Here is a 117,227-nt window from a genome sequence, read left to right on the forward strand (position 1 = left end):
AAGCACATGAAGAAAATTAATTAAATGAACATGGTTAATCAGGTCTGTATTGCTTGCACTTCAGAGGGAGAAGCTGGAGGAATAGGGGTTTTAGGTTATCCTTGGCTATACAGATAGTTCATGGTCAGCCTGGGCTACATGAGATCCTGTCTCAAAAAAAATTAATAAGATAAAATAAAATAAAAAAGAAAGAAGGAAAAGAAAAAAGAAACATCCAAAATTGAGTGACCAGCCTCGTGATTACAAACAGGAGGGGTCTGGCAGTTTCATCTGGCAAGATGCTACCCACTGAGACATGCATTTCTTCCTCGTGCTCCCTTCCTCTTGTTTCTACTCACTCTCAGGTGAGTGTGTTGCTGCTGATACCATCTGCCTCCTCCATCTCTATTCAATGCAGCCAGTCCAGGGCCTCGTCCCATTCACACTTTCTGTGGCTGCTGTATTATAACTTTCTTCTCTCGGGTATTCAGATCCCTTCACCTCTGGAGAACATTTGGAAGTCATTGTCTCCCCTCTTTAAAGGCTATTGAAGTGTTTATTTTGGACTCACTTTCTCCAACAGGCACATAACATCTTTGCTAGCTCAATTGCTTGAAACAATGACTGCCTCTTCGGGCAGCAGAGGGGCCCTTGTCAGTGTTGCCAGAGACATGTGTGCTGTAGAAGTTCTTTATTTGCCTCCATGTGTCATTTCCTTCTTTCTCAAATCTTCACTTGGCTTAGGACTACACTAAAAAACTCCTAAATGCAGAACTAATTGCCAATGCCCCAGTGAACACTTGGAAGAAAAGAGCTTCTTCACCTGTTCTATGCATGTGGATAAATATCCTAGTGGAGATCTGACATGGATGTGGATAAATATCCTAGTGGAGATCTGACATGGATGACATGGATGACAGTCTTATTCTTCCAGTCCTCTGAGATTATCACTGTTTAATCGGAATACTTTTCCTTAATTCGCCCACACTTTCTGAGGAACTACAACAATACAGATAATGGACTAGATTGGTCTAATTTATACTCCACCCTGAAAAGAATTAACTCTACTACAGAGAGAGAGAAGAGGATCGTTTACTTACAGCTAGTTACATAACATGCAGAATGCTTGTCATTTTATGAAGGCACAGGGGGAATTAAGTGAGTTCACACAAAAAAAATTATATGATTTCCTTCTGGAAAAACACTGGCAAAATTAGATTTTGAACTACTACTTAAAAACAGATGATGGGGCAGCCTATCTGGGCGCTGGGTCCGAGTACCCGGGGCTCCCGGGCGGGCAGCAGTTCCTTTGTTTCTGTGGCCTGCCTGCACCAAGCGGGGTAGGCGCTTTGTCTGCGAGCTGCCCAACCAGCACGGAGGCCGGATCTTTCGGCGCCAGGAGACCCAGCATTGGGGTGAGTTTCTGGCCCACAGCGCCAGCCTGGGACGGGGAGCTCGGGGGTTTCTTGGCCCCCTGTCCTGCTTGGGCTCTCTGCAGGGCCTCTACTCCCCGGGTGCTGCCTCTTTCTTCCTGGCCCACCCAGCTTCCGTCCAGAGCCCTCCCCACTTCGCCCCCACTGCCCTCTTTAGGCGCGTGGCATCGCCCAGCCCAGCCTATCTGGGCGCTGGGTCCGAGTATCCGGGGCTCCCGGGCGGGCAGCAGTTCCTTTGTTTCTGTGGCCTGCCTGCACCAAGCGGGGTAGGCGCTTTGTCTGCGAGCTGCCCAACCAGCACGGAGGCCTGATCTTTCGGCGCCAGGAGACCCAGCATAGGGAGAGCCAACATTGGGGAGAGACAGCGTTTGGTAGGCAAGGAGACCTAATCCGGTAAAAGAAGATCCATAGGGAGCATTTGGAAGAAGAGATGGGCCGACGTCAAGGCAAGAATTCACCCAACAAGCTGAAAAGCAACATGAAGCTACCAGAAACAAGCGACCTCACAACGGGAGGACAAGAACCCCTTAATCAAGAGGAAGGAGAAAAGATTGACTTCATGAAAGTGATTGACACCCTTAAACAGCATGTAAAAAACGCCCTTATAGAAATGGATGAGAAATATAACAGAAAGTTTGAAGAATTGAATAAATCAGTGAATGATACCCTAGAAAACCAAGGAAAAACAATCAAACAGATAATGGAAACAGTTCAAGACCTGAAAACTGAAATGGAGGCAAAAAAGAAAACACAAACAGAGGGCCGTCTGGACATGGAAAATCAAGGTAAACGAATAGAGACTACAGAAACAAGCATAACCAGCAGAATACAAGAGATAGAAGAAAGACTCTCGGATTCTGAAGATACCATAGAGAAAATAAACACACTGATCAAAGAAAACAGCAAGTCCAACAAACTCTCATCACAAAACATTCAGGAAATATGGGACACAATAAAAAGACCAAACCTAAGAATAATAGGAGTAGAAGAAGGAGAAGAAGGGCAGCTCAATGGTCCAGAAAATCTATTTAATAAAATTATAGAAGAAAACTTTCCCAACCTAAGGAAAGATTTTCCTATGAAGGTGCAAGAAGCATACAGAACACCGAATAGGCTGGATCAAAAAAAAACATCCCCTCGCCATATAATTATCAAAACACAAAGCATACAGAATAAGGAAAGAATATTAAGAGCTGCAAAGGAAAAAGGCCAAATTACTTATAAAGGTAAACCTATCAGACTTACACCTGACTTCTCCATGGAAACCATGAAAGCCAGAAGATCCTGGATAGATGTACTGCAGAAACTGAGAGACCATGGGTGCAAGCCCAGATTACTATACCCAGCCAAGCTTTCATTCACTATAAATGGAGAACATAAAATTTTCCAGGATAAAAACAAATTTAAACAATACGCAGCCACAAATCCAGCCTTACAGAAAGTAATTGAAGGAAAATCACTAACCAAGGAGTCCAACAATGACCACAATAACTCAGACATCTAGAGACCCTTCACCAACACAAAACAAAGAAGGGAAACATACAAACTCTACGACTAAAAAAAAATGACCGGAGTTAACAACCACTGGTCATTAATATCACTTAATGTCAATGGACTCAACTCACCTATAAAAAGGCACAGGCTAAGAGATTGGATAAGAAAACAGGATCCAACATTCTGCTGTTTACAAGAAACACACCTCAACCACAAAGACAGGCACCTACTCAGAGTAAAGGGCTGGGAAAAGGCCTATCAAGCAAATGGACCTAAGAAACAGGCAGGTGTGGCCATACTAATCTCTAACAAAGTTGACTTTAAACTTAAATCAATCAGAAGAGATGGAGAGGGGCATTTTATACTCATAACAGGAACAGTTCATCAGGATGAAGTCTCAATCCTGAACATCTATGCCCCTAATATAAAAGCACCCACGTACATAAAAGAAACATTGCTAAAATTCAAGGCAGCCATCAAACCGCACACACTAATAGTAGGAGACTTCAACACTCCTCTCTCACCAATGGACAGGTCAATCAGACAGGAACCTAACAGAGAAATAAGAGAATTAGTGGAGGTAATGAATCAAATGGACTTAACAGACATCTATAGAACATTCCATCCAAATAGGAAAGAATATACCTTCTTCTCTGCAGCTCATGGAACCTTCTCGAAAATCGACCACATAGTCGGTAACAAAGCAAACATCCACAGTTACAAAAAAATATTAGTAACCACCTGTGTCTTATCAGATCACCATGGATTAAAGTTAGAATTCAACAATAATGCTACCCCCAGAAAGCATACAAAGTCATGGAAACTGAACAGTCAACTATTGAACCATAGCTGGATTAAGGAAGAAATAAAGAAAGAAATTAAAGTCTTCCTGGAATTCAATGAAAATAAAGAAACAACATACTCAAACTTATGGGACACTATGAAAGCAGTCCTAAGAGGAAAGTTCATAGCACTAAGTGCCCACTTAAAGAAAACAGAGAAAGCTCACATTGGAGACTTAACAGCCCACCTGAAAGCTCTAGAAAAAAAAGAAGCAGACTCACCTAGGAGGAGTAGAAGACTGGAAATAATTAAAATGAGGGCTGAAATCAACAAAATAGAAACACAGAAAACAATACAAAAAATCAATGAAACAAAAAGCTGGTTCCTGGAGAAAATCAACAAGATTGACAAACCACTATCCAAGCTAATCAAACGGCAGAGAGAGAATTTGCAAATTAATAAGATCAGAAATGAAAAGGGGGACATAACCACAGACACAGAGGAAATTCAGAGAATCATTAGATCTTACTACAAAAGCCTATATGCCACAAAATTGGAAAATGTAAAGGAAATGGATACTTTTTTAGATAAATATCATATACCAAAGTTAAATCAGGACCTGGTGAACAATCTAAATAGACCTGTTAGTCGCGAAGAATTAGAAGAGGTTATCAAAAACCTCCCTACCAAAAAAAGCCCAGGACCAGATGGTTTCAATGCGGAATTCTACCAGATCTTCCAAGAAGATCTAATACCTATACTCCTTAATGTATTCCACAAGATAGAAACAGAAGGGTCATTACCAAACTCCTTTTATGAAGCCACAATTACTCTGATACCAAAACCACTCAAAGACTCAACCAGGAAAGAGAACTACAGGCCAATCTCACTCATGAATATCGACGCAAAAATCCTCAACAAAATACTGGCAAATCGAATCCAAGAACACATCTGAAAAATTATCCATTATGATCAAGTAGGCTTCATTCCTGAGATGCAGGGCTGGTTCAACATACGAAAATCTATCAATGTAATCCAGCATATAAATAAACTGAAAGAAAAAAACCAGATGATCATTTCATTAGATGCTGAAAAAGCATTTGACAAAATTCAACATCCATTTATGTTAAAAGTCTTGGAGAGATTAGGGATACAAGGGTCATACCTAAATATAATAAAAGCTATATACAGCAAGCCGACAGCTAACATCAAATTAAACGGAGAGAAACTCAAAGCCATCCCACTTAACTCAGGAACACGACAAGGCTGTCCACTCTCCCCATACCTCTTCAATATAGTGCTTGAAGTTCTAGCAATAGCAATAAGACAACATAATGGAATCAAGGGGATTCGAATTGGAAAGGAAGAAGTTAAACTTTCGTTATTTGCAGATGATATGATAGTGTACATAAGCGACCCCAAAAACTCCACCAAAGAACTCCTACAGCTGATAAACAGCTTTAGTAATGTCGCAGGATACAAGATCAACTCCAAAAAATCAGTCGCCCTCTTATACACAAAGGATATGGAAGCAGAGAGGGAAATCAGAGAAGCTTCACCATTCACAATAGCCAAAAACAGCATAAAATATCTTGGGGTACATCTAACCAAGGAAGTGAAAGATCTATTTGACAAGAACTTTAAGGCATTGAAGAAAGAAATTGAAGAGGATACCAAAAAATGGATGGACCTCCCTTGCTCTTGGATTGGGAGGATCAACATAGTAAAAATGGCAATTCTACCAAAGGCTATTTATAGATTCAATGCAATCCCCATCAAGATCCCATCAAAATTCTTCACAGATCTGGAGAGGACAATAATCAACTTTATATGGAAAAACAAAAAACCCAGGATAGCCAAAACAATCCTATACAATAAAGGATCTTCTGGAGGCATTACCATCCCTGACTTCAAACTCTATTACAGAGCTACAGTAATGAAAACAGTGTGGTGCTGGCATAAAAACAGAGAAGTCGACCAATGGAATCGTATAGAAGACCCGGATTTTATCCCACAAACCTATGAACACCTGATTTTCGATAAAGGAGCTAAAAGTATAAAATGGAAGAAAGAAAGCATCTTCAACAAATGGTGCTGGCACAACTGGATGTCATCTTGTAGAAGAATGAAAATAGACCCTTATCTATCACCGTGCACAAAACTCAAGTCCAAATGGATTAAAGACCTCAATATCAGCCCGAACACACTGAACCTGATAGAAGAGAAAGTGGGAAGTACCCTACAGGAGCTGGGCACAGGAGATCGCTTCCTATGTATAACCCCAGAAGCACAGACATTAAGGGCAACATTGAATAAATGGGACCTACTTAAACTGAGAAGCTTCTGTAAAGCAAAGGACATAGTCAATAAGACACAAAGGCAACCTACTGATTGGGAGAAGATCTTCACCAACCCCACAACAGACAAAGGTCTGATCTCCAAAATATATAAAGAACTCAAGAAACTAGACTTTAAAATGCTAATTAACCCAATTAAAAAATGGGGCACTGAACTGAACAGAGAATTCTCAGCAGAGGAAGTTCAAATGGCCAAAAGACACTTAAAGTCGTGCTCAACTTCCTTAGCAATCAGGGAAATGCAAATCAAAACAACTTTGAGATATCATCTTACACCTGTCAGAATGGCTAAAGTCAAAAACACCAAGGATAACCTTTGCTGGAGAGGCTGTGGAGGAACGGGTACCCTCATCCATTGCTGGTGGGAATGCCATCTTGTGCAACCACTGTGGAAGTCAGTGTTTCGGTTTCTCAGGAAATTCGGGATCAACTTACCCCTGGACCCAGCAATACCACTCCTGGGAATATACCCAAGAGATGCTCTATCATATGACAAAAGCATTTGTTCAACTATGTTCATAGCAGTATTATTTGTAATAGCCAGAACCTGGAAACAACCTAGATGCCCTTCAATGGAAGAATGGATGAAGAAAGTATGGAATATATACACGCTAGAGTACTACGCTGCGGTAAAAAACAATGACTTCTCGAATTTTGCATGCAAATGGATGGAAATAGAAAACACTATCCTGAGTGAGGTGTCCCAGACCCAAAAAGATGAACATGGGATGTACTCGCTCATAATTGGTTTCTAGCCATAAATTAGGGCCACGGAGTCTACAATAGGTGAACCTAAAGAAGCTAAGTAAGAAGAACCTTCATCTGGTGATGGATGGAGACAGAGACAGAGACCCACACTGGAGCACTGGACTGAGCTCCCAAGGTCCCAATGAGGAGCAGAAGGAGGGAGAACATGAGCAAAGAAGTCGGGACCACGAGGCGTGCACCCACCCACTGAGACAGTGGAGCTGATCTACTGGGAGCTCACCAAGGCCAGCTGGACTGTGACCGAAAAAGCATGGGATAAAACCGGACTCTCTGAACATGGCGAACAATGAGGGCTGATGAGACGCCAAGGACAATGGCACGGGGTTTTGATCCTACTTAATGTGCTGGCTTTGTGGAAGCCTAGCCAGTTTGGATGTTCACCTTCCTAGATATGGACGGAGGGGGGAGGACCTAGGACTTACCACAGGGCAGGGAACCTGGACTGCTCTGTGGACTGGAGAGGGAGGGGGAGAGGAGTGGGGGGAGGGGTAGAAGGGTGGGAGGAGGGGGAGGGAAATGGGAGGCTGGGAGGAGGTGGAAACTTGTTTTTTGTTTATGTTTTTTTTTCTTCTTTTCTTAATAAAAAAAATTATTTAAAAAAAAAACAGATGATGGGCTGCTGGAAGCAAAGACCTATATTTTGATACCTGTATTTAGTTTATCTTAAGTTCACAAGTTAAGTAAGATACTCACCTTTCAGGGCAAGTTCCAGACCTAGGAATTTAACCTAGTGAGAGCTGAAAGCCCAGGCTTTAGAAGCAATTAGCATTTGCTTTGTTAGTTAACAGTCACAGACCCTCAGTATTTCCTTAACAGCTAGGGACGTCTCCAGACCTGACACTGTTGTTAGATCACTGACATTCCAGCAGACCTGACTTTCCAGACCTGCCTCTCCTCCCCCCTGCCTGTTTGCTATAACAGCTCCTGAGAAATAATAAAGTGCAGTTTGATCAGAAAGCCAGACTTGCGGTCATTTCTCATGTCTCTTGCCCTCCCATTCCTCCCCTCCAGGGTGAATTCGGTTCTGTTCCTGTCTGCTGGTTGGGACAATGAGCTTGAGAGATGGCTCAGCAGTTAAGAGCACTGCCTGCTCTTGCAGAGAATCTAGGTTCAGTTCTGAGCACCCACAAGGCACCTCACAACTCCCTGTAACTCCAGTTCCAATTCCAAGGGATTTGATGTCTTCTTCTGTCTTTTGTGGGCACCACACATACATGCAAACAAACACTCATATATATTAAATAAATAAATGAATAAATAAATAAATCAATAGGCAATTTTAAAAGAGGTGGAAACAGGACATTCAAAAGTTCAGGTTATCCTTGGCTACATGGTGAGCTGCTTGGTATTCAATCTCAAAAAAGCTAATTTTTAAAAATATATATATATATATGCTACTGAAAGACCCCCGCCCACCGTGCGGGGAGACTCTCACTCAAGTCTCGGGATAACACGATCCCCCCAGTAACTCACGAGAGACGGTCCTTGCTGCAATCACACGAGGTTTATTGACAGGTACCAGTGCACTGGGGCCAAGACTCCTAACCAACGCAAGGGAGGAGTTTGACCCTGAGTGACTGGGAGAAGGGGTTTTTATAGGAAGAAACCATAGCCCAGTAATCCAAAAGGGGCAGGGAGGGTGTCACAGAAAATTCCAAAAATACCAGTGATAATCATAAGGGGGCAACTCCCCGCCTCTCAAGATCACTCTCAAGGTCATAATCAGCTAGTTCCTGAAACACAGTATTCCAAAAATACCAATAATTACAAGGGGGAAACTCCCTGTTTCTCAAGATTATTCTCAAGATTACAATCTAACTTTATCTTCAGCTAGTTCCTGAAACACAGTCACTAGACCAGCTAATCCTAGATTTCTGATTCTTTTCTCCCTGCTTAGATTTTTGGCTCTATTTTTTCCTGCTAGGGGGGTCTGGGTTTATCCAGGTCTTTCACTACCAACAAAGCTATACCTCCAACCCTATTTGCCTTTTTTTAATCTATAAAATTATTATTAATTAGGAATTAGTAAGATGTCTCAGAGAGTAAAGGCACTAGATGCCAATACTGGTGACTTGAGTTAAATCTCTAAGACCTGCAATATTGGAAAGAGAGAAATGAGCCCAACAGGTTGTCTCTGGTCTCCACAGACAAGTATTTGTGCACACACTCACACACATGTGCACACACTCACACACACACATGTGCACACACTCACTCACATGTGCACACACTCACACACACACAAATAATAAATAAATGGAATAATTTTTTTGTTTATTATTTTTTAGTTGATGAAAAAAAAATTTCCACCTCCTCCCCATTTTCCATTTCCCTCCCCCTCCTCCCACACCTCGCCCCCTCCTCCCACTCTGGAATAAAATTTTTAAACACATTTTTAACAAACAGAAACAAACAATAAAATAAAAAGTTGATCTTAAAATCTAGAACAAGTTGAGCAGTAAAGTAGTGAGAATTGTCAATTTTATCTGTCAACAACAGTCATCTGCTAATAAAATAAGAATGCCAGAGATGGAGAGTAAGCAGTCAGACTATGTAAGCGAATGGAGAGGATAGTGTCACCTCCGAGTGAATGATCCCTTCTGATTAACATTTATTGATCTAAAACAATGCTGTGTACTTAACATACCTTTTCAAAAAAAGCAAAATAAACTTACACATTTATTAATAGCCTTATCTCCATTTTGAAAGGTCGCCGCTTTTAAGGTTAAATGTCTTTTCAAGGTCACAAACCCAGAGAACAGCAAATTTATTATTCATATCCAATGCTCCTAGGTTGCTCCTAGGTTGCTCCCAGGAAGGGTCAGATTGGTGAACCAAAATTACTAATGTTTTGCAGTTAGAATAAATGAAGCATGGGGCTGGCAGAAGGTACCATGCTGGAGACTGTGATTGGCTGCAATTAAAATAAAAAAAAAAATCAGTGCTATGTATCAGAATCAATACAGTTTGGAAAGGGTATGTCATTGCAGCAAGTAGCTTGAAAAAAACTAAATGATGAGTTAGGAACCATTGAAGGCATGAAGTTTGAATGAAATTGTGGTTCTCTGTTCTTTACTAATTCAAAGACAAGAAGGATGAGTCATGAGATGTTCATGTAATTCTCTGTACTACATACCTTGTCACGGGCTAAGTCGGTGTGCAGTCATAAGAAAGTGTCTTACATCAGTGGTCCAGGTGCTCTGAGGCCAATTCCCATCAGGCCATTTAACATTTCACCAAGCCCTGGTCAAACATGGCTGCAGTTCATGTTAGCTTGGTTCACAAGTTAAAGATTGTTTCTTCAAGCTTGCATCTGCAAACATAAGATATCAACAAAGAACAAAGATACCAGTCTTCACTAAAGATAGGCTAAAAGGTTTCAATTGATAGGACATTAATAAAGACACCCCAGTAAGGAATGGTGAGATTTCTGGCCAGACATCTGCCAGGTGACAACAAACAGGTCTTCAACAGACAAATGGATTTTCCAGGCACTGGAAGTGTGATGGTGGAGGAAGAATCCATTTTGTGCTAAGTACCCATTCTAAATTCTTAGACAAGCTCGTAGCAACTCTGATTCCTTGCCCAAACCCTAGAATTGTAAAACAGTTATAAAATTGTTAACTACTTGCTCTGGTTTCTGTAAATTCTGCTTGTTGCTATGAACGGGGGAGTGAGGGAATTCCTCACACCGCTGTCAGTTCCACAGGAATGAAGTAATTGTACCCTGTCTTTAAAAGCCGTCTTCCCTTGTAGATGGGCCTTAGTTCTAAATCTGACCATGGGAACTAAGGTCAGCTTCAGCTTAAATAAAAATGCAGCTAATTATAATTTAAATCAAGTCTTTGGTCTTTCCCAGTGGGTTTGAGTTCCTTAACACCAGGTACAGCTTAACTGTAAATGCTAGTTAAAACACTAGGTATACCTTCTGCCTAGTAATAACATCAGCTCATTGAAAGGTGCCAAGATTTAGTCAGACTCAACACTGTTATGGATTTGTAGCAAGTCCCCAGCAGCTTGCTGCGGGGTCCTTGTGGCAGCAGGTCCACAAACCAAGGTGGCTGGTCCCCAGCCATGTGGTGGAGGGCTGGTCCCCAGCGAGCCCAGCAAACAGGGTGAGCAGGTGGCAGGTGGGAGGCACATATACAAGCACATTGTACAGAATAGAATTGGATATTTATTAGTTGAGTTATGGAGGGGAAGGAAAAAGGGGAGAAGGGGTGAGGGAGAAGATGGAAAGAGGAAGAGAAAGGGAGAGGGGGGACAGAGAGAGAGCCAGGACGGCAAGGGAGAGAAAGAGAGGCTGCAGGGAGTGGGTGTGGCTTATCTCTTAAAGGGACAGACTATTATGTTCCCAGGTCTTTTTTATAATAAAAAGTGGGAGATTAGCATCACAGGTTGAAGGAATTGGAGCAGCGGATTCTCAAGACTGCTTCTGGCTTATTTGTGGGCATGGTCTTTGGGGGGAACCTGAGAAGGCTGGGTGCTGGCCACATCTTGGCATAGCTGGTCGCTTTGTTCCTCTCTGGTGTTTGTGGCATGGAAATGTCTGGTGTCTCTTATAACTGTTTACAGTATTGGCAGAACAAAGAACACAGTTAAATTAAGGAAAAAACAATTTTAGGGCCAGGGAATTGAGGGGGATGTATCTGACCTATTTAAGTCAGATGCATTAATTTGGCTCCCTGGAACTCACAAGAATTCTTTGGGTTTGTGAAAACAGAAGTTTTAGACACATGCATTATATAATGACTGTGACATATTTTTGTACAATGAAAAGTATTTTTAAGACTATGGAAGGCATTATGAGAGAGAAATTTGATCTGAAATTTGGTGAGGTTGCTTTATTTTAACTGGCAAAATTCTTAGCTATCAAACTGCATCAGAGATCTTTGAGAAGGACAAAGTTTTAATTTGAGTTACTGATTAAAAAATAACAGAGAAATTACTTGGTTGGCACCCAGAACTACTCTTTAGGGCCCTCCATAGTCGCTGAAGGTTGCATTTGTCTTTTGCTGTTTAGAGCAAGGCCTGCCAGGCTCCAGAAGATGCTGTGGGCTAAGAAATATGTAGAAAGACAGGCCTACCTTGGGCTGGAGAGATGGCTCAGTGGTTAAGAGCATTGCCTGCTCTTCCAAAGGTCCTGAGTTCAATTCCCGGCAACCACATGGTGGCTCACAACCATCTGTAATGACGTCTGATGCCCTCTTCTGGCCTGCAGACATACACACAGACAGAATATTGTATACATAATAAATAAATATTTTAAATAAAAAAAAAAAGACAGGCCTACCTTGACTTGAGCAGTGAGGCTGTAGATTCTAGCAATTCTGTCCATGTCAGAAGATCTTCAGCTTAGATGAAAGGCAGTTTTGTCCAGTGTAGATGGACATTGTTGTGTGTCTATTTGTCTTCTGTCTTCTTTGGAGGAAGTAGAGTTTTGCTGCTAAGAGCCAACCCGTCTCTTTTTGTTATAAAAAGTTTTTTAATAATTAAATATTTAAATATCACATTCCCCAGATCTCTGAGCAATTGAGGGCTGTTTATTAGGTATAACTACAGTATAAAATCTGTCTGGAAGGTTGGGTCTGAGCTTGACTGTACTGGCTCTAAACAAGTAATATTTATACTCATAAAAAGGCAGAAAGAAGAAAAAACTGGAATATAAGGTTAATGGCAGAACTCACAATAGTAGAGAACAATTTAGTATATTTTAAATAAGGATTGGATTAAATATAAGGTATTTTTGTGAGATAATTAAAAGTACAAACCAGTTTAAGGCATGAGACTTATTGTTTTTGTAGTCTAAAATGAGATGTAATGAACAATTATTACACACAGAAAGAGTGAACAAGAATTGGGCAAAGTGGATGCACTTGGTAGGCCCTACCAAAGGCATGCCACTACACAAAACACATGTAACAGAGTCAACGAGAGGAATTTAGTGAAAAAAAAATAAGTAAACCAGGGGACAAGGAAGGGAATACTTTAGTAAAGATGGGAGAACTTGGTCACCTGACCTGGCTCTCAGCCAGATGGTGGTGAAGTCACCTGACCCCAGTCAAAATGGCAGCAGCCACTTGTATGAAAAAGCCACAATTTTTGAGCTGTAAGGATTTTAAGCTTAATAAGAGACCTAAAGACATGATCTGTCCTGTCACTGAGCTGCCATGCCACACCACAAGCCGCAGAGGGGAGCAAAAGGTTGGAACCGAAAAAACTGCACCATGCCACAGCTGGAATTGAAAAAGACAGCCGGAATTTTAAAAAGCTGGGGAACTGACATGGATGGTTGCTATCCACAGCTGAAATTGTGAAAACCCATGAAATACCACTAGGCACACAGCGAAATGTCTCTCAACTGTGGGCAGGGTGTGAATCAGCACAAACACCTCAGGGAACCGTGGCCAAGTGTCCTCTGACCCTGGGTGGAGTGCCTGGATGGATCCAGTCAGTTGGGGTGACTCAGAAGCCATAGAGGCCAAAGACTGCTTTGAGCAGTCTTTTACAGCAAGGAAAAAAAAGAGAGAGAGAAGAAATAGGAAAAAAAAGATGAAGAATTTGAGGGACCCTGGGTCCCCAGTCAAATGCACCACACAGAGTTTTCGGTGCTAAGAGCAGGCTGACTAACTCAGGTTTAGTCTAAACACAATTTTAGTTAAGGAAAGCAACCATAGCAGAACGGAACAGGGAAGATGCACTGATGAGCCTGAAAGCCGGTGGTGGGAATAGGAAAAAAACTCTGGTTCAGAATCCCAATCTCCGGAGATGAACTGAAGTAGGAGGGCCTATCTGAGTCATGGGGCACCAAATGTTATGGATTTGTAGCAAGTCCCCAGCAGCTTGCTGCGGGGTCCTGGTGGTGGCAGGTCCACAAACCAAGGTGACTGGTCCCCAGCCACGTGGTGGCGGGCTGGTCTCTGGCGAGCCCAGCAAGCAGGGTGAGCAAGTGGCAGGTGGGAGGCACATAAACAGGCACATCGTACAGAATAGAACTGGATATTTATTAGTTGAGTTATGGAGGGGAGGGAAGAAGGAGAGAAGGGGTGAGAGACAGAGAGAGGAGAGAGGGAGAGAAAGACAGAGAGAAAGGGGGAGAGAGAGGGAGAGGGATGGGGAGGGAGATGGAGGAGAAGGGGGCTGAGAGAGAGCCAAGATGGCGAGGGAGAAAGAGAGGCTGCAGGGAGTGGGCGTGGCTTGTTTCTTAAAGGGACAGAATATTACAAACATAACCTGGCTTCGGTGTATACTCATGAGACTGTGGCAGGAAGATCAAGAGTTTGAGGCCAGACCACACTACAGAGCAATATAGTCAAGAATGTAGGAAGGTATCCAGGCACGTGGCACATACCTATAATTCCAGGAAACTAAAGCAGGAAGGTTAGGAGTTAAGGTCATCCTCAGTACTTAACAAGGTCAAAGTCAGTCTGGGCTATATAAAACCAGTTCTCCAAAATAGAAAAAAAAAAAAAAGGACAGCCAAAAAAAGAGGGAGGAAAGGGAAGAAGGAAGGAAGGAAGGAAGGAAGGAAGGAAGGAAGGAAGGGGAAGAGGGAGAGAGGATGAAGTTTTGTTTCACTTTGTTGCATTTTGTTCAGACAGAATCATTACAGAGCCCAGGTCAACCTTGGACTCAGTTCTGTTTCAGTCTCTGCATGCTGCGATCACAGTGTGAACTACCACATTCAGAAATAAATAATATTTAAAATATAAATTTATCAACCGGGCGGTGGTGGCGCACGCCTTTAATCCCAGCACTTGGGAGGCAGAGGCAGGCGGATCTCTGTGAGTTCGAGACCAGCCTGGTCTACAAGAGCTAGTTCCAGGACAGGCTCCAAAACCACAGAGAAACCCTGTCTCGAAAAACCAAAAAAATAAAATAAAATATAAATTAATTACTGTGTGTGTATATAATGGGATGCCACACATGCCACTGACCTCCTTTACATAGATGACAAATCAAACTCAAGTCTCCAACCTTGCAAGTCAAGTGCCTTTACCCACTGAGGTATCATTCAGTCCTGATAACTTTTTAATGAAAAGGAGAAAGGAAGTTGAGTATGGTGGCTCACACTTGTAATCGCAGCACCCCAAAGGCTAAGGCAGGAGAGTTCCAATCTAGCTTAGGTTACAGAGTAAGAGCAGAGAGAGAGAGAGAGGCAGAGAGAGGGAAGGAGGATGGGAGTAGGGAAGAGAGAGAGAGAGAGAGAGAGAGAGAGAGAGAGAGAGAGAGAGAGAGCGCATATGTACAAATGAAAGTGGAAGCTAGGTGCTGTCTTCCCTGTTTTGAGGAAAGGTCACTTTCGAGGACCTGAAGCTTATTGATTCCATTAAGACCCAGGGTTCTGCTTGTCTCCCTTTCCCCAGCACTAGATTTACAAATGCACACCACAGTGCAGCTGGAGACTGAATTCTGGTCTTCATGCTTGCATAGCTGAGCTGTTTCTTCAGCCACAAGACTTTGCTTTCATGGTTTTAATTTTCAGTCCAGTAGATAATCAATAATGTACAAGCACTTTTTTAAATACCTGTAATGTAGTGCAGTTAAAAAATGACTGAATTAACAAGAATAACACATTATGCTGTACACCTAAAATGTCTAGAGGTAGAGCTAGCTAATAAAAGTAAGACAAGGGATTTACAATGGCATAGTCATCAGAAGACAATACTGATGTCCTCAAACCACATGAGCTCTTCTTCCTCTCCTTAAGATAGGAAGATTTACTTGCAGCCATGGGCTAGCAATTGAATTTTTAAGCATTACTTTCTCAACAGTCTGACAATATTTCAATATTTAAAGCCCTATGTTCATCATGAGCTGAACAAGGATAGCAACAGGCATGCTAAAGAAGACCACAATTTTCAATCCAATACAAAAAAACTATGGGTCACTAAAATGATCAGAGTAGGAGAAATAGTCTTCCCTGGGGAAAAGCACACCAACTGATCATCTAATACCAATTGGTCCGTCCTGAAAACATGAATACAAATAATATTATACAGACTGAGTAGGTTTATATTTAGTAATATACATATATGCATATAAGCACAACTAATGAAAAAAGAGCATAAACTTGAAAGAAAACAAGGATGACTTTATAGAAAGACTTAAAGAGAATGGAGAAATAATGCAATTATATCATAATCCAAGAAAATAAAGGAAAAATATAGTCTGTACTCAGATGCCCATCACTGAAGCACTCACAGTCATCCAAAGAAGAGCTCATATACCCACATCCAGCTGACATCACATGCCCTGACCTGGAGTAGCAAAGGTTAGCGTTAGCAGGCCACATTGTTCAAGAGCTAGGGTGCTTTCACTAGGAGGAGAATGGACAAGTATGCTTAAATGCCCACTTCAAATGAGGATTATCTTTCTGTTCACATTGTCTGCTCATAATATTTGGATTAGAGTTGGTATGTTTGTAAAGGGGTTTTCAGTAAGCAAAACCCCAAGTGTCTTGTATGATTCCACCTCTATAGTGTAATAAATTGCAACAGTTTAGAAAAGGTACTCAGGATTGAATTAAGGGCTTTGAATATGCTGGGGGAAAAGATCATCTCATCATATGGAAAGTTAGCTAGGAAATTAAACCTCAAAGAGAGAATGGCACTCTTAATGGCAATGTCATTGTATGTATACCTCCACCCCTACTTTTTATTTTTGACTTTGAGATGGGTCATGGTAAATATATTTCCTAGGTTGAACTTGAATTCATGTTGTAGTAGGGCAGACCCTTGAACCTGGGATCATCATAACCTCCAGAGTAGCTGGAATCATGGGTCTGTGCCACCAAGAATCACTACATTAAGACACAGTCTACAAAATAACTGACAATTCATAAAAAGCATCAAGAGTTACAAAACTTAGCCAGGCATCATGATGCATGGCTTTAATCCCAGCATTTAGGAGGCAGAGTCAAGCAGATCTCTATGAGTTCCAGGACAGCCTGGACTACCTAGTGAGTTCCAAAGCAGCCAGGACTACTTGGTGAGACCTTGTCTCAAAATAAAGAGTTAAAAAGCTCAAAGATACAGGATTACTTCAGATTAATGGAAACAGAAGTAAGCAACTAAATACAGCATATAGTTCTAGATTGAATCTGCCCTAAATCAAGAGAAAAATGGTTGCTATAACATTAGAGGAATTTAAGTGAGTTCTGTAGATTAGATAATAATTCCAGATTCAATGGATAGTTTTGGTTGTCAGCTTGAATACATTGAAAGTTAACTAAAATGCAAATGTGGATGGCACACCTATGAGGGTTTTTTTTTTTTTTGGCTTAATATGAAGTAGGTAGATTCACGTCTAATCTTTGAGCCATAACCCAGATCTTGAGTCAGGAAGACACACTTTTAATCTATGTCACACCTTCGGAATACAAAATAAGGAAGATTTGCTCTTTGCCTGCCTGCTCTTGCCTTGTTAGCAAGGCCATTCGTTCCCTGACATTAGAGCCTATTTCTTCAGGACTCCAGTATATACTGAAGACTAGCTAAGACATCTAGCATCGTGAACTGAGCAACTACTGGATTCCTGGACTTTCCTTTCACAGCCATTGCTGACTTAGCTGGACTGCAGCCTGGAAATCATTCTAAGAAATCCCCTTTTCTAATATAATGAGAGATTCATTGTATATGTTTTGTTTTCCTGAGAATTCTGACTAACATGCCAGAGTTTTCCTGATTTTGGAACTTCCACATTGATGGCTGAGGGTGTGGTCCTGTGGTAGTTGGCCATCCAGGTGTACAAAGGTCCTGGGTTAGACCCAGCACCTAGAGAAGGAGGAAGAAGGTAAAGAGGGAAGCAGAGAGATAGGGCACCATCGTCCTGTTTTCTGGGTATTGAGAAGTGAAGCACAATAGGTGCAACTTGCTCTGACACATGAGTGGGCAGGTGGAGACACGTAAGTAGCTGGACCGGTAGAAGCAGTAATATTTGGTGTTTACTTAGTAGAATAATCTCGCTACAGCTGCTATCAAGCTACCAATGAATTCAGTACTGGAAAGAAAGATTCACATTTGATTTTTGTGGGCTGATTTTTGTGTGTGTGAAGGGCAGGCTCCAGCACACTCCTGTGTAGTAGTTATTACTTGTTACTACTTTTGTTAGTTTTCTGTAGTTCTTAAATTACTCCAAAATATTTTTTTCTGTTTTTGTTTATGAAACAGGATCTCACTTGATAGCCTAGCTTGGCCAGGAAGTTACTATGTATCCAAGAGTGGTCTTGAACTAGGAATCATCCTCCAGACTGCATCCAGGGTCAGGAAGCAGAGAAGCAGAAAGATGCTGCTCACAGTCCGGTTGAGTCTTTACTCTCTGGCTAAACTTTCTGGAAACAGACTGTTAGACCCATCTAGAGACACGTGCCCATGTAGTTCTAAATCTACTACATAAGCTGACAAGGAAAATCAACCGTCAAACCATCCCTGCCCCATCCTGGCCTGTGCATGGAATGTGTATCAAGAGCCAGAGATTGAGTGAAGGAGTGGGTAAGAAAAGTCTGCTGCTGGTACCCTCCTGAAGCCTGTGGCTGTTGTGGGGCAGCCATGTCCTCTTCAGAGCATCAACGACAATGTGCTCTTTGTTCATAAGAAGGTATTAAGAGCCAGATGTGGGAAAAACTAAGGCAGGGCCAGAGGTCTTAAGCTTGGGCCAGACTTGGCTACATTAATGAGACCCTGTCTCAAAATTTAAAAAAGAACTAAAAAGATATTAACCTAGTGGCCATTAAGCAATCAATTGTTAGGTCTTGAGACTTTGTCTCCTACATCCTGTTCTTTCAATAACCTCCTTTTCTTTGGTTCCGTGGAGACCAAAGACACCCTAAGAAGGTGGCTTCTCAAAACAGAGCCTAAACACAATAACAAAGCACTAGTAACAAAATATATAAACTTGGCATCACAGATGAAGCAAGTTTCAGATGCGCTAAAATGGTGGGATTATTAGGCATGCTGAACTTAACTTTCAACATCATTCTAAGCTGTGATCATGGCGAGGCTGAAGATTCTCACAGCACTTGTCAAGGTCTTAGATGCTTTAGAATTCACAAGAAGATGAAGTCCACAAGATCTAATTTATCAGTGCTATAGACAGGCACATGAGATACACCAGAGTGACTGCCAAGTTCCAACATAACAGCAAAACCAGAACATTTTAGATGATAACAGATTTAATGACACTTTTTCTTAAATGTGTGAATTCCCAAAATATCACATGACCGTTTTACACTTGACTAGGCCTGCGTGCTGCAGCTCATCTAGAACATTCCTGATGGTCTCAACACAAACTTCTCCTCTGTGGTGTTTTTTTGACGCGAGGTTCCATACATTTTCAAATTCTTCATCAGAAAGCTTGACTCCAATGTTAGTTAATATATTTGAAATCTAGAAACAACAAATTTAAAGCCAGATCAAGATTTATGTTTTAATTTTGTATTTTAAACAATTAAGTAAAATAAAATTATATTTAAAAAACTTTATAACATTTAATACAATGCACACTCCCCCAAAGTATGTGTGTCCACATATGCCTATGTGCCTATATGTATCAAAATTCTAGTACTTTTCAGGCATGGGAGGGAGTGCATTCCTGTAGCCCTGAGCCAGTGATGGTGCTTGCTGCCAGGACTGATGGCCTAGGTTTGATCCCTTCATCCCACATCATAGAAGGAAACAACAGATTCCCACATGTTGTCCTTTGGCATCTACATATACTCAGGCATACATGAAACACACATACAAAATATAAATAGATGATAGATAGATAGATAGATAGATAGATAGATGTATATTTTAAATTTAACCCACCAAATAAAAATTAACTAAATTTAAATGAATAAAAACACCTGGGCATGGTAGTGTGCGTCTCTCATCGCAGCACTTGAGAGGCAAAGGCAGGAAGATGCTCTAGAGTTGAAGCCCTACTGGTTTACACAATGAGACCCTTTGGGAGAGGGAAAAGAATTATACTATACACCCAAAAAGAAATAAAAAGAAAAGCTTAACAACCAGTTACAACCAAAATGAATATAATTTATCAAGAATCCTAAGTTCGAGGATCTATATAAAAGCTATAATTCTGAAAAGTCAAATATGGTAGTCATGGGTTGGGGCTAGGACCAGGGTTAGAGGTGGGACTGAGTTGGTAAAGCTCTTGCCTAACATGCACAAAACCCTGGATTTGATTCCCAGCCTGATAAGTACCAGAACATACATGTAATCTCAACACTCAGGAGGTGGAAAGAAGGATTAAAAGTTCAAGACTAATCTCAGCTACATAGCTGATTTGGAAGCAAGCCTGAATCACCAGGATGATGATGATGATGATGATGATGATGATGATGATGATGATGAAAATTAATAATAATAATAATAATAATAATAATGTGAATAAACCTAAAAGCAATACCATATGCTTGTAATCCCTGCACTTAGTAGGATGAAGCAGGAAGATCATGATTTCAAGTATAGCCTGGGCTACAGAACAAAACCCTGATATGAGATGTCTCTCTATATGTTGTGAATATGTTTTATTACCATTGGTTAATAAAGAAGCTGCATTGGCCAATGGCAGAGCAGAGTATAGCTAGATGGGAAATCTAAGCAGAGACAAAGGGAGAAAGAAGGCAGAGTGAAGAAACATCAGCCAGCCACCAAGGAAACAAGACATGTTGAAAATGTGGTAATACTACGGCCATGTGGCAATACACAGATAAATAGAAATGGATTAATTCAAGTTGTAAGAGATAGTTGATAGACGCAAGAGCTATCAGCCAAACAATTTGTAATTAACCACTCTGAGTGGTTATTTGGAAATTGGAGGGCAGGAGAGAAATGTCTGGTTACAAATGTGTCAATGCAAGGCACATGCATCCACATAAAGCCTGAAAAATCTTTTTTAAGGATTCTAGACACACAAATACAGAATGAGAAACAATTTCTTAGTAGTCACATTTTTTCAGATAGGCTGTGTTTGCTGACTGTGAGCAGCTGTGTGACTCCTTTAGGAGACGGCTTCCCAGTTCATGCTTGTGGCCTGGATGGCTCTTTTGCAGGTCCTGCTAAGGAGCACCTGAATGGGGTTTATGGGCAGTATGCTGCAAGTTACTTGCTGATGGCATGGACCCACTGCTTCTGAGTTGGGTCAGTAAACATGGCTCCCAGAATGGGTTGTGAACATACCTCTGTCATGTTGGAAAGCCTAGCGGGGCTGAACCAACAGCTCTGGTTGTAGCCATGCCTGCTTCACATTTTTAAACAGTAATCAAAAACTGATTACAGATATGCAATAAAGACAGATTCTGACCCCCCCCCAAAAAAACCCTCTAAACAGTAATAAGTCACATAAAGATGGAAGATGGAAAATACACAGAGACTGGATTATGTACAATATTGTGTTTTCTTTGAATTTTTTGACTATTAATGAACTAACTACAGAGAGAGACATTTGATTGTGGGGACTGCTAACTGAAAGCAACATAAAGGTATCTTGATATCAAAATTTGGGTCTAAGACTTATTACTTTGGAAAAGAGGTTCTGCTTTTGTGTCCATAGAAGGTGAGAAGCTGTAGATACCTTCCAGGCTAATATGGTTTGAACAAGGAAGACTTCACTGAGATGTCTCCAGTAAGAATGATGACCCAGGTTATCCAAAATCCAAAACAACTTTAAAGCAAATGGCTGGAATGATGCAGCCTCATGGACTACAGCTTAATTTAACCATAATTCTAAATTTTCTAAGGATCCCGATAAGATTACAAATGCCCCCAATCATCAGGAAGTAGTATAGAAAACTATGTCCAAATTCTGAAATTATTGTTTATAGATATTTGTTTTCATTTAAAGGGAGTTGGTTATAAATAGTTAATGGTTGCAGTCAATCTCTTTCTAAAGAAAAAGGGGATATATGATATAGAAATGAGGTAAAAATGGTAGACTATTAAATCTACTTTAATCCAATAACAAATGTTAATCTCAAACTACATTAGTATGGATTTTGGTTTATTGATACAAATTTAAGGTCAATTTTTTATACTGCATATATATTTCTACTCTTGTTTGAGGTATTATGTTTATGTAGTTCATTTAAAAAATGCAATGTATAATTAAAAATACAGATTAATAGTCATCTATAATAGTCAAACTTCTAGTCATGTTAAGTCTTCCAGATATGCAGAGAAATATTTCAGATGGATAAGTAATCTTCAAACACTTAGAAACCTATAGAATATAACATTTACAATGTTTTAATAACTTAAAATTTGTTGGTCATGAGATATCTGCTCCTGGTAGTGCTAATTACTTCAAGAGAAAGATGGGCATTGAAGAAGCTCCTTATGAAGTTTGCTTTCAGTGTGGCAAGGCTGGCCATTTGGGCAAGAAACTGCTCTTTCCTGGATTGATGACAATATGCTGTATAAACTTTTTTTTTTTAATTTTCAGTGATTCTGAAAATACCAGGCATGCTGAGATGGGCTGATGGGCTGTATGTAAGCTGACATATAGGACCCACAGTAAAATGACTGCCAAACTTGCCAAAACAAAATGGGACAGTCCTTCAGGGTTCCTGCTTCACAAAAGAAACTGCCAGACATTCTGCAGGAAAGTGATTGACAAACTGCCAATATAATCAGGGCAGTCTTTAAAATTTCCTGCTTCACTGAAAAGTCTGCCAGTTTCTATGGGCCCAATATTGCAGAGGAACTTTGGGTGACTATCCAGGCAGTTGGACGTCTCTGTCATTTTTAGAGTTTTGGAAGTTACTCAGGTTATATTATATCCTTTTTAGGGTATTTCATGGAGTTGATGACTAGATAACCATAATTGTAGTTTTCCTTAGTTATGATAAAAGATAAATCAGATATGAAACTTTAGACTCACAAAGATAGGGCAGATACTATATTATTTTCTTTAATTTTACAAAATACAAATAGACTAAATGTTATATCTGTAATTCTTTCTTGATATCTGTTTTCTTATATGTAATTTTACAATGTTAAAGGTAAAACATTCCTTTTTGATTAGACAGAAAGGGAGAAACTATATGGGATGTTTCTCTGTATGCTGTGACTATGTTTTACTACCATTGGTTAATAAAGAAGCTTCTTTGGCCTAATGCAGCGCAGCATATAGCTATGTGGGAAATCCAAGCAGAGATAGGAGAAAGAAAGTCAAGTCAGGAGACATCAGGCAGCCGTTGAGGAAACAAGACATTTTGAAAATGAGGTAACACCATGGCCATGTGGCAATACATGGATTAAGAGAAATGGGTGAATTTAACTTGTAGCTAAATAGAAACCTAAGTCTTTGGCCAAACAGTTTTCAATTAATATTAAGCCTCTGAGTGGTTATTTGGGAACTGGAGGACAGGAGAGAAATGTTCAGTTATAAAACCCAGTCTCAAAACAAAATAAATAAAACACTAGCCAAGTATGTTGGTTCATTCCTATAAATAAATGCAATACTTTGGGAAGCTGAGACAGGAAAACTACCAAGAGTTGTAGACCAATATGGGCTACAAAGTGAGTTCCAGGCCAGAGTAGGGGTAAGAAGAGAAATGCCATCTCAAATAAAAACAAAAGAAAAGAACAACACTGATCACAATAATAATAGTAGTCACTGCTAAGTCAAAACTTCTGTCTTTGTATATTTGCATAGGACTGGGGTGATTTCTGTACCTCTTCCTTTGATCTGGACTTGAAGAAGTCTCTCTCAAACACGCCTTTCTGGGAGAAGATGGAGGGCTGCAGCAGGGAGTAAGCATTGCCGTCTTCACCATAGTTATTTCTGTCACTGACACGACGAATCCGAGGAGCGGGAATGTCAGATCGAACAGTCGGAACACCATATATGGGGTAACCTAGTTCATCAGTGAGGGCAAAAAAGACACCCTGAAACTCAGTTATTTAACAGTAGCCACCTTTGACCACTCAGCACTTGTAAATGGTCAAACTACAATGGTTTATGTGTAAAGTTCACAGACTTTACAAAATCAGAGTGTGGCCAAGCACAGCAGGCTCACCTTGGTTCCAAGGACGTGGGAAGCTGAGGCAGGAGGGATAATGCTTGAGCCCAGAAGATCAAGCCCAGGTTAGGAAAGCATTCAACACGCTCATCCATCAGTCTCAATTTTATTAATATAGGTTTCTTTTTTAACTTGGGTCATCATGAACAGATCCGTAAGACATATCTGTGAGACCCCTGAGTACACAGTTAAACATAAGTCCCAAGGCCTTGAGAAATGTATAATCTATTGCAGAGAGAGGCTAGGAACAGTACAAAGACACACTATGAACATTACACGTCCAGGTGTACTAATTACTTAACTTGACAAAAAAAGTGACATGCTTACATATAGAAGGAACAGCTCCAACAGTTGCACTGATCTCAGAAGAAGTTGTCTTATAGTGGTCTGAAACTTTGTCACTTGGTCTCAGGAGTACCCGGAGAGTCTCTTCTGAACTCCCTGGTTCTTTTGGGACGATATCTTCAGGCCGAATCAGAAGAGTTGGTTCAGCTTCTCCCACGCTAGTCTCAGTATTGTTTTCACAGTCTGGTTTACTAACTTGACCTTGAAGCAAAACCAGAGCCAGAGGACAAGAAGGCATAGGAAGAGGTCACTTCTTGGTGCTTGCTGTTCTGTAACAAGCTGGATTATTTGGACCTGCAAGGTGACTCAGCGGGTAAAGGCATTTGCCACCTGCCACCAAACCTGGCAGCCTAAGGTGGAGCCCAGGGACCCACATTGTGGAAGGAAAGAACTGGCTCCCTCAAGTTGTTCTCTGGCCTTTACGTGGGCACTGCAACATGTGCAGCCACATACGTAATACACACGAGTAATAATAATAATAAATGTAGTGATTTTTAAAGATTAATTTACTTTGTAACCTCCTCCTAACAGTCGAAATGAGCACCTGTGGAGCTGTTGCCAGTGCCAATGCTCCACTGTGGAACAGCAAGTTCAGGCCAATGTCAGGTGTGATCCCAACATGACCTGGTGTCACTTTCTGCTATCCCATGGACTTTATTCAAAAAAAGAGTCTCTTTGTTTCGGAGAACCAGAAACAAAGGATCCTTTACCTTTATTTCTTCCTATACCGAGTAAACACAGAGTCTCATGGAAGCAGACGAGAGCTCCAGCTCCCTCTTCACTAGAGCTGGGCCTCCTCCTTAGCTTGAACTATGCAGCTTCCCCCAAGACTGAGTCCTAAAGGGGGGTGTAAGACATACTTGGAACTGAGACGTTCACAAGGAGATGGCTCAGTGGGCAAAGGTACTTGACAATAAGCTTGACAATCGATCTCTGAGTAAGCCTGAGTTCAATCTCTGGGCCCCACATGTTCCATACTGTCCTCTGACCTGTGGCACACATGTGAAGCACATACACACTACACATGTTGTTTTTATAACTAGGTTTTCTGCCTGATATGTATGTATATCAGGTGTGGGATTGGTGCTGCTAGAGATCAGAACAGGACATCAGCTCCCCTGGAACTGGAGCTCCTAATGGTTGTGAGTCACCATGTGGGTGCTGGAATTAGAACCTATACCACCGAGTCATCTCTCCACCCCCCAGTATAAAAAAGTTAAAAGATACTCCCACATATTCTTAGTCTAGGTGGGCAGAGCATGCCCCATCCAGAGAAAGGATAAGAACATACTGTGAGCTAGGGGCCCGCATCTCTAAATAACTTCCTACAAGTTAGTGTACAAAGAAAAACCCAGTACTGTGACTGACAAGGCGGGAGCACGTGCAGTTAGTATGCATCAGGCACTGGGCCCAACCCAACTGCCAAAAGGTGAAACAGTGAAGTAGAACTGAGCCTGCTGACTGACTTGTCAGTCACTTCAGAAAGCCAAGACACCACTGGAGGGCACTGTGGTGCTTCCACGGCCACAGAAGACCGTTCCGGAAATCCACTCAAGGGTTTCAAAGGAGCTCTAAGGGACAGCTCTAGGGGACCTAACGTTTAGGGAGGCATGCCTTGAAAGTTCGAGGCTCTAACCCCCCCCCGCCCCCCCCCCCCCGCCATCCCCGTGCGTCCCCCCCCTCGCCGCCCCTCCCGCCACACACATACACACACCTCTAAAAGCAGAAAACTACATCGTTTGGCCCGCCAGGACAGGCTCCAAAGCTACACAGAGAAACTCTGTCTCAAAAAAAAAAAAAAAAAGAAGAAGAGGAAGAGGAAGGGGAGGGGAGGGGAGGACCTGAGTTCACTTCCCAGCAACCACATGGTGGCTCACAACCATCTGTAATGAAATCTGGCACCCTCTTCTGATAAATCAATCAATCAATCAATCAATCAATCAATCTTAAAAAACAAAAAGGCAAATCTCATTGCTGCCCTTCCTCTCAGCCACACATTTCCATCTTCCTGAGTGTTCTCACATTCTTTCTTTTCCTTCCCTATTCATCCCCCACATGAACAAACACATATGCACAATGTCCTAGTGCCCTTCATGTGGCTGTGACAAATTGGCGGAAGTCAGAGCCTGAATTGAAGCAGGAACAGAACCAGAAACTATGGAGGAACATTGTTTACTGGTTTCTCTTGCTCATGCTCAGCTACCTTTTTTTAAGATTTACTTATTATTTCTATCTACGTGATTCTGTGTGAGGCTGCATTAGTTTATGTGCGCCACATACATGCAGGTGCCTGTGGACGCCAGAGGGCAGTGAGTCCCCTGGAACTAAAGTTACATGCAGTTAAGAGTCACCTGATGTGGATGCTGGAACTGAACCTCAATTGACTGGGAACTGGCCCCTCTGCAAGCACTAAATACTCCTAACCATTGAGCCATCTCTCCAGTGTGGAGGCCCAAAAATGTGAGCCTATTTCCACCTTGTCTGATGGTCAGAGTTTGGAGGTTGCTTAAAATAGTTGACAAGTATAGCTGCACATCCCAATTCAGGACGTGATTACTTGGTTTTTTTGACATTAAGATGGCTCATACAGGTAGATCCATTTCATCCTGCCAGATGGTCAGGATATGCAAACATATTTCTGCTCCTTCTTTTGTATTATGAGGTTACCTGGGGAGTAGCTGCCTTCAGGATACTTAGTCTAGGGTAGCTTCACTGCCTAAACAACAGAATGCTAATGATTTGGTGCCTCAAGTGTTAAAGCAATTAATTGTTCAAGTTGCCCTTTGTATTATGTTAAAGAAGTCTTTTGTTGCCTTCTTCCCCTTTTGTATTGGGGTATAAAAGTATATGGAAAGTTAAGCACAGATGGATTTCAGAATTCATGGGAATGTACTCCTGGTACTTTCTAGGGTTTCTGTTTTTATTATTTTCACGTGTCTTGGTATTCTTTACTAATATTTCTAAATCCTTCTGCCCCTACCCTGGTAAGATGTATTTTTGTCAAGGCCAGTCCCCAACACATCAGCCCCTCAGATAGTTTTCTTATACAGCCCAGACCCACCTACCAAGGGAGGGTACTACCTACAAAGACTGAGTCCTCCCCTCATTGGACTGAGTTCTTCTCTTCCTGGACTGGGCCCTCTTACATGAATCATCAACTAAGACAGTCTCTCACAGAATCTGATCTATGGGCAATCCCCCAGTTTAGAATCCCTCAAATGATGCTGCGCTGTGACCAACTGACTGATGAAGCTAACTAGGACACACAATATTAAAGTATGTTGAGATCCTAAAAACTACAAAAATATAAAACTCTACTTAAGAATTCAGCAAGTTTTCAAGCCATACCTTTAATAATGACTCTCTTCTCATACTCTGTGAGAGGTACTTTGTCTTTCCAGTTAAGGAAATTGGCAAATTCCAGATAGTTAATCAGGCCATCCTGATCCACATCACAGTAATCAAACAGCTGGTTCAGAAGCACCTTGTCTAGATGCAGGTTTGCCTGGTCACAAGCTTCATGCAGTTCTTCTCTGTCGATCATCCCATCTCCTTTCTGTTGACCAGTAAGCAAAGGAGGGTAATATGAGTGTGGTTTCTGATTTAAAAAAAAAAAAATGGCTCTAGCACACACACTTAGCAAATTCCAACCTCCACTAAGAGGAATCAAATATTATATATGTAAAGCAAGAGTTATCCTCATTGACTCAACCTGATAGATACACTTCGCAGTTTGTGATCCTAGTATAAGCAGAGTATAATTCAGAACCCTTTTGTTATTGGTCCTGATGATTGATTCCAGGCCCTTGCACACACTTAACACATATGTGCTATGCTCACAATCCCACTTATTTTGATCACCTTTTTCTTTTCTTTTCTTCCTCTTATTTATTTATTTATCTTAGTATTTTATTGTTGTTTCGAGGCAAGGTCTCATGTACTCTAGGTCAGCTTTACGATCAATTATGTAGCTGAGAATGGCCATGAATTCTGGTCCTCGTATCTCTGCCTCCCTAGTGCTGGAATGACAGGCTTGCTCTCACACACCCTGCTTAATCATATCCTTTAAACCAAACAGAGTGCCCTGGAATGTAGCTGTCATAATCATAAAACACGCTTGGCATTTCACTTGAGCAATGTTTTTGCATGTCTGACAGCTCATTACAATTTTTCATGCTGACAGAGTTAACACCTATTTTCTCACCAGGGCCACAAATTGTCCTCTACTTCATTGCTTACCAACAAGGAAAATAGAGATGATATTACAAAGCAAAGAGTAGGGAGGCCTAGTTTTGTTTGATATTACTCCTGCTAACAAAGGAGAGAAGCCACTAACCCCTCAAGTCTACCCTCATTGTAGCATTGTTAAGATTCATTCTTCCAGAGAGGAAAAAACCCTTAGTCCCCTTACATGTAATGGTTGAAGGCATAAATCACTACACTACATGTTACTGGAGGGAAACTGATGACAGAGTAAAGAGAAATTTGAGTGGTTCCCTTGGGAGAAGAAGGAGCAGAGTAGAGAGTTCTTGTTAAGGAAGATAGTCCACAGCTAGAACATCTTAACCACTCAGTCCCTCATGCGTTCCTTCAAGCCAACCTTAGATGCACTTAGAGATGATGCTATGGAGCTAAGGATTTCATTTTGTGCTCCACCCCTGTGGGAGGTGGCTTTGAGCAGTGAATTCTGGGTGCTATAAGTGGGAATATAGCTCAAGAGTAGAGTATTTGCCTCAACTGTGTGAGGCCCTAACTTCTATACTCAGCACTGAAAAAAAATAAATTAAAGAGAAAAAAGAATATATGAATGTGTTAGCCCATTAGAGAGATTTAGGTAAAGAATTGTCAAGAGAAACTACTTATGAATGAATCATTGAGCATTACTGGGGCTGTAGCTGCTCAAAGTTGAATTCAGTGCCACTGAAGATAAATCCCTGCAAAAATGGCCCAGTGAGACAGACCAAGTGAATTCTAAATAAATTACTGTGGCCCTGGAGAAGTTCTCTATGCCTCCTGTTGTTAACACATATTACCTTGACAATGGAGTTATAAATGGCCTAGATTAATGTAAACTCCTTTATAAATATCTGTATGGTAAACCCAAGCCAATCAAACCATGAACCTGCTATCCTGTCAGGAAAGCAATGTAGTAGCTACTGATGGAATCAAAGAGTTCACAAAGCTAAAATAGATGCTGTCAATTTTGACAGCTTTGCTGCCTAATACAAGGTTTGTATCCCCCTAAAGCACAGGCATTTTATTTTCATTAAACTCATGTTACTCAAAGCTCAAGGGAATGGTGGGGCTACAGGGAACATAAAAATTTGCTTTATGATTTATAGGGACAATGATAGACAATAGTGAAAAGCCCAGTTGTAACTCTTAGTCCCGCCAAACTCTTAGCTGTCCTTCTATTCCAGTGCTGTGTACTGTGCATGTTTAACAGCTGGCTCTCAGGTAGGTGGAGAATAAGGAAATCCTGATTCCATTTTTTAGGGTGAGAGTTGTTCAGGTCTTGGTTTTTTGAGACAGAGCCTCGCCCAGGCTTGTGTCTATCATGAATCTTCCTTACCCTGGCTCCCAAATGTTGGGACTTAGGCATGTACTACCACACTCCTCAAAAAGCCCTGAGTTGTAACAGTTGCTACACTCCGTGGTACAATTCTTTTCTTTCGTTGGGAACATTTTGTAGTTGCCAATATGATACCCTTTGGCTTGCAAACATGACGGCATGCTCTCTCAAGCCTGCTTATGCTCAAGTGCCATCACGCTGTCACTCTTATGGTTACATTTTCAAGCTCTGAGTAAGTTAATGTCTACAAATATCCAAAACAACGCTTAACGGGACAATATACACTCAATGAATGATACTTATAAGCAAGAATATTCATTTAGGAAACCAAAGTTTGTTTGCTGTCTTGATTATTTTTCTATGAAACTGAATCAGAACATTCAATAGTTTTGGATTCCATTGCACTAGATCCACATTGTCCTGGCTTCTCAGTAAAACTATTCCTTAAGGATGCCAAACACTACACACTACAGATTAAAAGTTGATGGTTTAAAAGACGCATCATCATTAAACAATGCTCAGGGATGTGATGTCATCATAAGGAGCCTGCCTAGTGGCTTACTTAGATAACCAGCAGCTATTAAGATCGTATTTCTTATAACTGCATTCAAAATGAACTTTTAAAAAGCAAAGGCAGATGTCCTAGTTAGGGTTTCTACTGCTGTGATGAAACACCATGACAAAAAAAGGGGGGGAGGAGGGAAAGGCTTACACATCCATATTGCTGTTCATCTTCAAAGGAAGTCAGGATAGGAACTCAAATATGGCAGGATCGTAGAGACAGGAGCTGATACAGAGGCCACAGAGAGACACTGCTTGCTGGCTTGCTCCCATTGTTTCCTCAGCCTGTTTTATAGAAGCCTGGACCAGCAGCCTAGGGATGGCACCACCCACAACAGGCTGGGTCACTCCCACATCAGTTACTAATTAAGAATTATCCTATATCTGATAGAAGCATTTTCTCAATTGAAGCTCCCTCCTTTCAGATAGCTCTAGTTTGTGTCAAGTTGCCATTAAGACTAGCCAGCACAGCAGATTCTGTTATTCGTATTTGTGAGCTGTTTCAAACTGACTGAAGGTAGCTAGGAAGTATGATGCCTGAATTTCATCCCAACAGTGCACACACACACACACACACACACACACACACACATACACACACACACATTACAACAGATTTGAGTCGGGTATCATAGTGCATGCCTGTAATCTCAACTTGGAAGTGGAGACAGGAGGCTCAGAATCCAAGGGCAGCCTGTGCTACAAGTAACCCTATCTAGCCAAGTTTGTACGGGTGTGGGGGTGCTCTGTCAGTCTCTCTCTCTCTCTCTCTCTCTCTCTCTCTCTCTCTCTCTGTTTCTATGTGTATATGAATAAAATTTTAAATCTGATTACTTTAACTTACATATTTTATATTGAAAATCATCTTGAAATTGAGGATACCCAGTAGTCATTAAAAACCAGACAAAGTATCAGATATATTTTCTCTTTCTTAATTTAATCTGTAATTATGTGTATATGTCCGTATGAGGGAATGTGCACATTGTGCAGGGCATCAGATTCCCTGGAGCTGGAGCCAAAACTGAGCCAATTGCAAATACTGGGAACGAACTCAGGTCCTCTACAGGAACTAAGAGCCATCTCCACAACCACACATACATTTTATTTACTTTTCATTCTTTTCTTTTTCTTTTCCTTTTATTTCTTTGTTTGTTTGTTTCTTCTATTGTGACAGGGTCTTTCTGTGTAGTCCTAGCTGTCCTGGAACTTGCTATGTAGATCAGCCTGGCCTCAAACTCACCTGAAATGTGCCTGTGCCTGGCTACCCAATGATGGGATTAAAGGAAGGTGCGACCTTGACTCACTTATACTTTCTTAAAACACATTTTTGAGGGCAAAGCAGTGACTTATAGACATCTGTTGTCACCTATGTGGTTATCATTACTTCTTTACAAAGGGTGGGAGACAAAGACAAAACAGAGTTTTGCTAGACAGCCCTATCAACAGGCCTCAAAAAACTTGATTCTCCTGCATCAACCATGGAATACTAACCAGTCCAACATTTGATGCCTCGAATTAGTACAATTTTAAGTGAATATGTTTTCTTTTCTGTTTATATTTTATTTTATTGATAATGAGAAGTATTATTCATTAGTGCACAGTTATGTAATTCCCAGGCCTAAAACCAAAGTAGTTGTTCTTAAATAAATTAGCCAGTGAGCAATGGATATTTTTAATTAATTTTTAAAATGAAAAAAAAAAGCACACACAAACACTGTGATCAGCACAGGAAGGGAAGGGAGACAGAAATATTTCTCTTTTTTTTCTCTTTTTAAAATTATTCTGCACACACACACACACACACACACACAGTTTAATTTACAATTTAACGAGATACTTGTACTTAGGAAGTACATAAACCCATTAAGGATCAGAAGGAAGAGAAGCTAATGCAGAACTAAGATTTTAAGGTTTTGTAAAGACTTTTAAGGTTTGTTTTGTATTTCACTCGGCCTTATTCATATCTCAATTAGAGCACTATGCAGTGACATGATTTATATTCATGTTGCCTTGGATTCTTTATAATTATTTATTGCAAACTTGTGGCTGTTTCTATTAACTTTCTTTTATATGAATAATGGACACAAATTTCTTAAAATTTTTGCTTATTTAATTTTGAATAAAAACTAAATTCATATTAAAATTTTTGTTATACTCTATACCAACACATATCATATGTATTGATATCACACTCATTCGAAAATGGTTTGTAGGTTCAGCAAAAAAAGCTCAGTGGGTAGGGACACTCATGCCAGACCTGATGACCTGAGTTTAATCCCCGGATCCTACAAGAATCTTTTTAAATCCTCTTAATCTACCTAGAAAACCAGATACAATGAGGCACAAAAGAGAGTAGAGGAAAATCAAAGCAAAGTAAGAATGAAAAATAAATTCAAATGCCCACAAAGTTGACCCTGAAATTATTCAATGGGCTATGAGCTTCCTGAAAAGCAGGGCAAAAAATTTGAAAAGGAACTGGAAGTGCAAGTCAGAGCATGCCACATGCTTAGCATATGTAAAGTCCCAGGTTCAACCTCCAGCACCCAAAACTAAATGAACAAATTACATTTACAGTAATTTAAAATGTTTTAATCTTGGCATGGAGGTGCAGCCCAATTGATATGGGGCTTGATTAGCACATTCAAAGCCAGTTGCTAAATCCGCAGTACCACATAAACCAGATGTGGTTTTATGTAAAGTCTTTGATCCTTACATCTTGTGCTACAAAACAACAACTACAAGAGACCCTGTCTCAAAAAAAAAAAAAAATCAAATGGTCTTGCACCCATTGGCTGGATATCAGTTCCGAGTCAATGGAATTCTGATTCAGTTAGATATAGATTGACGTTTCTATGTATAGACACCAAAACTTAAGTATAAGACTGTGCAGTGTCCCCTGCAGATCCGCAGAGCTACATTTTCCCTTGTTCTCAGAACACTGAGAATTACCCAGTTGGAGGACAAAAGTAGCCATTGACCATGCTTCAAACCACACAGTCATAAATGTGTTTCAACTAAACTGCACTCACCTCCAGGCCATAGTTTACTAAACCCCCTATCTGCACCAGTCTGCTGGAATTTACCTATGCACCATACCCCCTTGTTCTGCAGGACTACTGGCCTTGTCATAGTGCCTGAAAGCCGACAGCAAAGTGTTAAAGTGCTGGTAATTAAATTTCTTCAAGTGATGACGAGCCGCAGCAATCACGGCTCGCTGGCGGTCTTTGCCACGAAGATATTCACCAGGGTGTCTGTAATGGATGAGATCACCAGCTCCTATTGAAGAAAGAAGTTGTCTTACATTGTGAATCTAAAATAAGCCCCTAGTGTTTCCAGAGAAGGAAACAGAGGCAGAGATAGACAAAAGCAGAGAGACCTAGAAACCTCTAGGAATGAAAAACACAAAAACCAATCATATCTAATGCTGGCACTTCCCACCACTACTTCAGTTTTGTAGACAAGGTCTCATGTAGCTCAGGCTGGCCTCACTGAACTCATGGCAATCTTTTCAGTCTCCTAAGACTGGAATTCCGGGTGTACAGAACACACTCGCTCTGATACTATTATGCAGAATACTTCTGTGTATAAAAAGTAGACATAAAAGTTAATGTTTCTGTTTGGTCTTTTTAAATAAGGATGTAGTGCATGCAAGGCTGTATGCAGGAGTGTACATTCATGAAAGTGCAGGCAAGAGGCCAGAGTAGAGCTTCAGGTATCTTCCTCTATCATTTCCCAGTAACTGCCTTAAGCCAAGGTCTCTCCGTGGGCAGGCAGCTCACATTTTCAGGACAGATGTCAGTAAGTTCCAAGGACCTACTTATCTCTGGCCCACAATGCTGGAGTTACCAATGAGGAGAGCCATTCCTGGCTTCGTACATGGGTGTTAGGGATTCAAACACAGGTCCTCAGGCTATTACAGCAAGCGTTCTTACTTCTGAGTCATCCATTCCCCCAAGTCTCTGATCATGAAAACATCTACTGAAAGCGTAAGTCACAAACAATGCCACACCAGTTTGGAATTATGATTAATAGGGTGGTATTTTTTAAAGGGGAAAAACTTACAGATCACAGCCCTCTGCGCAACCAGGAAGGGAGTCTAGTTGTCAGCGGTGCAGGAAGTGAAGAGAGAGAGCAGAGGGAAGAGGCCGCTTTTTTAAATGGAGAGAGACCACGCCCCAATGAGCTGGTATCTCAGCGGCTATAGGCTGGAGGAGTGGGAGGACCTCCCGCAACACCTCCCCCTTTTGTTTAAATAAGAGAGTTCTAAACCTACTATGAAAGTATATACAATAAGTACAAATATCCTATTCTAACTAGCTTAGATCTTGTATAATAAATAACTTGGCCAAGTCATGAGAGAAAGTAACTACATTTACATAGTCTTCAACCCCATTAAAGATCTGAGAAGGGAAATAATGTTACCTGGGTAATTAGGAAGTTCAGTAAAACAACTTCCAAAACATGCAACAAATCACAGAGACAACTAGCTACCTGGACAATCACCCAAAGTCACATTAGCAGCGTTGAAGCAACCAACTTTGGCTAAGGCATAACATAACTGACATACCATTTTCAAAGGCAAGCAACTTTTTCAAAACTATCTTACCCTGTCTTGGCAGGATATGACAGTCCTGTTTTATCCATTGATGCATGCTCTGTATCTCTGTCAGTGGTTGAGGTATGGGCATTTCTTTGCCCAAAGGCCAGTTCTGCCAAAAAAAAAAAAGGCTCCAGGTGGAGTGTCTTTGGTGCTCAACATTCTCTCGGGAATAGAGTGGTGTTGCCAGGAGCAATTGTGTCTCACTACCACAAAACTCTGAGTTAGATTAAAGGCCATTTTCTACAGCTCTTGGAAGAAGTTGAAGATTATCTATCTATACTGAGTATAATCTCTATATATCTAAAGAACCAGATTAGTCTAATTATAAATGAAAAACTTAGATGACTATTAATGTATATAATTCTCAATATCTATCTAACTTAAAGACTAAGACAATAAACAACTGTGAAAAAAATAAGGACAATGACCTCCAAATATAAACAATGTATAAATATACATTGCAGTAGGTAAATAAATATCAATACACAAACATTATATAAGTATCTTAATCAGAGGTAGAAAGGTACACTGCAATATGGTAAATATATACAATATATATATCAATACAATATATGTCAACACATAAAAAATGTTTTAAACAGAGGTAGAAACATGCATGCATACAATAGTCAATATAATTTAACTTTGTATCAATATACAAGAATCTATACCAATATATTTGTCTAAAAACAGTAACTCACAATTACAAATCTATTTTCCCATCATCCCTCTTTTTTTTTTCAAAATGATCCCTGAGCTTATAAAATTCCTCCCCCAACCCTCATTCGTATACTAATTATAATCAACCCCTAAATGATGTCCCTAAACCCAGGGGCAAACTTTACTGGGAGAGGGGCCGTCGTCCTCTAGAATTACTTCCAGCTGTCATGGGGGCGACGTTCTTTCTGGGGGATCCTGTGAAAGTAAAATGATGGTTAAATTTCAAGATCAATGTCTTTTAAAATTGCCAATAGTCTCTGAGTATTTTGTGCAGATCTGGCCAAAATGTTGTATAAGATGTGCACCATTTCAGCTAACCAAGTTGGAACTGTCTTGTGCAGCTGGTACCCAAAGCAGGTCTTGTAGTAGCACTATCAGTATCATGACGTCATATCAACCAGGTGGAGTTGTTGTTATGGGGCCCCATCTTCTTCCTGGAAACTTCAAATGTCACTTCAGGAAAAACTCAGTGTTCATTGTGAAAAACTTAAACATTAATCATATAGACATATATATATATATATATATATACTGAAAGGCATGATAGATATATTCAATGAAAAGTATGATAGATATGAAGAAAAGCAAAGATGTTTTCTAAACTCATATTTCTTTCTGTCCCATATCATGGCTCTTGACATGAGACAGAAACTCCAGAAACTCTGGGTTTTTCTCTTACTAACAGGCTTGGAATTGGAGAGGGACTGAGCCAGAGTCCAACTTCAAAACCAGCTTTATAAATTTAGAAATATGGTTTAATATATTTTACTTACACAACTCATTCTGTTTTCATGATATTTCCTATTGGGCAGATATTTTTCCATCTGTCAGTATCCAAACATCCAGGGTCCCTTCAATTTTTCAAAGATGAGTGTTTTCCTGTAGAGATAAGAACAGAACCCTGCCCCCATTTTATATGTTTTTCTTACCACCTGTATGAATACCATCATTGGGGACGAGTTGTCATTTCTCCTTTCCAAGAGGTTTCTCCTCTTCAAATAGAAACTTTATTAATTTTGATGGTATCCACAATTTTTCTTCTGTGGAAACAAGAGCAAAACCCCTTCCCCAACGTAGCACATTTCCTGGCTTCCATTGAGAGGTCAGCACATCTTTGAAATAAATCAGTTGGTTTAGTTCAGCAGACTTTTCCATTATCCAATGTGTTTCTGCTGCTGTCATTCCTTTCTCATTAGCGTTAAGAAAATTCAAGGTTAATAAAGCATTATGTAATCTATTTCTGGGGGTATTTTCGGGCCCCTTTCTCTTTGTTCAGCATATCCTTTATAGTACGATTTGATCTTTCTATAACTGCCTGACCTGTAGGATTATTTGGTATACCTGTAATGTGTTTTATATTATAATAATCAAAAAAGCGTTTGATTTTCTTAGATACATATGCTGGACCATTATCTGTCTTTATTTGTGCAGGTATACCCATGATGGCCATAACTTCTAATAAATGTGTGATTACTGAATCAGCCTTTTCTGAGCTCAGGGCAGTAGCCCATTGAAAACCTGAATACGTGTCTATGGTGTGGTGTACATATTTTAATTTACCCAATTCCATAAAGTGGAACGCATCCATCTGCCAGATTTCATTTCTCTTAGTGCCCTTTGGGTTACTCCCTGCAGGCAACGGTGTTTGATTATAGAAAGAACAAGTAGGACATCTCTTTATAATGTCCTTAGCTTGTTGCCAAGTAATGGAAAATTCTTTCTTTAGGCCTTTACTATTGACATGATGCTTCTTATGAAATTCTGAGGCCTGCAACACACTTCCAATCAATAATTGATCAATCTCAATGTTGCCTTCGGCTAGAGGACCAGGCAGACCTGTATGGGACCGGATATGTGTTATGTACATCGGACAAAGCCTGTTCCTGATTATGTCTTGTACCTGGATAAACAATGAAGTCAACTCTGTGTCATTTGGTATAAATTCAGCAGTTTCAATATGCAAGATAACTCTTTCTGCATATTGTAAATCTGTAACTACATTAAGAGGTTCTTTAAAATCCCTTAGCACCATAAGAATGGCATATAATTCTGCCTTCTGGACAGAATTATAAGTGCTTTGTTCCACCTTAGTCAATTCATCTGACTTGTAACCTGCTTTCCCTGATTTATCTGCATCAGTATAGAACGTATGGGCTCCAGTTATTGGAGCATCACGTACAATTCTAGGAAGAATCCAAGAAGTTCTTTTTATGAGGTTAAGTCTACCACTTTTGGGATAGTTGCTATTAATTTCTCCCAAAAAATTAGCACAAGCTCTTTGCCACGGTTCATTGTCTTCCCGTAGCTTTTTTATTTCTTCAGAAGTAAAAGGCACTATAATTTCTGCTGGGTCTATATCTGCTAGTTGACGAAGTCTCAGCTTACCTTTTATAATTAATTCAGAGACTTTTTCCACATAAGTTTTTAATTTTTTACTTGGTTTATTAGGTATAAATATCCACTCTAAAATAATATCTTCCCTCTGCATTAGAATCCCTGTAGGAGAAATTCTGGAAGGCAATATGACTAGGATGCAGCTAAGATTTGGGTTCACCCTATCCACATGTGCCTCCTGTAATTTTTCCTCAATCATTGTCAGTTCCTTTTCTGCTTCAGCTGTCAGTTTTCTTGGACTATTCAAATCTTTATCACCATCTAAGGTTTTGTTTAAATGAACTATTAGATCAGGTGTTATCCCAACAGCTGGTCATAGACAGGAAATGTCTCCTAACAATCTTTGGAAGTCATTAAGAGTCTTTAACCGGTCTCTCCTAATTTGTGCCTTTTGCGTTTTAATTTTCTCTAACCCTACTCTGTAACCTAGGTAATTAATAGAATTTCTTCTTTGAATCTTTTTGGGGCAATTTGTCATCCCCACCTAGGCAAGACTTTCTTTACTTCTTCAAACATCCTTTCTAAAGTATCTTTATTTGAATCAGATAACAAGATGTCATCCATGTAACGATAAATTATGGACATGGGGAATTGTTTACGAATTATTTCCAATGGCTTACTTACAAAATATCGGCACAATGTAGGACTATTGAGCATACCCTGTGGGAGGATAGTCCATTGATATCTCCTATTAGGCTGAGAATTATTATAAGTAGGCACTGTGAAGGAGAATTTTTCTCTATCCTTTTCTTGTAACGGTATAGTGAAAAAAACAATCTTTCAAATCAATAACTATAAGAGGCCATCCTTTTGGTAACAGAGAAGGCAAAGGAATTCCAGATTGTAGTGGGCCCATGGGTTGAATTACTTTGTTGACAGCTATTAGATCTGTCACCATTCTCCATTTACCAGATTTCTTTTTTACAACAAACACAGGAGAATTCCAAGGGCTGGTTGATTCTTCAATATGGTGAGCATCTAGTTGCTCTTGTACCAGCTGTTCCAATGCCTGTAGTTTATCTTCAGCTAGAGACCACTGTTTGATCCATATTGGCTTCTCAGTTAGTCATTTTAAAGGTAGGGCTGTTGGTACCTCTAAAGGTTTGCTATTTGCTGTATGTTCTTGTACAGCCTGAATGGATGGTGACCTTTTTCATATCCTTCCCAGAATTATGAGTTCCTGGAACTACAAGAATGTTAATCTGGGTATTCCATTGCTGTAACAGGTCATGGCCCCATAAATTTATGGCAATATTGGCTATATGTGGCCTTAGTCTTCCTATTTGCCCTTCGGGCCCTATGCATTCAACCCATCTTGTGCTTTGTTTTACACGAGATAGGGTTCCAATTCCCAGGAACTGAACATCTACCTCTTGAAGAGGCCAATTCAGATGCCAAGATTCTGGGGTAATGATACTTACATCTGCACCTGTGTCTAATAAGCCTTCAACAAAAGTGCCATTTATACAGACTCTTAGCTTTGGTCTTTGATCATTAATAGAAGTCTGCCAAAATATGTGTTTACTCTGTCCTACTGGGTTTTTTTGACTCATTCTCCACGCATAATTCATCATTTAGACCATTATTACTTTTTACAGCAGAAATTGGAGCTTTTAATTTTCTTGGTGAAGCACGTTCTCCACTGTGACTGGGAATGACTGGGCCACTGTTGGCTTGGGGGCCTGCGAGAGGCCCCCCAAGGAGTTTCCCGGTGATATCGGATTGCCCCGTCTGTCTGTTGTTGACCTGCATTCCTTGGACCAATGCCGGCCTTTACCACATCTCGTACATATACCTGAAGGCCGAGGTCTCCTATTTTTGTCATTCCCAGAAGAGATATTATTCCTAGAAATTCTTTGCCTGCAATCCCTTTGCAAATGTCCTAATTTACCACAATTAAAACACCTGGCAGTTTGATGTCTCCTCATTGCTTTGGAAATTGCTTCTCCTACCCAAGATTCATCATTATAGCTAAACATCTCAAAATTCACCATATGCTGAATCCATTCATCCATAGGTGCTGGTCTAGACTTTAAAGGCCCAATTTTCTTTTTGCATTCTATGTTTGCATTTTCAAAAGCTAGAGATTGAAGAAGTATTCGTCTAGCTTCTGAGTCTGTTACCCCTATGTCCAGAGCCTTAATTAATCTTTGCAAAAAGTCAATAAGGGGTTCTCTCTGTCCCTGCCTAATTCTGGTATATGATTCAACCCTTTTTGCTGGATCTTGTATCCTATTCCAAGCATTTAAAGCTGCCTGGTGACATAGACACAGTACTTCATCGTCATAAAGAGCTTGGACCTGTGGATCAGCATATTCTCCTGCACCAAGAATTTGATCTTGGGAAACCTCAACACATTTTGCTCTTCCTTGCTGTTCCATATGTTTGGATTCTTCTCTGAAATAAATTCCAAACATCAAGGAAGGTCCATTATCTAAAACTGCAGACACTAACTTATGGAAATCATGGGGGGTAGCTCTAGCATTAGAAGTCCAAGTCCTTATCATTTCCTTTACATATGCATTGTGCAAGCCAAAATTAACAACAGCCTGCTTAATTTCTTTCAGATCATTCATTGCTATTGGCGTCCATCTAGCTTCTCTGACTCCCTTTGAACCTTTAGAAGTTGACGCTTTGTCAGAATTAAGTATAGGGTATGTCGCTAGAACCCTGGGTAAGCCAGTTCTAATAGCTGGTGGAGGCATTGTATCCTGTCCTTGTGCCTCCTTACTCTGTTCACCAGCTGCAATAATTTCTCCAATTTTTTCAAATCTTTTTATCATTGTCTCTCTTACATCCTGAATCTCCTGACCTGTATATATTTCTAGTGATTTCACTGAGATATCAATTTTTTGGTCCCCATTCTGCACCTGTGATTCCAAAGCTTTAATTTTTTCCTTCAAAGATAACATGTCCTCCTTAAACTTTTCTTGTATATCATGTAGATTCCCATCTTGGAGGTACATTCTGTCTGTTACCTTATCAAAACTTTGTGATAAAGTCTGAAGGTCAAATTCAACAGCCTGAACCCTTTCAGGTAACTTTCTAGTACCCTTGGATATGGAGTCAATTTTGTCTGTCATAGTATCCACTTGTTCAGATAACCTCTGATTTTCAATAATTTTAATCCTGTCAATTAGTTGTTCATTATTAGTTCGTAAAGATTCTATCATTCTTAGGAGTGCCATATTCTTCTGTTCATTATTAGTTCGTAAAGATTCTATCGTTCTTAGGAGTGCCATATTCTTCCTTTATGATAGAATATGGAAAAGAAAACTGAAACCTAGTAACAAGCAAATTAAGGTATCCCCATAATCATATAAACCTTGTATGACGTAATCCATTGTATTAGTAAATATAAATTTACTAATCCATTGTATTAGTGAAAACAAAGCAGTAAATTTTGCGTTAGAAACGAAAACTGCCATATTATCTATTATCCAGCAGGTGGCGATGTTGCCGAGTCGCGATGAAAACGGGGTCCTGTTTCAGTCAGTGCCTTAGTAGATGTTAAAAACTGGAAAATGCAAGTTTCTCAACAAAGTAAATGTAATTAAATCAATTCCAGATACGGAACCAGAAACCCAGAATCCAGTAGAGAAAAGCAACCTGGAAGCCGCTTATGCCTCCACGTGACAGAGTCACTCTGAGGGGTTGCAGCTTTCAGCAACCGCGTGCTCTGCAAGGGAGATTTAAAAACAACTCAGAAAAGAGCAAACCACGCGGGCAGAGACTACGCAGGCCTGTGGAGTTTAAATCCAGGTGGGGAGGCAGACGTTAGGGTGCGTGGGGACTGGAAGTCAATCTGAGGTGTCTAAAGAGAAAATATAAAGAACTGCAGCAAGAAAAGCCAGTGCGTGATGATTTATATTAAGCTGCTGGCTCCATGCACAAGACACAGGCCACAAGGCCGCCGCCAACAGGCTGCGGCTGAGGAAGGGAGGCTTGCGCCAAGCCGAACTCGCGGCTGGCAGCCGAGCGGGGGAAGGAGAGGTCCTAACACCAAATGTTGGGTGCCAACTGAAGGCGTAAGTCACAAACAATGCCACACCAGTTTGGAATTATGAGGCCCTGGACCCTGTCTGCCTGCAGGAGGTGGGGTGGTGTGATTAAAAGAAAAGGTCCTGTAGGGTATAATGGCCCACACTGGTAATCCCCGCACTCAGCAGGTTGAAGCCATGAGTTATTAATAGGGTGGTATTTATTTAAAGGGGAAAAACTTACAGATCACAGCCCTCTATGCAACCAGGAAGGGAGTCTAGTCACCAGCGGAGCAGGAAGTGAAGAGAGAGAGCAGAGGGAAGTGGCCGCCTTTTTAAATGAAGAGAGACCACGCCACAATGGGCTGGTATCTCAGCGGCTATAGGCTGGAGGAGTGGGAGGACCTCCCGCAACAATCTACTAGGCATTGTGGATTGTGCCTGCAATCCCAGCACAAAGGAGGCTGAAGTTCACTAGTTTACTAAGTGAAGATCACTAGTTCAAAGTCAGTCTAGGCAACACACTGAATTTCAAGTAAGCCTTATCACTAAATCCAATATGCTTATAAACACTAGTGTATTTCTTCCCTTTTGAAGTATGCCTCTTCTGTTTACGGTGTTGAGGAATCCACCAGGGGCCACAGCATGCTAGGCAATTACTCTACCTCTGCGCTCCAGGTCTTCCTCTTCTTTATTATGTATAAAACAAAGACTGCCTTAACCCAAAGTGAAGCACACACCTACCTTGTCTTGGCTAATGTTTTATCAACTCGACACAAGCTAGAATTATCTGAAAAGAGGCAAGCCTATGGGGCACTTCTTGACTGGTGACAGATGTGGGAAGGCCCATTCCACTGTAGATTGTGCCATCCCTGGGCAGGAGGTCCTATGCTGTGTAAGAAAGTAGGTTGAGCAAGCCCTAGGGAGCAAGTCAGTAAGAAGTGCTCCTCTGTGGGCTCTGCTTCAGTTTCTGTTTTCAGAGTTCGTGATGTGGCTTTCCTCAGTGGTGGAGTGTAAAATGTAAGCTGAAATAAACACTTTCTTTCCCAAGTTGCTTTTTTGGTCATGGTGTTTATCACAATAGAAAACAAACTGACATATACCTGAGGCCAGCCTGAGCTACTCAGTGAAACTAAACCAAAACAAAAGCTTGGCATGTTGTCACGGTTCTGTAATCCATGTAGAAGGCTGTGACAGGAGAATCAGGTGTTCAAGGCCCTTTTGGCTATATAGCAAGCTGGAGCTCAAACACGAAGAACTTTTAAAAAAAATTTAAAGACAAACTAGAAGAAAGACCTCCTAACAAATGTCTTCTGCCACCTACAGATTGGTTGATGATTTGCTGCCTGAGAGTGATTCGAAATTATGCAGCTGTGCAAAAGCAGAGTGCTTATGATATCTCTCTCTCTGTCTCTCTCTCTCTCTCTCTCTCTCTCTCTCTCTCATTTTTGAGGCAAGATCTCTCTTGGCTAAGGATATAGATAGAGGTAGGCATTTGTTCACATTGCGAAAAGCCCGAGTTCAGTCCCATACTGAAAAGAACAATCAAAAACATTTTAGACGTGTTCTCTTGCTCTGTTACTCTAAGATATCCTCAAACTTCAAGCAACCATCCATTCTTAGTCTCTCAAATGCTGGAATTACAGAATGAGCCACCGTCCCTGAGGAGGGTACATTACAATTTAAATATGTTTCAAGATGGGTCCCATGGATAAACAAATGTGTTGCTGTGCACAGTGTAATCCCAGGATTGGGAGAGATAGATAAGACTTATAGCAAGTTGTACTGCCTCAAAAAATATATCACAAAACAGTTTCTGATTCTGTAAATTTATAGTGTGGCCTAAAATTTCTCCTCTTTATTTTTAATATTTTTTGTATATAATATTTTGCCTGCATGTGTGTCTGTGTCTTACATGTGTGCCTAGTGTTCATAGAAGCCAAAAGAGGGCATTGCATCTCCTGGAAGTGAAGTGAACCACCATGAGAGTGCTGGGAATTGAACCTCAGTCCTCTAGAAGATCAAGTGCTCTTAACCATTGAGCAATCTCTGCAGCCTTCATTTCTTTATTTAATATGTATAGCACAATTAATAAAAATCCAGAGACAGATATTGGGGTTCAACATGAAGGTCAGAAAAGCAAAACATCTGCCCACTGGCTCTTAGCTCTACCTCAGCCTGAAATGGTGATCCTGCCTCCAGGAATCTCAGAATGAGACTGTGTCTGTGAGCTGTCTCTCCCATCTTGTATTCCTCTCTAGCACTGGGATTAAAACTGTGCACCACTACTGCCCAGTTTCGATGGCAACTAGTGTAGCTACTGGGATTAAAGGTGTGTATCACCACTGCCTGGTCTGTAAGGCTGAACAATGAGGCTGTTTTACTTTCTCATCTTTAGAAAAGCTTTACATATTAAAATACAAATAAAATATCATTACCTTTCCCTTTTCTGTCTAAAATAAAAAGGAGGCTATAGCTAATATAAAAAACTACATGCAATAAGTACAATGACTGTATGCAATACACATAGGAAATAAACAGTTCAACAATGTTTAGTCCATTTGCATCTGACAAATTCAGAGCAAATATGCCATTTCTATTCTATCTTGGTGAGTCCAAAATCTTGTACCTAATTTACTTTCTATCATAATTTGCTTTCTGCCTCAAGTAAACACGGAAAACTATAACTGTAACTATCTATTCTTCAACTCCCTCAGAGACTTAAGAAGGAAATAATACGTAGCAGCATCTTATTTGTATTTTAATAAATAAAGCTTGCCTGAAGATCAGAGAGTAAAACAGCCCCACTGGTCAGCCTTGCAGGCCATACAGTGGTAACACACATCTTTAATCCCAATAGCCACACTAGTTGCCATGGAAACTGGGTGATGCACGCCTTTAAACCCAGTGGTGCACACCTTTAATCCCAGAACTAAAGAGGACTATAAAACAGAAGGAGACAGCTCTCAGACATAGTCTCATTCTGAGATTCCTAGAGGCAGGATCACCATTTCAGACTGAGGTAGAGGTAAGAGTCAGTGGCTGGCTGTTTTACTTTTCTGACTTTCGGGTAAAACCCAATATCTGTCTCTGGGTTTCTATTAATCACGCTACAAATATATACTTACTGAGCAAGGGAGATGGCTGAGTGATTAAGAGCGTGCAATGCTCTTCCAGAGGACCCGAGTTCACATCCCATCACCCACATCAGATGACTCACCAACCATTTGTAACTCCTCTGGTTTACAGGGTACCTGCACACACATGTACATATACTTCCTTACTTGTGTATAGGGTACATGGGGGACATGTGCACAGGCATGAGCACTTAGAGGCTCACAAGTGCACCATGGCACTCATGAGGAGGTCAAAGGTCAACACTTGGGAGCTGGCTGTCCTTCCACCATATGGGCCCCAAGGTTGGCACTGAGTCATCTTGCCAACCCAGATTTTGCAGTATTTTTTTGGTTTTGTTTGTTTGTTTGTTTGTTTGTTTTTAAGACAGGGTTTCTCTGTGTAACAGCCCTGGCTATCTTGGAACTCCCTCTGTAGACCAGGCTGGCCTCAAACTCATAGGGATCTTCCTGTCTCTGCTCCGAAATGCTGGGAATAAAGGTATGCACCACCACAGCTCAGTCAGAATTTGTATTTTTAAGAGGCACCAAGAGACCTCCCTGTCACGATGTAAGTACATTGAAATTAAATGAAAAGCTGGCTTATCTCACTGAGTTCGCTTAATAAGTTTATATTTATTTTCTATGTAAATCCATATACAGTATTAATGATAGGACCTTTAAACTGTATTAGTTCACATATAACATAAAAATATCTTTCTCATACATCATTAATGTTATAAAACGTTAATGCTTTCACATCAGAAGCTTCGAGGCACTGGAAACATCATAATGGTAGAGTGCTGTGTCTAGCATGCATCAGGCTCTGGGTCAACCTCTAGCACTACAAAAATGTCCATGGTGAATGTAGCAGCATAGCTTTCTGGGTATGTTTTTCAACAGTTTATTTAGTATGCGTCCAGAGTCAGCATGCTGAGCAATAACAAGACCCCAGCACCTGCAGCCCTTTATGGGGATTTGGGGAAAAGAGATTATTTCAGATATTTCGATACAGGTTAAAAGCACAGGGGTTGATAGAAAACGAGACTCTCAGAAAGTCACACCCAGGACCTGGGTGTGGGCTTCTCTAAGAAAGCCACTCCATTAATGGGGATGTGTTAATTTGTCAAGAAGAAAAGTCACATATTTACCATAGTCCTCAGGCTGGAGGCAAGCTCCAAATGTGTGGCCTGGGTCAACATTCATAGTTTCTGCAATTCTACAGGAGAAAGCAGACTCTTTAGTTAAAGTTCCCACCATCTGAAGCTCAACATTATATATGTTTGCCTTAGGCCCTTAACAAACTACCATAGACTATAGTCTATAGACTCTTCTATAGACACACTGTGAAAAATCAAAGAGAAGGCACAAGAGTCTAGTGTTCATTTACATTAACAATGGCTGAAGGTTTTCCCAGCAGACCACTCCATGGGAAGGGAGGGGTGGAGGTGGGGGAGATAGGATTCAAACCAAATATGGTCAAAATGTTTTTTCTGATATACAAGAAATTAAGCTTCATACAGAATTCTCTCTTCCTCTTCTCAAAATGTGTACAAGTCTACTGCTGTAGGCAGTGACAGTATTCCACTGACAAACAACAGAAGAATAATTTCCTTATTCAATAAAAGAAATTTAGTAAAATGCAAACCAACATTGGTTTTCAATGGTTAGCCTCCAATTCAATAATATAGGTAAAGATGACCTTAAGCTCCTGTCCTCCTGCCTCTACTTTTCAGTACTAAGATGACAGATGTGTGCCATCAAGTCTATGCAGATGACCAGAGGACCTCAATTTCAAACTATGCAGATGATATGGACCTCAAGTTCAAACTCACGGGTCTAAAACTCTTCCAAGTTTGTGTTGAAACTTTTCCTTGAAGTCATCAGCCCTTTGGGATGTAATTTTAGCTCCTCGTTTCCTACAAAATGAGAAAGTTGTCAGGTATCTTTATTATTAAAATGTCATCAGCTGTAAAATATTCACATAGTAAAGGTATCATAATATCACTGCGCCTTCAATGAACAAGTCTCAGAAGACATTCCATGCTTAACACTACCATGTATTGATGCTTCTATCACAAAATCTGTAATAAAAATACATTTGGTAGATACTCGACAGCACGGTCTGTATAGAAAGTGGGGGTATGGTTGAGAGGAAGGTTTGTATAGTAGATATGAGGAAGAGTACAAACAGAGGCTTCTAGAAGAGTCCAGAAGAGCGAGAGAAAGTAGTGAACTAAACATGACCCACAGACTGACCAGGACCATGAGAGGAAAAAGAAAGAGGAAGAAAAGAGAGGATGAGGAAGAGTTCAGGCAAAGGAAACCAAGAAAACGCATGGCAAAAATGGCAGGGTTATATAAAAATCAAAAGCTGGGGCAAGGGAAGCCCATAGTCTAGAACGGTTTTGGGTAGGGATGGGTGAGAAGAGCTGAGAGAAGGGTCCTTTTAGAGGCCCTAATTCACTTTCATATGCTAATAGGCACCGCAGTTCACCATTTGTCCCTTTTTCTTTTGGACCTGGCAGTCTGGAGATACAGCTTAGTGGAAGAACACTTGCCTAGCATGTATGCAGTTCAATCCTTAACACAGTAAAGGGGGGGAGGGGTGTGAAGAACACTTGCCTAGCATGTTTGCAGTTCAGTCCTTAACACAGTAAATGGGGGGGGGGGGGTCAGAGTCAGTGAAAGAAATATGCCCTGGCCTCAAAACTATAGCCAAAAAGCTAAAATAAGCGCCAGACGCGGCGCAGCGGCGGCAGCACGGCGGCGGCGCCAGACGCGGCGGAGCGGCGGCCAGACCCAAGCGGCTGGGACAGGCGTGCAATAAGGAGAGCAGATCGCCCTACTACAATTGAATCAAAGAGGTAGGCCTTTGGTTGGCCAGGTCACTGGCACAAGGGGAGCCTGGTCCTGTCCTGAAGATCCTTCGGAGGGGTGAGAGGGTTCTTGGCCTGCAGCAGGAACCACGAAAGAGAGTGAGGGCATTTTGTAAGCGGAGCCCTTGGCCAGCAGGGAAACCTGATCCGGTTTCTAAAGGATCCATTGGATAGGATCAATAGGAGGAGATGGGCAGGCGCCAAGGCAAGAACTCACCCAATAATCCGAAAAACAACATGAAAACATCAGAACCCAATGATCTTACAACAGAAGTATTTGAACAACCTAACACAGAAGAAGTGGAAAAAATCGACTTTATGAAGATAATAGAGTCCCTTAAACAACATGTAAAAAATGCCCTTATAGAAATGGATGAGAAGTATAACAAAAAGTTTGAAGAAATGAGTAAATATGTACATGATACCCTGGGAAACCAAGAAAAAACCATCAAACAGGTAATGGAAACAGTTCAAGAATTGAAAACTGAAATGAAGGCAAAGAAGAAAATACAAACTGAGGACCAGCTGGATATGGAAAATCTAGGCCAACGAGCAGAGTCTACAGAAACAAGCATAATCAATAGAATACAAGAGCTAGAAGAAAGACTCTCAGATGCTGAGGACACCATAGAGAAAATAAACGAACAGATCAAAGAAAACAGCAAAGCCAACAAATTCTCAACACAAAACATTCAGGAACTATGGGACACAATAAAAAAACCAAACCTAAGAATAATAGGAATAGAAGAAGGAGAAGAGTCACAGCTCAAAGGCTCAGAAAATATTTTCAACAAAATTATGGAAGAAAACTTTCCCAACTTAAAGAAAGATATTCATTTAAATATTCAAGAAGCATACAGAACACCAAACAGACTGGATCAAAGAAAAACATCTCCTCGCCATATAATAATCAAAACACAAAATATACAGGTTAAAGAAAGAATATTAAGAGCTGCAAAAGAAAAAGGGCAAGTAACTTATAAAGGTAAACCGATCAGACTTACACCTGACTTCTCGATGGAAACTATGAAAGCCAGAAGGTCCTGGATAGAGGTTCTGCAGAAGCTAAGAGACCATGGATGCAAACCCAAACTACTATACCCAGCCAAGCTATCGTTCACTATCAACGGAGAAAACAAGACATTCCAGGATAAGAACAAATTTAAACAATACGTAGCCACAAATCCAGCCCTACAGAAAGTAATAGAAGGAAAATCGCAACCCAAGGAATCCAACACTGCCAACACTGCCTACAATAACCCAGGCATCTAATGACCCTTCACGAGCACATCTCAAAGAAAGGAGACACACAATCTCTACTACCAAAAGCAATAAGAATAACCGGAGTAAACAACCACTGGTCATTAATATCACTTAATATTAATGGGCTCAATTCACCTATAAAAAGGCACAGGCTAAAAGATTGGATACGAAAACAGGATCCAACATTCTGCTGTTTGCAAGAAACACATCTCAACCACAAAGACAGGCACCTACTCAGAGTAAAGGGTTGAGAAAAGGTGTTTCAAGCAAATGGTCCTAAGAAAAAAGCAGGTGTGGCCATACTAATTTCTAACAAAACTGACTTCAAAATAAAATCAATCAGAAGAGACCGAGATGGTCACTTTATACTCATAACAGGAACAATTCATCAGGAGGACGTCTCAATCCTGAATATATACGCCCCCAATATAAAAGCACCTACTTATGTAAAAGAAATATTACTAGAACTCAAGGCAGACATCAAACCACACACACTAGTAGTAGGAGACTTCAACACACCTCTCTCTCCAAGGGACAGGTCAATCAGACAGAAACCTAATAGAGAATTAAGAGAATTATTGGAGGTAATGAAGCAAATGGACTTAACAGACATCTATAGAACATTCCACCCAAATAGGAAAGAATATACCTTCTTCTCTGCAGCTCATGGAACCTTCTCAAAAATTGACCACATACTCGGAAACAAAGGAAACCTCCACAGATACAAAAAAATATCAGTGTCCACCTGTGTCTTATCAGATCATCACGGATTAAAGTTAGAAGGCAACAACCACGCTGCCCCCAAAAAACTGACAAACTCATGGAAACTGAACAGTCAACTACTGAACCACACCTGGGTCAAGGAAGAAATCAAGAAAGAAATTAAAGTCTTCCTTGAATTTAATGAAAATAAAGGGACAACATACTCAAACCTATGGGACACAATGAAAGCAGTGCTAAGAGGAAAGTTCATAGCACTAAGTGCCCACTTAAAGAAAACGGAGAATGCATACATTGGGGACTTAAAAACACACCTGAAAGCTCTAGAAAAAAAAGAAGCAGACGAGCCCAGGAGAAGTAGAAGACTGGAAATAATAAAACTGAGGGCTGAAATCAACAAAATAGAAACACACAAAACAGTCCAAAGAATCAATGAAACAAAAAGCTGGTTCTTGGAGAAAATCAACAAGATCGACAAACCCCTATCCAAACTAATTAAACGACAGAGAGAGAACACGCAAATAAATAAGATCAGAAATGAAAAGGGGGACATAACCACAGACACAGAGGAAATTCAGAGAATCATTAGATCTTACTACAAAAGCCTGTATGCCACAAAACTGGAAAATACAAAAGAAATGGACATTTTTTTAAATAAGTATCATATACCAAAGCTAAACCAAGACCAGGTGAATGATCTAAATAGACCGGTTTCTCGCGAAGAATTAGAAATGGTTATCAAAAATCTCCCTTCGAAAAAAAGCCCAGGACCAGATGGTTTCAATGCAGAATTCTACCAGAACTTCCAAGAAGAATTAATACCTATACTCCTTAAGGTATTTCACAATATAGAATCAGAAGAGTCATTGCCAAATTCCTTTTATGAAGCTACAGTTACCCTGATACCAAAACCACAAAAAGACCCAACCAAGAAAGAGAATTACAGACCGATCTCACTCATGAACATCGACGCAAAAATCTTCAATAAAATACTGGCAAACCGAATCCAAGAACACATAAGAAAAATTATCCATTATGATCAAGTAGGCTTCATCCCAGAGATGCAGGGCTGGTTCAACATACGCAAATCTATCAATGTAATCCACCATATAAATAAACTGAAAGAAAAAAACCATATGATCATTTCACTAGATGCGGAAAAAGCATTCGACAAAATTCAACACCCCTTTATGATAAAGGTCTTGGAGAGAATAGGGATACAAGGGTCCTACCTAAATATAATAAAAGCTATTTACAGCAAGCCAACAGCTAACATTAAATTAAACGGAGAAAAACTCAAAGCCATCCCACTAAAATCAGGAACACGACAAGGATGTCCACTCTCGCCATACCTCTTCAATATAGTGCTTGAAATTCTAGCAATAGCAATAAGACAACATAAGGAGATCAAGGGGATTCGTATTGGAAAGGAAGAAGTTAAGCTTTCGTTATTTGCAGATGATATGATAGTGTACATAAGCGACCCCAAAAATTCTACCAAAGAACTCCTACAGCTGATAAACAGCTTTAGTAACGTGGCAGGATACAAGATCAACTCCAAAAAATCAGTTGCCTTCCTATACACCAAGGATAAGGAAGCAGAGAGGGAAATCAGAGAAGCATCACCTTTCACTATAGCCACAAATAGCATAAAATACCTTGGGGTAACCCTGACCAAGGAAGTGAAAGATCTACTTGACAAGAACTATAAGTCTTTGAAGAAAGAAATTGAAGAAGACACCAGAAAATGGAAAGACCTCCCTTGCTCTTGGATTGGGAGGACCAACATAGTAAAAATGGCAATTCTACCAAAAGCAATCTATAGATTCAATGCAATCCCCATCAAAATCCCATCAAAATTCTTCACAGATCTGGAGAAGACAATAATCAACTTTATATGGAAAAACAAAAAACCCAGGATAGCCAAAACAATCTTATACAATAAAGGTTTGTCTGGAGGCATTACCATCCCTGACTTCAAACTCTATTACAGAGCTACAGTATTGAAAACAGCTTGGTATTGGCATAAAAACAGAGAAGTCGACCAATGGAATCGAATAGAAGACCCTGACATTAACCCACAAACCTATGAACACCTGATCTTCGATAAAGGAGCTAAAAGTATACAATGGAAAAAAGAGAGCATCTTCAACAAATGGTTCTGGCAAAACTGGATGTCAATCTGTAGAAGAATGAAAATTGATCCATATCTATCACCATGCACAAAACTCAAATCCAAATGGATTAAAGACCTCAATATCAGTCCGAACACACTGAACCTGATAGAAGAGAAAGTGGGAAGTACTCTACAGCACATGGGCACAGGAGACCACTTCCTATGTATAACCCCAGCAGCACAGACACTAAGGGCATCATTGAATAAATGGGACTTCCTGAGGCTGAGAAGCTTCTGTAAAGCAAAGGACACTGTCACTAAGACAAAAAGACAACCCACTGACTGGGAGAAGATCTTCACCAACCCTGCAACTGACAAAGGTTTGATCTCCAAAATATATAAAGAACTCAAGAAACTAGACCGTAAAAGGCTAATCAACCCAATTATAAAATGGGGCACTGATCTGAACAGAGAATTCTCAACAGAAGAACTTCAAATGGCCAAAAGACACTTAAGGTCATGCTCAACTTCCTTAGCGATCAGGGAAATGCAAATCAAGACAACTTTAAGATACCACCTTACACCTGTCAGAATGGCTAAAATAAAAAACACCAATGATAGCCTTTGCTGGAGAGGTTGTGGAGAAAGGGGTACACTCACCCATTGCTGGTGGGAATGCAAACTTGTGCAACCACTCTGGAAAGCAGTGTTTCGGTTTCTCAGGAAATTCGGGATCAACCTACCCCTGGATCCAGCAATACCACTCTTGGGAATATACCCAAGAGAGGCCCTATCATACAACAAAAGTATATGCTCAACTATGTTCATGGCAGCATTGTTTGTAATAGCCAGAACCCGGAAACAACCTAGATGCCCTTCAACGGAAGAATGGATGAAGAAAGTATGGAATATATACATATTAGAGTATTACTCAGCAGTAAAAAACAAGGACTTCTTGAATTTTGCATACAAATGGATGGAAATAGAAAACACTATCCTGAGTGAGGTAAGCCAGACCCAAAAAGAGGAACATGGGATGTACTCACTCATATTTGGTTTCTAGCCATAAATAAAGGACATTGAGCCTATAATTCATGTTCCTAGAGAAGCTAAATAAGGTGAATCCAAAGACAAACACATAGGCATCCTCATGAATATTAACCTTCATCAGGCGATGAAAGGAGACAGAGACAGAGACCCACACGGGAGCACCGGACAGAAATGTCAAGGTCCAAATCAGGAGCAGAAGGAGACGGAGCACGAGCAAGGAACTCAGGACCACGAGGGATGCACCCACACACTAAGACAATGGGGATGTTCTATTGGGATCTCACCAAGGCCAGCTGGCCTAGGTCTGAAAAAGCATGGGATAAATCCGGACTAGCTGAACATAGCGGACAATGAGGAATACTGAGAATTCAAGAACAATTGCAGTGGGTTTTTGATCCTACTGCACGTACTGGCTTTGTGGGAGCCTAGGCAGTTTGAATGCTCACCTTACGAGACCTGGATAGAGGTGGGCAGTCCTTGGGCTTCCCACAGGTCAGAGAACCCTGATTGCTCTTCGAGCAGATGAGGGGGGGGACTTGATCGGGGGAGGGGGAGGGAAATGGGAAGCGGTTGTGGGGACGAGGCAGAAATCCTTAATAAATAAATAAATTAAAAAAAAAAGCTAAAATAAAAAATAAAATAAACAGTTTGACCCTGAAACCAGAGTTAAATCTGCCCTTGATTAACTAAACAGAAAACCAAATAATCCCTGTGCAGGGAAACGGACCAGTCCCTGAGCAGAGACCTAGCCAATCTGAGCTCAAGGGGCTGGAATCTAACCAATTCCCCTCCTGAAAACCTTCGCCCTGGAAAAACTTTGCCCCTAAGAATTCCTATATAAGCCCTGGTTCAGTTTGAGGCTGCCCTTTTTCCACCCTGGCTGAGGCACCCACTCTTCATTGTTCCCTCCCAATAAATCTCTTGAAGGAGGTTTGGGTGAGACCTTCTTTCCCTGGAGCAGAGACAGAGCAGAGCAGGGTTGTAATACTTTAGCTGGGGAAACCTTCCTCTAACAGAGCAGAGCTGTTACACTCCTGGGCCCTGGAGCCAAATTGTAACAACTTTTCTGGGAAAGCCCTTCCCTGCCAAGGTAGAGTTGCTACATTGGGGAAACTTTTCCCTAGAGCAGGGCAGTAAACTGCTATGCTTACTGTGACCTATGTTATTCCGTTGCTCAAGAGTGCCGGAATACTCTTCAATCCAAGCCATAGACTCAGTATTCCCTGGTCCCCAACCACCAGAATACTCTTCCACCTGAGCTGTAACACTCAGTATTCCCTGGCCGAGTGCCAGAATACTTCTCCTTCTGAGCCGTAACACTCAGTGTTCCTTGGCTCCTGACTGGCAGGATCCCTTTCCATCTGAGCAGCAATGCTTACAATATGGAACATGTGAAGGGAAGGATGCTCCCCATAGGATCAAAGTTCCTTTGATGTAGAGATATCTCAAATAAGAATGTTAAGATAATAATTGTATAACCATATACAGCCTTAGTCCTATGCCACTTAGAATGTTAAAATAATGATGAACTACTCTTAAGATCTAAGTATATACGGCCTTACTCCTTTCCCAGTTGTAAAGTGCTTAGTTCAGAGAATGTCACTAAAAAAACTATAAATGTTTACATAAAAATATGTCTTGGGGGCAAGCTCACCTTAGGGTACCCACACACACTAAATAAATGTTTAAAGAAAAGCACAGTTGCTTCTTTGCCACCCGTGATTTTACTTTGTCTGCTGTTGTCCTGCTCAATGCCTCCTCGGGTCCCTGACCTCATTTACTGGAGGAAAAGGGAGAGAGAGAGAGAGAGAGAACGCAACCCTTTGAGGAAGAACTTTAGAAGCCACCAGGTCACATATACAAACATTGTAAAGAGATTTAGGCAAGATTCTTTCTTTCACCCACACCTGGGTGAGTACTGCCTTCCTTTCCTATAAGTCCCCCCCCACACACACACACACACTTGTATTTGTATTACAGTATCTTCTTAGGGGCTACAGAAGCAGCTCAGAGGATGATAGCAGGAGGATCTGGGTTCAGATTCCAAAGAGCCACATAAAAAAGCTGGGTCTGGTCATAAGTGCCTTCTGTGAGCATGTGACAGGGGTGGGGATGCAGATCCCATGAGCTCCCTTTGTCCAGCCAGTTTGCCAAAAATGGTAAGCTTCTGTTTCAGTGAAAGACACTGCCTCTGGGGAGGAAGGTGGAGAGCGACAAGGAAAGATAGTTGACAATGTCTTCCTCTGGCCTCCACATGCACTTGGACAGTTTCGTGCATACATTATACAAGTACAAACACACACACATACCCCACAGACAACACACATAAAAACCATAACAGTTTAAAATGTTTTAATCTCTGCTAATAAGTTCAAACTCTGCTTCTCATACCAAATCATTCTGAAATGTTTTTCTGTGGCAATGTCAAAAATACCAGCTTCACTCAGAAAAGAACTCCTCAGGCTGGTGTGTGTGTGTGTGTGTGTGTGTGTGTGTGTAGCTGCATCCCTCCTGTCCTTACCATGTTTATGCCCCTTTATCTCCACCTAAGAATCAGTAATAAGAAAGCACTCCACACAGTGTTTAGAAATATGGGAAGCAGGGCTGGAGAGATGGCTCCGGGTAAAGAGCACTTGTTGCTCTTGCAGAGGACCCCTCAGAGCCCATGCAGGGGCTCACAACTGTCTATAACTCCAGTTCCCAGGGATCTAAATCCTTCTTCTTCCCTCTCTGTACACTATATGCACAGGGTACACAGGCATACATATAGGCAAAACACCGTATACATAAAAATAATGCTAATAAAACCATTTTTAATGTAGAAGCAGTGAGGCAACTATGATTAGTTAGTCAGGAGGTTATAGAAGGGGAACATGACAATCCAATAAACAGAAGCAGAGCCTGTCTCTCTAAAAAAAAAAAAAGCATTTATATCACAAACACACACACACACACATTAGCTGAGGGCTGGGAAACTAGCTCAAGATTGCTGTACAATCTTGAAGCTGAAGTTCAGATGCTCAGAATGCATGTGTCAACATGCCTATAACACTAGTTTCTGAAGGGAGAGACAGGATCCAGGATTCCTAAAGCAAGCTGACTAGGAAACCTGTTAGGGAGCACAGAGTTTGACTGAGCTACCTGGCCTCAAAGAATGATCAAAAAATATTATCAATACCACCCTGAGACTCCACATATGCATACACATACATGCGCACTCTGCACATTAACACATGTGCCACACACACACACACACACACAGGAAAAGAAAGAGGAAAAAAAAGTTTGACTTGCTTAGCATGTTTTGCGTGTGTGTGTGTGTGTGTGTGTGTGTGTGTGTTATGTATGATATAACTCAGTGGTTCATGAAAACATTATAGTCTCATTAGTTATAATAGAAAAATCCAAATATTCAGTCATGACAGGTGATTAAGAACAGCCTTGCATGCATTGTAGCCTCCAGTTATGAAGACTACACACTCTTAAGTAATATTTTGTAGTAACAACGTGGCTACAACATGGGGTGGCAGTCTCATTAGAACAACAATATTCTGCCTGGGGAGCCATACTAGAAAGAAAATGTTACTGATGATCAAAGTAAATTGACAGGAATATGAATGTTTATTGTGTTGATTTTCTGAAGTATGAGTTTGTTACTTTCATGATCATTATCAAATAAGTAAAATTATAGCACTATTAATTATAAATTCCCCGTTAAACACAGATCCTTACAGTTTCTCTGCTTTTTTTAATTTTTTATTCATTTTACATACCAACCACAGTTCCCCCTCCCTTCCCTCCTTCCACACCCACCCCACCCCAAGTTCCTCTGATTTTAATAGCATTTCGTGATTGCTCACATTCGGGACTGAAATTCTGAAGAATAATCTTGTGGATAAATAAAAGGAGAAATGTAAAGCAGCCCATCTCTTATTCCTGCCCAAGTGTAAGAGAGGGATCTGAAAGGACAGGGAGTCATAAACAAATGGCCACAGCCTCCAGGCCGAGAGGCCTACCTATGCAGGAGTAGTAGGGACAGCTGCTGAAGCCACCCTGCCCAGGTTCTCCATCTGTGAACAAAGTGTTCCTGCTTCATGATGTTCAAGATATGATTAAATTAATAATAAAAAGAATGAGACTTTGCATTTGTGGCTGCATACAGGAACAACACTGGCAGAACAGTAGGCAGTTGGATGCCCAGCTGCATACTCCCTGAAGATGGCAGAAAGCGGAGTAAAGCCAGGTCTTCCCTGAGAGTTGGGAAAGCCGGCTGAAAGCATTGCTCTCCTACGGATGCTATAACAAGTTACCACAAAGAGCAGCAAACAACGGGAGTGTGTTCTCTCACAACTCTGTAGGCAGTTGTGGAGTCAGAAGGTTTAGTATGCTCACATTTCCTCAAAGGAGAAACCATTCCTTGCTTTTTCCTGCACCTGTTGTCTGCTGGTATTGCTGGTGTCCTTGGTTAGAACCATGGCCATGAAGGAAGAGAAAGATCACAGGCCTAAGGAGAAGCAAGTGACCCTGTTCACGCCTCAGGATGCCACAGGCAGCAGGGCTGAAGCTACTGCTGAAGATGCCAAAGGGGAAGATAAGCAAGATTGCAACAGGGAGAAGGAAGAAGCTTTAAGCAAAGTGGTAATTCGAGGATTACCTCCCACTTTGACCAAGGAGTAGCTTCAGGAACATCTTCAACATATGCCTGAGCATGATCATTTTGAGTTTTTTTCCAATGATACTAGTCTGTATCCTTTAAAAACCAAGAAGGCATTATTTTATTCAGGGACCAATTTAATGACTTTGTATTCCTCGACAATAAAGGTCAGGAATATCATGCTATAGTAGAATTTGCACTTTTTCAAAAAGCAGTAAAAGAGAAGATTAAGAAAAGAGATGCAAAAGTTGAGACTATCAATGATGATCCAGAATACAGAAAATTTTTGGAGAGTTATGCCACAGACAAAGAAAAAATGACATCTATTCCAGAGAAATTGCTGGAGGAAATAAATAGAAGCCAAAAATTGAAAATTAATAGCTAAAAGGACAACCCAACTTTTGAGACTTCTGAAGAACAAGCAGTGAATGAGAGAAGAAAGGAGGGAGGAAAGGAGGAGACAAGAAATAGAAAGGGAAAGGCGATGAGAAGAAGAGAGAAGAAAATGGAAAGAAGAGGAAAAACAAAAAGCTAAAGAAGATAGAGTTCCAGAAAGGGAAAAAAAACAAAGGATGAACCAAAGATTAAGCTGCTCAAGAAATCAGAAAAAGGAGATGAAAAAGACCTTGATAAAAGAGACAAAGCCTAGAAAATGGACAAAGAGAATCTGAATGAAGAAAGAGCCAGTGGGCAAAGTTGTACTCTGCCCAGGCGTTCTGTTGTCGAACTGAAGGATGAAGAACCAAAGAGGCCTGATGATGAGAATGCCAGAGATTACAGGGACAGGGATCGGGATTATGAACGAGAGAGGATGAAGCAGCAAAAAGAAGAACGCTGGAGGCAGAAGCAGAAGGAGCGCTATGAGAAAGAGAAGGCTTTCAAACGAAAGGAAGAGGAACTGAAGAGAGAAAAAGAAGCACTTCAAGATAAAGTGAAGAAGAGTGAGAATATAGAATCAATATGCACCTCAGAAAAAGGTGAAAAGAAAGAGGAAGTGGTTAAGAGAGATTGCATAAGGAACAAGGATCATCCAGCAATGCAGCTGTACAATTGGGAGCTCAAAGCCGAAATCGACTCTGTCCCCCTGATGACAACACCAAGCCTGAATATTCCCCAGTGGACAGAAAGCAGGAAAGTGGTAGTAGCCATAGAAAAGAAAGAGAGGAGTGAGAAGTCCCAATGATCATAGGTGTCCTGAATGTCCAGGCAGCCAAAGCGCACGTATTATGCTATCCAGAAGTGCCTTCAGGGCAAAGGGACAAGGAAAGGGGTCGCTGTGCTGGTGGGATGCACCACAGAGGAATGTAGTGTGTATAAGCAGGAATAAGATTGCAGGCTCAGAATCGGAAGTACAATTTCATTGTTTTTTGCAGTTTTCACAAGTTAATGTTAATGTCTCAGAAAAAGACAATAGCAAGAACATTGCAAGTGCAACATAAGGGCTTTGTATGACACAAGTGAAAAAGGATCAGGGTCTAAAATCAACGGGTGTTCTTAATCCTGGCTTAGAGTAGCTTAGCTTGAGTGAAGCTGAAACACACAAAGTTTTGTCGGGGTCTAACTATTTTGCATTGTTGGTGATAACAATTGACTCTGTAGTGTAGAAGCAGCAAGCATGTAATCATAGCACAAGTGAGTGGAAGATAGAGCAGATAATGGCTGATGGAAAAGATTTAAATAGTCATGTTACATCTATATCCTGTGTCTAAAGTTCTTGTAATTATAGCTTGTTTTGTCTACTTCTGTGAACTTAGTATCAAAAAAAATGTAAATGTCCCATTTTGCCTTTAGCAATTTTTTCCTATGAATAGGTGAAGTGCAGTCTTTGGTTAGCTGTTGACAGTCTGGTATTTGTTCAATCTTAGGTCTGATGAGTTGAATGCACTTTCTCCAGGAAGAAAACTACACTAACATATCTGTTCCTATTAAACAGCAGCTTTCAGTCTTAGCTTGTTTTGTATTGCTATCAATAAATTTTGAATGAAGAAGAAGAAGAAGAAGAAGAAGAAGAAGAAGAAGAAGAAGAAGAGGAGGAGGAGGAGGAAGGAGGAGGGGGAGGAGGAGGAGGAGGAGGAGGAGGAGGAGGAGGAGGAGGAGGAAGAGACGGCAGCTCTGGGAAGTGTTTCCTCAGAGTCAGCACACAGAAGCTGTGTTCCAGAGGTGGCCAAGGCTGGCAGTCAAGTTTGGTTTAATGTAAGAATCTCCCAGGTGGTACTGGATTTGAAGGCATGAAGGGGTCATGGAAAGCAGCTGAGGCTTGGCACTGTGATGATGGAGGAGAATCATCTGTCTATGTGTTACTTTCATTGGTTAATAAAGAAACTGCCTTGGCCTTTTGATAGGGCAGGATTTAGAAAGGTGGAGTAGACTGACAGAATGCTGTGAGGAAGAAGGCAGTGAGGCAGACGCCATGAGCTCCAGCCCAAGATGGACGTAGGCTAGAATCTTTCCTGGTAAGCCACCACCTCGTGGTACTACACAGATTAATAGAAATGAGTTAATCAAAATGTGAGAATTATCCATTAAGAGGCTGGAACTAATGGGCCAGGCAGTGTTTAAATGAATATAATTTGTGTGTTGCTATTTCGGGTGTAAAGCTAGCCATGTGGGAGCTGAGCGGGACAAAAAGCAGGCCTGCTCGCCTCATCACTACACTGTGAGTGGTCAGGAAAGGCCAATGGTGAAACTGCAGATGGAATAGCAGTGGAAGACCCAAAATTAGAGGGGTTATGCAGAAGGTCGAAGATTTGCACCAAGAAGAGAGCCCAGGAGGAACTACTGGTGAATATGAAACCCAGTTGCAGAAGAAGACACCAGCACTGAGATGCCAATACCATGCAATGACCACCAAGAACAGTGACAGCCCTAGAGTGCACCCAGCTGAAGCCTAGAAGACAAACAGTATGTGCTGCAGAGAGCAGAGCCAAAGGAGAGTGTATGTGAATCCCATATACCGGCACTGAGTAATTTATACTGTTGAAGTTTGGTTTTATCTTTATCTGATTGTGATTGTGCCCTGATTCTTCCTTCTTGAAATAAAAAGGTATTTGACTTCTTTTTTTAATTTTACTAATTTATGTATTTTACACCCTGACCAGTTTCCCCTTCCTCCTCTCCTCCCATTCCCTCTCCTCATCTCTCCTTCACGACCCCCATCCACTCCTTTTCTGTTTTTCTTTAGAAAGGGGCAGGCTTCCCATGGGTATCAAGAAAGCATTACATATCATGATGTCTCAGCCTGTGAGGTGCACCTGCATGCAAATGTGTGCATAAACACACATGCACACTTAAAAATAAAAATAGAATCTAAAGCAACAATAAAAAGTAAGTAAAAAGCAAACTAGGGTATGCCTGTAATTCTAACACTGGCAGACTGAGGCAAGTGGATTGACCCAAATTCTGGGCTACTATAGGCTTCAGAATGAGTCTCTGTCTCAAAAACAAGTCATAAAGCAATTTCAGAACAGCACAAACAAGAAAACAGTATCATGGCTATCTCTGGAGAAACCAGACAGAATGCTGATGGAAGTAAAGAAATTGCAAGATCAATTTTTTTCTATGAATTTTATGCTGAATGATGTTGATGTATTTAATATCTCTTAAAAATAAATTTTAAAAAAATGAATTTTAAATTGATAGTTATTCAAGTGCATATGCTAAATCTCTAAGGTTTACTGCTAGACCAGGTATAATCACACTTACATTTGTAGTTCATGGAGCCAATATAAAGTTTTAGCCATCGTGCGCCCGTCATTAAAATGAGGTGTTGGGACTCCATACAAGTTAAACCTATGGAAACTTTCTGGGTTATATGCTCGATTCTTTGCTTCTCCTGTGGGTGGTAAGAGCAGGGAAGAAGATTTCTGAGTTAAACACCAAAACTAAACAAAAACAAAACCTTATCTTAGGGATAGCACACTGTGTTCTCATTGGCATTGGATGAGTGGGACAAAGAGTGCAACTGTACCTATACGGGGAGCTGTGCAGACTCGGCTGCAGATGGCAAAGACCCTTCTCTACCCATGCTGCAACTCCATCATGGGATGTTACATACAGAGCTCCTTGTGTTCATGTTTGCCAGGTGTTGTGGCATATGACTGTGATCTCTATACACAGAAAGCTGACCTAAACACAAGGACAGTGAGTTCTAGTCCTGCCTAAGCTACATAGTGAAATCATGTCTCAAAAAGCCAAAAAAAATAAAGTTGTAAAGCTCTAAATAACATACATACATACATATGTACATACATACATACATACATACCCATAAACAACCTAAAACCAGTAAGACTAATAACTGAATTCAGGAAGGCAGCAGGCTATAAAATCAACATATAAAATTAACTGTGGGGGTTTCTGCAACTACCAGGGCTGGCAACTGATGATCCACGTTCTGGTTCAACACAACTCAGTAGCCAGTGTTGGGTTAAACTTCTACTGTCTGAAACAGAACAGTTTATTGCATGTATATTTAAGTACAGTACAATTTGGAAAAAAAGTTTTTGGTGTAACACACTACTGTGCTCACAAGGAGGCATAATCACATCAAAAAATTACATGTCACTTCTTCTATAAGGATACGTGTATTATCTTAAGGTGTCTAGGAAGCATATGGTATGGCCTCAGACATACAAATACTACAGAGGTCTTCTGGGCTATTAGTCACCTCCAATCCTTCTTGTGGACAGTTAGGTATGGCCTGACCCTACAGGTATCACAAATACTTGGCTATTAACCACCTCCATTCTCAGCTTCCTGAGTGGAAAAACAGGACATACATCTCCCCCTTTGAAGAGACTATCCTAGCCGGGTGGTGGTTACACACGCCTTTAATCCCAGCACTCAGGAGGCAGAGGCAGGCAGATCTCTGTGAGTTTGAGGCCAGCATGGTCTACAAGAGGCAGTTCCAGGACAGGTTCCAAAGCTACAGAGAAACCTTGTCTCATAAAAACAAAACAAAACAAAAAAGAAAAAAAAAGAAAACAGGAGTTTGGAACTAGCCTGAACAATATAGTGAGACTCCATTTCTTTTAAAAAATTATGTTTGCATTTATTTGTAGCAAGCTTTCTTGGTGGACAACCCCCAAATATTGACACCGAGACTTATTATTATGAAAGTTTGACCTTTTAGCTTATGTTTGTCATCAACTCAAATTAGCCTGTTTCTATTAATCTGCATTCCGTTGTGTGGCTCAATTACCTCTGTTCTGTACTGTATGTCCAACTTCTTGTCTCCTGGCATCTCTCTGGTATAATCCAAGTGCCCAATCTTAATAACTACTTCTAAGGTTGGTCACAATTTAGACTCCAAACCAAGCTTTAACAAATACAAAAATATTGAAATAATTCCCTTCCTCATACCAGACTACAGTTATATGAAATTAGAAATCAACAAATGACTAATCTCAGATATGATACAAATACGTGGAGACCAAACAATATGCTTTTAAATGATCAGTGATTCGTTGAAGAAACTAGAAAGCAAAATTTTAAATTCCTAGAATCAAATTAAAACAACAGAACAGACTGCCAGAATCTCTGGGATATAGCTGTCTTAAGAAGAAAATCTGTAGCCACAAAGATCATATTTAAAAAAAAGTCATGACTGGATGGCATGATGCAGTCCAGCACTTGGAACACAGAGGCTAAGTCTACATAGCAAGTAATAGGCCAGCCAGGGCTCCACAACAAGACTTTCTATCAAAAGAAAAGAGAATTCAGAGACAAAAAAATAGAGCTCAACGTTCTAGAGGAAAAGAAAAAAAAAAGGCAACTAACCCCAAAACAATAAAATCCATCAAGAAATAACAAAATTAATGAAATGCTGATGAAAAGAATATATAGAATTAACCAAACCAAATGTTGATTCCTTGTAAAAATCAACAAGATTGATGGGTCCCTAGACAAACAAACCAAAAGAAAAAGAACACAAAAATTAATAAAATGGTAAAAGAGAAGAGTACCTTGGTAGTGGAGCGCTTGCCTAACATGCTGAGGCACTAGGTACAATCCTCAGTACTCCAAGCAAAAGTTATAAGTTAAATTTAGTTCATGACAAAAAGAAACAAAAGCTGTCATAAGTGACACTGACTTTGACTCCAAAACCTGGAAAAGTTAGAAGAAATGGGAAGTAGCAGTATTTTCAAATGAAATAGTATAAATAAGAACTCTAAAATCTCCATCAGGAACCACAACTGATAAACACTTCCAGCAAAGTAGTAAGATACAAAATTACACAAAAAATTCAGCAGCCTTTCTATATATCAATGACAGATTGAGAAAGAAGTAAAGAAAACAATACCTTTCTCTCTCTCTCTCACACACACACATATATATGTGTGTGTGTGTGTGTGTATGTATGTATATATATATATATATATATTACATATAGAGAAAGATAGTATTGTGTAACTCCAATGAAGCAAGTAAAAGAAAACTTTAAGACATTAAGGAAAGAGATTAAAGAATGTATCAGAAGAGGAAAAAGGTCTCCCATGCTCATAAATAGGTAAAGGTAGGAGGAATATAGAGAAACAGCCATGTTACCAAAAGCAATCTACAAATTCAATGCCATCACCATCAAAATTCCAACACAATTCTTCACAGATCTTGAAAGGGCAATTTTCAGATTCATATGGAAACACACACAAAAAAAGAAGAAAAGAAAAAAGATAGCTAAAACAACCCTAAATAATAAAAAGAACTGCTAGAGGTATCACCTGCCCCCAATTTCAAGTTGTATTATAAAGCTATAGTAATGAAAATCAGCATGGCATTGGCTTAAAAACAGATACTTTGGTCAATAAAATTGAATTCAAGACCCAGATATAGGTCCATGTATTTCTGGACACCTGATATTTGATAAAAAGATCAGAAATAAACATGGAAAAAAAGAAAGACAGCATCTTCAGCAAATGATGCTGGTCAAATTGGATTGCTGCACATCAAAAAATGCAAATAGATTTATATCTCTCACCGTGTATACAACTGAAGTCAAATGGATTGAGGGTCTGAACAGAAGGCCAGATATCCTGGTCTGTCTGATAGAAGACAAAGTGAAAAATAGTCTTAAAGTTCTTGGCACAGGAAAAGACTTTCCGAACATAACACTGATCACACAGGCACTAAGAACAACAATTAATATATAGGACTTCATGAAACCAAAAATCTTCTGTATGGCAAGGATACCATCATTCAGACAAAGTGGCAGTCTACACAATGGACAAATATCTTTACTAATTACAACAACAGACTTAAGTCAATACCTAAAATAGATAAAGAACTGAAAAACAGGATATCAAAGAAACAAATAACCCAATTAAAAATTGAACTACAGAAGTAAGCATGGAGTTTATTAAAGATAAAACACAAGTAGTTGACAAAGAAATGTTCAACATCCTTAGCCATCAAGGAAATGCAAATAAAAACTGCTTTGAGATTCCATCTTACTCCAGTCAGAATGGCAATGAATAATTAAAGCAAATGTCAGCTTGTGCTGGGTAATTATTTATACAGTATGGGTAAGGATATGGGAAAAGAGGAGCACTCATCCATTGCTGATGGGAGTGTAAACTTGTACAGCCACGACGGAAATCAGTGTGGTGATCCAGCTATACAACTGCAGGGCCTATATACAAAGGACTCAATATCCTACTACAAAGACTCATCCATTTTCACTGCTGCTCTATTCATAATAGCCAGAAACTTTAAACAGCCTAGATGTCCATTATTTGATGAATGAATAAAGAAAATATGATGCATTTGCACAATGGAATATTACTCAGCTGTTAAAAATGAAATCATGAAATTCTCAAATAGATGGCTGGAACTAGAAAAAAATCAACTTGAGTGAGATAACACAGACCCCCCAAAATAAACATACTATGTATTTACTTATTTATGGATGCTAAGCTATTAAGTTCTCAATAATTGGTTACTATCCATATAATTACTGAGGTTAGGTGTAGACTAAGGGATTGGGGGCAGGGAAGAATCAAGGAAGGGGAAGTAGAATATTTAGTTAGGCATGGGCAAGGGGTAATCTGAATGGGAGAATTAAATGGAGACAGTGAAGAATGAGGGGGTAAGAGAAGAAAAACTGAAACTAAGGACCATTTGAGGCATCATATGGAAACCTAATACCATAGACGTTTCTTAAAATAAATATACATAAGAAAAAATGTAAATTGTGTCACCAAATAATGGAGAGACAGTGCCCCAACTGGACTTTTCTTGTCACCAAATGAAATCTCTAGTGTCAGGGATGGGTAACATCTAATTGAGTTGTTGGTCAAGAGGGCCCCAGGGAAATCACCAAACAAATCAAGCTATTTCTAAGGCTACTGGCTCTCGACAAACTGATGGTAAAGCCCTATTTTTTTAAGACAATACGTATACAATCACTGAACATGGTGACTACCTAGAGCCTTTACCCCTGCTGACTAGTGCTTGTCTTAGAAGGTACTCTGCATGGTACCAAAGGACAATGGAAACATCAGCTGAGCTCGAACCCTGAGCTCTACAGTGGTGCCCTGCTCCATGATCCACTGTGCAATAGTGGTACAAATGCTGTGGGAGTAGCCTACCACTGTCCCATTGGATCTAAGAGCCACTCCGTGAAACCCACTCCTAACACTGCTAAAGTGGCCAAAATACTAAGATAGGCCATGGCCTAGGGTAAAATCAAATATGATTCTGCCAAAGAAATTTAACGACAAAATGGCTCCTTCTGATATCATGCTATGTTCATAGATCAGTCGCTCACTCAGCCATCATCAGAGAGGCTTCATCTTGCAGTAGATGGGATCCAATATGAAGACCCACAAATGAACAATGTTCAGAGTGAGACTTGGGGACACTCAGGCCTAAATGGGATGTCTTCATCAAACCCTTCCACTCAGGGATCAGCAATCTATGCAGAAGAGGAGACTGAAAGACTGTAAGAGTCAGCAGGAGGGAGTACACCAAGGAAACCGTGTCTTCCAGACACAGCGGGACTAATGAACTGACAGGGCCTGTGTGTGGCAGCATACACAAGCCTATACAGGGCTACACCAAATAGGATCCCAGCACTGAGAGGTGAAAGTAGAAACACATTCCCATCTCTAACCAAGTAGCTGTCTCCAGTGAAGTCTCACTGGGTATATAAAATACACTTAAAGCCAGGCCCAGCAAAAGACGGCCAAGCAAAATAAATTCAATGATATTTTTGTATACTTTGTGTCTCATATTAGTCTGATTGGGTATTTTTTAATCTTAGAGTCTTTTGTTTATACATTAAGGTTTATGACTTTCAGTTTTTATGCATGTGTGAGTGTGTGTCTTTTGATTTTTCCTTTTTTGTTTTATTCTGGGTTTTTTTGGTTTTTTATTTGCCTGTTTTCTAAAGATATAAAGAAAGAAGGCACGGAGTTTAATGGGTGGGGAGGTGGGGATGATCAGGTGGAAGGATTGAAAGGGGAGTTGATCACAATATGTTATAGGAAGAAATTTATTTTCAATACAGACTAGTGGAATATGTGCTGTACATACTAATATGAAAATATTACAAAATGTTCCATGATACAAAATAAATCGAGTGCAAGCATATAAATTTATGTGTATATATATATATATATATATATATATATATATATATATATGTAGTACACTAAAGTACATACATGTGTCGGGCATGGTAGCATATACCTGTAATCTCATTAATTAGGAGGCTGAAGCAAGAGCATTCCTCGTTTAATGACAGCTATACAGTGAGTTTGGGACCAGCCTGAACCACATAGAAGCTATTGTCTCAAAACAGAAAAAGAAAAAGGGAAGAAATTATTTGAAATGGAGAAATCTTTTTGAATACCATATATTCCTATACAGTTTATATTTATATAAGAATTATTTATCATTTCAGTAGTTACTTAAAGTAAGTGTATTTTAAAGATGTTACAGATCTTATTGCCTTTGAACATTGTCCCTATTTTGGGACATATCCCTATTTTGAACATGTACTATTTTTCGTTTTATATGTTTATTTATTGAAACAGGGTCTTACTATATCTCTGGATCTTCTGGAAATCACTATGTAAATCAGGCTGGCCTTCAACTCACAGAGATCCTCCTGTTTCTGCTGCACAAGTGCAGGGATTAAAGGTGTGTGCCACCATGAACAGCTTGATTTTATTATTTCTAACTATGTGACTATAGGAGAGTGAGTGCACATGAAGGCCAGTGATGGAGGAAGGACATTGGTTAAATAAAAAGAAACTGCTTGGCCCTCATTGGTTAGAAGATAAGTGGGAGGAGTAAACAGAACAGAACACTGGGAGGAAGAGGAAGTAAGCTCAGACTCCACAGCTCTCCTCTCGGGAGCAGATGCCTCAGAGAGACGCCATGCTCCCAGCTCCCAGGCAGACGCACGCGATGAAGCTCCGACCCAGGATGGACATAGGCTACAATCTTCCCGGTAAGCGCACCTAGGGGCGCTACACAGATGATTAGAAATGGGCTAAATTAATATGTGAGAATTAGCCTAGAAGAGGCTAGATAGAAATGGGCCAAATAGTGATTAAGTGAATACAGTTTGTGTGTTGTTATTTCGGGCATAAGCTAGCCAGGCAGCCGGGGTGCTGGGGACGCAGCCCTGCTGCTTCTTATTACTACAGGCCAGAAAGGGGTGTTGGATCCCATTGGAACCCGAGTTATAAGTGAGTAAGAACTGCCCAATATGGGTTCTGTGAACCAAACTCTGGCCCTCAGCAAGAGCAGAGTACACTTTCAACCACTGAGCCATCTCTCCAATTCCTTAAATAAATAATTTTAAATGTATATCAGAATCCAGAAGCTTCATATCCTATTTACCCAAACCTACATAGTTCAACAGAATTCACTGGATAAGGGCTATAAAAATGCTCAGTTTATCAGCTGTGGTTATCTTGAGTTATATGATACATTTACTTTTTCTTCATTTTTTAATATCTAAACTCTCACAATGAATTTAAGCCTCAGCACCAAAAAAGGTGAATCTGATTATGTCACTTTCAAAAGACTGATGTACTTTCCATAAAAATCAGCAAAATGAAGACAATTTTGAACTTGTTATTGTTCATTACAGTTGTTCTTAGTATAGTTTTAATATTCATATGTGTGTATGTGTACATATGACATATGTAATGCATGTATATATGTGTATGATGCATTGCATGATGTGTGTTCATGTATATGTGCATGTGTTCATGTGTGTGGGTGTACTGTGGTGTAGCAAGCATGTGGAAGTCACAGGACAGCCTTAGGTTGCATGTTGGTCCTTACCTTCTTCTTTGCCTGAAACAGGGTTTCCTTGCTATTTTCTACCACTGAATAGCCAGGCTAGGTGGTCTGTGATATTCCATGAATCCTCTAGATGAAAGTTCTAGACATGTATTCCACTGCTCAGTTGTATTTTACAGCACTACCAAATATGTATTGGTCCTTAAAATTATTCTAGTACTGTGACGCCATTAGACAAGGACACTTAATAGCTGATAATATTATTCTAGGTACCAGGCCAAACATTTTTGCATGTACTCAGTTCTCACAAGGTTACTGTGCCACTAATGAACTAAGAAGGGTTGATGACCAGGTATATTAACTCTCAAGTTCTAAGACAGGATGTGAACCTAACCTATCCAATGCATAAACCTGCACACTTGGCCAAGATTGGTGTTGCATGCCCACAGACCCAGCTAGATGGGAGTTTGAGAAGAAAGGATTAATTAAATCTAGGAGTTAAAGGCCATCCTGGGCAATACACAATTTCTTCCTTAAATATGGTAACTGGGTGGGGCTAAGATTCTAATAAGAAATACTAAAAGCTAAAACTCACTAACTAAAATAAGAACATACAACCTTTCATCTGGTGTTTCACTTTATTACTGTTGTGTATGTACATGTGTATGTGTATGTGGGGATGTACCACAGTGCACACGCAGAGGTCAGAGGACAACTTTTCATACTCCACTTTCTTAAAAGCTTTATGTTGGTCCTGGGGAATAAACTCTGATCACCAGACTTGCAAGGTAAGCTCCTTACCTAATGAACCATCACTACAACTGATTTTTCATTTTAATAACACATTTATGACTGCATTTCTTTTATTATTGTCCTTGCTGTCTTGAGGCAAGGTTTCACTATAACTAAGAATGATCTAGAATTCACTCTATAGGTCAGAGTCCTCAAACTTATGGCAGTCCTCCTACCTTGGCCTCCTCAGTGCTAAGATTACAGGAGTAAGTCAGTATTTCTTCTCTTTATTTTTTCCTTTCTTTCTTTCTATTTATTTATTTACTTATTTTCAAGACAGGGTCTCACTATACAGCCCAGGCTGGCCTGGAACTCACTGCCTCCAAAGTGCTAGGATTAAAGACCTGTGCCACCATCCCTGGCTCTTTTATTGCTTGTTTGCTTCTTTTTTAATATATACCTTCACTATGTTATGCTAACCTCACACTTGCAATCTTCTTTCAGCATCTTGATTATAATCATGTAACACCAGCTTACCAAGTTCTATATTTTATGAACTTGATTCATGTGTCTATATGTTGTTCCAAACTACCAAGATTTGTGATGCTACAAATAATAATAAATCACCACCTATTGATCAACCTCATCATCCCTCAGGTGTGTAACTTCATAAACATGCTATGTCCTTTTCATGATAAATCTGAGGGTCCCTTATCCTCAGCCTCACTTCACAACGAGTCTTACCTGCAAAATAATCATGGTGAGAGACAATGTACAAATCATGTCCTTCCTGTCCTTCTTTAAACACATCTTCGAAGGCTTTTGGTGGATTCACAATGTCACTAGCAGACAGCTCTGAAGAAAGAATCAACAAGATCAATATTAAGGGTTCCTGTCTATTTGTTGTGTATAGAAACTACATCAAATGACAAGTGTAGTCTGATAGTTTCATAAGCTGCACAGAACACCTTGGCGATCTCATAGCCAATATAAGTGAATATTTATCACCAAAAAACAAGATAAGCTAGACATAATGGCACATGCCTAGATTCTCAGCACTTCAAGGTAGAGGAAAACCAGGACTTCAAGGCCAGGCTAAACTATATAGTGCATTTGAGGCCAACATAGGCTACATGAGACCTTGTCCTAAAAGAGAGGAGTGGAGAGGGAGACAGGAAAAAGGGAGGAGAAAGAGGGGAAGGGGGGAAAAGTGAGGGATGGAGGAAAAGAAAGAAGAGGGGAGGAGAGGAAAGGGGGGGAAGGAAAAAGGGGAGAGAATGAGTCTATGTATCATTTTTTGCTGTAGATCCCTGAAAATTCTGAAGATCAGAACTCTACTGGAACCATTCAAATTTATCCTCCCCCATACTTCAACTCCAGGTAAGTTCTCACTCCTGAGATTCTAGACAATTTTGGCTTACATTTATTCCCAACTTCTTAAGAGAATGCAAGCAATTTTGAATTACAAATTAGCAAAACTGGTGTATAAATTTCAGCAGCTGTAACTTGGAGCACAAATATTCAGTCTGTTTTAATATGAATCTCCATTCTCATCATAGCCGGAGATAACAGGGAACTCATGGAGTTGAGAAGAAATTCCTCTTCCCACAAACCAATCCTCATTCTGCATACTGTCTTCTTTCACTTACTAGTCTTCGAATGCTGGGGGTTGAATGTGGGACCTTATGCCTGCTAGGCATGCCCTCTAACATGAAGCTGTGTCTCTTCCCCTTGGTTTTTTTCCAGACAGGACCTCGATTGATAGACATATCTCCCAGGCTAAGCTCACACTTGAGATTGTCCTCCCTCAGCCACTTGAATGCCAGGACTACAAGCATATTCTCCATCTCAGTTTGAATTAAAAGTATCTCTCACAGGTTCATGTGTTTGAGTCGTCACCCTGCTAGGAGCACAGTTTGGGTAGGCTGCCAAGTAAGTGGGTTGCTGGGCACTAAAGCCCAGCCCCACTCTACCCTCTACTTTCTCATCCATGAACATGTGGGGCATGCCAGCTACATACCTCAGCTGCCATGAACTCCACCATGCCTTCCCTAACATAAGGAGCTATGTCCTCTCAAAACTTGAAACCAAATAAACCTTTCCTTAAATTGGTTCTGTCACTTATTCTGCCTGTCACTGTAACAAGAATGGTAGCTAATGGATTACTCAAAATGCCCAGATTACTCAAAACACTATTTTAAAAAAAAAATTTTCTTGTTTGAGATAGGGTCTTGGTGTACAATGTGTTGCTTTCATTGGTTGAATAAAGAGACTGCTTTGGCCTTTTGATAAGGCAGAAACTTAGGTAGATGGGAAAAACAGAACTGGGTACTGGGAAGAAGAGCAGAGTCGGGCAGATGCCATGAAGCTCCGGCCCAAGATGGACGTAGGTTAGGATCTTTCCCCAATAAGCCATGACCTCACGGTGCTACACAGATTACTAGATATGGGTTAAAGCAAGATGTGAGAGTTAGCCAAGAAGAGGCTAGATTTAATGGCCAGGTAGTGATTTAATTAATACAATTTTTGTGTGGTTATTTCGGGGTTTAAGTTAGCTGGGTGGCAGAATGCAGCCTGCTCCTCTTACAACAGGGTCTCAGGATGCCCTTAAACTCCTGATCTTCCTACCACTGCCTCATAGATGCTGCTATTAAAGACTAATGTTGTAGTGCCTGGCTACTCACTAATCATCTTTTAAATGTAACCCCACTCCCTCTTCACATGTCCTGTCAGCCTGTTAATCTAGATTAGTATGTTAATCTCAAAAGTCTGTTTTGACTTTTCTGTCAGGAACTGAATGAAGTCTGTGAACTAGTAGATAATGACATCAGAACCTGGGGATAGAGCTGGATGATAGACTACCTGCCAACCTTGTATGAGACCCCAGGGCTAATCTCCAGCAATGTGATGAACATATGTACACAGAGAGAGAGAGAGGGAGAGGGAGAGGGAGAGAGAGAGAGAGAGAGAGAGAGAGAGAGAAATCATGTTCAAAATAATATGATAAAAGCCACTGTGACAGCACATGCCAGCAATCCAGGAATTCATTGGGCAGAGTTAGGAAATCTGAAGGTCCAGGTCAGTCTGGGCTATGCAGTGAAATCTTATCTTAACAAAAATTAAAGATACCTGGGGATGTAGCTCAGAGTTTGTAAAACACTTGCATTACTTCTTCAAGGCCCCAATTTCAAACCCAAGTAGAGGAAAATGCCCTATAAAACACTACTTGAAGATTTTTAGATGTTTGTTTCATTTTTAACGTACAAAAACATTGTATGTCTCTTTCGTGGAATAGATATCTTGAATGATAATTCAAGCCCCACATTGTAGCTTACATCTATAATCTTAATGTTTGAGAAATAGAGACAGAATCAATGTGAGTTTGAGGATGGACTCCAGAGTAAGTAAGAGCTCTTGTCTTGAAAACACAAAAAAATAATAATTAAATTGAGGATGACCACTTAGTTGAACTCAAGGATGACTATGGCCTTCAAGTGTTCTGACAGAGATTTTCTGTGTTCATATTTCAGGGTCAAACTGACTAGCGTGGGAATACTGAGGGTGCAAGTGGGGTGCTCCACATCTTTAATCCCAGCACTCCAGAGCAAGAAGCAGATGTAGTTTTAAGAGTTTGAAGTCAGCTTGGTCTACATAATAAGTGCCAGGCCTGGCAAGGCTACATAGTGAAAGGGGCCCTGTCTCAAAAAGAAAGAAAAAAAGAAAGGAAGAGAGGAAGGAAGGAAGGAAGGAGAAATACAAATAAAGCAAAACAAACATCTAGAAAACCCCTGTAAGGTTCTCACAGAGGGTTCCAATGGAAGTAATAATGGCCTATTTTGCTTTCAGGGATTCAATGAAGCAAACAGAAACAGTACTTTTTGGATGTATGAATCATTATGCCCATTGATACACATTCTGAAGCATTGGTTTGGGAGTTTTGTTTGTTTGAAAAGGGGTCTCATGTACAGCCCAGGCTAACCTCTCCCTTGCTATGTAGGTGACGATGCCTTGAATTCCTGGCCCTCCTGCATCCTAAGAGCTAGGATGACAAGGGTCTACCATTACACCCAGACGAGTATTAGAGACTACTTTTTCTATTTAAAAAATGTACACTAATCCTATTTGAACCCCTCTTTGCTGTTCAATTTGCTTTGGATCCCATCTTCATCCACCATTCAAGCAGAGAATCCTGACTTTGTAAGTTTTACCCCTTAATAAATGCCTGTCCATTTCTTAGTTCTTAGCTAGTATGGGATTCCTTTTTTAAGTGTCCGATCTCTCAACCATCACCTCTTAATTTTTTTCCCAGTTAGTCTGTACTTTGACATGGTACCTAGAGAAAGACACACAGAGAATGACTCTTGAAGTACTGCATGTAAAAGTAAAAAAAAAAAATGGTATCTCTTTCCTTCCCTCCCTCTCTTCCACATTCCCACCCTTCTTGCCTTTTTGTCATTTTTTCTTCCTTTTTAGGTTACTTTCTAAATCTAAACCTTTATAGGATTTCTATATGACAGCCAAGGCAGTAAAAAACCAGGTTTTGCAGTGGAGACACAGTTGAATACAGCAGATATAATACAGTGACAGGAGAGACTCAGAAACAAGCATCAGAATCGACTGAGGGTCCCTGGATAGCTATCTATGTCGAGCTGTCTTTTTCTTAGTTACTGGTGATCAAGCTCAGGTCCTTGCATACCTGTGTGTTAATCTAATGGGGCAGAGTATATCTTCAACTTTCATTGGAAAGAGAGAACCTGAATTAAGGAAATACCTCCATCATAATGGCCTGCAAGCAAATCTGTGGGGTATTTTCTTAATTCATAATTGATGTGGGAGAACCAAGCCTATTATGGGTAGTGCCACCCCTACAAGTGGTTCTGAACTGCATAAAAAAGCAATCCAAGAGGGGTTAGAGAGATGGCTCAGTGATTAGGAGCATGTACTGATCTTCCAGAGGACCAGAGTTGGGTTCTCAGGACCCATATTGAGTGGCTCACACTTATAACTCCTCTGGCCTCATAGGACACCTGAACTCATGTGCACATATCCACACACAGACATACAAATATATAAAATTAAAATAGGAATAAAAAATCCTACTTATATACCAGGTGGTGGTAGCACATACCTTTAATTGCAGCACTCAGGAGGCAGAGGTAGGCAAATCTCTGTGAGTTCAAGACCAGTCTGGCCTATAAGAGCTAGTTCTGGGACAGCTAGGGCTATTACACAGAAAAATCCTGTCACAAAAAAAAAATTCTACTTATAAACTAGGGACACAACTTAGTTGGTAGAGTACTTGCCTAACAGGCAGAAGACCTGGTTGGCCTCCAGCAGCACACAAAGCAGGTAGGGTAGTGCATGCCTGTAATCCAAGCACTCAGGAAGTATAGACAGGAAGATCACAAGTTATTTACCCTGTCTCAAAATAACAACAGAAACAAAAACATTATTTATAAGAACTTTTAAGAATTATATGGGCCAGTTAGATGGCTCAGAAAATAAAGCACTTGTGCAAGTCTGGAGACGTGGGATAGAGCATGGGAGCCCTTGTAAAGTAGCACGCCTATCATGCACATGCGCATATGATGATGACGATGATAGAGACAGCTGTAAATATATTAAAGAGTTCACAGTAGCCTGGAATGGACTATAACAAAGGTCTATTTATTTGGGGACAAAACTCACAGTAAGGATAGAGATTTGCAGTCCTCTGTGTGTGCTGGAAGCTGGGAACCAAATCCAGCAGAAAAAGGTACTGTGCACAATTTTTGCCTGTGCTTATGGTATCTCAGACCATGCCCAAAATGGGCAGATATGTAAAAGAATATTGGCTGAAGGAGTTCCCATAACACCTTCCCCTTCTGTCTAAATAAGAGGGTTCTAAACCTAATACAAAACTATTGACAAGCTCCACCAGGAGCAAATCCAGTCCCAGAAGCCAACCCAGACCTGAGACACTGGCAGAAAAGGACTGAGCCAGTGACCTGACTCAAAGTCAGTGATCTCCACTGGAACCAGAGTGGGACTTAACCAGCTACCTAGGACAGAGAGTGAACAAGCTCCACGGGAGCAGAAACCAGGAGCAATGAAGGCATAAGTCACAAACAATGCCACACCAGTTTGGAATTATGATTAATAGGGTGGTATTTATTTAAAGGGGAAAAAACTTACAGATCACCGTCCCAGACAACAGCCCTCTGCACAACCAGGAAGGGAGTCTAGTCACCAGTGGAGCAGGAAGTGAGAGAGAGAGGAGAGGGAAGTGGCTGTTTTTTTATAGGGAGAGAGACCACGCCCCAATGGGCTGGTAGCTCAGCAGCTATAGGCTGGAGGAGCAGAAGGACCTCCTGCAACAGAGCAAATCCAGTCCTGGAAGCCAGCCCAGTCCAGGGACACTGGTGGGTCAGAACTGAGCCAGCAATAGATCCAGAGTCAGCGATCTCTACCAGAACAGGTACAGGGGAGTAACCGCTGAGTGAGTGTGCCAGAGCCAGAGATGACTGAAGGTCTGGACGTGAATCTGGGACCTTCAAGGGAATAGATAGACATAAGGCAGGACCCTGGTGGGTCTGGGCATGAGTCTAGGACCTCCAAGAACTAGGCCTGAGCCAGGACCTCTGCCAGTCTGGGCATGAGTGAACCTGGGACCTCCAAGGGAATAGGCAGGAACCAGAGATCTCAGTGGGGGCCAGGCATGAGTCTTGGTCCTCAGAGGGAGTAGGCCTGAGCCAGGACCTCTGTGGGTCTGGGCATTGATCTGGGACATCAAAGGAAATAGACAGGAACCTGGAACCTCTGAGGGTCCAACCGTGAGCCTGGGACCTCTGAGGGAGTAAGCAGGTCCTCTGCGGGTCCTAGCACACCCAAGCCCGGGACCTCTGAGGCAGTAGACCAGAGCCAGAAACCTTTCCATGTCCAACTCCCACCCAGAGACTTCTATAGGAGGGGTCTCAGACCAGGATTTACAGAAACAGAGCAAAGTCAGAAACCTAGGATAAAGTAGGCCTGAGACAGCAAACTCCAAGGGAACAGAGTAAAGCTTAGGAGCACTGAGTTATCTCCATGAACACGGAGTAACCAACGGGGTAACTAGAACTGTGACACTGACTGTACCACAGGGAACAACCATCTGAGCTTTGGATTCACTGGCACCTAGAAGATTATTCAACAGATTCTCAGACAAACACCAACTACACCTATTAGAGAAAAAGATGAGTAGAAAAGGTAGGAACACAAGCAACATTGCAAAGAACAACACAACACCAGTAAAACCTAAAGAGCCTACAACAGCAAGACCTGAAGAACCAAATATGAATGAAGCAGAAGAAAATGACCAAAAAAATAACTTCAAGAGAATGTTTGAAACTCTAAAAGAAGAAATGAGAAATTCCCTTAAAGAAATGGAGGAAAAGACAAACAAAAAATTGGAAGACATCAGCAAATCACTTAAAGAAACCCAAGAAAAAGAAATCAAACATAAAAAAGAAACTATTCAGGACTTGAAAACTGAAATAAGGGCAATAAAGAAAACACAAACTGAGGAAATTATAGAAACAGAAATCATGATAAAATGATCAGAAACCACAAATGCAAGCATGAACAGCAGAATACAAGAGATGGAAGAGAGAATCTCAAGCACTGAAGATACAATAGCGGAAATAGACTCATCAATTAAAGAAAACATTAAATCTAACAAAAGTTTAACACAAAATATCCAGAAAATATGGGACACCATGAAAAGGCCAAATCTAAGAATAATAGAAAGGAGAAGTTCAACTCAAAAGCACAGAAAATATATTTAACAAAATCATAGAAGAAAACTTTCCCAACCTAAAGAAGATATGCCTATGAAGATACAAGAAGCTTACAGAACACCAAATACACTGGATCCAAAAAAAATAAAAGTCCTCTTGCCACATAATAATCAAAACACTAAACATACAGAGTAAAGGAAGAATACAAAGCTGCAACGGAAAAAGGACAAGTAACGTATAAAGGTAGACATATTAGAATTATACCTGACTTCCCATTGGAGACAATGAAAGCAAGAAGGGCATGGTCAAGCATTATGCAGACATTAAGAGACCACAGATACCAGCCCAGACTACTATACCCAGCAAAATTGTTGATCACCATAGAAGGACAAAACAAGATATTCCACGACAAATCTAGATTTCGCCAAACCTAGCTACAACCCCAACCCTAAACAAAATACACAAACTAATGAAAAGACAGAGAGAGAATATCCAAACTCTCAAAAATCAGAAATGAAAAGGGGGACATAACAACAGATACGGAGTAAATAGAATCATCAGGTCATATGTCAAAAACCTGTACTCAACAAAATTATAAAACCTAAAGGAAATGGACAACTTTATGCATAAATATCACTTACCAAAATTAAATCAAGACCAGATAAACAAATTAAACAGACTTATAACTGCAGAAGAAATAGAAACAGTCATCAAAAATATCCCAACAAGAAAAAGCCCAGGACCAGATGGTTTCAGCTCAGAATTCTACAAGACTTTCAAAGAAGAACTAATACTCCTCTAATTATTTGACACAACAGAAATAGAAGGAACATTGCCAAACTCTTTTTATGAGGCTACAATTACCTTCTACCCAAACCACAGAAAGACATTACTAAGAAAGAATTACAAACCAATCTCACTCATCAACACTGATGCAAAAATACTAAATAAACTACTGACAAATCGAATCCAAGAACACATCAGAACCATCATTCACCATGATCAAGTTCACTTCATCCTAGAAATGCAGAGGTAGTACAATATATGAAAATCTGTCAACGTAATCTACCATATAAATAAACTAAAAAATAAAAACCACATGATCATCTCATTAGATGCCAAAAAGCTTTTGACAAAATACAACATCCCTTCATGATAAAGGTAATATACATGATAAAGGCAATATACAGCAAGCCAACAGCCAACATCAAACTAAACGGAGAGAAACGCCCAGTGATTCCATTGAAATTAGGAACAAGACAAGGTTGTATATTTATTCAATATAGTTCTTGAGTTCCTAGCTAGAGCAATAAGACACCAAAAGAAGATCAAGGGGATACAAATCAGAAAGGAAGAAGTCAAACTCTCACTGTTTGCTGATTATTTGATAGTTTACATAAGCAATCCCAAAAATTCTACCAAGGAACTTCTAAAACGCATAAACACTTTCAGTAATGTAGCAGGATACACGATTAACTCAAAAAAAATCAGTAGCCCTCCTATACACAGATGATAAAGGGCTGGGGAAGAAATCAGTGAATCAACACCCTTCACAATTCCACAAATAGCATAAAATATCTCAGAATAACTCGAACCAAACAAGTGGAAGACTTGTATGACAAGAACTTTAAATCTTTGAAGAAAGAAATTAAAGAAGACACCAGAAGTGGAAAGATCTCCCATGCTCTTGGATTGGTAGAATTAACATAGTAAAAATGGTAATCTTACCAAAAAAGCATCCTACAGATTATCCAGAAAAATTCTTCAAAGACCTCAAAAGAACAGTATTCAACTTTATATGGAAAAGCAAAAAAAAAAAAAAAAAAACAGGATAGCCAAAACAATCCTGTACAATAAAAGAACGTCTGGAGGCATGACAATCCCTGACTTCAAACTCTACTACAGAGCTACAGTACTGAAAACACCCTGGTATTGGCATAAGAACAAACAGGAGGACCAATGGAATCAAATAGAAGATCGGGATATCAATCCACATATCTTTGAACACGTGATTTTTTACAAAGAAGCAAAAAATATCGAATGGGACAAAAAAACATATTTAACAAGTATTGCTGGAATAACTGAATAACAACATGTAGAAGAATGAAAATAGACCCATATCTATCACCATGCACAAAACTCAAGTCCAAATGGATCAAAGACCTCAACATAAATCCAGCCTCACTGAAACTTACAGAAGAGAAAGTGGGAAGTACACTTGAACGCATTGGCACAGGGAACCACTTCCTAAATATCACCCCAACCGCACAGACACTGAGGGAAACAATTAATAAATGGGACCCCCTAAAGCTGAAAAGCTTCTGTAAAGCAAAGGACATGGTCAACAAAATGACAGCCTACAGAATGGGAAAAGATCTTCACTAACCCCACATCAGACAGAGGTCTGATCTCCAAAATATACAAAGAACTCAAGAAATTGGTCACCAAAAGAAAACATAATCCAATAAAAAAAAATGGAATACAGACCTAAACAGAGAACTCTCAACAGAGGAATCTAAAATGGCTGAAAGACACTTAAGGAAATGTTCAACATCCTTAGTCATCAGAGAAATGCAAGTCTGAGATTCCATCTTATACCTGTAAGAATGGCCAAGATCAAAAACACTGATGATGACTTATGCTGGAGAGGTTGTGGGGAAAAGGGAATACTTCTGCATTGCTTGCTGGTGGGAATGCAAGCTGGTACAACCCCTTTGGATGTCCGTGTGGTAATTTCTCAGAATATTAGGAAGCAACCTTTCTCAAGACCCAGTAATACCACTTTGGAATATATATCCAAAGGATGTTCAATTGTGCCACAAGACATGTGCTCAACTATGTTCATAGCAGCTTTGTTTGTCATAGCCAGAACCTGGAAACAAACTAAATGCTCCTCAACCGAAGAATAGATAAGGAAATTTACACAACGGAGTACTACACAGCAGAAAAAAAATCTTGAATTTTGCATGAAAATGGATGGAGGTAGAAAACATTATTTTGAGTGAGGTAACCCAGACAGAGAAAGACAATTATCACATGTACTCACTCATGGGTGGTTTTTAAACATAAAGCAAAGAAAACCAGCCTACAAACCACAATCCCAGAGAACTTAGACAGCAATGAGAACACTAAGAGAAACTTACATAGATCTAATCTACATGGGAAGTAGAAAGTAGAAAAAGACAAGATCTCCTGAGTAAATTGGGAGTTTGGGGACCTTGGGGGAGGGTTGAAGGGGAAGGGGAAAGATAGGGAGGGGAGCAGAGAAAAATGTAGAGCTCATTAAAAAATCAATAAAAAAGGAATAAAAGGGTCAGTAACAAGTCTAAGCTATCAGCCAAGCATTTATAATTTAAAAAAAAACTATTGACAATAAGAACAAATATTAAGTGTTTTTCAGACATAAGAAGAGGTAAAAACGTGCAAAAAAATTAGAACAACAACCAGCATGAACAATATCAAGCAAGAAACATATGCTAGATGTACAGTCTCAGGTAATTAGCAAATAGCATAGATTATTTCAATAGTTATTCTACCCTGAGAAGTCTAAGTCTTATATTAAAAATGGCTTGGCTAAGTCATGAGAGGAAAGTAAATGTGAATATCTAGTCTTCAACCCCATCAAAGACCTGAGAAGGGAAATAATATTAACTGAGTAAGCAGGAAGTACATCAAGCAACTTCCAAATGGTACAAGAAATGACAGAGACAACCAGCTACTTTGGGCAATCACCCTATGTCTCATTTGCAACATTGGGGTAACCACCTTTGGCTGAGTCCTACAGTATATAACAGACCCTTTTCAGAGGCAGGAAAATTTGAAGACTATCTTACCCTATCTTGGCAAGGTTCAGAAGTCATTTTTGCTTGTATCCTTCTTGTCCAGATTGGACTCTATGCATTTTGTCAGTAGTCAAGGCAAGGGCAGTTCTTTGCCCAAAGGCCAGTATTGCCAAGAAGAAAACAAGCTCCAAGTAAAGTGTCTTTGATGCCCAGCATTCTCTTGAGAGTAATCAGTGTTGCCATGAGAAATTGTGTCTCACAGCAACAGAATCCTGAGTTATTAAAATGTCATTCTCTATAGTTCTTTGAAATGTTTGAAGATTACCTATCCATGCAGAATACAACCTCTGTGCCTCTAGAGAACCTGACTAGTCTAACTTTAAGTATGATAAACGTGGGTGACTATTGACCTGTAATTCTTAACAATTATATAGCTTAAAAACTACAATTAAATACTCTTTAAACAAATATGCAACAAATGAGGACAATGACCTCAAACTGTAAATAATATATATAAATATCTTGATCAGAGATAGAAATGCAATATGATAAATATCCTAAGATTGCATCAATATACAAAATATCTTAAGCAGAGATAGAAACATGAATGCATACAATATGACATAATAATTTTACGTATATACACAAATATTGTAAACAGAAATGGGAGCATATTAAATATAACAAATATAATTTGAATTTGTATCAATATACAAGAATCTATACCAATGTAAATTTCTATAACTAATAGATCACAAGTCGATACACTAATTTACCTAAAATTCCTTTTCCATTTATTCCTTTTTTTTTCAAAAGAGATCCCTGAGCCTACTTCATATCTACCCCCAACCATGTACAATTTATAACCAATCCCTAACAGATGACAATTATCCCTAACCCTGATGACAAACTTTGTTAGGAAAGGGGATGTCATTTTCTAGAATTATTTCCCACTGTCATGGTATGTGGGATCCTGTAAAAACTGAAATGATGGTTAAATTTCACAATTATTGTCTGATACAATTGCAGATAGTATCTGAGTAGTTGGTACAGTTTTTGTTTTTTAAGTTCTTATTTGAAGTTCTGGCCAGAATGTTGTAAGAAGGTACACAACTTGCCACATTAGAGTCATCTTGAGAAGTTTATAGCCCAAAACCAATCTTAGAGTGGTGCTGTCAGCATAATGGCATCATCTGAACCAGGTGAAATCATTGTTGTGGGGCCCCATCTTCTTCCTGGAAACTTCAAAGATTACTCTAGAAAATGTATTCTTCATTGTGGAAAACTTAAACATTATTCATATCAAAATGGAAAGTTTGAATTTCTATAGACATGTGTTTAAAGAAAGGTACCATAGAGACAAAAATAGGTAGAGGGAGAAGCAAAATTTTTGAAAGCAGAGTTTTGATAACCTTAGTCCCTAGATTTTATCTTCCTTCTGTCCCACAACAGGTAGCTCCTGACATAAAACAGAAACTCGTAATTTTTTCTTTTTTAACAACATACTTGGATTTAGAGAAATAGAGTCACCGTCCAACTCTAATGTCAGCTTTGATTTTTAAGTGAGTCAGGACTGCCATTATACTGAGAAGTAGGGAGATACGTATGTCTAGGCAGTGAGATTTTACCCTGCAAAGATGCAAAATTGGGCTTGTAGTTAGGGGCAGAGAGGATGTGATGTCCACCGTAAACAAGGCTAGTTAATGATGAGAATGATCCAACCAGAAAATAGAGCCCGTTTCAAGACGATGAACAGCTTTCATTCTTATTTCTTTTTTTTTTTTTTTTTTTTTTTTTTGGTGGGGGTGTTGAGACAGGGTTTCTCTGTGTAATAGACCTGGCTGTCCTGGAACTCATTCTGTACACCAAGCTGGCCTCAGGCTCAGCAGAGATCCACCTGCCTCTGCCTCCTGAGTGCTAGGGTTAAAGGCATGTGCGACCACCTGTGCCTGGTCGCATCTTTCATTCTTAACAATTCTTCATACCATCAAGAAAAAATATACAAGTGACATACCTGATCCAATTTTATGCAACATATTTTCCCACCTCCTCCCACCCCTTAGTTTTACTACCTCTGATAACTGGTGTCCCAAATGTTGTGTTGAGTATATCCATTCCTTTAGGCAATCCTGGTGTTTGATCATGAGATTTTCCCAGTGGTGCCCGTTGATTGCTAAAATATATAGATTCTTTTTTGTCTTTAATTTTCTGTTGAAATGTGGTAATGGGCTGTGGGTTTACCAATGTGCTCACCTAAAGAAATCATATAATTTACAACTATCAAAACAAGTATATGTAAAAATAAAAAGAAAACAAAATATGATTAAAGAGATATCTCGTCTTCATCATTGGCTTTGCTCACCTTCCTATGAACCGTAATCATAATCAAAATCAGTAATGAAAATTTTAACACACCAGATCTAGAACATGCAGCTAGGACTATAATCTCAGTTCTTGGGGGAACTGAAGCACGAGGATACCAAGATCCAGGATAGACTAGGTTACAGAAAGAGTTCAAGGCCAGATGGAGATAGGATTCAGAATTAGAGTACTCATGGTACTGTAAGTTCATACCCTAGATTCAGAAAAAGAAAGAAAGAAAGAAAGAGAGAGAGAGAGAGAGAGAGAGAGAGAAAGAAAGAAAGAAAAGACATAGAGATATAGCTCAACAACATAGCACTTGCCTACAGTCACAAGACCATGGATTCTATCCTTAGTACTAAATAAATAAGTAAATAAATAAAATCTTTCAAAGTACTTAAAAAGTCTACAGTAATACTAAAAGGCTTATGTGAGGAGTTCCCAAGTGATTGACTCAAACAGCAGGCATGACAATCACAGGACACAAACCATTTGCATCCCAGAATGGGCTTGATGACACAGTACTGTAATACACTGTAATACTGTAATCCCAGCACTTGGATAGTATAAACAGGAAGATTGAAGTCAGCCTGGACTACAGAGTAAAAAAAAAATGCAAATAACAAAAGATAAAAACAATAGAAAGCACCAGGGTATGGTGGCATATGTCTTTAGTTCCAGCACTAGGGAGACAGCGGCACATGGTTCTGAGTTCGAGGCTAGCCTGGTCTACAAAGCTAGTTCCAGGAAATCCTGTCTCAAAACAAAACAAACATACAGAAAGATTTAAGAAGATAGAACGCAAGAAACAGGGAGATAGGAAGAGAAAGAAGAGAAAGACGCTGGACACAGTACATTGTCTCAAAAACAAACCAAAAAGGGCCGTAGAGATGCAGTCATAAGTAAAGGTGTTGTGGGATATTTATACACCTTGTGAAGATATATTGTTATGATTGGTTTAATAAAGACTGAACATCCAATAGCTAGACAGGAAGGGTGAGACTTCCGGGCAGAGAAAAGAAGTAAAAGGAGGAGATAATCAAGCTGGAGAGAAGATGCCAATATGGGGGAGGGGTTGAGACCAGACATATAGAATGAAAGAAAGGTAAAAAGACATGAGACAAAATGAAGATTAATATAAATGTGTTGATTTATGTTATAAGAGCTAGTGGACAACATAAGCCAAAGCCTAGCTTTCAAAATTAATAATAAGTCTCCGTGTCATTATGTAGACTGGTGACCCCCACAAGAAAGCGTGATACATAAAAGTACTTGTCACAAACACCTGCCGATTTAAGTTTGATCCCCAGGATCCATGTAAAAATGGAAAGAGAAAATCAACTCTATTGTCCTCCCTACATGCATGCCCACACACATATCACACACCTCCAGTGACACACACGTAATTATTAATTAATTAATTTTTTAAAGGTTAGGGAGCTTGTTGCCAAGATTGAAGATCAGAGCTTATTCCCCAGAAATCACTTGATGGAAGGAAAAAACTGACTTCCCCAAGTTCTCATCTGACCTCCATGCATGTTCTCCACTCACGCTGTAGCACATGTATACACACACATACACACAAATGTGGGGAAAGGTTTTTAAACAAACAGACAAAAAAAATAGATTAATCAGTGTTCAAATAGAAGGTTGGCGATTGGCGTCAATAGTAAGTAGTGTATAACCAGCTCACATGTGACCCTGAGTTCCAGCTTTAGACTCACAAAAAATAAATAAATAAAATTAAACAAAAGGCAGATAACAGATACAGAAAGACAGACAGCTGGCAAATAATAAAGTTAGACAATTATAACCAGATTGCCAGTACCAAATACTTTCTGATCCCGTGTCCACTCAGGATCTATATATACTCTCTATTGTGCCTCTAGGCAAGAACAGCCAGTCCTGTTCTCTTAAAGGCTAACATGGTGTGACATTTCTCTTTACTGGGGAAATGGGACGCCACCGCCTCAGACCATCCGAGGAACAGTTAAGTCTATGGTTTAACTGTTTCTTTCACACGTTCTTAGTTGCTGCTGCTTGAAAACCCAGTTCATTGGCCAAGATTAGCGTTTTTAGAGGACAGAATGAGGAAAGAAAATACCCACAGGAATTATAAATTTCACTTATACCTTTATCTGTGCAACTTTCTAACTTGGTAAATTAATAATACAATGTAAATTAATAAGGAAGAAAAAGAAAGGTTTACCGGTATTGAAATTTTAGTTCTTATTCCATGTGTCAAATAAGGTGCAATTTGGGGATCATTTGCTCTGCCATAAAATACTCTTTCTTCTCCAGGAGGTGGATATCTGAAATTGAAATATTTCTTTGCCTCTGGGGGAGTAGTAAGCTGGAAAAGGTAAGACAAGGAAATAAGACCATGAAAAGGTAAGACAAGGAAATAAGACCATGAAGCACAAGTTCTAAAACACCAATTCAACTTCTCTGAACATCACCCCCAAATGAGGACATGTTCCTTAAAATCTGTTTACTGATGGAAATACAGTACTTTAAACATTATAGTTTGAGGGGCAGAAGAGATGGCTTGGTCATGAAAAGCATTGTTGTTCTTATAGAGGACCCAGATTCCATTCCAGCATCCATATGGTGGTTCAAAACTCTGCAACTCCAGTTCCAGAAGATCTGGCAATCTATTCTGACCTCTGTAAGCATCAGGCACGTGCATGGTACACGGTCATAAATGCAGAGAAAACACTCATACACATAAAATAAAAATCAACTTCAAAATACTTTTTAAGATTATAATTTAGGGGGCTGGAGATGGCTGAGTAGTTCTGTTCCCAGCACCCACATCAGGTGCTCAGACATAACCACCTACCATTTCAGCTCCAAATGATTTAATGTCCTTTTCTGGCCTCCATGGTTCACTGCATATATGTGGATAGATCCACGCAGGTGTGTGTGTGTGTGTGTGTGTGTGTGTGTGTGTGTGTGTGTGTGTGTGTGTGTGTTTGTAAACAGGCAACATCCAGGTTATAGCTCATCTCATTATTCCTACTGATATACATCAAATCCTAAAGTTTTTCTGGTAAATTACAGGAAATGTAAACTTTTTCATTTTCTTGGACAAAATCAACAGATATCATCAAAATACAATAAAATATAGTAGAAGTTCAAAATTGACTGCATTAAATCTGTGTACTGGTTCACGAGAAAGACCGTCCAGTCTCCTGTAGCTCTTACTCAAGGTACAAAGAAAGACTGGGAAGTGCTCACCCTGGGAAGTTTTTCCGTCAAACAGGTTGCAACTCTGTATCCAACTGGCTTAACTTTTCCTGCCTTAGAGGGAGAAAACATTGATCATTTTAGAATTTAAAAGGTATATTAAAAGAATGGACTTGACACCAAACTTGGCCTGTGCCTCAAATACTACAAAGGATATTTTTTAATCACAATAAAATAAACAATTAAGTAATTAATAAACAAACAAAAGGCAGAAATTCATCCAGTAATTCTGAGACATCCTGAGGCATTTACTTGCCTCCAACAGGGTTTCTTTTTCTGCTTTGTTTAGGTCTGGGACTGGCTTTGTAGACTTGTGGGAGGATTGAAGGGAGGGGGAGAGGCAGGGAGGGGAACAGAGAAAAATGTAGAGTTCAATAAATATCAATAAAAAATTTATTGTTCATTGTGGAAAACTTAAACATCATTCATATAAACATACATTCAATGAAGAATACGATACAGACAAAATAGGCATGGAGAAAGTAAAATTTTTCCTAAAGTCTTCCTTCTGCCCTATACCACATCCCCCCCCCATATGAGACAGAAACTCTGTATGTTCCTTTTAACAACAAGCTTGGATTTAGAGAAGTACAGAGCCATTGTCCAACTCCAAAACCAGCTAAATATATTAATATATATATTGTGGTGGGAGCACATTCTGCTCCTTCAGCCAACAGCCTTTAAGATACCAGCCTACTTGGGCATAGTCTCTTATACTGTAAAAGCAATAGTAAATGTGTGCCCACTCTCTTGCTCCTGGCTCCCGCTTCTGCTGCTAAACTCTATTCCTATTCACACAGAGGATTGTTGTCTAGGACAGTAATCTGTAAGTTTTCCCCTTAAATAAATAACCCTTTTATTATTCATAATTCTGAACTGGTGTGGAATTGTTTTGTGAGTTATGTTATCATCTGGCACTCAAGCTACTTCAAAAGGATGATGGGCATTGAAGAGGCTCTTTATGGGGTTTTTTTAGGCATTTGGGCAAGAAACTGCTCTTGCCTGGACTGCTTCACTGGACATGTGGTACCTACAGAGAAATGACTGCTGAACCTGCCTGAAGGTGAGATGGTCCTTCAGGGCTCCTGCTTCATGAAAGAGTCTGCAAGACATTCTTCAGGATACAGAAGAAAATGACTGAACTGTCTTGAAATTTCCTGCTTCATGAAAAAGTCTGCCAGATACTATGGGCCTGAAGGCTGAAGATGGATGCCCCAACAGTACAGAAAAAATTTGGGTGCCTGTCCAGACAGCAAGATGTCTCTGTCATTTCTAGAGTTTGGGAAGTTGCTTACAATGTACTTCCTGTTTACTTAGGTAATATCATATCCTTCTGGAGTCTTAGATGGAGCTGAAGAATTTATAGTTATAGTTGTCCTTAGTTAAGATAAAAGATAAAGTAGATATAAATATTGTAACTGCAATTCTTATTTGATACTTGTTTTGTTATATGTAATTTTACTATGTTAAAATTAAAACCTTCCTTTTTATTTAAACAGAAAAGGGATATGATGTGGGAATCCCTTCTGTGTGCTGTAATTACCACTAATGAATAAAGAAACTGCCTTGATCTGTTGATAGGGCAGAACTTAGGTAGGCAAGGAAGACTGAACTGAATTCTGGGAGGAAGAAAGCAGAGTCAGGGAAGCATCATGGAGCCACCAGAGACAGACACACTGAATCTTTCCTGGTAAGCCACTGCCACGTGGCGACGATTAATAGAAATGGGTTAAATTAATGTAAGAGCTAGCCAATAAGAAGCTAGAGCTAATGGGCCAAGCAGTGATTTAATTAATACAGTTTCTGTGTGGTTATTTCAGAGCTACTCTAGCCGGGAGACAAGAACAAACAAGTGGGCCCTCTCTAACAGTTCATCATTGAAGGAAGTCAGGACAGGAACTAAAACATGGCAGGAACCAAGAATGGATACAGAAGCCATGGAGGAGTGCTGCTTGTTGGGAATCTCCAGCTTTGGGCTCCATTCCAAACCCCATCAAGATGTTCACCTGGACACCTGGCCCCACTCCTCCCATTCCAGGTCCCCACCCTCAGAAAGCCTACCAAAGGTGGAACCTTCCCCCCGTAGCCATCCAAGAGACAGGCAGATCTCTATGAGTTTGTGCCCAGCCAGGTCTACAAGAGCTAGGACTGCAACAGAGAGAAACCCTGTCTTGAAAAGCAACCAACCCTTCCCCCGAAAATAGTAATACTCTGAACTGGCTAATTTTATGTCGACTTGACAAAAGCTAGGGTCTTCAAAGCAGAGGAAGCTTCAGTTGAGAAAATGACTCCATAAGACCAGGCTGTCGGCAAGTCTGTAAGGCTTATTCAGTGATGTTTAGAGAGTTCAGCCCAGAGTGGGTGTGCCATCCCTGGGCTGGTCACCCTGGGTTCTCTATAAAAGAAGACTGAGCAATCCATGATGAGCAAGTCAGTAAGTAGCACCTCTCCATGGCCTATATCACCTCCTGCCTCCAGGTCCCTGCCCTGACTTCCTTTGCTGGTGAACTGTGATGTTAAAGTATAAGAAAAATAAACCCTGTCCTCCACAACTTGCATTTGGCCATGATGTTTCATCACAGCAATAGAAACCCTAATTAATCCCAGCGAAAACTTTGTTATTTGTCTCTCCAAACACAAACAGGCCTCACCACTGTATCATTTCAGTAAGACATGGCTACCACACATACAAGAGGAAATTCTAGGAAAAACAAAAAACAAACAAACAACAACATGAACTTACACTTGGCCAGCAAGGCATCCGGTCAAAGAATTTTCCAGAATATATGGGTCTGATGTGTGCTGGAGCCTCCACTCCAGGGTCCATGGCCGTGGGTTCCTGTTCCTCCTCAGGTTGTTGGGCAAATGGGCACTCAGAAGGTTCTGTTACTAAGCCTATTTGAGGCTCTTCATTCTTGGATTCACCTGGTTCCTGGGTTTGTTGCAACCCAATGTCTACCTCCTGGGAGGGCTTCTCTGCATAGGGGTTCACCACAACACAGCTGGGCTCTTTCTCCAGTTCTTTTCTGAGTTCCAAACCCACAACAGGCTGCTTTTCTGCTATAGCCTCTGTCCTTGCAGGTCCACAGGTGACAGGCGTCCTTGTGCTCCCCGCCGCCTGTGGACTTGCACACTCTGTGCCCAAAAGAAAACGAGGCAGAAGACCCTCGTTTTCTGACCCCACTCTTCCTGGTAACACACCCAGAGGTTTTGGTCTCTGGAAAGGGGAGCCCCTGTGGCATCCTAAAGTATCCAACTCCATAGGCGTCCTAGAAAGAGTACGTCTTTCTAATCCTACTCCAAGAGCATGGCAAGGCGGCGATTTTGTTTCTGGTGATGCCATCCTCTCCCTCCACCTTGGATTTTGTTCTAGTCTCATTTCAAGCCCCAGGTCCGTGGAAGATTTTGAATCCCCAAGTGCCCTCTCTATTAAGTCGTCCTTTTTTTCCTGGGTGAGTCCAACCTTCATGATTTCTGGTGTCCTCATCCTTCCCAGAGAACTCATCTTTAACGGGGAAGCTTTATTTGGCTCTAGGGAAGTTTGAAAAGCTTTAGGAGACCCCACTTTAGGAGTACACATTCTCCCTGTACTGCCTGCGGACTGTGTCTTGCCTGCTGCTTTACACCTCAGGGAAGGAGAGTAGAGTCTGTTTACCTCGTTACCTGGGAAACAAACGGGGCGGGGCTTGGCGAGCAATTCGTGGTAACCCAACCAGTCCTACTCTCATTCATAATGCCTCATTCCTTTTTCCCAAATCCCGGTTTCTTTTTCGTTTTTTTTTTTTAAGAATATTATTTTAAATTATGTGTATACGTGTGTGTGTGTGTGTGTGTGTGTGTGTGTGTGTGTGTGTGTGTGTGTAGATGTCCTGAAAACAGATGCGTTGGGGACTCAGACACTGAAGTTACTAGGAAGTGCGAGAGCTAAGAGCCAACCAAACTCTCCGCAAAAGGAGAAAGATTTTAACCGCTGAGCCATCTCCCCAAATCAGTCTGTGTCCACGTCAAATCCCCAACACCTCCCCCACACACCTCCGGGTTTCTTTTTACTTTAGAAGGGCAAAAAAAACTTGAGGTGATGTGGCTTTTGGATACTAAACCTAATGTTTGTGGAGTTCACTTCAGTTTCCCAAGTTATACAGTCCTGTTAGGATGGTTTTAATAGACTGAGCCAGGTATGGTGGTGTATAACTGCAATCGCAAAACTCAGGAGGCTGAAGCAGAGGGGTGGTTGTGAGTTCAAGACCAGCTTGGAGTAAAAGAAACAGGGAAAGAGGAGCGAGAAACAGACAGAGAAATAGATTCAGTTCTGAAGGCCTCTTCACTGGTGGTCTGGGATCAAATACTTTGTGGCAACAGCTTCTTTTAGGTGTTCCCTTGCCCACAATTATCTCCAGTGCTTAGAGTTATCTTAGTGTTAAAGAATCAGGAATGGGCACTGCCAATTATCACATGCCTTTAATCTCAACACTCAGAAGGAAGAGGCCAGAGGATCTCTGTGAGTTAGTTCCAGGCCAACCTGGTCTACAAAAGAGGTCCAGGCCAGCAAGGCTACTTGTCTACTGAGTGAGACTCTGTCTCATAACCACGATGCCTACAAAATAAATTTTTTTAAATCACACACACACTCATTCTCCCTACTGTTGACACTGCAGCCAGACAGCCTCTCCTCTACTTAGCTCTATCTGCAGCGCTAAAGAAGGGCTGCAAGGCCAGGGAGACAGATCACCACATAAGAGCACCTTCTACCAAATCTGACACCCTGAGTTCTACTTGCAGGACCCACACACTGACTCCCTAGAGTTGCTCTCCACATGTGCCCCATGGCAACCTCTCTCACCCCAAAATAAATTAAAATGTAATAAAAAATTTTAGAAACTATTTTAAATTCTAGAAAGTTATATTTCACAGTAGGAGTATGCAATTATCTTCTTCTTATAGGAGCATTTCAAAGTCCTTAGACAACTAGGCTTCAAATTATATTAAGTGTCCCTGTTAAAATTTGTAGGCCAGGCATAGTGGCACAAGACTGTAACATCAGCACTCATAAGAGAGTAGCTGCACATGCAAGGCCAGCTTAACCTGCATAGGAAGACCCTATCTCCACCAAAACAGTTGAGCTGTAACACAGTAACACATACTGTATTTTATAACATGACAGCCCAATTTTACTGCTTTTAAAGGTGGGATAGTCCATTAATTGGAATTGCATATTTTTTTTCCTTAGAGATGAGATATACTGTAATCCAAGCAGGCCTCTACCTTAAAATTCTGTATCAGCTTCTGAGGACTAAGGTTATACATACATGTTGTCAGAGCTTCTGTCAGTTTCTTTTCTCCTGGAGAAGGGGTTAGAACCAGGGACTCACACATGCAAGGAAAGTGCTCAATCACTAAGTTATACCCCAGCCTTTTTACATTTTGAGACACGCTCTAAGTTCCTTAAGGTGGCTCTGAATTCTTTCTGTAGCCCATGTTGGCCTTGAATTTGTAATCCTGCTTCTTCAGCTTCTATAGTAACTAAGATTATATATAAGACTGAAAGATTTTTGTTTACTTGTGAGTACATACATAGGTACCTGCAGAGTCCAGAAGAGAATGTTGGATTCCTCCAAAGCTGGAGTCACAAGGAGTTGTGAGCTGCTGACTTGGGAGCATGGATGTGCTCAAGAGCTCTGTGAGGTTTAACCACTGAACCATCGCTCTATCTCCACACACACACACACACACTGCCCTTTTGTTTTGGGTTTTTTGTTTTTTTCAAGACAGGGTTTCTCTGTGTAACCCTGACAGTCCTGAAACTTGCTCTATAAACAGATTGACATCAAACTCAGAGATCTGCCTGCCTCTGCCCCCACCCCCAGTACTAGGATTAAAGGCGTACTCCACAATCTCCTAGCCAGGATAAAATTTACATGGAAGAAATTGTCAGGATGATACTTATGTCTCTGCATGTTAAACCCCACATGTCAAATGAATTAAATTTCAAAAGAAATTAAAAGACTGTTAACTGAATAAACAAAGAAGGAAGAAGACAGAATACCAAATGCAGCTTCCCTTCCCCTCTACCCACAGCTCCTGTGGATTCCACACACCTTCCCCTCCTAATCTCCCTCTTCCTTGCTGCTCTAACTCCAGCAGGCAGACCACTCCTCCCAGGAAAACAGGTAGGCTGTCTGTAGATCTTCCCCTCTCCTTCTGCTCCTTTAGAGTCAACTCCCAGTCTCATCCCCATCTCTATAGCACACCCTACTCACTGTCTTCCCATTCCAAGCAGACACAATAAGCAGATCCTGACTGAACACTTTGCTCTCCTCCCCACTGCAATCCCCTTCAGACCCCTAGCCTAACCCCATTCCTAAGTGTCAACTATCAATACCCAGAAACACATTTTATCTGCAACCTCCAGTGGCCACAACTATCAGGTCCAAAGAATATTTCCTATCAAGCACACAGCCATCATACTCTCCAAAAATCCAGACAAGAAACAGAAACCAAGGAACAAAACACCTAACCAACAGAGACAAATCTAGAAATCATCACCTAGACCTATAGTCATCCCTACCCCTGATGCCTAAAAGTCAGTGTAAAAACCGTCATTAATGGCCAGGACACCGTGTCTCCCCTAGAACCAAGCTATCCTACCACAGCAGGCCCTGAATACTCCAACAAAGCACAAGAAAAAGACCTTAAACTGCCTGTATGAAGATGATAGAGGTCCTTAAAGAAGAAATTAATAAATCTCTTAAAGAAATCCAGGAAAACACAAACAGTGAAAGGAAATATATAAAACTGACTAAGACCTGACCTGAAAATGGAATAGAATCAGTAAAGAAAACCAAAACTGAGGGAATTCTGGAAATAAAAAGTTAGGAGTTTTTAAAGGAATTGCAGAGGCAAGCTTTACTAACAAAATACAAAAGATGGAAGAAAGTATCTCAAGCATTGACGATACAATAGAAGAAATGGTCAAATACATTGATCAGAGAAGATTTTAAATCTAAAAAAAGTCCTGACACAAAGCATCCAGAAAAATCTGGGATTCTAGGAAAATATAGGAATAGAAGAAGGATAAGAATTGCAGCTCAAAGTCAGAGAATTTTTTTCTTTGCAATGGCTAAAGAAGCTCCATTTTATGTTAGGCATCCATCTTGGTACCCACTGGCTGTTTGTCTCTGACTCCAGTCCCTGAAAGATGAGTTCCCAGTAACCGGAACTCAGTGACCTCCATCCAGAAATCTATCTACTTGTTACAATATGACTAACTGTGTTTTTGGCTTCTGTAACTTGCTTACACAGATACCCAAAGATTGTTTTGAGTTGCCTTAATCACTTAACTTCGCTGAACACAGCCAGTTTTACTTACTTACAAAGATAGTGAAGGTCTTTGTGTGTTTTTCCCTTTTAAAAGTCTTTCCCCATACCCCTCCTATACAGCAATTTCAAATTTGACTCAAAGATTGTTCATCCTACTAGAAAAAAATCTACAAATTTTTAATTACAATTGGATTGAGTCTACAGTATTTTCCCAGGGGTTATAAATTCCGCTACATTTGGAGGCCCCAGTGAGATCCCTGGGAAATCCCAAACTCAGAACCAGAGGTCTGAGCTAGGCCCCAGAGGAAGCATGTCCAAGGTGGACTTGACATACCCTGGGGATCTCAGACTGCAACTGGCCCAAAGTTACAAATTGAAAAGAATTGCTGGCCAATGTACTACTGAAGTACTACTGAAGCTTGGGCAATTGGTGAGTTTTCTATTCTGTTTGGAGTCTGACATTTGAAGAGACAGAAGGCAAGCTCCGACAACATTGTAGACCCAGTATCTGGGGCAGACTGTCCTTCTTGTTTGGGTGTATGAGTGAAAGAGATCACCATGTCTGGGTTCATCTGTTTATTTGTTTGTTTCCAATTGTGTTGTTGTACTGTGTTTTTCTGTTGTTCTCTGTTATCTGTTCGATATAGTACTCAACACAACCAAACTTTCTGTGAGCTCCATGAGACATTTTCAGGATTTCTGTAAGGTAGACTGTTCCTGGCTACCTCTACACTAGCCCCACTGAAGTTTACACTGTCTTTTCCCTCTCATTGGCTCACAGGAAGCTGCTACTTAAGTTGCATGGCTACATCAGGAACTTCTCTATGCCCTCCTGTTTGCCTTCACTCTGTGTCTGAAGGATGTCTTTTTCCAGGTTGCCCTGTCTCCCATCTGGCTCCTATCTCCATCCATGGAAGTCTGGCTGAGGCTACTCCCTAACTGCTGGGCTGGGGTGATATGGGTGTCTGGTGTGCAACTCTGGTGGGCATCATAAACCCCCTGTTCTGCTGTCTACAACTCTCTGTGCTGCTGCAGGTGGCCTGCATCCAGAATTTCTTATCTCTAAGCCTTCTTTGTACTCTGCTTGCTCTGTCTCTCCCTCTGTAACTGGATTCAGTTTTGTAGGGTATGTTTAATATTAAAATATTGTTTTATGGTGTTCTACATTATTTAAAAACTGACTCGGAAGTTGGAATGTGGCTTCCCTCTTCCAACCAACCTAAGAATAATAAGAATAGAGGAAGGAGAAGGATCAGCTCAAAGACCCAGAAAATATTTTCTTTTTTTTTTTTTTTTTTTTTTTTGGTTTTTCGAGACAGGGTTCCCAGAAAATATTTTCAATAAAATCATAGAAGAAAAATTTACCTAATGTAAATAAGGAGATGCCTATCAAAGTACAAAAAGCATACAGAACACCAAATAGATTGGATGAAAAGAAAATCCACTTGGCACATAATAATCAAGACACTAAGCATACAGAACAGAGAAAGAATATCGAAAGCTGCTAGGGAAAGAGAGCAAGTAACATATGAAGGCAGACCTATCAGAATTACACCCAACTTCTCAATGCAGACTCTAAAAACCAGAAGGGCCTGGATAGATGTGTTGTAGACTCTAAGAGACCACAGATGCCTGCCCAGACTACCATACCCAGAAAAACTCTCAGTCACCATAAATGGATAAAATAGGATATTCCATGATATCTGGGCAGTGGTGGCAAATTCCTTCAATCCCAGCACTCAGGAGGCAGAAGCAGGCAGATTTCTGTTAATTCAAAGTCAGCCTGGTCTACAGAATGAGTTCCATGACAGCCAAAGATATACAGGGAAAGTCTGACTTGAAAATAAACAAAAAAAAGAAAAAAATTAATTCCATGATAAAGTCGGATTTAAACAATATCTATATACAAATCCAACCCTACAGAATGTCTAGAAGGAAAACTCCAAATTAAAAAGGTTAATTATACCCATTAAAACATGGGAAATACATAATCTCAGACCAGCAAAATCAAAAGAATGGAAACACACACATAAACCACCACCACCAACAACAACAACAACAGAGACAAAATAACAGAAATTAATAATCATTGATCATTGATATTTCTCAATACCAAGAGTCTCAATACCTTAATAAAAAGACATAGACTAACAGAAAGGATTGCAAAAACAGGCTCCACCATTCTGCTACATCTAAGAAATACACCTCAATATTAAGGATAAAATTACCTCAGAGTAAAGAGTTGCAAAAACATATTCCAAACAAATGTATCTAAGAAACAAGATGATGTAGCCATTTTAATATTTAATGAAATGGACTTCAAACCAAAACTAATAGAAAGAGAAGAGGACCCTGCATACTCATCAAAGGAAAAATCCAAGAAGATGACATTTCAGTTCTTAACATTTATGCCCCAACACAAAGCCATCCATATCTGTAAAAGAAGCACTACTGCTGGGTACAGTGGTGTACACCTTTAGTCTCAGCCCTTGGGAGGAAGAGGAAGAAGAAGAGGTTCTCTGTAAATTTGAAGCCAGCTTGTTCTATATAGTGAATTCCAGGATAGCCAGAGCTATGTAGAGAGACCCAGTCAAAACAAACAGAGAGAGAGAGAGAGAACTACTACAGCTTAAACCACATATTGACATATTGAAAGTGGTAGACTTTAACTCCCCACCTCTCACCAATGGACAGGTCACCTAGACAGAAACTAAACAGAGAAATACTGGTGCTAACAGATGCTAAAACCAAATGGACCTAATAGATACTTATAGAACATTTCACCCAAACCCAAAATAATATACCTTCTTCTCTGCACCTCATGTAACTTTTTTCAAAATTGACCACATATTTAGATAAAGTAAATCTCAACAGACACAAGAAAATTGAAATAACTCCATTATCCTATCACTCCATCACAGATTAAAGCTGGGTATCAACAACAGAAAGCTTACAAATTCAGAGAAACTGAACAGCTTTCTACTGAATGAAAATGAGTCAAGATGGAAACAAAGAAAGAAATTAAAGACTTTCTAGAATTCGATAAAAATTAAAACACAATATATCCAAACTTATGGTGCTAAAAGGACACTAAGTTTCTCCATTTAAAGAAAAAAAAACCCTGAAGAAAAATCTCACACTAGTGACTTAACAGTGCACCTGAAAGCTCTAGAACAAAAAGAAATAATCACACCCAAGAGGAGCAGACCACGGAAAATGATCAAACTCAGGACGGAAATCAATAAAATAGAAACAAACAGAAGAAAACAAAGAGTCAATGAAACAAAGAGTTGGTCCTGGTCCTTTGAGAAAAATCAGCAAGATAGACAAATTCTTATCCAAACTAACTAAAAGATGGAGAGAGAATACCCAAATTAACAAAATCAGAAATGAAAAGGTGAACATAACAACAGACACTGAAGAAATCCAGAGAATCATAAGGACATATTTTAAAAACATGCACCAAATTGGAAAAATCTAAAAGAAATAATTAATTTTCTTGATAGGTCTCACTTACCAAAGATAATTCAAGATCAGATATGCAATTTAAACATCAATCTATATGCAATCTATAACACCCAGTAAAACAGAAGTAGAAATTAAGATATTAAAAGTCTCCCCCCACAAAAAAAAAAAAACCTGGGCACTTTAGTTTTAGAAGAGAATTTTATCAGCTTGTTAAAAATAAAAGTTAACACCAATACTCTTCAGATTATTCCACAGAACAGAAACCAAAGGAATATTGCCCAATCCGTTTTATAAGGCTATGGTTACCCTGATACCCAAACCACATAAAAACCCAAACAAAGAGAATTGGAAATCAACTTCCCTTATGAATATAAGTGCAAAACTTCCCAAAAAAATACTTAGAAACCAAACCCACAAACACATCAAAAAGTGCATCCATTATGATCAAATAGGTCTCATCCTAGAGATGCAGGGAAAGTTCAATATATGAAAATCAGTAAATATAATCCGCTGTATAAACAAACTAAAAGAAGAAATCACACGATCATCTCATTAGATGCAGAAGAGGCCTTTGGCAAAATCCAGCACCCCTCATGATAAAAGTCCTAGAGAGATTAGGGATACAAGGGATATACCTCAACATAATAAAGGCAATTTACAGCAAGCCTCCAGCCAACATCAAATTAAATGGAGAAAACCTCAAAGCGATTTCTAAAATCATAAATAAGACATGGGCTGGGTGGTGGCAGTGTACACCTTTAATCTAAGCACTTGGGAGGCAGAGACAGGTGGATCTCTGTGAGTTTGTGGCCAGCCAGATCTACAAAGCAAGTTCCAGGACAGACACCTAAGCTACACAGAGAAACCCTGTCTCAAATAACCAAAAATAAATAAATAAATAAAATAAGAAAGACATGGTTATCCACTATCTCCATATCTATTTAATATAGTACATGAAGTTTTAACTAGAGCAATAAGACAACTGAAGGAGATCAAAGGGATACATCTTGAAAGGAAGAAGTCAAAGTATCTTTATTTGCAAATGATATGACAGTATACTTAAGTGACCCAAGGAACAGCTGATAAGCACTTTCAGAATAATAGTTGAACACAAAAATCAGTAAATCTAAATCAAATTCAGTAGCCATCCACATACAAATGAACTGAGAAAGAAATCAAAGACACACCTTTCCCACTAGACTCAAATAATAGTTTAAGAGGTCCTTCTGTTTATGTGTTGCTTTCACTGGTTAATAAAGGAACTACTTTGGGCCTATAGCAGAGCTGTAGGGGAAGAGAGCTAGGTGGGGAAAACTAAACAGAATGCTGGGAGAGGGAAGGCAAATGGATGGATCTAGAAAAAAAATCCTGAGTGAATTAACTGAGACCCAGAATGATAAATATGGCATGTAATTGCTTGTATGTGGATATTAGCCATTAAATAATAATAATCAACCTACAATCCATAGACCCAGAAAGGTCAGCTATAGTGGAAGGGACTAAGGGGTCACATGGATCTCCATGGGAGAGGGGACAAATAGATTAATGTTAGATTGGTGTGATGGGCAGGGGAGATAGGAACGGGAGCATCAACTAGAGAGCACAAGGGGAGACAGGGTTGAAGAAGAGACTACAAAGACAAACAGCTGGAAGGGAGGGGAATTTGAGGGATGGTACGGAAACCTAGTACAGTGAAAACTTCCTCCAAATATATGAAGGCAATCCTAATGAGGTCTCCTGTAATGGGGATATGGAGTCTCAACTGGCCCTCCCTTGTCACAAAATTCAGCTTCTAGTACCAGAACTGAGCTTCAGTCAATTGAGTTGGCCAACCAAGTAAGTCCCATGGAAATCCCCAAACAACCAGGCCGTTGCCAAATCAATGGGTTGCTTTCTGCAAACTGACAGTGGAGCAACCTTGGTGAGGATAATTACACCCACACTACCCACTGAACATGGAGAAGTTGAGCTAGTGCCTAGAAGGACTCTTCGCCCCCATATTCTAGTGTCTTTAGCATAGGCGTGTATTCTGAAGGCTACCAAAAGAGAAATGTGGACACCAACCCTGCCACAAAATCTTTGACCTACAATCTGTCCTACCTGCAACACATGGAAAGACAATGGTGGCCAGCGGTTACTGACCTGCTTTTCCAGCTCCGGCCTGACCGCCATTCTGTGTCCGCAGACAACAGCTCCGGTGCTGCCGCTAAAGGTAGCTTTAACTAAATCTCTATTCTTCCATTTATAAATAACATCCAAAATTCGAAGGCTGTGGTGAAATCCTGCTGCCTCAGAGAGACTGATTCGCAACTCTCCTTGCAAGCATCTCTGAAAGACTCATGTTTCCATTCTGCCAAACCAGAAAAGTCTGCACCTCTCCAAATCCCTCCCTACTACTTCCTGTCTGTCGTTTCTGTTGCCTGCCTCCCTCCCTCCCTTCTTCCCTTCTTCCCTCCTTCCTCCCCTCTGCTCCCTCTCCTCCCTCCCCCCCTCTTTCTCACTCGCTCACTCCAGAATGCTTTTAGATGCTCAATGATTACTATCTGTCAACTGCTAATTCAGTCTCCTGACCCTAGGTTAATTTTATTTTATTAATGAAAATGCAAACTCGGGGTTCACAGTGTGATCAAATATCCTCCAACACCCAGCTCATGTGCTTCTTCTGTCATTGCTTTGTTTTCTGGCTTAAAGTTAAATGTCTTAGTTACTTTTCTTATGTCTGTGACAAACTCCCTAGCACAGCAACTTTGAGAAGAAAGGATTGATTTTGACTCGGAGGTCCGGCTTACAATCATTGCAGGAAAAGCAAAACACAGGGGCTTAAAAACAACTGCTTGTGGGCTAGAGAGATGGCTCAGAGGTTAAGAGCACTGGCTGCTCTTCCAGAGGTCCTGAGTTCAATTCCCAGCAACCACAACCATCTGTAATGAGACCTGGTGCCCTCTTCTGGTTTGCAAGTATACATGCAAGCAGAACATATATGAAATAAATAAATAAATAAAACTGCTTGTATTGCATTTATAATCAGGAAGAAGAAGGTGTTTGCTGGAACCTATTTGGAAAGTTGGGAGACATGGCAAGGAGGTATAACATTCTCAGTTCTCTTTATCTCCTCCTTATGGATCAGACATAAGCTCTTAGCCACTACTCCAGCATGTCTCCCTGCCTGCTACCATGCTCCTCATCATAATGGTTTTGATGATCATAGACTCCAACCATCTGGAACCATGATCCCCAAACTGCATGCTTTCTTTTGTAAGTTACCTTAGTCATGGTGTTTGTCATAGCAATAGAACAGCAGCTAAGACAGAAACTGTTGAATGCTAGTGTTCAACAAGCTTTCTTCTTTATATAGCCCAGGACACTAGGCCAGACAATGGTGCTAAAACATATAGGATGGTTCTTCAAACTTCAATTAACCCTATCAAGATAATCCTTTACAAGTGTACCCTAGAAGATTCTAGATCATGTCAACTTGATAATCTTTGTTAACTACCACACTATTTGTTTTCAGTGAAAAAAATGCATTGCCTCAAAAAAAATTACAAAAAGGTTTAGCTCAGTAGTAGAATGCCTAATATGTGAAGGATCTGGGCTCCATTACTTCTGTCACAGAAAATAAAAGATGAAAATAAGTCAACTGGGCATGGTGGCTCATACCTTCAATCTCAGCTCTAGGAAAGTTAAAAACAGGGTTTGGGAGAGACAGAGAGAGAGGAAGTAAATGATACGGAAGCTCTGAGTAGTTGATAGAAGCCCAGGAAGTGGGAATTTATGATTAAGTGTCTGGATAGTTGAAGGCAATATGCACACTAAACCCGGTGTTTTAAGTCATTATAACTGCAGTGAGGTCCATCCGTTTTATAGCTTGCTTTAACAAATTCTATTAATTAGTAGAATTCCATATTAGATACTAAAATATGGGCAATTGTTAATTCTCTCTAGTCATCTGTGGTCCAAAACAAAAAAAAGGAAAGATGGATATGATATAAGTGGCAATTCAACAGCAAAACCTTATCTTGGCATTTCATTTTCTTGAAAATGACTATTAGATAGAACCCATTAGAAACATGTGGAAGGGGGGCTGGAGAGATGGCTCAGAGGTTAAGAGCATTGCCTGCTCTTCCAAAGGTCCTGAGTTCAATTCCCAGCAACCACATGGTGGCTTATAACCATCTGTAATGGGGTCTGGTTCCCTCTTCTGGCCTGAAGGCATACACACAGGCAGAATATTGTATACATAATAAATTAATTAATTAATTAAAAAAAAGAAACGTGGAAGTCTCTGCTCTAATTCAATCAACTCAATAAATACTAGACAAACTAAATAAAGACAAAATCAGCAAACAGAAATGAATGAGCATGCAATACTTTAGAACAGTGGTTCTCAACCTGTGGGTTGCAACCCTTTGGGGGTCAAACAACATTTTCACTGGAGTCACCTAAAACCACCAGAAGACACAAATATCTACATTATTATTCACGACAGTAGCAAAATAACAGGAAGTAGCAACAAAAATAGTTTTATGATTGGGGGTAACTACTACATGAGGAACTGCCTTAAAGGGTCACAGCATTAGAAGTGTTAGCAAAGTTTTTCTGTCCTGCCAGCAGCTCCCAAATAAATACAGGAGGCTTAATTTTAATTATAAATGCTCGGCCAATAGCTCAGGCTTGTTACTGGCTTACTCTTACATTTTCAGTTATCCCATATTTCTTACCTATGTTTTGCAACATGACTTGGTACCTTTTCTCAGTATGGCATTCACATCTTGTTTCTCTCTGTGTCTGCCCATGACTCCCCAACTCTACTCTTCTTTCTTCCAACATTCTCAGTTTAGTTCTTCCACCTAACCTTATCCTGTTCAGCTATTGGCTAGTCAGCTTCTTTATTAAAAAAAATCTGAGTGACAAATCTTCACAGTGTACAAAAGGATTATTCTACAGCAAGGAAGTTTGAGAACTACTGCTCTAGAATAACAAAAATATCATAGTAATTCATGAACTGCAGTCTAACATGTTATTTGTGGGGTTTTATAAAATTTTAATTCAGTTTTTAAACATGTCTTTGTTTTGGGGGTAGAAGGCATAGAAATGTCAAGGTGAGTATATGATAGTCAGAAGACAACTTGTGAGAGTTGTCCTTCTATCATGTGGGCACTGAGAATCAAACTCAGGTGATTAAGCTTAGCAGCAAATACCCTTATCTTCTGAGACATGTCTTTGGCTCTGTGAGGTTATCTAAGTAAAACATTCATCATGCTTTTTATCTTATGGGTTGAGTAGGGTTTAATAAGCCTATTTTAATATAGGGTCAAGCACAATGGTTAAGGAAAAGAGAAGTATTGAGAAGGTAGATTGTTTGGGACTACAGACCGTTAGACCCTGAATTTTCTATGACCCCTTGCCTGCCAGAATAAACAGCTTGTTTTCCTGTGCTTGCAACTGCTCTGAGCATGAGACCCTCATGGGTTACAGATGGCAGGGGAGTGGTTTCTGGTGGGCTTGCAGCTGAAAAATTCCGAGGGCTGGGGTATGGCCATTGGTCCAGGAGAGCACGATATAAGCTGCCCTGGAACACAATAAAATGGGCCTTCTTGTTTCAAGAGTGATCTGTCTATATGTGTTTTAATCTCCAGTCCCTTGCCTGACTCATGAACCATCCTGTAGTGCAGGTGATACAGTAGATGAGCTTATTGAAGAAGGGCTATGGAAAGTAAGGAAAACCCAAAAGTATGGGCTCCTCAAAGAATTTCCCACTCAACATTCTTTTATTGTTTTTAAAACAAGTTCTTATTATGTAGCCCTAGCTGATCTGGAGTGCTGGTATTAAAGGTGTATGCCAACATAACCAGTCAATAATCATCATTCTAAATGTAATTAAGTTCTCAAATATTCCTGGAGCGTGTGTGTGTGTGTGTGTGTGTGTGTGTGTGTGTGTGTGTGTGTTACATATATAAAAGATTTTTGAGAGGACCTAAAATAAATATAAAATAATATACAACAAAAATAACTGAAGGGTTTGGTCCTTTAAAACTTTAAAGGAAATGAGGAAAAGCTAACTATAAAATGTAGCAGTCTTTAGACTCACTATAGAGATTAAGCATCTATAGTGAGTTTCACTTGATATATATTAAGATAATTAAGTCTGGTAGAAGTTTCCTTGGATCCTATCTAAAGGAAAAGGTATCCTGGATTACTTAGACCAATAATTATGAACAGCAATAGTGTTCCAGATAGAAAGCCTAGTGAGCAAAGGTGCTGAGATGGGTGGTGTAGGAGGTTCTTCTCTATTTGTGTTGCTTTCATTGGTTGAATAAAGAAGCTGCCTTGGGGGGCTGGAGATATGGCTCAGAGGTTAAGAGCACTGATTGTTCTTCCAGAGGACCCGGGTTCAATTCCCAGCACCCACATGGCATCTCACAACTGTCTGAAAATGCAGGTACACAAGATCTGACACCTTCACACCAATGCACATAAAATAAAGTTAAATAAATTATTTAAAATAACTAGTTTATTTTATAAAAAAAAGAAGAAGAAGCTGCCTTGGCCTTTTGATAGGGCAGCCCTTAGGTGGGTGGAGTAGACAGAACAGAATCCTGGAAGGAAAAAGGAGAGTCAGAGAGAGCCGCCCACCATGAAGCTGCCAGGTCAGACATGCTGAATCTTTCTTGGTAAGCCACAGCCTCATGGTGACATATAGATTATTAGAAATGGGTTGAATCAAGATGTGAGAGTTAGCCAATAAGAGGCTAGAGCTAATGGGCCAGGCAGTAATTTAATTAATACAATTTCTGTGTGGTTATTTTGGGTGTATGCTAGCCGGGTGGGACAGAACAAGGGTAGCAAGATGGTTCAAGGGGCACTGCCACTTACCACGAAGCCTGATGGCCTAAGTTCAATGTCCAGGACCCACATGGAAGGAAAGAACCAACCCCTGTAGGTTGTTCTCTGATCTCCAAACCTGCACCCATGGCATGCATGTTCTAACACATGCTCTAAATTAATTTAAATTTTTTTAAAAGAAATAGAATGAAGGATATGTAATTTGAAATCAAAGTTTACAAATTGGCTCCATTAGCAATGAATAAAATACTGTCAAACACTGTTGAGTCAAAGTGTGCCTGGAAATCTAAGAAATGGGTGAGCTTAAAAGGCGTGAGTATATGTTAATTTCAGTTCTTATGAACACCACCAAGGCCTATGCACTGAAACTAGACAAAGTTTGGACATTGTATACATTTGAGTGATGGTTTATGAATAAAGGTTGAGGAGATGCTGCTGTTCCAAGACTGGGCAACTGTTAATAAATGGAAGAAGGTTTCACAATTAGGTTTGCTTCCCACACACCATTGACAAAACTGAATTAACATATCTAATTACATTTCCTGACTTTTCCTGGTGCTGTTCACAAGATATTGACATGACTAATATATTAGAACAAGCCCTTTGGATAAACTGTCACATATGACACATTCTGCCCTTTTAGTTAATGGGGAGTTGATCTGAAGACTGGCTGTTCAAAGGTTCAAATCATTTCCATTGCACAATATGGAATGAGCAACCACAGGATACCTCTGCCCAGGTCCACGTCAAGGAAACCGGGTTTTCCAGATATGACAGAGATATTGCACAAGTGAACTCATAGCTTAAATGACTGCATGCATAACACTTGCAACATGACCAAGCCAGTCAAAGTCCAGCATGAATAGTGGACAGACTCACAACGTTCTACTCATAGTTGCGGAACCACTTGCAAACTCACAGCGGCATGGGAAAGTCAGTTTCTTCTGATATATCCCCTGATAGGCTTTCCATGTTCTAGAAGATGGTTCTACACTCATAAACATACTGGCAGCACAAAATGGACGTGGGAATGGAGCAATGGATCAGTGTTTAGAAGTATTTGTTCTTCCCCAGGACTGGGGTTCAATTCCCAGCACCTACATGTTGGCTCACATTCATCTATACCTCCTCAATGAAATGAGGACATGACCACTCCAAGGTACTTAGGAGGAAGTTTTTATTGTAGATACGAGGGAGAATGCAGCCAAAGACTTGTAGAAGAGTCCAGAGCCAGGAGAGAAAGTAGTAGAGTTGGCCATGAGAGTATTTTGTGTGTGTGTTGGAGGGGGTGAAAGAGGAGAAGAGGAGAGAAAAGAGGAGAAAGGGCAAGAGGATCAAGAACTAAGAGCAGAAGAACAAGAGGACAAAGAACGTGAAACGGCAGAACTACATAGGAATCAGAAGCTAGAGGGAGGGAAGCAAAGGTTTCCTTAGCGGGACAGGTTTAGTGTGGTGGTGGTGGTGGTGGTGGTGGTGGTGGTGGTGGTGGTGGTGAGAACTGAGAGGAGCCACAGATACTGACTGAGCCTGGATGCCAACTTGACACATTGGTATGCTCATAGGCACTGCAGCTATCCATTTGTTTTGAGTTTCTTTGGGACCTGAGATCCTAGTCTAGTTGATGATAAACTATAATCTCTTCTGTACCTGCTTCTCAGCTGAAATTAGGGTGTCATTGTTAGGGGCCCAGGAGAGCTGGAATGTTGAACAAAGGCCAGAAAGGGGGAGAAGCTGGGGACATCTATTTCACTAGCTGCCCAGGTTCTGTGGGACCACCTGGGACTAGTCAAGTGAAGGCAGCTTTGGAGCAGTCTGGAAGCACTGGTTCAAGCCAGGAGTTATAGATCATTGGAAATTTGTCAGAAGCATCTAGTTTACATCAGCTTCCAGAAGTTCAGGGCCTTCTGATTCTGATTTGAAGCAATTCCTGTCTTCAGATGACTGGAAATCTGCTGGGACAGATATAGAATAGGGATGGAAGGCAAAGTTAAGGATCTTAGGGGAAACTCTATATCGGGGTTACACTTGAAATTTCTAGATCTGTGGTCCTGGTAGTTGGGTTGTGGAAGTAATCCCAAGGCTAGGAGCAGAGAGAGAGAAAAAAGACCCACCGTCAGAAATAGACAGTAGGTGGGGAAGCTTAAGCTGTTGATTGACAGGACTACCAATCTGGAGTCCATTTGACCTGTGACACATGGATCCAAGTCGTGACTCCTGAGGCTTACAAATTTTTTTAAGTCTACAAGAATAGATAAATTTTAGATATACTGACATTACCACTGTTTATAATCTGTAGTGAAATCCATATTGTAGTAAAAGCAATAAATTCACACCTTTCAGTCATAACAAAAGCTAATGATTTTGAGTTAAAGGCATGCACATTATTTCTTCTTTTCAGAAGATTGGACGTATAGATTGGACAAAGATGTTTTCAGTACAATGAGAAATACTTTTAAGTCAACAAGCTTAAGAAATTTTTAAAATTTGCACTTGGAACTCTGATAATAGTAGTCAGAGCTTTATAAGTGCTAAACAAATAACCTATCAGAACTCCACTGGTTAATGCTAAAACTCTGAAACTTTTGAAATCTTAGTATAGCCATAGCAGAGAGGGAAAGAAATCCGAAACATTTAAAAGAGTTTACATACTTTAAATCACTTTCTTAGACCCTCACAACTTATTTAAGTTTTAAGTTTTCACATTCACAGACCTTTGCAGCTTATATTTACATACCTTAAATTATCTTTTTTTTCTTTTCTCTTTCTTTATTTCTCTCTTTCTTTCTCTCTTTCTCTCTTTCTTTCTTTCTCTCTCTCTTCCTTTCTTTCTTTCTCCCTTCCTTCCTGCCTTCCTTCCTTCCTTCCTTCCTTTCTTTCTTTCTTTCTTTCTTTCCTTATTTGAGATAAGGTTTCTCTGTGTAGCCCTGCGTGTCCTGGAACTTACTTGGTAGAGCAGGCGGTCCTGGAACTCTACCTCCTGAGTGTTGGAACTAAAGGTGTGTATCACTACCACCGGGCTATTCAACTAACTTTCTTAGACAGTCACAATTTACATCAACTTCAGACCTTTTCTTTCCATCCAATCATTTATTATGAATCACAAGTGGATGATTATTAAGAGTACTCATTACAAACGAAGTTCATTTAAACAAAGGAACAGTAAAAAATTACATTGAAACCTTTTTGAGTTTATCTTTCAATGTCAGCAAGGTCAGAGGAAGATGGATTAGAGCAGGATGTATAATCCAAATGGCCTCTGTATCAATTAAAATGACAGAGACTTACCCACTACCTACAAGGTTACCCTAGGTTTCCAGATGGTTTTTGGGGGGCAGAGTTTGACTGTGTTTGGCTGTCACACACGGTAGCATTGCATCTTCAGCTACCATGCAGGACAGCATTGACCTTCAGCTGCCAGACACAGAAGCTCAGAGAGATTTTTCTGCAGAGGAGGAACTTGGGAAAACTGACCTACTTTGCAATACAACAGCGTCCACAGCCTGGGCAGGGCCCTGATGGTAGGCGAGATGTGGGCCAGTTCTTTGCCCAGTGATTAGCATCATCAGAATACCCAGCTGGAGTCTATCAGATCCAAAATAAACCCAGGACAAATAGTTAACTGAGGTGCCTATTTGCATAGCAAGTGTATGCTAGGTTCACTTAGTATCTGTGGCTCCTCTCAGCTCCTCACCCACCCCCTAACTAAACTTCTCCAGCCCATTGTCTTCTCTTCCCTTTTCTTAACTTCTGATTCCTGTATAACCCTGCCATTCCTACCATGCATTCTTCTGGTTCTCTTTGCCCTTTCTCCTCTCTCCCACTCCCCATCCCACCATGGCCCAGTTCAGTCTGTTGGGCATTTTCAGTCTACCACTTTCTCTCCTTGCTCTAGACTCTTGCAGATCCTTAATTAAGTTAACAAAGACAAAGAGGCTAGACATATATCTTTAAGTCAGTTACGGTTTAAACTGAATAAAACTTAGGAATTTAAAAACCTTATTTATTGAACAGTCTTTATTCATCAAACATACCTTGTTTCTTATTTAACATTTTCTAGAAGCCTGCTTTTGAACAGTTAGCAAAAACATAAGTAGCTAAACATACATCTCTAAATCAGTTTCTGTTAACCCAAGTACACCTATATAATCTTAGGAATTTAGAGTCACACTAAAATGCATCCTAGTCCAAAATATTTTGGTGACACACTGTTGCCTTATTACTGTAAAAATGGACATACAATGATAAGAGGGCTCAGTAAGACTAAGAAGATTTATAATTGTTGCTTTAATTGGTTTATACCATGTGGGCTTCTTAATCAAGATGGTGGTGAAGTTTCATGAAATGGACTCTTTTAACCTCAGTAAAGTTGGCTCCCAGCCACAAGATTCCTCCTATCCTGATGAGGGCATCAGCCAAGATGGAGGCAAGTCACACAGTTGTTAAATAATATAGTTGTTATTTTAAAACATTTCCCTAAACAAGAGTTGAATCCAAGTTTCAATTACAATAAGTAGGTCTATTTTTCTAAACAAGAATTGAATCACATACATAGCACACTGTAGTAATAAGTTACCTGTGCATAGATTTTTAAAATATCAACCTTCTGTTACAGGTTTCAAACTAACTTTTTGTTACAGATTTTTTTAAATCATACTCAATGAACTTACAAATTCTGAAATAAAGAGATTTCTTGAGAGCAGAGAGCAAAGAAACCACAGAGATAAAAGATTTTCAAAAGTGGAAAGTAGAAAAAACTAGAGAAAAGAGACTTTTGGAAGTGTAAAGCAAGAAATTTTAGATATGAGAGATTTGGGAGTCATTTGTACAATACCAGAAGTTATTACCAAATGCAAGAATCTGGGAATCAAGGGTGCCATTTTGGCCATTAAGCAAGCAGTACTCAGGCCAAACTGTTTGCAGTAACACAGTACGGTTTTAACGAAATTCCTCAGTCTGAGGGGGAAAATGAGTCTGAAAAGGAAAGGAGAAAGGGTTGAACACTAAACTCCATCCAAGGGAAGGTTCCAGTAAGCTCCAAGAGGGGGTTGAGAGACAGAGAACAGGGTTGCCATGGTGACAAGGATCCCGAACAGAATGAGGATTTCACCATCATATAGGCCCAGGAAGGGCATAGAGAAGTTGCAGAACTTCTAGGAGGGACAGGGTCTCAAATAGAAATTCCACCAGAATTGTAGAGGACCAGAAGGGTGTAAGGAAGCTGTTAGAATTAGCTGGTAGCTCCTAGGGGGAGATGAGAACAGGGTGACATTTATATAGGCTCAGAAGGGTGTAAGAAGAGACATGAGATACGGAGGGTAACTGACAGGAAGGAAGTAAGGCAGGGGTCACAGGCAGGAACTTCACTCGAGAAAAGAATAGTAGAAAGAAGAGAAGCTGCTACGTTGCATCTCCTAGGAGGAGGCAAGGAAGCTCCAGGAAGGAGCTGAGAACAAAGGGAGCAGCAGAGCAGGGTAAATGTGTGACAAGAAGCCTCAACTGGATTTGTTGACTCCTTACCCATCGGTGTTATTGTTTATAAACATATGGTGGGAGGGAAGGCCGGTTCCATGAGGGGCAATGGTCCCGCTGAGGGTTCCCAGAGGCCTCAGTGGGTCCCTTTGGCAGGTGGGAGATCACATGGGTTAGAGACAGTCAGATACATCATGCAAAGAGAGTTTGAGTATAGAGTTTATTTAGTGGGTTATGGTGGGGAAAGGGAAGGGGGAAGGGAGAAGGGAGAAAGGGTAAAGGGGGAAAGGGGAGAAGGAGAGCTACAGTAGTTACCTCTTTAGAAGAGGGATGGGAAGAGAAAGAGCAGGCTAAAAAAGGAGGCAGGTGAACCAGCTTCCCTCAGCAGAAGGTGGGGGGGGGGGGGTTGGAAGTGGGCGGAGCTTGTCTCTTAAAGGGACATGGTACCCAGGTGACAAGAAAGGCTAGCAAAATAATAACTGGGAAGAGATGATGGAGGGTGGGTTTGTGGGGGAGGCAAAGAGGGTGGGACAATTGGTGAGAGGGAGAACTGGGGTTGAAATGTAAATTGAAAATTTAAAAATACATATAGATGAGTATATATATATATATAATATATGTATGTGTGTGTGAGTGTGTGTGTGTGTGTGTGTGTGTGTGTGTGTGTGTGTGAATTTTAAACCAGTGCATTCCCAAGTGGACTGAGAGATATTATCAGATAAAAATGTCATAGAGCAAAGCCATCATTTTCCATAAGATAGAGGCCCGGTAGGGTGAGAGGAGCTTTCTGGCACACCACTGTGTCTTTGGTAGTAGTTTAACAGAGATAAAGCAGGAAGCTCCAGGGTGGCATTTAAAAAGTAGAGGAGAGAGAAATAGAGCAGTTAGGAGAAACATCTAAAGAGGTGGACTGGGAGAAGTTTTTGGGATAAGAGGGGTCTCCAATAGAGGCAGAGGGGTGTTTGGGTGGAAGCCTCACCCCAGTCCCTGGCATGTTTGGGTGTAAGTTCCATCTCAAGCCCCCTCCCCTGGAGTTGCCTCAGTTCAGAATCCACCTCCAAGAAAGCCTGCCAAAGGATGACCCTACTGCAGAGTTGCTTAAGACCACTCCCAGTATTTAAACTGCCCCCAAGAGAACAAACAGGTGGTTTTCAGGTCTTCCTTCCCTGGCTCCCCTATTGGTAGTGGGGGGGGGGGGAGCTGGAAGGCCAGCTGGGAGCCTTGGTATCCGTTAAACCTGGGCTTTTTCTAATTCTGTTTGATTTGGTCTGATTTGAATTATTACAACAGTGGAGTTTTATCAGGGTGCAGAAACTTTGCAAGGGATAAGTGTCTTAGTGGAGAGATGTCCAGGTGACTGGTGAAAGACCCCAGTGCTGGGCAGTCTTTCAGGCTGAGGAGACCCTCCCAAGGAACAGCGAGTCACTCTTCGGATGCAAATAGCAAGAGGCTTTATTTAATACACAGGTACCTGGGGCGGCTTAGTCTCTCGGAAGACAAGCGCGCGCCTGCAGACTGGGGGAAGGTCTTTTTATAGGAAAGAGGGCAGCAGAAGCAGATTACAGAAGCAAATGCATCGTTAGTGGTCAGTTGGAATGGGGCAAGGGGCACAGGTGGTTTTTCCTCTCCCAGCACAGATGTATGGGAACAGACATCCTGTTAATTGATGTCCTGTCCTAATCTATGGATATAAAGATCCTGTTTTGCAGCCAGGGACCCTGACCTTACTCTGCACTTACAGTCGTTCGTCAAAAGCTTTGTGAAATGACGTTACAGCAGATAAGCTGGGATCTTTCATAGGGGGAGTTGTCTTCTTCTGTGAATTACTGACATTCTAAGTTGGGCACATGTGCTGACTATAGGCATCCCGTTTCCCTAAGCAAACGGGATGTTCTCATTAGAGCAGGCCAGCTGCGGGTTCCTTATCGCTTGGGGCCAGGTGGCTGACCGGCTGACCGCAGATATCTCGCCTGGCTTCTCCGCCCTTGCTTTCAAGTCGAACTTCCCTGCTCTAATTACTTGCGTTGCTCCAAAGTTTAAGCCTTGCAAAATGGCATTACTGCTGCTTAGTGAGTGGGGGTCTTTCATTCCCCCCTTTTTTTTTATCATGGATTTAATCATAAATTCATGTGTTTAAAGACCTCTACGTCATTCTGCTTTAATATCTGATATTGCTGGGAGAGTACCATGGTTTGGATAACTGAAAGTCTGTCTTTTATAAATTGCACCAGGCGATTTAAAATGTAAGGGCCGATTGTAAAGATAAGAAGTAAAATAAGTAGGGGCCCAGCTATAATGGAAATTAAGGCTTTTAACCATGGTGATTTATTAAACCATCCTTTAAAATATCCTTGTTGAGAAGATAGTAGAACATCTCTAGGGTTTGCAGAATAGCTCTTAGCAAAACTATCTGAATGAGGCTTGAAAGTAACTACATGGTAGACATTGTGAACCACTGTAGACCCGAGAATAGCACCCAACATTGTGGCAATAATAGTCTATTGACTACAAAGAGCTTAACTCAGCCCTAAGAAACACATGGATGCCTTCTCCTAAGAGGCAAGTTTAGTATTATGAAGACAAATCTCTTTTGCTGTAGACACCGGGAGTGTTGTTCCTCAGCTCCAGAGAATGTGCCGGAGAAGTCAGTTTCGGTCCAGCTGGCACCACATGGCATTTACGAGTTTCCATTGCATCCCGTAGCATCAGCTTTATCCAAATGTACAGGGTTGTGTCCATTGTGAGAACTTTAACAAACAATGAGAGAAAATGCAATACAGGATGACAAATGTTTAAAACAAAACAGAAAGCCCTAAAGCCAGAGGACAGCCAATGAGGACATAAATATCTTTTTGAGACTGACCTTACCCAGGCTTCACATTTGTAAGTACAGCATCAAAAAGTTTTAACATCCCATTGATATCTATTTTATTATATATTAAATTACATCTGTTTACCTTTTGAAAGTCATATCATTTTATAACCCCATAGATTAAAACAAGATTTTCCTGTAGAAAAACAAAACCTGTCAAGAGGTAAGGAGGCTTTAGGTGTGTTTGCTTCTCTCTGCAGTTATCTGCACAAAACGGTCTGATCTGGAAAAGTCTCAAACTGTACTAAATAATTCCTGTCAATAGGTCCCAGACACACAAAGGAGGAACAGAACAGAATTGTCTTTTGCTTCTGCTGTCTGATATTATGCTTCAAAAGACATTAAAAATGAGCAGAGCCCTGTGGGTTTCTGACTTTAGGAAAGAAGAGCCTTAAAGGTGATGTAAGCCCATCTTACAGCAGATGTGCCTGCCCTGTGCAAGCCTTGAGCTCAGGATTCCATCATCAAGGTCAACCATTGCCGGCAGATACATGAGCAGCAGCTAACTAGCCAGGCAACAGAGCTAGTGGCAACGATGCCGGGGTGTTTTGAACCCAGAACAGGACAGGAGGGAGGGAGGTCTGTCCAGTCATTTTTGCTGGTCTCCAGGGCCAATTATATCAATTTGTTTTTTTAGAATCTTACTTATCCTATCTATCTGACCTGAGCTTTGAGGTTGGTAAGCTTAAGTTCCAATTGATCCCCAATGTCTTGGCCACACCCTAACTTGCCTGGGCAACAAAGGCAGGCCTATTATGGGACATGATTATCTTGGCCATCCCAAACCTTAGGATGATTTTTTTTTTTTGATCTTCTTAGCCATTACATTGGGTGTCTCAATCTTGGTCAATGTATGATGGCTATCTTCTTTGGCAAATGCGTGGCCTCCTGGAGGCTCAAAATTTCCGCAGATGTCAACAGTCCTTTTTGTCTGTATATTGCTTTATATATATATATATATAGGTGAGGGCAAAAGCATACCTGCTGTTAGTATAGACGTTTCCTCTGCCATCTGTAGAGCTTGTATCAAAGCCACAAGTTCAGCGTTCTGGTCGGGCCACCATCCCTGAAGGGAGGCTACTGGCCCAGATCATTTGCTTCCTGTCCACCAATGTTGCCCCCGCCTTCCGCTTACCTTCGGTCTTCTGTACCTGCTTAGCTCGGACCGCCAGCCTTGTACCCCTGGCAAGCTTCACCCTCATTTTCGGCTCTGCCTGGCACAGCTTAGCCTGCCATTTTGCCATTCGCCTGTCCTTTAGGCAGATGCTGGTAGGATCCATAGTCCATCGACGTCAGCCCAGCACAGGAGCAGTAGTCTGGCACAGGAGGGCACCTGTGGTAGCATGGTGACTGCTGTATCGCAGTCTGACATGGGTGAGGGGAGCAAGACTGTAGAGTGAGCAGTCAGGGCTCATGCAGGCTTTAGAGCAAGCACAGCATCAAGGCAGTTGCTAGGAGGTGAGGATTTCTTCAGCGGTGAAGGCAGGGAGAGGTGGTCATCCTGGTGAGGAGGGCGTGGTAGAGGCAGAGGCAGACAAGCAGCCTGTGTCTCCTGCAGAACTGAAAACAGCAGCGAAAGCAAAAGTCCCTCGTTTGGTCAACAAAAGGCTTTGGTCATACATTCAGAAGTGACCAGGGAGGAACGAGTCATTTATTTGTCTTTTTCCCAAATTTATAGTTCGTAAGGTGTCCAGTTTGTATTCTTTACTCAGTTCCAGTGTCCCTCTTTATCTGTCTTTGATCTTCTGTTGCCCAGGCTCCTAATCTGTCTGAGTCCTATCTTTCTTTTGCTTCCCGCCTCTCTCTCTCTTTCTCTCTCTTTCTCTCTCTCTCTCTTTCTCTCTTTCTCTTTCTCTCTTTTGTGGCTACTGCTGTCTGCTGACCTTCAGAGGTTGGGTAAAATGCCTGTAAACTTTCATTAATCATTTAAGGAACACAGATTTTAACTGGCCCCTGGAGAACCTCTCTTATCTCGGCCGAATTAGTGGGGTGCCTTGCAGCCCCCGCCTGAGATTTGCCATGAGCCCAGCATTTTGACTGTCAGTTTCTCCCTTTAGAAGAATGAAGATAGATCCATATTTTTCTCTATGCACAAAACTGAAATCCAAACAAATTAAAGACCTTAACATAAAACCAACAATATTGAACCTTTTATAGAAGGAAAAAAGTTTAAAATTTATTTTAGCAAAGGATATAATCAACAGAACGTAATATCAACCTGTAGAATGGGGAGGTATCATGAGACATATAAGGAACTTAGGAACTTAATCCTCATTAGTACAATTACGTCACAGACCAAAACTGTAAATTCTCAACAAATGAACTTGAAGTGACTGAAAGATATTTAAAATTTGTTTAAATACAACATCCTTAATCATCAGGGAAATGCAAATTAAACAATTTTGAGGTTTTATCTTATTCTTGTAAAACTGACCAAGATTAAAAATATCATTTGACAATTTATGCTTACAGCTACTTTGAACATTAGCATGGTGGACTTTCAAAATTAGATAACATATTACCTTAAAAACTTAGCGACATCCTTTATATTATCATTGACAGAATCTGAAAACAACTCAAAATGCACCTTTTTTATATTAATAATAAATGAGAATCTTCGCCATGTTTTTTTTTTAATAGCCATAAACATTATAAAGAGTCAAAAGGACCATTTTAACTCAACCTCATCATTTAGTAACACCCCCTTTGCCATTGTAGTGGGGTGAGAGGCTTTAGCAGATCTTTGTCTTGTGGGGCAACTCAGGGCCCCCACCTTATCACAAGCATTGTGAGCAGACAAGTGTTAAATTCAGATCTAAACATGGGCTGGCTTAGAAGCTCAGCTGGGCTGTTCATATGGCCCCGGCCCTGTGCCAGGCCTTCTACAGCAATAGTTCTTGAAGACAGTGTAGTCCTGCATCCATCTAAACAGAACTGGGAATTTACTTTTCTTCTAGACACACTGCATAGTAGTTTTTTTTTTTTCAAATAGCATATTATTTTAAAGTGACTTAATTTAATTTTCCCAATTTTTAAACCAGAGGCTTTTACCTGGATGCAGCACGTGATGACTGGTATAGAGCATCCCCAGAAGACAGATGTTATTAGGGCTGGCAGGCCCTTTTAATGTCAGCTTATTCCATTAGCTACTACTCCTGAATCCACACTTATCATTTATCAACAGCCACAGGGAAATTTACTTGCAATCTCTTGCCCTACTGCCAAAATGGAAAGGTCCAGGTTCTTTAGGGGACCTTTGCTTTTTAATAGGGTATCCGACCCCAGAGAAATAGCCTACTGCAGGTTCCCAGGCTTAGTTCTGTGACCCTGGCGCTAGCACCAGCTATTTCCCCTGGGCAAGGGCCACAGATCTTTAGTACAAGGTTTTACATGGCATTTGCAGATGGGGGCTGCCATTCAGTCTCTAGCACCTTATTTTCTAAGGAAAACAAGCCTTCTCCACAGGGAACCCCACTGGGGATCCTCCCAGGACCTGGCTTCAGCCTCAGCTCTGTCCACAGTGAGCTCCTAGTTGTATAGCACAAGCTTCCCACATCCCATCTCTATACTCACAGCAATCTAGCAGCTTTTCTCTGAATGGGATTCCAGAGGCCCCAGGAGGCATTCCCTCCAGGGAACTTGTGAGGTCAGGATTGGTCCACTCAGTTCCTCTTAGCCCTCACACTGCCAGTAGCAGCTGGGAAGGCCTTTGCATTGGCTGTAGGGGGAGGGAACACCTTGGACTGTCTAAGGCAGCCCTCCTCCCCCAGTCCTCCCTGCGGTGCTGGTGGACTTCAGGTCAGCAAGGGAGGACGTCATTTTCAGCACAGGGATTTCAGGGGGGGCCACGGCTGCCCCCTTCTCTGACTCGGGCCAGGGTTGCTGCCATGCCCCGCCCTGCGTCCTGCTGAGAGGTTTGCTCAGAGCTGGAGCCAGTTGCCCCGCCTAGGCCTGGCTCCAGGCTGTGCCTCAGGAGATCACAGTCCTGTTCCCTCCCCCCTCGCGACAGCAAGCAGGGCAGTTCAGCAGCAGAGCCTAGAGAAGTAAAGGAAGGGCAGACTGTCTGCATTTCTTTTGGATTTTCCTAGAGTTAGGGTCAAAGAGATGGTTACTTACTGCCCCATGGTACCAGATTTAGACTCGAGTACAAACAGATATACAAAACAAAGAACATATTAAGCACAAAAATACACAGACAATACAGATGCGCGGGCGCGGTTTCGGCATAATGCCGAAAGCAAAATTTCAGACGGAGACTCTGAGGATCCGGATTCCTCGTCTCCCAGAAGAATCACGTACCCTTCGGACTGT

The 117,227-nt window shown here is 40.6% G+C and overlaps 1 protein-coding gene and 1 pseudogene across 1 annotated transcript; one reads left to right on the forward strand and one right to left on the reverse strand.

Annotated features, from left to right (window-relative positions):
• Nucleotides 1-19,026: 19,026 nt before the first annotated feature.
• On the reverse strand, nucleotides 19,027-90,524 carry Efhb (EF-hand domain family member B). The gene is made up of 13 exons (XM_041656457.1): nucleotides 89,688-90,524; nucleotides 86,936-86,998; nucleotides 85,905-86,048; nucleotides 83,407-83,587; nucleotides 70,540-70,650; nucleotides 61,510-61,639; nucleotides 46,961-47,044; nucleotides 46,277-46,344; nucleotides 33,440-33,594; nucleotides 27,534-27,741; nucleotides 24,168-24,380; nucleotides 23,494-23,675; nucleotides 19,027-19,200 (listed from the first exon to the last, which is right to left on the reverse strand). Exons 1-13 carry the CDS (start codon nucleotides 90,522-90,524, stop codon nucleotides 19,027-19,029), a joined length of 2,550 nt encoding a protein of 849 aa, XP_041512391.1.
• On the forward strand, nucleotides 57,633-58,977 carry LOC121450631 (annotated as a pseudogene).
• Nucleotides 90,525-117,227: the final 26,703 nt, after the last annotated feature.

The sequence above is a fragment of the Microtus oregoni genome, unplaced genomic scaffold (genome assembly GCF_018167655.1).
Source record: "Microtus oregoni isolate MIOR12 unplaced genomic scaffold, Mior012 000007F_ref0000211, whole genome shotgun sequence".
NCBI classification, from domain to species: Eukaryota; Metazoa; Chordata; class Mammalia; order Rodentia; family Cricetidae; genus Microtus; species Microtus oregoni.

Bases quoted from the DNA above. Each gene is read 5' to 3' on its own strand.
- Efhb (XM_041656457.1), bottom strand. From the start codon at position 90,524: ATGTGTACTCCTAAAGTGGGGTCTCCTAAAGCTTTTCAAACTTCCCTA. The intron at 83,588-85,904 runs GTAAACCTTTCT...TGATTTCTTTAG, and splicing joins GAACTAAAATTTCAATACCG to GTGAGCACATTGGTAAACCC. The intron at 47,045-61,509 runs GTAAGTGTGATT...CTCATTTTGTAG, and splicing joins TGGCTCCATGAACTACAAAT to GAAACGAGGAGCTAAAATTA.